Source organism: Antechinus flavipes, chromosome 3 (assembly GCF_016432865.1).
Source record: "Antechinus flavipes isolate AdamAnt ecotype Samford, QLD, Australia chromosome 3, AdamAnt_v2, whole genome shotgun sequence".
Lineage (NCBI taxonomy): Eukaryota > Metazoa > Chordata > Mammalia > Dasyuromorphia > Dasyuridae > Antechinus > Antechinus flavipes.
This window is the reverse complement of record NC_067400.1, coordinates 219730134-219874312: the sequence shown is the minus strand read 5'-3', so window position 1 is coordinate 219874312 and position 144179 is coordinate 219730134. Positions and strand designations below refer to the sequence as shown.

General features: G+C 33.0%; 1 long non-coding RNA gene across 1 annotated transcript; it reads right to left on the bottom strand.

Annotated features, from left to right (window-relative positions):
* Positions 1–41727: 41727 nt before the first annotated feature.
* On the bottom strand, positions 41728–110255 carry LOC127553666 (uncharacterized). The gene is made up of 4 exons (XR_007951798.1): positions 110169–110255; positions 81368–81533; positions 78503–78587; positions 41728–41822 (listed from the first exon to the last, which is right to left on the bottom strand). It is a non-coding gene; the product is annotated as an uncharacterized LOC127553666 (long non-coding RNA).
* Positions 110256–144179: the final 33924 nt, after the last annotated feature.

Sequence of the window (144179 nt, the reverse complement as noted above, 5' to 3'; positions counted from 1 at the left end):
TTTATTCCCTATTTTTTTTTTCAAATAATTTATATAGTATTGGAGTTGATTGTTCTTTAAATACTTGGTAGAATTCAAATGTAAATCCATCTGATTCTAGGGATTTTTTCTTAGGGAGATGATTAATACCTTGTTCTATTTCTTTTTCTAAATTTGGGCTATTTAAATAATTTATTTCCTCTTCTGTTAATCTGGGCAGCCTATATTTTTGAAAGTAGTCATCCATTTCACTTAGGTTATCCAATTTATTGGCATAAAGTTAGAAAAAATCACTCCTAATTATTGCTCTAATTTCCTCTTCATTGATGGAAAGTTCTCCTTTTTCATTTTTAAGGCTAATTTGATTTTCCCCTTTCCTTTTTTATTAACTAAAGGTTTATCTATTTTGTTGCTTTTATCATAAAACCAACTCTTAGTTTTATTAATTCAATGGTTTGTTTTTAACTTTCAAATTTATAGATCTCTCCTTTTATTTTTAGAATTTCAAGTTTGGTAATTGGTTGGGGGCATTGAATGTATTCTTTTTCTAGCTTTTTTAGTTGTAAGCCAATTCATTGATCTTCTCTTTCTCTGTTTTATGCAAGTAAGCATCTAGAGATACAAACTTTCCTCTCGTTGCTGCTATGGCTGAATCCCACAAATGTTATCTTGGATGAGATTATTTAGTTTCTAATTACTCTTTCGTCTATTTTCCTCTGGCTTTTTGTTGAATGTAATTTTTATTGCATCATGATCTTAAAAGAAAATGCTTTTTACTGTTTCTGCCTTTCTTCATTTGATCTTGAGGTCTTTATATCCTAATATACAGTAATTTTTTAATAGATTTTTTATGAATTGCTGAGAAGAAAGTGCACTTCTTCCTGTCTCCATTCAATTTTCTTTTTTTTTTTTAATTTTTTATTTAATAATTACATTATATTGACACTCGTTTCTGTTCCGATTTTTTTTCCCCCTCCCTTCCTCCACCCCCTCCCCTAGATGGCAAGCAGTCCTTTATATGTTGGATATGTTGCAGTATATCCTAGATACAATATATGTTTGCAGAACCGAACAGTTCTCTTGTTGCGTAGGGAGAATTGGATTCAGAAGGTATAAATAACCCGGGAAGAAAAACAAAAATGCAGATAGTTCACATTCGTTTCCCAGTGTTCTTTCTTTGGGTGTAGCTGCTTTTGTCCATCATTTATCAATTGAAACTCAGGTCTCTTTGTCAAAGAAATCCACTTCCATCAAAATATGTCCTCATACAATATCGTTGTCGAAGTGTATAATGATCTCCTGGTTCTGCTCATTTCACTTAGCATCAGTTCATGTAAGTCTCGCCAGTCCTCTCTGTATTCATCCTGCTGGTCATTTCTTACAGAACAATAATATTCCATAACATTCATATACCACAATTTACCCAGCCATTCTCCAATTGATGGGCATCCATTCATTTTCCAGTTTCTAGCTACTACAAACAGGGCTGCTACAAACATTTTGGCACATACAGGTCCCTTTCCCTTCTTTAGTATTTCTTTGGGATATAAGTCCAATAGAAACACTGCTGGATCAAAGGGTATGCACAATTTGATAATTTTTTGGGCATAATTCCAGATTGCTCTCCAGAATGGTTGGATTCGTTCACAACTCCACCAACAATGCATTAGTGTCCCAGTTTTCCCGCATCCCCTCCAACATTCATCATTATTTTTTCCTGTCATCTTAGCCAATCTGACAGGTGTGTAGTGGTATCTCAGAGTTGTCTTAATTTGCATTTCTCTGATCAATAATGATTTGGAACACTTTCATATGAGTGGTAATAGTTTCAATCTCATCCTCTGAAAATTGTCTGTTCATATCCTTTGACCATTTATCAATTGGAGATCCATTCAATTTTCTCCAAAGATGCATCATGCCTAATTTTTTTTTTTAGGATTCTATTTATCTCTTTAACTTCTTTTTTATTTATTTTGTGGTTTGATTTATTTAATTCTGAAGAGCTAGGTTAAGATCTCCTGTAATGATCGCATATTTAAAATCATCCGGAGTCAGGAACTCAGGTTAAGGGAAAAATCTTCAGTCTTTATTCAAGTGAAGAGGTGAAAAAGATTGTGATAGCAATATGGGCAAGAAGGATTGCGATAACAATATAGGCAGCTGTGACAGGAAGCCAGCTAGCAGAGCAAGTGAGGGCTGAGCTCTCCTCCCCTTCCTTTTTCACTCCCCTGCCTCCACCCACCAGAATCGTCATTTCCTATACAACACATCAGGACTTGCACAAAGAGTAGGCGGGGGCCATTCTTTCTCCAAACTTATATATTAATAGAGTATGGTCCAATTTTATGTGCTTGGGACCTCAGTGCATCAACTCAAGCCTCAGCCCATTACAATCTCCCACTATTATATTTTTGCTGTCTATTTCTTCTTGCAGTTTCCCTAACTTCTCCTTTAGGAATTTAGATGCTGTACCACTTGGTGCATATATATTTAGTTTTGCTATTGCTTCAATATCTATGGTACCCTTTAGCAAGATATAGTTTCTTTCCTAATCTCTTTGAATTAGATCAATTTTTGCTTTTCTTTGATCTGAGATCAGGATGGCTACCCCTGCTTTTCTTATTTTACCTGAAGCATAATAGATTCCACTCCAGCCTTTTAACTCTACTCTGTATGTATCCCTCTGCTTTATATGTGTTTCTTTTAAACAATATATTGTAGGATTCTGGCTTTTAATCCAGTCCGCTATCTGTTTCTGCTTTATGGGAGTGTTCTCCCCATTCACATTAATGGTTAGAACTACTAATTCTGTATTTCTTTCCTTCTTATTATCCCCAGATTATACTTTTTTTTTTCTTTTTCCCTTTCCCTGTTCCCCAGTATTTAATTTATGAGCACCATTTGCCTGAAGCAGTCCTCTCCCTTTAGTGTTCCTCCCCCTTTCTTATGCCTTTCCTCTCCTATTTCTGTTTTCCTTTTTATTTAATCTACCCCTTCCCTTTTCGTTTTTCTCCTCCCACTTTTTAATAAGATGAGAGAAGTTTCTCTGTAAACCAAATATGTCCAATATTTTGTCTTTGAGCCAAATCTGATGAGAGTAAGGTTGACACAATGTTTATTTCCCTTCCTTATTTCCCTCAAATATAATAAGTATTCTTTGCCTCTTCTTGAGATGTAATTTCCCTCATTTTACTTCTGCTTTTCCCTTTTTATGGCACAATTCCCTTTCCGTTTCTATTTCCATGTTTATATTACAATAGTAAAATTAAATTATACAAGCACTCTCTATGTATACCCATAACAGAAATATATTTCTCAAGAGTTTTTTTACATTTTTGTGTTTCTCTTAAGTCCTGTAATTGCAGGTCAAAATTTTTGTTTAGCTCTCTCTGTTTTTTTCAGCAGAAATAAATGGAATTCACCAGTTTCATTGAATGCCCATCTTCTTTCCTAGAAGAAAATGCTCAGATTAACAGGGTAGTTTATTTGTGGTTGCATTCCAAGTTCCTTTGCCTATCAGATTCCAGGCCTTTTGCTCTTTTAAAGTAGAAGATGCTAGATCCTGGGTGTTCCTTATTTTGGCTCCTCAGTATTTGAATTTTCCTGGCTGCTTATAATATTTTTTCTTTGTCCAATTGTTCTGAAATTTAGCCACAAGATTCTCTGGGGTTTTAATTTTGGGGTTTCTTTCAGGAGGTGTTCTGTGAATTCTTTCAATGACTAGTTTCCCTTCTGATTCTATGACATCAGGGTAGTTCTTTTTGATGATTTCCTGAAAAAATAGTGTCTATCCTCTTTTTTTCATCATGGTCTTCAAGGAGTTCAATCATCTTTAGATTGTCCCTCCTAGATCTACTTTCTAGTACAGTTGTCCAGTACTGTTGTGCAGATGGGGCTTCATCTGGAGATAATCTGCTTTTACTCTCCTCAGGGTTTGAAATCTGTTCTTCCCTTTCACCATAAAACTATCTATGGTCAGAGTTCTCTTTGCCTTTTTACTTATTTTTTCAAAATTTGGTATCTGCTTTTATGGCAAGGGGGGTTTTCCAAGCTTCCTCCACAAATGGCAGCAGCTGTATGGAGCCTGTGCTGACTCACTCCTGGTGCTGGGTTTCTGTGGCCAGGTCTTGTGAGATTTAGGCATTTGGGGGTTCACGTTTACTTTTTGTCTTTCTGTTGGATGATTTATTGGCTTCTAACCAGGGCAGAGTAATCAACACTGCTGTAGAATTCTCCCCCTATATTCTGTGGTATAAGGAGTCTGCACTTTCCTGCAGAGTTACACCCTGCCCCTGGTCTGCACAATATGCACTGGTGTCTGTGCTCAGCCTGCTTTCACCTGGTCACCTCCCTCCATGCCCAACTGAAACAGACCTTTTCTGGCAATCTTCTAAATTATCTTCTGCTGGTAATTTGTTGTACTCCTAATATCCATAGATTCTGCCAGTGCAGAACTAATTCAAAGGCTTAAGTTAATAATTAGCTGAGGTTTGTGGGAGAAGATCAGAAAGAAGCATGTGTCCTCTCCATCATCTTGGCTCCTCACCCTCCCATCACTCTTGAATAGAGCTCAGTGGAGCTAACAAATGGAAGTTATAACATTTAATTAATCACTTGCTGTTTATGGATACTATTCATTTGTGTATATGAGTTATGGGTTGTGTATGTGTACAAGTTATGTATACGGATAACATTATTACATTGATAACATTAACTTCATTTAGGGGGAAAAAATTGAGTAGTAACTTGGAAAGGGAAACTTTATTCCATGACATTAACATGTCATTTGGACTCAATGAATGTATGATTTTTAATGTGTGTAAGGAAAAATAAAGACTACAGACTTTGAACATGGAAAAAAAAAGAAACTAAAGAAAGTAGTTTGGGATATTTGGTGATAATTTAATCTTTTCTAGGGACATAAAATCATTAAATATCAAAAATAATTCCTGAACTCGATACTTTTTGATTTCAAAGCTGTCTTTTATCTACTACTACATAATATTTCATTTTGTCTAGTAGGAGACCTATTATACATACAAAATTAACTAAAAGAATAATAATAATATTTTAAATGAAAGTATTCTCTACTATATCTTAAATGAAAATTGTTAATCTTTTCTGATAATAATGTGTTTCATTCCAGGATTTCTTAATACTATGTCATAGAGATTGATCCTTGGGATAGAAAACAAGAATTTGTAATAAGATCAAGATGAACCATCACTTTTATGGAGTAAGTTCTTCCATAGAATTTTGCACTTCAGCCTGGATAAGAGTAAAGAATTGATGACAGACTAAAGCTTTGTATTGATTTATTTTATATGTTTATTTTTATAACAATTGTTGAGTTCAAAAGTAGAGAAACAAGCCTTTTTCAAAGCCTTAAGAATTATATACTCATTGAAACTTACATGAACTGATGCTGAGTGAAATGAGCAGGACCAGGAGATCATTATATACTTCAATAACAATACTATATGAAGAACAGTTCTGATGGACGTGGCTCTCTTCAACAATAAGATGAACCAAATCAGGTCCAGTTGTTCAATTATGAATAGAACCAGCTGTACCCAGTGAAAGAAATCTGGAAATGACTGTGAACCACTACATAGCATTTCCAATCCCTCTGTTTTTGTCCACCTGCATTTTTGATTTCCTTAACAGGTTAATTTCAAAGTCTGATTCTTCTTGTGCAACAAAATAACTATGGATATGTATGCATATATTGTATTTAACATATTTAACATGTATTGCTCTACCTGACACCTGGGAGTGGGGGGAAAGGAAAGGAGGGGAAAAATTGGAACAAAAGGTTTTGAAATTGTCAATGCTGAAAAATTACCCATGCATATATCTTGTAAATAAAAAAGATAATAATAAAAAAAGAATGATATACTCATTTTACTGAGTAATACAAGATAGCAATGAAACCAAGAAGAAACCTCAGAAGTTTGAAGTCAGTTGAATGATATTCAATAAATGACTTCATCACTCTAGCCTAAAAGTTTAGAGCAAATAAAAACATGATTGAAACATTTAACAAAGAGGTCAATTAATTCAATAATTGTCCCAGATGAAATTTACTTTTAGTAGTTGCCAAGGAAAAAAAAAACATTTGAAACCATTACATGCATATTTATACATAAGTTTCTTCATAAAGGTCATATTCATTTTTTGTGCCATTGAAGTTACTCAATTGTTAGGTAAAATATCACTTCATAGAATTGAAGTTTTTTATAACATGACATAATTATATAATACTAATTATATAATATATAATCATTTTGTGATATTTTTACCTTCTGAAAAGACATATCCTTATCTTAGCATGGCTCTTTTTGTTGTTGTTGTTGTTTTATAACTATAAGAAATATCCTTCACTGATTTTTAAGTAACATAGAATTCAAATTCAAAAGTAAGCAATATTTGTTTTGTATCTGCATTCAATAAAAAAACAAAGTAAATTTATCTTTTTCATTTCTTATGCTTTAACTAATCACTTTGGCTTCCTTTCATCACCTGTAAAGTCCATTTATTTTCCTAACTGGTTCAAACTCTTTTTCTCAAGGTCAGCTTGTTAATTTTGGGGGTCCCTTTCCTTTCTTACCAATAATAAACAAGGGGGAGAAGCTCCTCTAAGAAAGAAATCATTAATCAAATATGATGGTGACAAATAAAGTTGCAATTAAGATGCAGGAAAATATCTATAAATCATTTCAGATGATTGGATGCCCTAGTTTCCTGCCTTTTGATATGATCTGAATTTCCCCCAATAAGAAATGATTTGTTAAAAGTCTTATTGAAGATTATTTCACTTCCCAGAGCCCTGAACTTGTGAAACAAAGGATTTACACCCACATGAAGGTGTGACATTGTGTGAGTGGATTTCTACCTGGGGATACAAGGGTACTGATTACACACCTGGAAAGAGTCCAGAAGAATTCCTCAGGGGGGCTGCTGCTCTGTCAATTTAAAAATAAATAGTACCACAAGCCTTCTGACTTTCAGACACTGCCATTCTAAAAGCTTCCAATAAATCTTCTGACTGGATTAGACAAGTGCTCGGGAGTTCAGTGATTCCTATTAAATTCTTAAATGAATGGAATCACTATACTGCTGGATTATGTAAATAATAGTTGGATTGCAAAAGCAGTCTTATGCTGAAGTTTCCTTAAATTCAAATATTATATTGGATATATTTATTTGATGGAATCTACTTAAATAAAAACAAATAAGGTTTAAGAAAAAATTCACTATATGAAAATAGGAATTTAAAATTCTCTTTGAGGTGACATATTTGTATCTGTCTCTAAAATTTATAACATAATATTTTTTCTTTAAAAATAGTATTTCAATTTTATTAAGCGGGACTATGCTATACTAGAATACCTGATATCCAGTTATTAGTTTGTACAATAGCAAATGCTCTAGGAAAAGAAGTAATCAAAGAATTGGATATTTGTATGTCCAGAGAAATTTGAAGAAGAATATATAAAATAAAAAGATCATATATTTTAATTTTTTAAATTAGCTTGGTTCTTCCTTCCTCTTCTCCTCCTCTCTATTTCTCCCCCTTTTTTTCTCTCCAGCCTTTCTTTCATTCTTTTCTTTCACTAACCTATGCTCCATCCTCCAACTTTTTTTTTTTTTTGAAAACTTACAGGTTCAGTTATTCCTTGATGACTTCACAGACTGTGTGATATGAGATGTGACACTTTGAATTTAGCATTAAAGAGTACTGTGATGCCTCACTTCCTATCTCATGAAATCTAAGGTCTTCCTCTGAAGAAATATAACTCTATGGAGTCTGATTTATCTGAGTTTAATTCCACCACACAGATAGCTAGTTGTATTTGAGAACCTTTCTTCTCAGCATTAAGTCTTTGCTTCTACTTCTTTTTGATTAAAAAATGTTAAAATTTCATGAATTTCATTGAAAAGTCAGGACATACAAGATTTCAATTTAGGAAAAGAGCTTTTTTTTTATTTTAAGGTAATTAGAAAATACTCTAGACAGACTACTTTGAAGACTAAATGTTCTAATTATCTTTCTATATATATGTATGTATTTATATATATTTAAACATATATATATATAAATACATACATACATACAGATATATACATATATATGTATATGTTTAGTGTCCAAGATAACAAAATATTTTTTATGATTTTCAACATAATAACAATGGCCATTTTCTTTTCCAAGGTTATAGGGAGAAGGGAAAAACATTCTCTCTCTCTCTCTCTCTCTCTCTCTCTCTCTCTCTCTCTCTCTCTTTTTACTTTCCCAAAGATACTGTAACTACTATTTTTTTCTGCTAAGACAAGGACAATCCATTGCCCCCAGAATGAAAAGATGAAAACAGCATGATTCAAAGCTTCTCAGATCTGGTTAGTTTATTAGCAAAGTTGATCCTAGATTACCAAATATATGTGAGGATGTGTGTCACACACAGAGAAAGAGAAAGTCAGATAGTGTCGTGATTAGATCATTGTACTTGAAGTCAGAAAAATCTGAGTTCAAAGTAATCCTTAAACATTAACTAGTTGTATGACTCTGGATAAGTCATGTAACATTTATACATGTGTCAGTTTCCTTTTCTGTAAAGAGAAGATATTAACGGGAGCTACTTCCAAATATTATTAAGAAAATCAAATCTTACATTCACCCAGAGGAATTTCTCAATATCTTTCTCATCCCTACCTTCATGCTAGAGTTTTATTTCTGAAATTCTTTTCATATTCATTTTTTTCTTTCCCTATACTTTTTTCTCTATTGAACATAAATTCAGTGATGACTGGGGATATGTTTTTGCCTTTCTTTATGGTCTCAGAGTTGAGCACTACGTCTGAAATAAGGAGGCTTAGGACCTAATATGGAGTGGCATAAAATGATGGGGCTCAGACACAGTCTAGTTCAAATATGGAGTGCAAAACACAAGCCATATGTGAAGAATTCACAATGGCATTTCTTTTTGTCAAAAGGTACCTTTATTTGTGAGAAATGGTTACAGACAAAATGTGTAAGTAACATAGACAAGAGGAATGGTAAATATAAAATAGATTTGGGAGAGCATATAGTTAACAAGAAAAGAAGACTAGCATAAGGGTGGGTGGTGGGAAAGAAATTAAGAAATTCCTCTGGGCGAATGTAGGATTTGATTCTCACAATAATATTGGGCGGTAGATCCTATTATTATCTTCCCTTTATATAAAAGAAAATTGACACATACATGAAGGCTAAATGACTTATCCGAAGTCACACAACTAGTTAGCATTTAAGGTTGACTTAGGGAGGAAGGCTGAGCACAGGCTGGCTAAAAGCAGGCTGGTTGAGTGCAGGCAAGGTACAATCCCAGAGCATGGGTTCCACATGCTGGAGAATCTATTGGGAGGAATCTACAATAGTGTTGGCTACTTTCTCCCAGATGCAAGACAGTAGATCAGAAGACTAGTTATAAGATTTTCAATGCAATACAAAAGGCAAATAGTGAGCCCCTAAAGGCCAGAATTTCGCCCAGCACTGGAAGTTAGTTAGCACTAATCCAGTACAGCCACTGCCACCTGTAGAGGAAGGTTAGACAATCTCCCCTTTGCCTAAAATCAGACCTGAACTTAAAAAAAAAATGAGCAAAAAAGCATAAACAACTCTGACCATAGAGTTTTTGTCGAGAAAGAGAAGAACAAATTCCAAACATCTGAGGACACTATAAGTAGATTGTCTACAGATGAAGCCCCAAAGGGCAAATTGGTTAAATAATCCCATTTTAGAAAAAGAATTAGAACAAAGTATTAATCAACTCCCTAAGAAAAAATCCCCAGGACCAGATCACAATTTTGATTATATTAACTTAAAAAGTTTTTGTACAAACAAAATTAATAAAGAAAAGATTAGAAAGGAAGGAATAAACTGGGAAAACATTTTTACATTCAAAGGTTCTGATAAAGGCCTCATTTCAAACTATATAGAGAGAACTGACACAAATTTATATGTATTCAAGCCATTCTCCAATTGATAAATGATCAAAGGATATGGACAGACAATTTTCAGTTGAAGAAATTACAAACATTTCTAGTTATATGAAAAGGTTCTCTAAATTACTATTGATCAGAGAATGCAAATTAAGACAACTCTGAAATACCACTACACACGTCTCAGATTGGCTAAAATGACAGGAAAAGATAATTGTAAATGTCGGAGGGGATATAGGAAAACCGGGACACTAATTCATTGTTGGTGAATTGTAAATGGATTCAACCATTCTAGAGAACAATATGGAACTATTCCCAAACTGTGCATACCCTTTGATCCAATAGCTTTTCTTTGGGGCTTATATCCCAAAGGTATCTTAAAGGAGGCAAAGGGACCCACATGTGCACAAATGTGTGTGCCAGCCCTTTTTGTAGTGGTAAGAAACTGGAAATTGACTGGATGCCCATCAGTTGGAGAATGGCTGAATAAATTATGGTATAAGAATGTTATGGAATATCATTGTTCTGTAAGAAATGACCAACAGGATGATTTTAAGGAGGCCTAGAGAGACTTACAAGAACTGATGTTAACTGAAATGAGCAGAACCAGAAGATCATTGTACACAGCAACAAGAAGATTATACAATGATCATTTCTGATGTATGTGTCTCTCTTCAACAATGAGATGATTCAGGCCACCTCCAATGATCTTGTGATGAAGAAAGCCTGCCACACCCACAAAGAGGAGTGTGGGAACTGAGTGTGGTTCTCAATGTAGCATTTTCACTCTTTTTATTATTGTTTGCTTGCATTTTATTTTCTTTCTGATTTTTTCCTGTTCAATTTAGTTTTTCATGTGCAGGAAGATAATTTTATAAATATGTCTACATATATCTGATTTAACATATATGTTTACCTTGTTTAACATATATTGAACTACTTGCCATCTAGGGGATGGGCTAAAGGAAGAGTGGGGAAATTGGAACACATGGTTTTGCTAAGTTTAATGTTGAAAAATTATTATCCATGCTTGTTTTGAAAATAAAAAGCTTTAATTAAAAAAAAAAATAGCTTCATTAAGTCCAGGTACAATGATAAATGCTATTATTTATCCTATGTTCTTAAAGAGGAGTATGACATCAGAATGTTGATGTCATGACATATAAGTAAACTGGATTTAAGTGAAGCAAAGCTATGCAAAGTCAACTGCCTCCATTTTTCTTCCAGTGCTATCTGGGTGCAGTGGCTAGATATAGATAGGTCAGGAAGACTGAAAATGATCCTGGATGCTCTGGGAAACCTGGGTTGTGTGTATGTGTGTGTGTGTGTGTGTGATGTAAAAATATTTACATATGTGTATATATTCATATATATGTACATATGTATACAAATACTAATGTATAGACAGCTATAGTCATACACACATATATATTCATCTACATCTATGTAAGAGTATACTTTACTTGTTTGCCCTCTGCTTTTCTGAAGGTGGTTAATCTCTTTCTTCATAGGTCTTAATTTTTCCATATTTTTCTAACTCACTTACTTGTAATTTCCCACACCACAACACTATTCCAACTTTATACTCTCTAAGTTATTTTAAATAGTCTAAAACAATATTGATGCACATGGCTGGCATATAAGTAATTCCTTTTTTTTTCCTTTCGATTAAATCTATTTTAGCTTTAACTTTGACATCATGATTACTACCCCTGCTTTTTTAAATGTAATAAATTTTACACATTCTCTTTATTTTATGTTTGTGTGAATCTCTTATTTCTTATTCTTTTCAATTTTTTTGCTTTACTACCTTCCCTTCTTTTACTTAACCTTTCCCACCCTTCCAAGGATCTCTCCCTTATCCCCCTTAGCCACCCTATTTCTTTTTATCCCAATCCCATTTATCTATCTATCTTTTTCCCATTCAGGTTAATCTACACAACCTTGTAAACCCTGCCTTTACCTTATTTCCTCACCCTTTCATTTATTTATAAATTTAGAAGACTTATTCCCTTCTAAATGTATATGTTGCTCTCTTTTCAACCATGATCTGATATAAATAGGGTTCCTCTAAAAATTTCTCCCTTATCCTCTTCCAACCTCCTTATTCCCTCACCTTTTTATTTCTTTCCAAATTTAGACTTTTATCTTTCTATCTTCTATCTATCCTTCTAGATATATACATATTGTTCCATTTTTAATTCATTCCCAATGACAATAGGTTTACAAATAACAGCTTTTCTTTGCCATCTAATTCCTGTGTCAGTTCTTCCTCTCATACATCATTTATATCAGATAATTAAACTTTTTACCTTTTTTGTATAGTTTTGCTTTTCAAAATCGCATCATGCTCAGCTCCACCCTCAATCTTTCTTTTAAAACTAGTCAATTACTTATGACAGTTTTAGTCATATGGTTTACACTGAGTCATTTGTAATCTAGTCTTTGATGTTTACCTTATATTTCTCTTAGGCCTTATATATCTAATCTTTTATTAAGCTTAGGTCTTTCTGCAACAAATTTCTGAAAGTCTGGAAATTTGTTAAATATTCCTTTTTATCCATTTAGAATTATGCTTAACTTTTTTGGGTATGAAGTTTTTGGCCATATGCTCATTTTTTTTTTGTTTTTGAATATATACTGTTAAGAGCCATTTCTAGGTCTTCATAGGATTCTAATTGTGACTCCACAGTATTTGATTTTTTTTTTCTTCTTGTGCCTTATAATATAGCCTCCTTCACCTGGGGTTTGGGGAATTTGGCTATGATATCCCTTAGGTTTTCTCATGGAATCTCTTTTAAGGCTGATTGGTGGATTTTTTTTTTCTATTTCTACTTCCTCTTGTTGTTCTAATATTTTAGGAAAATTTTCTTTAATTATTTCTTATATTGTTGTGCCAAAATTCTTTTTTTCTTAGTATTATTCTTATGTTTTCTTGATCTGTTTTCCAGATCAGTTTTTTTTTTTTTTTATGAGATGTCTCACTTTCTCTTCTATTTTTTTTCATTCCTCATATTTTATATTACAATTTTTTTGGTTTCTTATAACTGCAGTGGCTTACCCTTGCCAAATTCTAATTTTTCAAAGAGTTGTTTTTCCTTCCTTAAGACTCTGCCTCTCTTTTTCTAATCGGTTGACTTCTTTTCATAATCTTCTTTTTCTTGCATTTTAAAAAGCTTTTCCTCAATCTCATTTTATTCAAATATTTGAGCTCTTCTATGGATTATTTTGGGAGGCAAGTGACTATCTAATGTTACTTTTTGAACTTTTTAAAAAAATACTTTCAGTAGCTTCCTGTGAAGGTGAATGAAGTCTTTCTCCTTTGCTTGTTTTTAAATTATTATTATTATTATTATTATTATTATTATTATTATTATTAACTTGTAGCAGATTGTTACTGTAATCTCCTCTAGTCCTGTGGTACATGAGATAATGCCCCTGGCCTCAGGTCTTCTTTCAGTCTCTCCTCAGGCCTGGAACAAGAACCAAGAAATCTACTCTCCTGTAAGTGATTACAGCCAGCAGTATCTTTGTCCCACTGCTTCTGTCCCATTCCTGCATAGCTGGGCCTGGTGACCCTTATCAACAGATGTTCCTCAATCTTCAGGAAGTCAAATGCCTAACTCCTTATACTGTCCCCAAACTGTTTCCACACTGGCTGGGAGGTGAAAATTCCTGGTGCTGGTATCAGGAGACCTCTCAATCCAACTACCTCCAGAACTCACTCCTTGCTGTTTTAGGGAAATTAGTTGGAGAGGTTTATTCTTTATAGGAGGCAAATCTTGTCCTGATATCTTTCTTTAGATCTTTTCTGGTTGTCCTAGGAGGACCCCTATTCTTCATTAACTTTTCTTTATTTTTACTTTTATACATTTACCCTGAAGGGCTATTTTGTCTTGTTTGTTAGAGAATATCTGAAAAGCTTGGGGTTTTCTGACTCACTCCACTTTTTTCCCCAAATCCTCTCTCTGCTTGGCTTTATTTGGTTTGCTTTGGTTTAATTCTTAGAGGCAATAAGGGATTACTGGATAGAGCCATTTGATCAAGGGAATCACATGATAAGATCTATATTTTAGAGAAGGCATAGGCCCAAAAGAGTTTGTGTATACCTGTCTCTAAGATATTTCTTTTATTTGTTTTTTTCAATACTATGCTCCTTAATATATATTTTTAATCCTAGATTTAAAAAGCATTAGAAAATTAAGAATGAAATTATTTATAGAAGTAACATACTGAAAACACAACTGAGAGGGGAAAACGAGTACTTAAAATGTGAATCACCCTTATAGAGTCAATAAGTGCATATAATTTTATAAGATGAAGTAGTATCTTCAACTTCATTTTGATGGAGTTTGGGGTACCACAAAAAGTTGGGTTTCTCAGACCTGTATCACGGTTATTATAAAAAAAAAAAATTCACAGGCCCAAACCATCTCCTAGTCAAGAGGCAAAGTATATTGTAGTATAATATTGATAAGAGGCTAAATTCCAAAAATGATTTAGCAAATAAGCAGGGGGGATATTTTTGTAGGAAAAATATGAGAGAAATCAGGTGTTTCACTTCATGTCTCTGACAGGCTAATTTAATGACTTCGAGATGGAGTTGAAAAGTGGTTAGATTCTTAAATGAACATGCAGTTTTGTCTTTGTGCATAGGCATCCTATCCATAGTTCACTGAGTAAAATGGAAGAGGGTGGGAATAGTATTTGGGAATTGTGGGTTTAGGCCTGAAATATCACTAGGCCTAGTGGCAGGCATCCAATTCTGTAGTATACCTGTGTCAACTTTAAGTAACTCAGTATTGATGCTCATTAGCTTCAAAAGTCCCATTGTCACAGACAAGTAAGCTGATATCATTATAGTCTGCATTCATTTGGCTTTAGCAACCAACTTGTGCAAAGTAATCTGGATAAGATAACCTAAAGATAGCATTCCTAAATTAAGATAACTTGGGATATGCTCTACATCATACTCAGTGTGTAGTGGTCTGGGGGCTATTAGTACAGCATTCTTAAAAGTTGCATTTATGTAGCATTCTTAAGCTTTGCACCGTATCAGAATTGCATCACATCAATATCATAGGATATAGGACAAATTTATTTCAGTTTGGGGATTGTGGAAATTGAAAACATAAATTTTAAGTTTCCATCAGTCTTGAACTTTTCCTGGAAGCAAGTCCTTAGTAGGAAGCACAAGTAAGGGAAATATATGATAACTAAAAGATTCTTGAAATTTGAGGGGACTAGATAAAAGTGAGTTGCTTTCAAATAATGGAAAGCCAAAGGTTAAAAAGTTACTATTGTTGTACCTAGTAATAATTTAAATCATATTTAAATAGTATTGCCTTTATTTATAAATATTCTAATAGATAAGAAAAGGAAGTCTAATTATCCTCATTTTAGAAACGAAAAACACTAAGGGTCACAAAGATTAAGTCACTTGCTAAACATCCCATAGCTAGTAAATTGAAGAACTGAACTCCCAAGGAGATCATTTGACATTGTTACATGTTTTTGTTGTTGTTGTTGTTTTGTTTTTTTGTCCTCCACAAAGCATTTCCTCGACCAATGAGGCAGAAAGAGAAAACAAAACAACAACAACAACAACAAAATAACTGTTTTTTTTCCATATGTAATTTGTACTGGTATGTAAAGTTTTTAAGTCATAGAAAAGAAATATTTGTACTCATGGCAGAAATGATGTAGATATGTATCTAATTCCTTTTTTTCTGACAAGTTATTTTTATTTTCTGAAGCACAGTAGTTATAATATAAGTAGTAATTTCAATTTGTTATTTAGTCATTTTTCAGTCATGTCTAACTTTTTGTGGCTCCTTTTGAGGATTTCTTGGCAAAGATACTGGAGTGGTTTGTTATTTTCTTCTGTAGCTCATTTTATACATAGGAAATTGAGGCAAACAGGGTAAAGTGATTGGCTCAGGGTCACACAGCTAATCAATATTTTAAGCCAGATTCCCATGAAGATGAGTTCTTTTTACTTTAGGCACAGACTCTATCCACTATGTTCCCTAATATATTTTGTTCTGTTCAAAAAGGCTAAACAAGAGCTAGCTTTCATGTAGTGCTTTTAAGGTTGTAAAGGTCTTCCCAAATGTTCTCATTTTATTTTTATAACAACTTTGAAAAGTAGATTCTGTTGTTATTTCCATTTAATAGATAAAGAAACTTAGAAATATAGAGCTTATCTGATTTGCCTGAGTTCACAGAACATATAAGTGTCAAAAGCAAGACTTGAACTGAGATCTTAATTGATTTCAGATGCAACTCTCTAAGAATTGATCCATTTAGCCATATATATATATATATATATATACACATACATGTATTTGGAAATGGATTATAATACTGTATTGAACATCTGAATCTAATAATGGGCCTTGTTTTTCTTCCCCTACACTAGCATACTCAATAATGAAAAAAACAACCACTTCTCTCCTCCCAACTTGTACTCCAGAAAGTCAATTTTTCTACTTCATATAATTTATCCAGGGGCTGAGTTGCCTTGTTTGGAGACCAAGTGACTCCAAACTTATTTAGCTTACATCCTTTATCAGATTAGTCCCAAGACTACTGGGTCTAATTCATATCTCATCCATTAGTTACTAAAATACTTTGTTTTAAGTTCTCTACTATGACTCTGTCACTCCCCACTTTTTGTAAGAAAGAAAAAAATCAAATCAATATTTTCTTTGTTCCAGGGAAGAAGTATCAATTATCTATTCTGTGAGGCAGCATATTCCTGGTGGTATTTAGTCACTACTAATAAATTTATTTGATCATTTTGATTTAGGAGGAAGATTATTTACTACCCATTAATGCATGAAAAATATAATTATTAAATAAATATTATGTTCAAGGCATTGTACTAAGATCTAGGGATACATGTAAAAGAATAATTATATTTCCCACTAGGTTTTTGCATAATATACTCACTATGTTACAGAGTTTATATTTAAAGAACTTCTAACTTGGCAGAACTAGAGAAAGTCTGTACTTACACTGCTAGGCTTTCAAGAAACTCTTGTATGGAGGGGAAAAAACAACAACAACAAATGAGAATTTTAATGGCTTTCTTTTTTTCAAGATCCAGGTTGCATTGGTAAAATGTTAACAATTGGCAAATTCAAAATTAATATGCTATATATTATTTCCCTGAAAGTACACAGTTAACATACATTCTGGCAAAAATAAAAAATAAAAAAAAAAAACTGAACAGATTCTGACAGAAAACTTATCAAAAGTCAGACATCCTCTGGTTTATGATTGTAATTTTGACATTGAAATCTGTCTTGTTATAAAGTAGGACTGCAAGGGAGTGTTATTAGGTTTATTAGATTTACAACTAGTTAAGCTATTTACTATTAAAATTAAACATATCCTGTGTGTTTGTGCTCTACTCACATCCTGTAGAGTAAGTAACTGTCTCAAATGGCCAGACTAATGTTTCTTAAATATAATTTTCATGTGCTTATTATCAGTTTTCTTCTAATTCCAAATTCTTTCCTTTCATGGCCTCTTACTTTGATTTTACTTTCTAATCAGTATACTATAATTTATTACCATTAAATATACAAGTCTAAAATATCAAATGACATAGGCTCTAAAATAAAATCTGTCATAAGCAATATGAAGCGGGTATTAAGTATTCAATACATTTTAGTGAAAAAAGTAAAGTAAAATGGATACCATAAAATGGAGAAGAAGAGGGGAAAAAAAGAGGAAAAGGAAAAAGAAAAAAAAACAACACAAACAAGAAAAGAAAGAGTAGGAAAAAGAAAAGATGAAGAAAAGCTATCATTTATATAGTGCTTTAAAGTATGAAGAGCATCTTCCTCTTGTTATCTCAATGTGCTCAGAAGCACAATGTTACCAAACTTGAAAATAAGTCACAAAAGACTGACTCTGGTATTAGAAATACAAACAGTAGTCAAAGCAGCTAATAACACAAACTTGAATAGAAAATAGCAGGCAAGAGCTCTGTTCAGAGAATAGATAGCTAAGGAACAAACTACTATTTGGAAACTGGGGCTTAGAGCCATCAAAATTAGTGAAACAGGAAAACCACTTAATATGGTACACCTATAGTTGATGTTCACTTATAGGATGGCTAAAACCAAGGATGAAGCAAAAATAATGCATAGCTCAAGTTTCTTCCTGATCCTTGATATAAAATGTCTTTCTGTAACCTTTTTCATCAGTCATATGATCACATATTTAAGCCTCCTCAGTTTCATGTTTTATCTACTATGAGCCATAAAAATAATATTTTTCTTCTTTTCTCAGAATCTGAAGGGAATTGTACATTTTTAAATGTAAATATTACTTTTCTTGTTAGTAATTTATTTTAGGAGAGAAATCACAAATCTCATTTTCAGCATACTATTGGACTGCAATACCTTCTTTGAATTTTTATTTTAAATTCTCCCTACATTAAAAAATAATGAAATAACTTAAAAGGACATTTGTGATCTTTTTGTGATTTCTTTCTTTCTTTTTTTCTCCTTAAACCTTGAATTTAACTATAAAGAATAATATATACCTAACCTGATTCAACTAAACCATTTTTTAAAACAATCTAAATTAATATTAAGAATCATAGAAACTTTAAAGTGGGAAGAAATCAGAGACCTTTCAAGGCCAATCTATTCTTATATCCTTTTAAAAGTGGTCACTCACACTGCTTAAAGACAACTCCTGAGAAAGAAAACTACTTCCAAAGACAATTCATTCCAATTTGGGGTAATAGAATTCCATTTTGGGATAATAGAAGTAGAAATTTAAAACTAGAATATACGATAGTTACCTTGTATTCAAATATTCTATTTTTTTTTAAACAGATAACGAAAATAGGGTTCATGGAGAATGTATAGTTTTCTGTAATGTTCTCTTTGATTTGGTTTTCTTGGGGTCTCTGGAAACAGCCTTTGTTTCAGTTCAGTAATCACCACAAGTGCAGTCAGGTGTTAAAAGTCCAAATCCTTTATTATCTCTTTGCCTGGTGCTGAGCAGCTTTCTGGAGAGCCTTTCAGTCTGGCCTTGGTCTTAGTGGGGTAAGTGCAGGAGGCAAGGTCAGCCACCAGGTGCTCGACTGAAGGTGAAAGGAATTTCTGTTTCCTTGGCTCAGAAAGCTTCTGTCTTTGGCTGTCTGTGGCTCTCAGCCCCTGCTTATATGCTCCACACTGAGTATACACCAGTTATTATATCACTAGGAAACCATTATTTGTTGTAGGATTTAATCAATGCTAAACTTGATTTAACCGCTGTCTCCTCAATTTTACTTAGTACTTTGTTTCATGTTCTGATCCATAACAGTTTCCCTAAAATGACACAGTCACCCTTGAGATTTTTAATCACAGGTCTTCCCATTGAATTATATTTTAGAAAAATTTAATGATTATTTAATTATTTCAAGTCAAATTGCTTCCATGCAGCTTCATATGTTGTTTCTAGTTCTGAAATCTGAGACCTAATGGAACAAAACTAATTTCTTTTTTGTTACATTGCTTCAGATATTTAAAGACTGCTATCATATCCTCCATAAAAATTCCTTTCCCCAGACTAAACATTCCAAATACTTTAAACTGATCTTTTATCCACACACGAAGACCTTTGCTATACTTCCTGCCTACTTCTAAGTCAGAGGTTCTTCACCTTTCTATGTGTTCTTTGTATTCAGGATCCTTTCTGAGAACAATGATTTTAGATGCATAAAACAATATGCATAGGATCATCAAGGCAAAATTAAATTGTAATATAGCATACATCTTTAAAAATCTTACTTGTGAATTTCATGTTAAGAAGTTCCCCAGCATATTCATATCTTTTCAAAACCTTTCTTGTAAATCTAAAACAATATTCCATATGTGATCAAACTGGATATTATCCTGTGAGATAATAACTTTTTCCTGGTTCTGCTGAAGGAGAAGTTACATTGAGAAACTTGAGGAAAAAATTGCTTGAATTCTCCTATTGTCTAAATAAATAATGTGTTAAGTAAGTCTAAAAATTGAAGGAATCTCCCTTGCTTTCCACTAGAGAATCCTTTTTCATGTGTAGTGGGAAAACAAAGGGAGGGACATAATATTCAGATTTTATATCTGTGAGGTTTGCAAAGACATAAAGTAAATATTGTTTTTTAATTCATTATTAGTAGAGATATTTATAATTATAATAGTTTTGGCAAGAATTGATGCATAATAGTATTCCATGCAAGAGAATAGTAAACTGTTGAAATCTCCTCTGAAGCCCTTACTTTCCCTGCCTCTAAGAATATCTCTGATCTGCACTTTACTTTGGCATCTAAAAACTATCAAATATGATCCACTGCTTGCCCAAAATAAATTATATCATTTAATTAAAAAACAATTAAAAATAAAACACATGAAAAATATCCTTGGGAGCACGAAGGGAAAACAATCTAGCTCTAAAGAAAAATGAAATTAACCAACATAGTTAAACTCAGCTTTACTGTAAAGTGGCATTACAAATATCAAGCCAACAAGCAGAAATTGAAATTTTCAGTGAATAAATTAACAGTTTTATAAATGCTCTATGTGAGCAGTATATTTTTGTTCTTTGAAACACTTAAAAAAAAGTAAGTTGGGGCAGGACAGAAACTGGAACGATGATTTTTATTAATTCAGAAAATTCTTAAGTGAGGTAACTCTCAACTAATTCAAGTCACCATCTCTTCTGTAACTTATAGAGTTGTTTACAAATAGAATTCAAATTCAAATTGCCAAATACAAACAGGGACCTTTAATTACACATAAGGATCATTTAGAGTATAAATGACTTAAAATCACATGTTAATATTTGTTTTGCTACATTTTTATTCATTTCTCTAAATATTTTCCAATTGCATTTTAACTAGTTCAGTTCACATTTGGGAGATGTAGCTCCTTGGGCTGCTTGTTTGGTACCTTTGATCTATAGTACCAAGTGGTCAAAGTATTTGCCCAAGGACACATACACATACATATGTCTGTGTATGTATTCCTCTACTGAAGGTTAATATGGCTTCTTGTGATATGGCTTCATTTTAAATGACCAGAACCAAGCCAAAATTAATAGAAATACTGTTTTAAGAATGTCTTTGAGAAAATAAGTTATTCTATCATAAATATCCAAAATAACTACAAAGGGAATATTAAGAAATATATTATCTGTATACAGAGAAAGAATCAATAAATAGATGCATAAATTAATTTTACATATATGTCTATTTGTGTCTAATAGTGTTCATCTCTAGGATGTGGGGGAATAAATAAGGGAAAAAAAAGGTAGAGGGAAGAGAATTCTTTGTAAATTTGAAAGGAACAGCATGGTAGATTTGCCATTTTGTAATTAATACTTGTTTTATTCCATAAATTAAAAATAAAAGAAGTTTAAAAAAGAAAAGAGTATTCTAGTCAGATATAAGCTCTGTCATTTCCTGCCGACAGCACTTTTAATATGTAAAAGCTTTAAAAAAAAATGGACACAGCAACCATATAGTAAGATAAGATCAAAATGGGTCCATGACCTAGGCATAAAGAACAAGATTATAAATAAATTAGAGGAACATAGGATAGTTTATCTTTCAGACTTGTGGAGGAGAAAGAAATTTGTGACCAAAGATGAACTAGAGACCATTACTGATCACAAAATAGAAATTTTTGATTATATCAAATTAAAAAGCCTTTGTACAAACAAAATTAATGCAAACAAGATTAGAAGGGAAGCAACAAACTGGGAAAACATCTTCACAGTTAAAGGTTCTGATAAAGGCCTCATTTCCAAAATATATAGAGAATTGACTCTAATTTATAAGAAATCAAGCCATTCTCCAATTGATAAATGGTCAAAGGATATGAACAGACAATTTTCAGATGATGAAATTGAAACTATTACCACTCATATGAAAGAGTGTTCCAAATCACTATTGATCAGAGAAATGCAAATTAAGACAACTCTGAGATATCACTACACACCTATCAGATTGGCTAAGATGATAGGAAAAAGTAGTAATGAATGTTGGAGGGGATGCGGGAAAACTGGGACACTGATGCATTGTTGGTGGAGTTGTGAATGAATACAACCATTCTGGAGAGCAATCTGGAATTATGCCCAAAAAGTTATCAAACTGTGCATACCCTTTGATCCAGCAGTGTTTCTATTGGGCTTATATCCCAAAGAAATACTAAAGAAGAGAAAGGGACCTGTATGTGCCAAAATGTTTATGGCAGCCCTGTTTGTAGTGGCTAGAAACTGGAAATTGAATGGATGCCCATCAATTGGAGAATGGCTGGGTAAATTGTGGTTTATGAATGTTATGGAAAATTATTGTTCTGTAAGAAATGACCAGCAGGATGAATACAGAGAGGCTTGGAGAGACTTACATGAACATCTGTTGCTAAGTGAAATGAGCAGAACCAGGAGATCATTATACACTTCGACAATGATATTCTATGAGGATGTATTCTGATAGAAGTGGATTTCTTTGACAAAGAGATCTAACTCAATTTCAATTGATAAATGATGGACAGAAGCAGTTAACACCCAAAGAAAGAACACTGGGAAACGAATGTGAACTATTTGCATTTTTGTTTTTCTTCTTGGGTTATTTTTACCTTCTGAATCCAAGTCTCCCTGTGCAACAAGAGAACTGTTCGTTTCTGCAAACATATATTGTATCTAGGATATATTGCAACATATCTAACATATATAGGACTGCTTGCCATCTAGGGGAGGGGGTGGAGGGAGGGAGGGGAAAAATCGGAACAGAAGCGAGTGCAAGGGATAATGTTGTAAAAAAATCACCCTGGCATGGATTCTGTCAATATAAAGTTATTATAAAATAAAATAAAATATATATAAAAAAAGAATGTTGGAAATTATCTTGCATGTATGTGGGAAAATAAAATATTATTGGGGAAAAAAAGCAAAAAAAAATGGACACAGCAATTGATGATCATCTAAGGTAAGAAACAATTTATTTAAATATAGAGGTGATTTTTCTTTTTTGGTCCAGAACAATGCAAAGAAATGTTTGTCCTAGACTGGAGTAATATTTTGCTATGATGTGATCAGGTGAAGGAGTGTTCATATTGGTGAAATAACAGATATTTGGAAGTATTAAAGTAGTAGAAGGAATCAGTTTGATGATAGACAAAGAACACTGGATTAGGAAAATGCTTAGGTTTGACTTTCAGCTTTGCTACTAACAAGTTTTCTGACCTTAGAGAACACATTTTAATTCCCAGAATGTTGATTCCTTCACTTGAAAAATGATGGACTTGACTAGATGATATCAAAAAACCTGCCCCATTTCTAAAATCTTTGACTCAATAAGGAAAGTTTAGGAAGAATATTCTCCTATTCAATGGCTATCTTAAAAATTCAAATTATTGTTAGATAAGGGGTGGGGGGAATATTGACTTAAAAAATCTTCACGAGTTGCTTTGAAAATGTCCATGGACATAGCTTTTGCTCTTTCCTAAGAAATATAGACTTAATGAAAATTAAACATATTACAATGTGGAGAGCACCAGAATAGCATGCAGTTCTTTGGATATGTAATCTTTAAAATGTTTGTCTACTGTTAAATGTGATAAGAACTTTTAGAATATAGAGGGAAGAGAAAAGAGGGAAAGGGGAAAAAAGGAAGGGAAGGAGAAAATGGAAAGGGAAAAGAAAACAAAGATAAAGAAAATCAAAAGAAAGGTTCAAGGAAAAAGAAAACATCTCTCTCCATAGTTTATACTCCAAGGAGAACTAGGTTCCAGAAATACTTCTTTAATTTACTAACTTTTGTAGTGAGCAGGGTCAATTTATCTCTGTGGCTTTCAGCTTCTTTAACTATATAAAATGGGCAAGGTGTGATCACAATGAACCTGTAAGAATCTTATTATAAAGAATATAAAACAAATTTTACCACAAAGTATTATATGCAGGTGAGGCATTCTCATTCATAATTTTATACAGGATTTTATTCTACTACGAAACACTCAAGTTCTGTGGGATTCAGTAGGTTTAAGAAGATTACTAATTCATAGTTAGAGGAGAACACAGGCTTTACATAACTTTAAGATACTGTTGTCATTTTAATCTTTTTTATTTCTAGTATCTTACATAGCTCCTGATATTGCTTGGTAAATGCCTACTGAATTGAATTGAATTGAATTGAAACTAGAATAAAGTATTTCTCTTTCAAAATGACTCTACTTTCATTAATTTGATTTGCTTAAAATGTTTCTTCTTCCAAGAAATACATTAAAACACTTGTTGAAATATAATGGAAAAAAAACTGAAATGAAAACTATTTTCATAGGCACAAAGAAATCTTAGCACAAAGCTCATGCCATTAATTTTCTAAAGCTGCTTTCATGCTATAAATCAATAAAATTATGCTGACATCTTGACAAGACAAATCAATGAGAAGTGAAAATGTATATTTGGAAATTTATAATGCATTGTTTTTAAAACTTCCCATTTCAATATTTGAAGTTTTGGCAGCTTCTGTCTTCACCATATTTCTTCTTTTAATTTGCTTTGTGGAATAGCAGAACAACTGCTTTCAAATACCTCCAGGTCAGATTAATGTCTACTTTTCTGAGAATTAATTTGGTCTTTGGCTTAATTCAGTTTTATATTTCCCATACCTGTCATCTTTAAAGCTTTACTTACAAAAATATCCATTTTAGTTAATGGATATTGATAGTCAGTGAAAAAAAAAATGTTTCCCTGCATTTAGATGAATTTTCTCTCCCAATGAATTAGATAAGAGTAGCTAGATTTAGGGAATTAAGTAGGGGACCAATTTATAAAACACAGTATGACTATTTTCTCAAAGGGAATATCTGAACATTTTATTGTGTTATCAAATGAATTTCAGATTTAGAAGATAGTTTGGACTTTCTTCAATCTATCCTGTATCTAAAGAAAAATTTCTTCTATAAAATTTTGAATAATAATAAGACCTTTCTTTACAAACCTTCAATAAGAGGCAACCTATTACATCCCAAGATGCAATTTTACATTAGTCTCCTGATATTTGATAAAAAGTTATGCTATGTAAAATAAAATTTTCATTTCTATTAGTTCTACCCACAGCTCTCTTCACTACCCTCTGGAAGAAAGTATAAAAAGTCCTATCCTTCCTTTAAATGGTTATCTTTCAGATATTTGAAATTTTATAGTAGTCTGTCTCTGCCATTTATTTTCTTCTTCTCCTTCTCCTTCTCCTTCTCCTTCTCCTTCTCCTTCTCCTTCTCCTTCTCCTTCTCCTCCTCTCCTCCTCCTCCTCTCCTCCTCCTCTCCTCCTCCTCCTTCTCCTCCTTCTCCTTCTCCTTCTCCTTCTCCTTCTCCTTCTCCTTCTCCTTCTCCTTCTCCTTCTCCTTCTCCTTCTCCTTCTCCTTCTCCTTCTCCTTCTCCTTCTCCTTCTCCTTCTCCTTCTCCTTCTCCTTCTCCTTCTCCTTCTCCTTCTCCTTCTCCTTCTCCTTCTCCTTCTTCCTTCTCCTTCTCCTTCTCCTTCTCCTTCTTCTTCTTCTTCTTCTTCTTCTTCTTCTTCTTCTTCTTCTCCTCTCTCTCTCTCTCTCTCCTTTTAAAGCAAACATCCTTTAAATGACTTGCCCAGAGACTTACATGAACTGATGCTAAGTGAAATGAGCAGAACCAGGCGATCATTATACACTTTGACAATGATATTGTATGAGGATGTATTCTGATGGAAGTGGACTTCTTTGACAAAGAGACCTAACTGAGTTTCAATTGATAAATGATGGACAGAAGCAGCTACCCCCAAAGAAAGAACACTGGGAAATGAATGTGAACTATTTGCATTTTTGTTTTTCTTCCCGGCTTATTTTTACCTTCTGAATTCAATTCTCCCTGTGCAACAAGAGAACTGTTCGTTTCTGCAAACATATATTGTATCTAGGATATACTGCAACATACCTAACATATATAGGACTACTTGCCATCTAGGGGAGGGGGTGGAGGGAGGGAGGAGAAAAATTGGAACAGAAACGAGTGCAAGGGATAATGTTGTAAAAAAAATTACCCTGGCATGGATTCTGTCAATATAAAGTTATTATTAAATAAAATATTTTTTTTTTTAAAAAATAAATAAATAAATAAATAGATGACTTGCCCAGGGTCACATTCTAGTCAATACCTGAGGCTGAATTTGAACCAGGTCTTCCTAATTCCAGGCCCAGTGTTCTATCTACTAAGCCAATTAGTTTTCTGATACTTTAATAGGAAAAAAAAAGAAACAAAATTCTATCCAGTTTCAAATGGTCTACTTCATTGGATTTTTTTAATATATGCAAATTAAGAGCTAATGAAGATCATGCTCTTTCTTTCTCAAGCCTGACATTGAATCACAAATAATTACATGTTAAAAATGTGATTCATTGTCAAGTTGTCATGGATACAGATACATTTTATAACATTGAAAAAAGAACTGTATTGAACATATCTTACTCAACAGACAGTAATTTAATGCAAGGAACCACGTCAATACTTTTATACAATGAAAATGATAAGCATTATTTTTTAGAGATTTAAAAATATAGACAAAATTGCAAGGAAAAGCTACAATTCACTGGATTATGCTTTATAAGTGTAGACACTAAAATTTTGACTCTTTATAATGTAGATCTCATTCTAAGGAGGCATAGATTTTATATTTTCGTTGTTTCATCATTATTTCTGAAATACAGTATAGAAATATTGAGGAAGAAGATAACCTTAGTCATAATGAAATCAAGAATCTCTGTGATATAGGGAGTTCATCTGTGTGATAATAGTTATGACAGATAGGTGCAAGAGGAAATCTCTAGCATTAATTCCTATAATGTTTTCTGATGGACAATTGTTCTCTCATACATAGAAACTTTATGGTAGTTGTTCAATGTATTCCTAGATTTAGGCGCTTACCAAATTTACTTCCTTCCTCCTAGTATTCAAGCATATCTAAATCAGTCTTAATAATAAAATTCAACATATATCATGTTTATGTCTGGTCAATAAATACATATCCAATTAACCAATAAGCCAGTGACTCTTTTGTTCTAAGGATATGGCTAGTGAGTAGTTGGCCTTTGTTCATAGCTGTTTTAAAGCTATTCAGGGAAATATCCTTCCCTTTGAGATTAGCAAGTGACTATTGATTAGACATTGGGAAATCATATTGATCTATTCTATTTTTTGAAAGTAAAATTAAGTCTTACTTTCTCCCAGATGAAGAAAGAATTAGCCCTGAAAATTCCTCTCTTATCTACAAATAAATCAGCAGTGCAGTACCAATTGTCAGGTGTGAATCCTAAAATACTAAGACTTTTTAGCCAATATCTCAAACAGAAGTTTCAAAAGAGACTTGGGAGTCTTTTTGAGTTTCAAGCTTGTCCTTTCTTTGTTCCTAGACCCTCTGCTACCCTTTGCTAAGATCCTAAAACATGGCAAGGAAGTCTGACACAGATCATATAGATTAAGAGTAGGCACTTGAGTAAACACTTTCCAAGTTGAAGGGAAGGATTAAAATAATAAAAACATAACTTGAATGGATAGATGTTCATTTTAAGGTAAAAACAATTTCCTTTTTTCAAAGATTGTTACAATCTATGGATGTAACTTCTGTCCCCTGTACAAATGAAAAAAAAATCCAAAAATTGAGTACTTTCTAATCATAACATTATAATTGCTTTGCCTTACAGTCATATTTCTGTTAAGAAAGAACAAATAAAGTGAATGGAAAAAAAGGAAGACAGTATTCTTTCTTCATCAGTTTCCTATTTCATACATTATAGGCAAGAGGTCCACTATTTCTCCAATTTCTTCCTGCTATATACTTAGAAACCATTTTGTGAGAGCAATGAATCCAGTGACGTGATTATCTTACTGGAATACACACTGGGCTAGTGCTAAATAATATATTTTACATGATTATAACTTTGAATACGTGAATTCAAATATGTGACCATCTCATGTTATTTATTATTCATACTTGTAGTAGATCAATGACTATTGATCCTAAGCAATAGCTTTGGACACACAAAGTTCTAGTAGATGTTTTAAAAGCAATTTAGAACTTATGATTCTTGGATTTAAAAATTATCAAAGTATGATAAAAATATGTTATTTATTTCTAAATAGACAAATATTGGCTTACACCTGTCATTGAGAGATAGTTAATCCCAAATATGGAATACTTTATCTTCAAGGGAATGTGTGATTTTCATTTTCGAAGGGAACAGGACAATTGGATGATTGCACTTTAATTGCCCAAACTTGTAAAAGTTGTTTCATAATACAATTATACTTATGTGACATTCATCATATTATTTTACTTAAAATATTTTGAAGCTCAGAATAAACACCATTTCATTTCATTTTTCTTTTTTAGACAATGCACTTATCACAGTGAATTATACAAAGTAAGCATTGATAAATACTTATAAATTTTTGACTGTTGAAAGGGGGGTCATGATTTACCTATTTTCCATATTTGAAAACTTCTCTGTTCTCTTTGAGTCTTTATTCAAAATTTATCAAAATAACAGGTCCTGTGGGTTCTACTTAGCTCTTGATTTTTCCCCATTCATTCCCCTATCAGTGGAATCTATACTCCATACAAATTCTCCTACTAAATATCCAGTATAGAAATCCCATGACTTCCTGCCTCTATGAATTTATTTTCACTTTTCCCTCTACCTAAAATACCTTCTTTAATTTCCCTTTATATCCACTAAACTGAAAACTATTTTTCTTTAAATCTCAATGCAAATATCACTTTCTACTGCTTTCTTTTAGGTCTTTAATGAAGGTCCCTTCTTTGAATGTTTCTAATGTACTGACCACTTATCTTTCTATACTACCAAAGTATGCTTCTATCCTATACTATATAATGATAGTATATGTCCCCATTAGATAAAATGTTAGAATATAACAGGGATTTATTATATAAAGTTTGCATTTTACTCCAGGACTTCAAAAATATCTCTGTATATATTAGGCACTTAAAAATAAACAGCAAAATAATTTGTTGAATAGAAATTTATAGAAATAATCGTCAGAAAATCTACTATATCTTTCTAGATCTACTGAATAAAAACAAATAAAATTTTAAAAAGAGATGAACATGCAGGCAATATTCAGATCCTGCACAGAATGCTTTTCAAAATTTCTCCAAATTCCAAGACTATTTCCCCCTTTAGGCATAATTATTTCATGAACAATCCTCAAATCTCCTTCCCTTTTGTTCCTATTCTTTTTTGTAGAGAAAAAAATGCATTTAATATAAGGGGCCTGAAGGAAGTTTCAGGCACCATAATTAACATTCAAATGCTTTGTTCTGCATGTTTATAATCACTAAACTGAGTTGAAGATTCTATTTATATTACAATCAATATTTTAATGTTCCTTGGATTTGCACATATTCTTTGCATTAACACAGCATAAGGAACATGATTTTATTTACAAACCTTAATAATTTTATAGGACACATTTCAAAATACATTTTTAAAAAGTTCCTAATAGAAATGACCAATAGGCATTAAAAGCTGAATGCAAATTACTTATTGTCTCAGAAAATTTGAAAATATAATAGAAAGAATGATCCACTCCATGTTATTTGGAACATTTTTAAAGTTTGTCATTGGTCCAGTAGTCATGGATGGTTTTGGCAAAAATATCAGAGACTGGATCTACTTTTGTCATTGCTATAGGGATTTCCCAAGTGATTTCCCAAGTGAAGAACTTCCTCTACTAATAGATGTTGCTATCTTCTCTGCAATTTATAGTATTAGAGAGTTGCCTAGTGGACAGAGAAATTAAATAATTTTCTCTGGATCATACTGTCAGCATTCATTAGAAGCAGGACTTACAACTACATCTTTTGTGTTAAAAAATAAGTTATTCAGATCCTGTGACACATATTTCTTCTCATTACAATTCAAATATGCCTTTTGCATTACTGCTCCTTTGGGATTTTCAAGTTGTTAATAGATTTACTAACTTCACTAGGGATACAATTCCTAATCATTAAGTCAGTCCATCAGTCAGCTCCCATTATGTGACAAACACTGTACTAAATGCTAATGAGATAAAAGAAAGGAGAAAACAAACAAAAGCAAAATGAATCTTTACTCTCAAAGTTAACTGTCCAATAGAGAATGGGGGTGACTACATGCAAACAATTTAAGAAAAGGATATATGCAGGATAAATTGGGATAAGGGGATTTTGAAGAGAAGGCTCTAAGATTAAGGATAACTATAAATTGCAGAAGGTAGGATTTTAGCTTAAACCTGAGGGAAAGGATGAAGTAGAAATGAGGAGGGAAAACATTTCTGGCATGGGAGAGAATCATTACAAATGTATGTTGGTGCATCATGTGCAAAAAGTCCCAAGGAGTTCAATGTCATACATTTATAGAGTATGTGAAGGAGAATAATATTCAAGACTAGAAAAGTTAAGTAGGGGCATTGTTATGAAGGACTTTAGAAGCTAAACCAAATATTTTATATTTGATCCTGGAAGCTATAGGAAGCCAGTTAAGCTTATTGAATTGTGGGGGTGATGCTGATAAGAGGATGACATGACCAGTCTTGTGCATAAGATCAATCTGACAGTTAATGGAGGATATTCTAAGAGGTAAGAGAGACTTGAAGGAAGAAGAGCTAAAAAGTTCTTGAAAGATTACTGTCTTGAAATAATAAAGGTCTTTAACATTGTAGTGACAGTGTCAGAGAAGAAAAGCATGTATGTAAGAAGTATTATAAAAACAAGACTTGCCAACAGATTAGGTAAAAGCTCAAAGAATCAAGGATGACACATATTGCTAATTTAAATGAGGAGGAAGATAATACTATTTATAGAAATAGGGCAATTAGTAAGAGAATAATTTAGAGGAAATAATGGAAAAGAATTTTAGAGAAGATGAATTTTATAAAGTCTTGGCAACATCTAGTTCAACGTGTCTAATAGGGAGCTGGAAATGGGAGATGGGAGGCTAAGATTGAAGAAATAGATCTGTGAGTCATCTGCATTAAGATGATAACTAAAACCATGAGAGCTGCTGAGATTAACAATTGAAATAAAACAAAATTGTTTGAAAATAATAGCAATCTAACCTAATCAGATGGATTGAGTCCTTTGTTCACCCCAGGAAAGAGTAAGGAAACTATACCAATCTTACATTGGAATATTGCATCCCATATGTAGAATTGCCAAAAGAAGACTGTTCTTCCTCAAAATGTCAGATTTGACAATTAATAAAAAAAAAAAAAGGAGAAAAAAACAAATGTCATGGAAGTAGAATTTTCTAATGTTAATAATATACAATCATTTAAATGTTTATTATTTAGGAGGCTAGAGTACTGCTGAGATAGACAAAATGATGAATTGGTGGATTTAGGAAAAAATATGGAAAGACTTGGACTTAGGAGGAAGATTCGATTTACCTTTAGAGACACAGGAAAAACAAATACAGTTTAGCCTTACATAGATATATGAACGCACATGTGTATGTATTCATGATTATAGATATTTATGTTTATGCATTTCACATATGAGTATACATGTAATGCGTGTATGAATTGTACATACATGTATGTATATATACATGTGTATTTTACATGCATGTACACATAATAATTGAAGTCTATTTGTTGGAGATGGAGGGAGAGAAAGGGGAGAAAGGAATACATTTAAAAGTGCATAACAAAGAAAAAAGAAAACTTATAAGGAAGCAAAGATAGCTCTGAACAAATTTATATTTTTCATTATATAGGCATTGGAAATCACAGGAATATTTCTATATATTACAGACAAAAACCAACAGCAAGAGTCAGAAAACAGAAATTCCATTTAAAATAATTGCAGACAAAAAAAAAAAAAATTGGCTATCTACCTGCCAAGACAAATCCAGGAATGATAAGAACACAATTACAAAACACTTGTCACACGAATAAAATCATACCCAAACAATTGGAAAAAGATCAATTTCTCATGGAAAAGCTGAGCTAATATAATGAAAATGACAATTTTACCTAAATTGGTTTATTTGTTCACTACCAAACCAATCAAACTGCGAAGAAATTATTTTATAGGGTTAGAAAAATAATAAAAATAGAACAAAAATATCAAGGGAATTAATGAAACAAAAATACAAAGGATGTTGTCCTAAGCAGTACCAGACCTAAAACTATATTATAAAGCAGAAGTCATCAAAACCATTTGATACTTCCTAAGAAAAAGAGTGGTAGATCAGTGAAATAAGTTAGATACACATGACGCAATAGTCAATTACTATAGTAATCTAATATTTGATAAACCTCCAATCTCCAGATTCTAGGATAAGAACTCAGTGTTTCACAAAAATTGCTGGGAAAACTGGGGGAAAAATGGCAGAAGCATGGGATAGATCTACATGTTATACCCCATACCAAAATAGATCAAAATGGGTACATGATTTGGGAATAAAGGATGATACCATAAACAAATTCAAGCAAGGGATATATAACCTATCAGATCTTTGGAGAAGAGTTCCAGAAGAACTAGAGAACACTATGAAATGCAAAACAGACCCAACTTTGATTACATTGAATTAAAAAGTTTTTAAACAAACAAGATTAGAAGGGAAGTACAAAGCTAGGGAAAAAAAATTACAACCAATGATTCTGAAAAAGGTCTCATTTCTAAAATATATAAAGAACTATGTCAGGTTTATAAGAATTTAAGCCATTCTCCAATTGACAAATAGTCAAAGGATATGAACAATTTTCAAATGATGAAATTAAAGCTATCTTTAGTCATGTGAAAAAATTCTCTAAATCACTATTGATTAGAGAAATGCACATTAAAACAACTCAGATTGGCTGAGATAATAGGAAAAGATAATGATAAAGGGTGTATAATAAGTGCGAAAACAGGGTCACTAATACATTGTTTGTGGCATTGTAACTGGATCCAACCATTCTGGAGAGCAATTTAGAACTATGGTCAAAGGGCTATAGCTATAAAATTGTGCATACCCTTTGACCCAGCAGGGTTACTACTGGATCTATATACAAAGGAAATCATAAAGGACAATCATGGGCAAAAATGTTTATAGCAGGTCTTTTTGTGGTGGCAAATGGAAAATGAGTAGATGTCTATCAATTGGGGACTGGCTAAATAAGTTATAAATAAAAAAGTAATGGAATGTTATTGTTCTATGATGAACAAGCTGATTTTAGAAAGGCCTAGTAAGATTTACATGAACTGATGCTGAGTGAAACAAATAGAACTAGGAATGCAGTATACACAGTAACAGTAAGATTCTGTGATGATCAGGTATGAAAGACTTCATTTTCTTCATCATTTCAGTGATCCAGGGCAATTCCAATAAACTTTGGACAGAATGCTATTTCTATCTAGAGAGAGAACTATGGAGAATAAATGTAAATCAATACATGCCATGTTCACTATATATTTTTACTTTTTCTTTTTTTTTCTCTTGTGGTTTTTCCCTTTTGTTCCATTTTTTTTCTCACATGATTCATGTGAAATACGTATATTCAAAGAAATATGTATTTAAAAGTTAAATTATGTGTATAACTAGTATAATTATATTTTTTTCTAAAAACAAGTATCCCCACACCACTTGTCTTCATATTTTTGAATTTCCCAGAAATACACATCTGATTAAGGCACTCAGTAAACTTTGAAACTTTACATTCTGGAACCCTTCCTATCTTTTTAGTCTTATTAAACTTTTATGTATATATACACCTTTATGTAGACCACAGTTCAGCCATACTGGCCTATTTTCAATTCCTTACAAATGATACTCTATTTTCAACTTCCTTATATTTGAAATATCTGTTTGCCTTCTATCACTCATGATGCCTTCAAAGTCTTTCTTCCAAAATTGTGTCTCATAGATTTCAGCTCTTCCTTTAAAATTAACCTTTTTGGGTAAATCCCCAATATACCTATCTTTAATTTATACATTATATATCATGTGTGTAATTCATATTTATATATTGTTTCTCTCTTTGGAATGAGAATTCTTCACAAGAATATAGAAAAGGATTTTTGTTTTTCTCTTGCTATTTAGCACAATGAAAGCACACAGTAAACACATAAACAGACAATCTCCTTTTAAAATGTACATCCCCAAGGAAGAAAGTCAAGATGGAGGAAAGAAGCCAGGAAATTGCCAAAATTTTTCCCTGTTTTCCACAGAACAAAATTAAATTAGAGATCTAAGATATTTCTGGAGTGAGAGAATGCATGAAAACAAAGAATTTTTCAATCCAAAATATCTCAGAAGAACTTCAGGAAATATGTTTCACTTGAGTTAAAAGGAAGCTAACCTCAGCTCAGTGCAGTCAGTATTCAGGAAAGCCAACAGGAGACTCTTAGTCAAATCATAGATTAGCAACCAAATCCATTTAATCAGAACTCAACTAACCAGTGACATACCAGGTCAGCTGTGAGACCTCCAGTTTCAGCACAGCAGGCAAACTGACACACCTAAAACCCAGGGTACAAAACATGCAGCCAAGCTGGGCCACCCAAGCATAATAGACAAACTGCCAGGCCCAGAAGCCCCAGTGGAGAAAGCCTGTGACAAGATTCCAGGTATCCAGCATAAGTAGTTTGTGACAATGACACATCTCAACAGCAGAGCTCAACTTTTAAAAAATGTTAGAAAAAAAAAATGATCCCTCAACATAGAAAGCAAAAAATGACTACAAGGAAAACAAAATACAAACTGAGAAGAGGACAACAATGTCAAAATGCTTATATGTGAAGTCTCAAAGGGGAATATGAATTGCTCTCAAGTTCAAAAAGTTTTCTTTAAAGAGCTCAAAAAGGATTTTTAAAAACAAGTAAAAGAAATAGAACAAAAATTTGTGAGATCTGGAATCATTTACAATAAAGATCTGGCAGTAACTACAGTAAAGATTGGAGGGCCTGGAATACCATATTTCAAAGGCAAAGGACCTGGGTTTACAACCAAGAATTAAACAAGATCTACAACCAAGAAATCAGCAAGACTGAACATCATCATTCGGGGAGGAGATGGATCTTCCATGAAGTAAGAGACTTTCAATCATTTCTATTAAAAAAAAAAAAAAAAAACAGAAGGAAAAAGAAAATTTGATCTTCAAAAATAGGACTCAAGAGAAACATAGAAAAATAAACAGGGGAAACATATATATCATTTAAAGTTTAAGCTGTTTATATACCTAGATGGAAAAATGTTATCTCTAACTCTTGAGAATAGTATCTGTTATGGGGACAGTTAGAGGAAGTTATCACATGAATGGAGGGTATAGTGAATGGACTATAATGTGATGATATCAAAAGAGAAAAAAATAAATAAAACATTAACAGGTGGAAAAAGGATTGTACTGGCAGAAGAGGAAAGGGGAAGTATAATGGAACAAATAAGATCACATGATGATGCACAAAAGGCCTATTTCAATACAGGGAAAGAAGAGAATAATGAGCATTGCCTGAAGCTTGATCTTGTCAGTTTTGGCTGAAAAAGGAAGTAACTTAATCATTCAGTTGGGTATAAAAATTTATCAGATGGGTATAAAGAAGTAGGAAGAGAGGGGAAAGAAAAGGGAAGGTCTGAATAGAAGGCAGGAGAAGGGAGGAGGAGTGATAGGAAGTACATTAAGTAAAGGGCTTGTGAGTTAAAAAAGAAAACAGTTCTAAGGAGAGAAAGAATGGAAAGAGAACAAAAGTATATACAAGGGAGAAAAAAAGATGAAGGGAAATATGAAGCTAATAATCATAACTGTGAACGTGATTAGATGGAACCCTCCCATAACATGGAATCAAATAGCAGAGTGTATTGAAAAACAGAATCTTACAGTATGTTATTTGTAAGAAACACATTTTTAAATTTTTTTAATTGGTGTATTTTTTCTGGTTAAACATAAATATTAACTTTTAAAATATCTATTACTTTATAAATCATGTTGGGAGAGAAAAATCAGAATGAAAGGAAAAAAACACAAGAGAAAAAAAAAAAAAAAGAAGAAGTGAACATAGCATGTGTTGATTTATATTCAGGTTCCATAGTTCTTTTCTATCCAAAATTTATTAGCAATTCCTTGGATCACTGAACCACTAAGAAGCAAGACTTTCATAGTGGATAACTGCATAACCTTGCTGCAACTGTGTACAATGTATTCCTGGTTTTGCTTGTTTCATTCAGAATCAGCTCATGTAAATCCTTCTGGGCCTTTTTAAAATCAACTTATCATTTTTGTAGAATAATAAATAACTCATTCAGCCATTCCCCAATTGATAGGCATCTACTCATTTTCCAATTCTTTGCTATGACAAAAAGAACTGTAAAAACATTTTTGCACATGTGGGTCTTTTTCCCTCTTTTATGATTTTTCTTGGCTACAAACCCAATAATGGCACTTCTGGGTCAAACGGTATCCACAGTTGGTAGCCATTTGGCCATAGTTCCAAATTGCTCTCCAGAGTAGTTGGAGCAGTTCATAACTCCATCATCAAAGCATTAGTGTTCTAGTTTTCCCACTTGTCATCCAATATTTATCATTATCTTTTCCTATTGCCTTAGTTAATTAGAGAGATGTGAGATGCTATCTCAGAGTTGTTTATAATTTGCCTTTCTCTAATCAATAGTGATTTAGAGCATCTTTTTATATGACTATACATGGTTTTAATTCCATCATCTGAAATTTTTCTGTTCATATCCTTTGACCATTTATTAATTGGAGAATGATTTGCATTCTTATAAGTTTGGCACAGTTCTTTATATATTTTAGAAATGAGACCTTTATCAGAAATGCTGGCTATAATTTTTTTCCCAGCTTTGTATTTCCCGTTTAGTCTTATTAATACTGGTTTCATTTGTTCAATTTTTTTTTAATTTTATGTAATCAAAGTTGTCCATTTTACATTTCATAATGTTTTCTAGTTTTTCTTTGCTCATAAATTACTTCTCCAAAATCTAATATATAAATTATACCTTGCTCTCCTAATTTGCTTATGGCATCATGATCTATACCCAAATCATGTACTTATTTTGGTTTGGAGTGTCAAATGTAGGTTTCTGCTGAGTTTATGAGATATTATTTCCCAGTTTTCCCAGAAATTTTTATGAAATAGTGAGTTCTTATCCCAGAAGCTGGAGTTTGGGGATTTATCAAATACTCAATTATTATATGCATTCAAAACACTTCTCACAAAAATTCAAATCTAAACAATTAAAAAAATATCAATTTCTCATGTGTAGACCAAGCTCATATAATAAAAATGACAAGTCTCCCTAAATTGGTCTACTTGTTCAGTGCCATATCAAACAAACTATCAAAAATTATTTTATAGAACTAGAAAAATTAATAACAAAATTCAATAGGAACACATCCAGCCATTCTGGAGGGCAATTTGGAACTATGCTCAAAAAGTTATCAAACTGTGCACACCCTTTGATCCAGCAGTGTTTCTACTGGGCTTATACCCTAAAGAGATACTAAAAAAGGGAAAGGGACCTGTATGTGCCAAAATGTTTGTGGCAGCCCTGTTTATAGTGGCTAGAAGCTGGAAAAATGAATGGATGCCCATCAGATGGAGAATGGTTCAGTAAATTGTGGTATATGAATGTTATGGAATATTATTGTTCTGTAAGAAATGACCAGCAGGATGAATACAGAGAGGATTGGCGAGACTTACATGAATTGATGCTAAATGAAATGAACAGAACCAGTAGATCATTATATACCTCAACAACAATGCTGTTTGAGGATGTATTCTGATGGAAGTGGATTTCTTCAATAAAGAGAGCTAATTCAGTTTCAATTGCTCAAGGATGGACAGAAACAGCTATACCCAAAGAAAGAACACTGGGAAATGAATATATAAACTGCTTGCATTTTTTGTTTTTCTTCCCGGGTTATTTATACCTTCTAAATCCAATTCTCTCTGTGCAACAAGAAAACTGTTTGGTTCTGCACATATATATTGTATTTAGGAAATACTGTAACCTATTTAACATGTAAAGGACTGCTTGCCATCTGGGGGAGGGAGTGGAGGGAAGGAGGGGAAAAATCAGAGCAGAAGTGAATGCAAGGGATAATGCTGTAAAAAATTACCCTGGCATGGGTTCTGTCAATAAAAAGTTATTAAAAAAAAAAATTCAATAGGAAGACGAAAAGGTCAAGAATGTCATGGAATTAATGAGAAAAAAAAAAAAATACAAAGAATGGTGGCCCAGTAGTACATTACAAAGTAGTAGTCATAAAAACCATTTGGTACTAAGAAACAGAATGGTAGGTCCGTGGAATAGGTTAGATATGCATGACGCAATAATTAATTTGTATAGTAATCTAGCATTTGATAACCTCCAAATTCCAGCTTCTGGGATAAGAACTCACTATTTCATAAAATTTGTTCAAACAAATGAAAAATAATATGTCGAAATTCAGCATAGACCTAAAACTCACACCCCACAACAAAATAAGGTCAAAATGGGCACATAATTTGGGTATAAAGGATGATACTATACTCAAATTAGGAGAACAAGGGGTAATTCACCTATCATATCTTTGGAGAAGGAAGAAATTTTTGACCAAAGAAGGATTAGAGAACTTTATGAAATGCAAAATGTACAACTTTGATTATGTTAAATTAAAAAGTTTTTGAACAAACAAAACCAACACAAAATTTAAAGGAAAGTATAAAACTGGGGGGAAAAATTACAGCCAGTGTTTCTAATATAGGTATCATTTCTAAAATATATAAAGAACTGTGTCAAATTTAGAAGAATACAAGTCATTTCCCAATTTATAATGATAAAAGAATATGAACAAACAATTTTCACAAGATGAAATTAAAACTAAGCGTAATTTTAAGGGGAAAAGATGAGTAATCAATGAAAAAGAGGATTTTCAAACTTTGCTTATGAAATCACCAGAACTGAACAGAAAGAATATTTCATCTTCAAGAGCAAGACTTAAGGAAAGCACTAAAAAATAAACAGGAAGAGAGGGTGCATGATATTTAATAAGGTTAAATTGTTTACATTCCTATCCAGGAAGAAGATACTTATAACTCTTAAGAACTGTATCTCTATTAGGGCACTTAGGAGGCCATGGAAACAGGGATTAAAAATCAATTGAAAACTAAATGATCTACTCCTAAATGAGTGTGTCAAATGAGAAATCATAGAAACAATCAACAATTTCATTGAAAAGACTGACAATAATGAGACAGCATATCAAAACTAATGGAATACAGTCAAAACAATAGTAGCTTCTACATAACAGGATCAGAGCTTAGAATATAATATTCCAGAAAACAACAAAGCTATGATTATCACCAAGAATCACCTACTCAGAAAAACTCAGGGGAAAATGTGAATTTTCAATAAAATAGAGGACTTTTAAACATTAATGATGAAAAGAACAAACCTGAATAGAAAATTTGGTTTTCAAATACAGGACTCAGAAGAAGTGTAAAGGAGTTGACAGGAAAGGGAAATTATAAGGAACTTAATAAATTTATCTATTTACATTCCTACATGGAAGGATGATACTTGTGACTTGTAAGATCTTTCTCATTATTATGGAAGTTAGAAAGGAGTATCTATTTATTTATTTATTATGTGAGATATATATATATATATATATATATATATAAAATACAACTTATAGCTGTGCCCTTTGTATAGGGCACAGCTATAAATTGAGTATAAAGGGATAATGTCTTAAAATTATAATTAAGAGGTGAGAGAAGAAGGTACTGAGAGAAAGGGAAAGAGAGAGGTGCAATGGTATAAATGCCAAAAAAGAGGTGAGAAAAAGTTTTTTGCACTAGAGGAAAAGAGAGGGAGAAGAGGGGAAAGAGTGAACCTTAATCTCAACAAAATTAGCTCAAAAAAGAAATAACATACATATTCAATAGCAGATAGAAATCTCTCTTACCCTGCAGGAAAGTAATATGGAAAATTTATACAAGAAGGGGAAGAATGATAGAAGACAGGACAAATTGGTGGAGAGGTTTTCAGAAGTAAAATGTTTTTGATAAGGGACAGGGTAAAAGGAGAGAAAAAAATAGAAAAAGAGAGAAGGGGGTACAATTATAGATAGTAAATTTGAAAAGAGTTTTGAAGCAAGTTTCTCTGATGAAGGTCTCATGTCTCAAGTACTTAGACAACTGAATCAAATTTACAAAACAAATGTAAATTCCCCATTAACCAAATGATAAATAATTGACAAATATCATTTATGCCCAAAGGGTTGTAAAATTATGAACATCTTTGATTTAATAATACCACTACTAGTCATGAATTCCCAAAGGAATTTTTTTTAAAAAAGACATATATTCAAAAATATGTATAGCAGCTCTTTCAATGGGGCAAAAAAAAAAAAAAAAAAAAAAAAAAGGGAAATTGATGGAATACATATTAATTGGGAAATGGCTGAATAAAATGTAATAATGATATACCATTATCATTCTATGGGAAATGATGAGGAGGATGCTCTCAGAAAAATATGGAAAGTTTACCATGAACTCAATGAAAGTAAGATGTACTATGTACAAAATAATAGCAAAGTTGTTTGATGATCTTCTGTAAATGACTTTGCTGTACTTAGAAAAACAATGATCCAAGACTATGATGAAGGACTTTTAATGAAAAATGCTATCGTACCCAGAAAAAGAATTGTTTGCATGAATAGAGATTGAAGCACACTTTTTCTAAACTTTATTTTTCTTGAGATTTTTTTTGAGAAGGTATAGATCTATGGAAATATTTTGCATAACTTCACACATGTATTCTCAATGCAGGAGCAGAAAAAGGAAAATCTAGATTTTAAAGTTTTAAAATAAAATGCAAAATATTATTTTACATATAACTTGGAAAAATAAAAATATTAAATAAAAATATAGGGTGGTTGATCAGTGGAATAGTACACAAGACACAATAAGAAATGACTTAATAACCTAGTTTTCAATAAATCTAAAGACTCAGGCTTCTGGAATAAGAACTCATTATTTGAAAAAAAGGTGCTGGGGGAAACTAGAAAATACTATCTCAGATTTTAGGCATATATCAACATTTTACACCACTTACCTAGAGAAGGTCAAAATAGGTACATGATTTAAATAGAAAAGGTGATACCATAAGCAAAGTAGGATAGCAAGGAATAGATCCATAAAGAACGGAAGAATTTACCAGCACACAAAAAATAAAGAACATTATGCAATGCAAAATGTACAGTTTTGATTACATTAAAAAGGCTATGCACAAACAAAAACCATGTAATCAAGATTAAAAAGAAAGCAGAAAATGGGAAATAAGTTTTCTACAGCAAATATTTCTGATAAAGCCTTCATCTCCAAAATTCATAGAGAAATGTAGCAAATGTATGAGAAGTTGTTACCTAGTTGATAAATGGTCAAAGGATAAGAGCAGGCAGTTTTCAGTTGAAAAAAAAATTAACTATATATAGCCATAAAATGATTCTCTGAATAGCTATTCATTACCGAAATCCAAATTAAAACAATTATTGGAGGGATAACTTTTTTTAAAAATTTTTTAAATTATTTTTCTGGTTATACATGTATATTAAATACACAATTTTTAAATACACATTTCTTTATGAATCATGTTGGGAAAGAAAAATAAGAACAAAAGATTAAAAACTATGAGAGAATTTTTAAAAAAACAGAAAAAAAGAAGTGAATATAGAATATGTTGACTTACATTCAATTTCCTTAGTTGTTTTTTGGATGCAGGTGCTATTTCTATCCAAAATTTATTGGGATTGCCTTGAAAAAATAACTGTGGTGTACTTTCTCACATCTATCCGATTACCTTAAATGACAGAAAAAATGATAAGTGTTGGAGAGAATGTGAGAAAACTGGGACATTGATGCATTATTGATGAAGTTTGAACTGATCCAGTCATTGTGGAGAAAAAATTGGAACTATGAACATAGAGCAACAAAATTATTCATACTCTTTTTTTCCAACAATACCACTAATAGGTTTGTATCCTCAAGAGTTTATTTAAAAAGGGAAAAGGACTTACATGTACAACAACATTTATAATAGCTGTTTTTGCTGTTTTGGTGGTCACAAAATATTGGAACTTGAGAGAATGCCAATCAATTCAGGAATGGCTGAGCAAGATGTGATATGAGTGTAATGAAATACTATTTTGCAGTAAGAATTTATGAGTGGGTGGATTCAGAAAACTTGAAAAGATTTACATGAACTGATGCTAAGGAAAGAGAGCATGACCAGGAGAATATTATACATAGTCATAGCAACATTATGCAGTGATCAACTATGAAAGACTTAACTCTTCAATTCCAAATCACTCATCACAAAAAATGCTATTCACATCCAGAGAAAAAATAATGGAGAATGACTGCAGATAGAAGCGTATTGGAGAGGGCTCAGATAGCAGGCAGGTTCTGGATGAGGTATGATTGAACCCTTTAGCTGAATATCTGGTTCAGCTCCCCATATCCCTTAAAGGCTCTCAGCCTTCCTGAGAAGTCAGGGGTCAGTGGGAACCTGTGTTGTAATTAAAGCCATGTGATACCAAGTGGCAAAGAGTCATCTACATACAATAGCAAGTTGTTTATATATTTCCACAGGCTCAGTATATAGTTATCACATGTGCAGTGTTGCTTTGGTTATGGAAGAGTATTTGGGTATATAAGGCTGAGAAAATTTGGAATAAAAGGGCTCCATGTTTGATGATCCACATGAGTCTCACCTCATCACTCCTCCACTAAGAGCAAGGACTCGGGCTGATCCTAAAATCTTCCAGAGAGCTAGTCTGGATAGTATATTTTGGCACCCCACAGTGGGGGCTCTAGAAAGCACACAACAGCATATCATTTTCAATTTTTGAGAGGGTGTTTTTAGTAGCTTTTCCCTTTTGTTCAATTTCTTATTTTACAATATAACTAATGTGGAAACATGTTTACATGATTGCACATATATAAATTATATACGATGATTTGCAGTCTAGAGGAGAGAAGAGCAAAAAAGAAGGGAGAAAACTTTGATGCTTCAAATTTTATTTAAAAATGAATGTTGAAAACTATATTTACATGTAATTTGAAAAAGTAAAATATTATTTATCAAAAAAAAATGTTTATTCCCATTCTAATGGTGTTTTTATCTTTAACTTCTTTTTTACAATGTCACATACTAATTTTATCTTTAAAGATTCTCTTTAAGATTTTCACCTAATATACCCTGAATAATAAATAATTCAACCTCTTTGACTTGCTTCAATTTCCCTAGCAAACATTGGCATAAACTGGGATTAAAAAAAAAGTTCAATGCTTTCTTTAAAAAAATCATCATAATCAATTAATAGCAGCTGTATTTCGCAATAAATATGAAAAATGTCTTTGGAAAAAATAGTATATAGGTTGAATTTCTGGTTGTGTATTTTGTTTGTTAGTTTGATTGTTTGTTTTGCTCTGAAAGATACATTCTGACACCAAATTAAAAGGAAATTGCTGAAGTTAGACAGGAGTTCCCACACCACATTTTTTTCACTCTATTACTAGTTAACAAACCTTTATGCCTATATCAATGTCATTTTAATTTCATCCAAATCATTCTAGTGCCAGTTTTTCGAAGAACTTATTTGTTTTCATATGCATTTGAGTGAATGCACACCTCAGCTCTAGAAAATATAGTGGCTTATTACATCAATTTCAAAAGATTCATTCTGGATTAGTAAAGTTTTTTAAATCTTCCCTTATGAATTCATTTCCAAATGATGCTTTCTACTTCAATCATAATTTTTCTCGCAAATGATTTGTTTTCACTTCCATTTTTATAACTTTATTTTGTGTCATTTTTTTTTATTTCCTGAAAGACTCTTTATTTTTCTCCTTGAAGAATTTCCTTAATATAATAACTTTAGAAGACAAGATAAGATAGACAGTGTTAACCAGTGTTTAGAATGCTGAATTTCAGTAGAAATCTGGATTATTATCTTATTTAAGGTTCTTCGTGACATTTTAGAAGTCACTTAAACTCTCAATGATCCAATTTTTTTAATCTAAAAACTGAGAGACTTGGACTTGTATGAGTGTTTCTATTTATAAATCAAAGGTCTTATCATACAACAAATTTGCAGGCTATCATGTATTTAGGGTTGATTTGGGAACTATGCTACAACAAATAATATACAAAAATTACATAGATAGATGTATACATATGTCTATATATTTTTATAGATACATATAATTATTTTTGTTAGACTAGGGCTCTATCTAATGTCAGTATTACTTTGAAAAGTTTAGGAGATTACTTATTTGTAAAAACAAGCAATCAGCTAAATAGGACTTAGCTCCCCTATTTAATTCCCAACCCTATTATATGATTTTAATTTACACTTGTATATCCCTTATAGCTCTTTAATGAATTTTAAAAGCAGTCATGGTTCTTGATTCACCCATAGTGGAACCAGTAATCTAGTTTTATAAATCTATTATTTAATCTTATCAATGTGAGTACTTACTCCACTAAAAATGGCTTGAGTCTATCATATCTTTTCATTCTTGTCTATGTTTTTGCATAGATGCTTCAAATTGGAAGATTTCATCTACATTTATTTTAATCATGTTGTAGGTACTAGTCAAGCATATACCTAAGCAAACTACTTTCTATTGTCTTTAATATATGACTATCCTACCTCATTTTATGAGTTTCTTTTTAACATGATGGCTTGTTTGCATGATTGACAAAAATACATGACTTTGAGATGTCTTGGAAATACAAGGATAAAAATGACAGGGGACCTAGTATCAAAAGGCAATGGGAAAATATTTTCAGGAAGTATTTGATCAAACTATTATCTCCATCAAAGGTAATAGAATATACAAATGTAGATATTTATCTATACAGGATATAGAAATGTAATTAAAAAGAATGTAATGGGAAACTATGGGAAAAGCATATCTATCAGACCAAGAAATGGTAAATTAAATTTGGGCTAGAATGCTAAGATAATTCATGAGAAAAGAGGAAGATACCAAGACAATGGGAAAATGTTAGACCTCACCAAATTTTGTAAAGTGAGATAAAATCAATAAATGATTGCTATAACCTACTTTGCCAGCTCAACAAAAACATTTTGATTTCAATTGAGGGCACCTTAAAGGAATAGTAAGAATTAAGGAATAGGAATTAGGAATTAAGGAAAGAAAGTAATAAGCAGATGTTAACAAAGGATATCTAACAATGAACTCTATTTTTAGAATATTATAATTAACTTAGATATAGGTGAGATAAGATACTTTTCTACTTATTGTTTGTTGATGAAGAAAAAGCATTTGATTCAGTAAAAGGGGAAAAAAAAAGATACCTTACAGGTTCTTTTAAATAAAGATTTCTCCCATCAACTACATAAAAAATCAATTGTTATTCCTTGGAAGATATTATGACCGATTAAACCTATTTGATTATTGTCTGTTAATTATCATTAGGTAAGGCATAAAATAGAGAAAAATATGTTTATCAGCTTTTATCAAAATTCAGGCAAAATATCCAAAATGGAATCTAGTTCAAGAAGAGATTTTCAGTTGATGCTCCATGTGTTGTTGACATTATATTGATTACATGAAGTCATAGAAAATTGAAGAGACACTGGCATGAAACTCACTCTTGAGTGTGCCTCAATGTTGGAATCCTTACTAACTGCTAACTAATTAGAGTTGATCTAATCTTACAAGAAGATGTTTTGGCCAGAACCTGAAACTAGTTACTAAGTAGAACTAATCAATACAAGGCTTGTGTTCACACCTTTACTCATTGGAGTTCAATGAGTTCATACCTCCCTTGAAGTTCTTTGGGCCAGAGAGCACTATGGGAGAAAACCCATAATCCCTCTCTCTGGAAGGAGCATAAATAGGCCAATGGGCCAGTCGAAGAAGTTCTTCAGAGGAAGACGCTACAAGTCGAGATTTCACTGGAATGACATGAAGACTGGAGCTGGCTGGAGGCTGAAGAAAGCAGAGGCAGAGGCTGCAGGACCAGACCTTTGGATTTAAAGACATTCGGAGAGAGCTCTTGGAACCAAGCAGAGAGATAGGCCTCTAAGCTAACCGGGCTATATTGGAGATAATAAAAGATCTGAACTTTTATCACCTGGCTGCTTTTTGAGAAGAAAAAGCTCACCACACCTCAAGAATTAAGAAGACAGGGGAGGGGAGCAAAACCAAGATGGCAGAGAAAACTCATCTGAGATCTTCCAAATTCCCATCCAAGCAACATTAAAATAACACCTCAAAATGAATCCTGAAATTTTAGAAGTACAAAAAGATGGATGAGACAATTTTTCATCCAAGACAGCATAGAAAGCTAGGGGAAAAGGTTACCCTGATGGGGATGACAATGAAACTGTGGTTCACTGTAGCCCAAACCCTAGGAAGACATTAGCATGACTTGGAGGCAACTGAATCAGCAAGGGTAGAGCTTCAAAGACTCTCAGCTCACCAATGATAAGATAGTCAAACAATTGATTAAAAGGAAATTATAAAAGACTCTTTGCTAGCACTAGGAACAGGATGCTATAGCATTGGCTATATGTTATTCCAGATGGCAATCCCAAGGTTATTTATCTTTACCCTAGCAAGAGTGAGAAGACTGAACACAATTTCAGGGTAGGAAAGAGTTTTTGTGGTCATTCACAAACCAGGAAAGCAGTGAACACATCTCTCCTTTGATCATATTAATTTGGAGGTATTAACAACCTATAGATTCCCAAGATTATCTCATAAGAGAAGAACAAAAACCCTAAGGCTTGAGACAATGTCCTTTCAACCCCAGAAACAGAGCCCAACTTTAACATAAAATTGATAGAGAATAAATTTGAAAAGAATAGCTACTTTAAAAAAAAGAATTGGCCAAATGGAAAAAAGAGGTCAAAAAATCACTGAAGAAAATAAATCCTTCTGAAGTAGAATTGGCCAAATACAAACAGAAGCACAAAAAGAAAATATTTTTTACACACTGAACCAAGTTTTATTTCAATTTCTGAAAATATTCAATTGAATCATACAGAATCTCTCTAACTCCATGTAATTTCCATTTTCTAAATAAACATCTATAACTTGGACAGCAAATAAATGATTTGAACAATTTTCTGATGAAGAAATTAAGGCCACTTCTAGCAATATGAAAAATCATTCTAAATCTTTATTGATTAGAGAAATGCAACTTAAGACAACTCTGAGACACCACCACATGTTTCTCAGATTAGCTAAAATAATAGAAAAAGATAATGATGAAGTGGAAAAAATGAAACACTAATACATTGTTGGTGCAGTTGTGAAATGATCCAACCATTCTGCAGAGCAATTTGGAATTAAGCCCAAAGGGCTATCAAACTCTACATACCTTTTGGTCCAGACAGTGCCATTATTGGATCAGTATCACAAAGAGATAATAAAAAAGAGAAAAGAAAACATAATATGCAAAAACTTTGGAGCAAAGCTTTTTGTGTTGGCAAGAAACTTGAAAGTAAGTGGATGCCCATCAGTTGGGGAATGGCTGAGTAAGTTATGGTATATGAAGATAATGAAATGTATTGATTATTGAACTAACACTGAATAAAGTAAGCAGAATCAAGAGAACATTGTACACAGTAACAAGATTATGTGATGATCAACTGTGATGGACTTGGATTGTCTCAAAAATGCAGTGATTCATAGCACTTCCAGTAGACTTGGGATGTTAAAAGTCAATCACAGTCAGAGAGAGAACTATGGAAACTAAATGTAAATTGAAACATAGTATTTTCACCTTTTTGTTCTTTAATTTTGGGGAGTTTTTTTAATTTTTTTTTTATTTTGATCTGATTTTTCTTGTACAACATAACAAATATGGAATTATGGTTAAAAGGATAGCACATTTTTTATCTATATCACATTGCTTGCTGTCTTGGGAAAGGGAAAGGTGAGGAAGGAAGGAAGAAAATTCTGGAACACACAATTTCCTAAAAATGAATGTTGAAAAGTATTTTTTCATGAATTTGGAAAAATAAAATATTGAAGGGAAAAAAAGAAATTCAGATACAGATTTTGAAAACAATACAAAAAATTATAAACATTTGGATTTTTAAGATTATGAATTTAGATGTAATTTGTTATATATCTCCAAAATAACAGATTACTACTAGTTTATAAATCTAAATAAAAAAGATAATTTTAAAGGAATATTAGGCATTTCTAAGTCATTTCTTGATAATTCATTGTGTAGGACCTCAAACAACAAAACTTTTAGGAGTATTAGAGTGGAAGCTAATGACTGTGAGATATCAAGAAAAAAAAATAAAAATATTTTTAAACTAGAAAAAAAATGAAAATATCTCATAAGAAAAACTTCTCACCTGAAAAATAGATTGAGGAGAAGTAATGTAAGAATTACTGGACTATACAAAAGCTATGATTAAAAAAAAAAAGCCTACACATGCTATTTGAAAAAAAATATTATCAAGTAAAATTATCCTGATATTTTAGAACCAGACAGTAAAATAAAAATAAATAGAATCTACTGTTTAGCTGCTGAAAGAAATGCCTAAATGAAGACTCCCAGAGATGCTGTAATGAAATTTCAGAACTCTCAAGTCAAGAAGAAAATATTCGAATCAGACAGAAAGAAAAAATTCACATAGGATTTATAGCTACTGAATTATAGATCACAGATCTTGAAATATGCTGTTTTAGTGCAAAAAAGTTAGGATTGCAACCTAGAATCACATATCCAATAAAATTGTGTATAATCCTTCACAGGAAAAATGTAGTCATTTAATGAATTAGAGGATATTCAACTACTCCTAATGAAAACACCAGAGTCAAATAGAAAATGCAGCTTTCAAATATGACATTCAAGAGATATATAAAAAGTTAAACAGGAAAGTGAACAATAAGTGATTCAAGAACATTTAGCTATTTACATTTCTACATAAAACACAAATACTTATTATTGTAACTCTTAATCACTTATTGGGATAATTAGAAGAAGCATACTTAGAGAAATGGCATGGGTATGAATTGATTAGGATAAGATAATTTTAAAAAAAATTAAGGGGGGAGGGAAGAGGAATGTACTGAGAGAGAAGGGAGAAGGGGGAGGTAGAGCATGTAAATCATCTCATAAGAAGATGAATGGAAGATCTTTTACAATAGAAAGGAAATTAAGAGGTGGTAAATTACTTTTGAACTTTACTTTCATCAAATTTCATTTTGTGAGGAAATAAAATATGCATTCAATTAGATGTAGAAAGTTAACAGGGAAACTGGAACAGATGGAGATGAGAGAAAGAAGGTGGAGAATAAGAGAAGGAATGGTAATTTTAGTAAGGTAGTGGTCAGAAGCAAAAGGAGAAAGAGGACAAATAGGTGGACAAAAGCAGAATGGAGTAAAATGAATAGTACTCCAAACTGTGAATGTGAGTGGAATTAATTCACCCTTAAAACAGAAATGAATGGCAGAGTGGAATTAAAAACCAGAATACTACAATGTGTTATTCAAAAAAAAAAAAAAAAAAAAACATTTGAAGCAGAGAGGTATAAAGAGTCCAGGTAAGTTTGGAAAAATGTATTATGCTTCAGCTGAATTTTTTTAAAGGAAAACATCATTATTTTAGATAAAACCAAAGCAAAAATAGATCTAATGAAAATAGATGAGAAGGGAGATTATATTTTGCTAAAAAGGTACCACAGAAACTAAGTATATCAACACTAAATCTATATGCACCAAATGATACAGCATTCATTTTTTTTTTTAATTTTAAAGCTTTTTATTTTCAAAACACATGCATGGAAAATTTTTCAACATTGACTTTGTTGGTAATATATTAAAATGATGATTATTTATGTGAATTTATTTTGTATCCTGCAACTTTGCTAAAGTTGTGAATTGTTTCTAGTAGTTTTTTAGTTAATTCTCTAGGGTGCTTTAAGTATACCATCATATCATTTGCAAAAAGTGATAATTTGGTTTCCTTATTACCTACTCTAATTCCTTTAATCTCTTTTTCTTCTCTTATTGCCAAATTTTGTAATACAATTTTGAATAGTAATGGTGATTTTGTTTCACTCCTGATCTTATTGGGAATAGTTCTAGCTTGTCCCCATTACATATCATGCTTGCTGATGTATTTAAATAGATGCTACTGATCATTTTAAGGAAAAGTCCATTAATTTGTATACTTTCTAGTGTTTTTCATAGGAGTGGGTGTTAGATTTTATCAAATGCTTTTTTCTGCATCTATTGAGATAATCATATGATTTTTGTTAGTTTGGTTATTGATGTAGTTAATTGTGCTAATACTTTTCCTAATATTGACCCAGCCCTGCATTCCTGGTATAAATCCTACTTGGTCATAGCGTATTTATCTTAGGGATGTCTTTCTGTAATCTCTTTGCTAATATTTTATTGAAGATTTTTATGTCAATATTCATTAGGGAGATTGGACTATAATTTTCTTTCTCTATTTTCCCCCTACCTTGCTTAGCTATCAGCACCATATTTGTGTCATAAAAAGAATTTGGTAGGACTCCTTTCCCTAGTTTTTCAAATAGTTTATATAGTATTGGACTTAATTATGCTTTCAATGTTTTGTAGAATTCAAGTGTAAATCCATCTGGCACTGAAGATTTTTTTTTTTTAAGGAGTTGATTAATAGTGTATTCTCTTTCTTTTTCTAAAATGGGACTATTTAAATAACTTATTTCAGCATCTGTTAGGTACTTCAATTAATGTGGGCAATCTATATTTTGTAGATATTCCTCCATTTTATTTAGATTATCAAATTTATTGGCATGTAGTTAGGCAAAGTAACTCCTAATTATTGTTCTAATTTTCTTGCTCCTTGCCCCAGGCTTGTCCATTTGAAAAAGATCTGTTCTGAAGTTCTTCCAAGGTATCTTTTTCAAATTCTTAAAGGATCTTTGACAAAGAGATCTGAGTTTCAGTTGATAAATGATGGACAGAAGCAGCTACACCCAAAGAAAGAACACTGAGAAATGAATGTGAACTATTTGCATTTTTGTTTTTCTTCCTGGGTTATTTTTACCTTCTGAATCCAATTCTCCCTGTGCAAGAAGAGAACTGTTCAGTTCTGCAAACATATATTGTATCTAGGATATACTGCAACATATCTAACATATATAGGACTGCTTGCCACCTAGGGGAGGGAGTGGAGGGAGGGAGGGGAAAAATCGGAACAGAAGCGAGTGCAAGGGATAATGTTGTAAAAAAAATTACCCTAGCATGGATTCTGTCAATATAAAGTTATTATAAAATAAAACAAAATATATTTTTAAAAAATGTTGACATATTGGACTTGTCCACCAGATTTTTACCCCCAGGAAAATAAATATCTAAGTGTGTGTCTTCTTAAAAAAAAAAAAATTCTTTAAAAAAAATGTTAAATGAGTTAAAATAGACAACAAAACTGTCCTAATAAGAGAACCTCTTATTTTATTTTCTCAGAAATGGATAAATCTAAATAAAAATTAGCATCAAAGAAGTTATAATTATAGTTTTTTTTAATTATAGTTCTGATAGTCCTTAGGGAAAAATGATATGAGAATAGAAAGGATCATACCTTTTTCTCAGGGATAAATAGTACCTACCCCAAAATTCACTAGGTTTTAAAAACCACTGAACAAAGCACAGAAAAGCATAAGTATTCAATACATTATTTTTAGATCATAATGCAACAAAAAGTCACATTAAATATAGGGCTATGGAAGACAAATTATAAAACAATAGATCAGGTGTAGCTAGAGGGCACAGTGGGTTGAACATTGACGCTGCAGTCAGAAAGATGTGAGTTCAAATCTGGCCCCAAATACTTAACTTGTATACTAACATATAGGATCCTGGCAAGTCACTTAACCTCCATTGCTTTGGGAAAACAACAACATCAACAACAACAAAACGAACAAATAACCCATGGACAAACAAAAAGCAAGAGGTAGTTAAATAACCTAATCATAAAAATGTGTGGATCATAAAACAAGTAATAGAAACTATCAATAATTTAATCAAAGACAATGACAACAATTGAGATGAAATACAAAAATGTATAGGGTGTAGTCAAAGTTCTATCAGAAACAATTTTTTTTTAATATTTGTTTTTAAGATTTTTCAATTCTGGGTTCTCTCCCTTATCCTTTCACTTGAATGAAAATAAAAACCCTCAAGAAAAATTAAGTTAAAAATAAAGAGAAAGATAGAGAAAAAGAGAATGCCTCAATCTGTATTCAGACATGATCAGTCTTGGATATAGATAGGATTTTTCATCATAAGTTCTTTAAAATAGTTGTAGATGACTATACTACTGAGAATAGCAAAGTCATTTATAATTGGTCATCCTAGAACATTGTTATTACTTTAATATCAATACTTTTAAAGAACTAAATGTAGTATTAGAAAGGGAAATGGAAAGCCATATGATGGTTATGAACTGGATGCTATGCATAACCAAGAAGGAATTCTGAAAAAAAAAAAAAAAGTTCAAGCAAATCATTTAAAAGAAATAAAGCAGTTAGGAAAACAGTCACATGACCAAAACAATGTATAACAGGTGAAAAATCATAGCTGCTCCATTGGTAGTTTCATTATTTTAGGGAGAAATAAGGAAATGTAAAGAATTGGGAGAGATTCCCATTTTGCCATTTGCATTAATGAAGGAAAAAGATGGCAGATCCATTTGAATAGTAAGAATGAAATCATAATGACAAAACTTAAAAACTGGAATGTAGTCTTACATGCTATATCAGACCAAAGATAAACTTTTGCTTACTCAAAAGATTTTTTTTTTCCCTTTACAGATGCACATATGTTAAACTATCCTATGTTATGACCATGTATTTAAAATCAGCTGGAGTCAGGAATTCAGGTTAAGGGGAAAATCTTCAATCTTTATTGAAGTGAAGAGGTAAAAAAGGATTGCCATAGCAATATGGGCAAGAAGGATTGTGATAGCAATATGGGCAGCTGCGACAGGAAGCCAGCCAGCAGAGGGGGATTGGAGATGAAGGGCTGTAGTGAAAGCAATACGAGCAGCTGTGACAAGACCCTAGCCAGCAGTCTCTCCTTTCCCTTGCTTTTCCATTCCCCTGCCTCCACGCACCAAAATCATCATTTCCTATACAACACATCAGGACTTGCACAAAGAGTGGGCGGGGGCCATTCTTTCTCCAAGCTTATATATTAATAAAGTATGGTCCAATTACTATTTAGCCTCACATGTGTGGGACCTCAGTGCATCAACTCAAGCCTCAGCCCATTACAATTCCAACTTTTAATAAATCAATCAAAGCTGAAAAAATTAGAGTGAATATTCCTCAAGGTAACCAGATATGATTTGAGTGGTTAAGGCACTTGAATATGAGAAACAAAGGTATACAGCCTACTGTGCAAATAAGGAAACAGGAAGTATGAAGGTCAGAATAATAATAATAATTTCCCTGCATTTTTATACTTCTTTGCCAACTATTTACATTGAGCACTTTTGAAAAGTAGCACTGTAATTTTTTTTTTTAAAGGAAAGAAAAACAAGATAATACTAAGAACTATAAGCAGTTCTAAACACTTAGAAAGGGCTTATTCATCTCTTTGGAGGTATTTGAGTCAATGTTCGAATGTGATGCATCACTGATGTCAACAGCTGAAGAATGACTGCAGCAAATCATTTTGCACAATGAAGACTATGAGTCTTTAAGGGAGAGCTATGAAGAGTGATATCATCACAGACTAGAATTATCACAGAGGCTAGAATACTCATTCAGTTTAGTTCCACTATTCAAGGGCTGCCAAAATTAATCAAAGTATATTTATCCCAAGTAGGAAGAAATAAGATACTCAAGGGATGCAAAGCCTACTTGCAGGTTGCTGTTAATAGTTAGGGTACATTCATTATTTCTCTGCCCTCTAGGCCTATTTTAGTTAAAAACGACCAATGAATTTTAAACCACTTTGAAGGAAAAAAAAAATTGTGGGAAAAGGTCAATTCAGTTGACTAATCCAACCTATCCCCATGATCTAATGGGAAACCTCTTGGCCCAAGGTGAAGCAAAAATGTGTTTTCTGTTTATCATCAATTTCCCTGCTGAGTAAAGTGTGATTATAAAGAAAGCAAACAGGAAGGAGTGTAAATGGATATTACCCTGGCACCACTGATCAATATCTGAAGGAAAATTAATCATATACTTGTATTGCAGAGAGAGTACATTACACCGGACTCTTATTTGTTGCTGACTTTATCAATCAGATACACACCAACCTCTATCCCTGCAGGCACTGACACAAAACAAAGCTTTGACTTTCAAAAGGCACTGAACAAGGTCAGGTTTGAAGAATGTAAAACATCTAGGCTTATTCAGAATATTTATCATTGCATATTCTACATTATTTATGGCTCTAATCAGAAAAGCAGTGGGGGCATTCATAAATTCATCCTAGAGTATGGTACCCCTGGAGGGTCCTGGAAGTCTGGTACAAGAGGAAAAATGACTTTCATTCTAATAGCAATAAATCATAGAAATGGGATTTAATAATTTCTATTAGTAGTTCAGTACAAAATTTTCATCTTAAAAGATGAAAATGGAGCAGTTAAGTACTGAATTAGCCAAAAGAATTTCTTAGGGTGGTGCATAAACCCCAATGAAAGTAGTCATAGTTTAAGAAAGCAAATGATGAGAATTATTTGTGTTCTGAAAAGTGGCCAGTAAGTAATATATAAAACAATTCATCAAACAATGAAGTGAGCTTCTTTATTTCCAATTATTATATCTAAGTTAGTGTCCCATCTTCCCCAAAACTTTGATAGATCATCATCAAGAAAGGTAAACTTTTCAAAACCCAAGTGTGTAAAGTAAGTGCTATATATTGAAATTAAATATTTTATTGCAATGATATGATATATCCATTCTACTAAGCATTTTAAAATCTTGTAGTACATTTGCCGCATCCTACATTTATCTGTGATAACTAAAGTGTTTTTTAACATTGAAACTAATTTTCAGAAATGTTCTTAAAACCCATACTAAAGAGTTCTGTGTTCAATAAATGTTTGGAAACTGACAGATTGAGATAAACTTTAATCTGTCTATTATGATCAAATTACAAAGGGATATATAGGCACACATCTTTTTAGAAATTTTTCCAGTAACACATTTTCTATTGGTTTTACAACTCAATATTAATTATTATTGCAACTGCAGATCCGAGTTTAAAAAGAAAATCTCATCTCACAAATTACAGAAGACTAAATGGACATAGCATTTACCCATTTAAAAAATAATCATATTTTTGATTTTGAAAAGTGAATAAGGTAAATAAGGAAAAGGAAATAATATTTTTGAATGTTATACTGATGTGATATTCCTACACAATCCTTAAATAATATTATTTGCATCAAAATAAATCCATTCAATGGCAACTATTAATGATAATTAAAAATTTACTTTGAAAGTTATTTTGGAGGGTCTGTAAGATGCATTTGTATTATAAACTTAGGGGATATGATCTGTATGTAATTTTTTATTGAATTTTAAGCATTTCATCCAATTAGAACTTCAGAATTAGAGGACTCTTTAGAAGTCATCTAGTGAAAGTGGTATCAGAACAGAAATTCCACCAATGTTTTTGACTAGTGGTTATTTAGAATTAATCTCAAGACTTTGAATAATAAAAAACTTTATCACTTAATCTAACTGATGCATTTTTTACACAATTCTCACTGTTAATGAAATGCTTCATACTTTTTTTTTTTCAACTAGATACCCTATTACTACAAGCAATATACATATGACATGATTTAAAATGTTTTCACTCTCATCATCATTATTTGGACAAACTCCATCTCAATGTTCTAAAAATGTAGAGCCTCTGGAACTAAATATTCCACTCACAGGGGTCTCTGTTCTTTCATTAATGCTATCCGAAATTGTATTGACTTCGAAAAGGATTTACTGAGGCACAAGAAAAGAAGAGATATACTGGGGGCAATACCAAGATGACAGAGAGAAACCAGGAAGTTGCCTGAGCTCTCCCAAATTTTCCTTAGAAACAGGGCTAAATCAAGACTAAACAAAATCTGAAGTGATAGAACCCACAGTAAGATGAAGTAAACTATTTTTTTTCTAGCTTAATATAACTTAGAAAAACTTCATGAAAGCTCTGTTTCACTTTGGTAAAAGGGGAGCATGGCCCAGCATTGGCTTTGAATGGGCAATTCAGTGGGAAACCCTTAGTCATAAAGCAGATAGAAGCACTGACCCTTCTATTCTAGCTCAGTGATTCACTGATTAAGCAGACCAGTTCGAAGGCCTCTAATCCCAGCACAGAAGGCAAATTGTTAGCCCCTAAACTTGGTACCAATCAGGCTAACCCAGTGGGGTGGGAAAGCCAGAACCACTTCCAGCACAAAACTTCAGTGATGCGACCACTGTCCCACTACAAAAGGATTTTGGGAGAGTGTTCCTTATGTCCTATGAGCAAAGTTTGATTTTTAAAAATAGCAAAGCAGAAAGAGCTCTGATTAAGGCAATAAAGATTAGAACACAAATGCAGCAGGACAGCAATGGCAAAATACCTGCATGTGAAGTCTCAAAAGGGAATATAAATTGCCCTGAAGCTGAAAAAGTTCTTTTAGAGCAGCTCAAAAAAAAAAAAAAAAAAAAGATTTTAAAAATCTAATAAGAGAGGTAGGAAAAAAAATTGGGGAAAGAAACAAGGGCTATGCAGGAGAAATATTTAAAAATTCAACGGCTAAAAAAAGAAAGCACAAAAACTGACTAAACAAAACAACTCCTTAAAAATTAAACAACTTAAAACATATTTGTTAAAATGGGGAAAAATAACTTGATGAAAAAATTACTTGAAAACAGAATTTGCAAAATGGAAAAAGAGGTACAAAAGCTAAATGAAATGGAAGTGATAGAAGGAAGGAAAGATTGAGGGAGATAGTGATAAACAAAATTCTGAGGAGGAGGGAAAGGATGAAAGGAGATAGAAAAAAATAAATGGAGAAAAATAGGATGGAGGAAAATCTACATGGCTAGTCATCATAACTCTAAATGTGAATTGGATATACTTTAATATAAAACAGATTGCAGAGTGAATTAAAAGGCAGAGTTCTACAATATATTGTTTACAAGAAACATATCTAAAGTAGAAAGTTACACACAGTATTAAGTATGGGGCAGAGTATATTATGCTTCAGCAGAAGTAAGAAAAAAAAAAGGAACAGTAGCAATCCTGTTTCAGACAAAGCAAAATCAAAAATAGATCTGATTGAAAGAGGTAAAGCAAGACACTATATCTTATTTTTAAAAAATACATTATCTAATGTATTAAGCACTATCAATACTAAACCTATGTGCATCAAGTTCAGTATGCAAATTCTTAGAGAAGGTTAAGTGAGCTAGAGGAAGAGATAAAAAGAAAAGCATATTAGTTGGGGGATGTCAAACTCATCTGGAACTAGATAAATCTTAAAACAAAATAACAAATAATTTAAGGAGATGAATAAATTTTGTGAAAAATTAGATATGATAGACCTCTGGAGAAAATTGGTGGCAATAGTAAGGAATATAATTTGTTCTCAGCAATACATGACATCTACATAAAAACTAAAAAAAAAAAAAAAAAAAAAAAAACACAGGAAAAATAAAATAAAATGTTATTCCATACACTCTGGAATAAAATTCTCAAAGATAAATGCAGAAATCCAGAAACACTAAATGCATCCTTTTCAAATCATGATGCAATAATTATATTCAATAAAGACCATGGAAAAATATATCAAAATTTGAATGGAAATGGAACTAAATGGAAACTGAATAATCTAATCCTAAAGAGTCAAACAGGAAATTATAAAAATAATGTTTTCATTCAAGAGAATGACAATGAGACAATATGCCAAAACTTATAGAAAGTGGTCAAAGCAATTTTTAGGAGAATTCTTACATCGCTAGATGCATGGATGAATAAAATAGAAGAAGAAAAGATCAATGAATTAGGCAAGCAATCAAAAAAAGCTAGAAAAAGAACAAATTTAAAACCCCAAATCAAATACGAGATTAAAAATTTTGGAAAAGCAAAAAAAAAAAAAATTAATAAAATTAAAAGAAAGAAAATTATGAAAATAACAAATAAAACTAAATTGACTTATGTGGAAAAGACATTAAATAAATATTTGGTTAACATGATTAGAAAAAAGATATAGATAAAACCAAATTATCAGTATCAAAAATGAAAGTGGTGAATTTACCACCAATGAAGAAGAAAATAAAGCAACAATTAGGAGTTATTTTATTCAACTGTATGCCAATAAATCTGACAATCTAAGTGAAGTGGATGAATATTTATTGTCCACATTTACAGAAGAGAAAAAACTCATACTTAATTATTCCATTTTAGAAAAAGAAATTGAACAAGCTCTCAGTAAACTCTCTAAGAAAAAAAAAAAATCTCCTGAGCTAGATGTACTTACTTACAAGTGAATTCTACCAAACATTAAAAAAAAAACAAGTAATTGCAATAGCATATAAACTATTTGGGGAAAAAGAGAAAAAAGGAGTCCTGCCAAATTCATTTTATGACAAAGATGCTATGCTAACATTTAAATTACAAAGAAACAAAACAAAGAAACTTATAGACCAATTTCTCTAATGAAATCAATGCTAAAAATATACATAAAATATTAGCAGATTATAGCTATTTATCAGTAGGATAATATATGGTAACTAAATGCGATGTACATCAGAATTATAGGGCTGGTTAAATATCAGGGAAAAATATATATTTCACTGACAAAATTAAGAGAAATCATATGGTTTCTCAATAAATGTAGCAAACTATTTTGAGAAAATATAGCACCTATTCTTGTTAAAAACATAGGAAATAAATGAAATTTCTCTTATAATAATAAAGAGCACCTAACTAAAATCATCAGCAAGTGTTACATATCTAATCAGAGGTGAAACAAGGATGCCTATTATCAACATTATTATTCAATATTGTAATAGAATTATTTAAAAAAAAAGAAATTGAAGGAATTAAAAAAGACAATGAGGAAACAAAGCTGTCATTCTTTGCAAGTAATATGATAGAATATTTAGATTATCTTAACCAAAAAAAAATACTTGAAATAATCCACAACTTTAGCCAAGTTGCAAGATATAAAATAAACCACTTAAATCATGGGCATTTCTATATAATGCCAATAAAGCCCATGAGCAAGAGACAGAAAGAGAAATTCCATTTAAAATAATTGTAAACAATATAAAATATCTGTGAGTCTATGTGACAAGAGAAACTCGGGAACTTTATCAACACAGTTACAAAATTATAAAACACTTTTCACACAAATAAAGTCAGATCCAGTCATTTGCAAAAGTGTTGATTACTCATGGATAAAATGAGCTAACATAATAAAATGAAATTCTATCTAAATTAAATCACATATTCAGTACCATACTAATCAAACTGCAAAAATAAAAATAAAAATGTTTTACACAGCTAGAAAATAAATGACAAATTCATCTTGGAAGAATGAAAAGTCAAGGAATATCAAGAGAACAAATAAAAAATAATAATAAAAAGGAAGGTGGCCTAGTCATAATAGAACCCAAAGTCTATTATAAAGTAGCAGTCAATTTGGTGCTGGCTGAAAAATGTAGTGTTGTATCATAATAGGTTAGGTATACAAGATACAGTAATCAATGACTATAGTAATATATGTTTGATAAGCTCCAAAACTCTAGCTTTTGGGATAAGAACTCACTATTTGACAAAAAATTTCTGGGAAACAGTATAACAGAAACTGGGATTAGACTAACATCTAACATCTCATACTCTGGTAAGGTTGAAATGAGTTCATTATTTGGATATAAAGGGTGATGTTATAAGTAATAAGTGAGCAAGAAATAGTTTATGACCAAAGAAAAAATACAGAACATTTTAAAATATAAAATGCATAATTATGATGACATTAAATTTAAAAGGTTTTATACAAATATAATCAATGCAGTTAAGATTAAAAAGGAAGCAGAAAACTGAGAAACAATTTTTATAGGCAGTGTTTCTGATAAAGGCCACTTTTCTAAAATATATAGAGAACTGAGTCAAATTTATAAGAATACAATTCTTATTGTATCCTCCAATTGATAAATGGTCAAAGGATATGAACTGATAATTTTCTGATGAAGAAATTAAGCCATCTATATTCATATAAAAATGCTGTAAATCTCTATTGATTGGAAAAATTCAAATTAAAACAATCTTGAGGGTCTACCTCATAGCTATCAGATTAGATAAGATGATAGGAAAAGAATAATAATAAATGTTGGAAGGGATTTAGGAAAACTGGGACATTGACACATTGTTGGTGGAGTTAGATGAACTGATCCAGTCATTCTGGAGAACAATTTGAAACTATGCTCAAAAGGCTATAGAACTGCACATATGATTTGATCCAGACAATGTCATTAGTGAGTCTGTATTCCAAAGAGATGATAAAAGAAGGGAAATGATCTATATGTGGAAAAAATGTTTGTAACAGCCCTTTTTGTGGTAGTAAGGCAATGGAAATTGGATGGATGTTCATCAGTTATGGAATGGCCAAATAAATTATGGTAATGTAATGGAATATTATTGTTCTATAATAAATGATGAACAGGCTGATTTCAGAAAAATCTGAAAAGAACTTGATACTTAGTCATGTGAGCAGAACTAGGAGAACATTATACACAGTAATGGCAAGATTCTGTAGTTATCTTCTCAGCAATAGAGTGATGCAAGACAATCCAGTAGACTTGGATTAGAATGGAAAATGTCACTTGCATTTAGAGAGAGAACTACCTTTTTTTTGTTTTTATTTTCTTGTGGTTTTATCCTTTTGTTCTCATTTTTCTTTCACAGCATGACCAATGTGGAAATATATTTTAAAAAATGATTGTCCAGTTCTATAAGAAACAATCACCAGGATGATTTCAGAAAGGCTTAGAGAAACTTACATGAACTAATGAAGTGAATAGAACTAGAACTTTGTACACAGAAACAAAGATTGTACAATGATCAGTTCTAATGGACATGGCTTGTTTCAACAATGAGGTGATTTAGACCAGTTCTAGTGGTCTTGGGATGAAGAGAGCCATCTGCACCCAGAGAAAGAACCATGAGGATATAAAGTATTTTCACTTTTTTGTTGTTGTTTGGTTTCATTTTTTTTTCTTTCTGATTTTTTCCTTTTTGATCTATTTTTTCTTGTGTAGCAGGACAATTGTGGAAACACGTATAGAAGAATTACACATGTTTAACATATTTTGGTTTACTTGCCATCTAGGGAAGAGATATAAGGAAGGGAGGGAAAAAAATTTGGAACATAAGGTTCTGCAAAGGTGAATGTTGAAAATTATCTATACATATGTTTTAAAAATAAAAAGTTTTAATTAAAAACTATTGTCCATGTATAACTTATGCCAGAGTATTTGTTATCTTGAGGAGGGAGGAAAGACAGGAAAGGAGAAAAAAAATTGGAACTCAAAATCTTATAAAAAGGAATGCTGAAAACTATTCTACATATAAATGGAAAAATGAAATACTGCTATATTTTAAAAAATGTGATATAATACATGAGCAGAAGGTCAATAAGAATTGGGTTCAAGTTTGATACAGACCATCTGTTCTGATAATGTGAAATTCTTAACTCTTTGGTGTTCCAGGAAACTCATTAAGCCTATGAATTATTTGCATTAATGGAAGGAGACACCATATGAAGTATTCCTTACATCAATTAAATCACTGTTCTAATGTCAAGTATAAGGCTAGAAATATGTATTTGACATATTCAAGTAATCAACCACATCTGTAATTTAAACCTGTAGGTATTAACTACAACAATGCATCTTATAATTCATCCATACTTATTCAAACTGTTCAATTATAGTCTATGTTCTGTCATAAGTTAAACTCAGAAGGTACACTTACTATATGTGGGTCTCTTCTCATTTCCTTTTAAAATTATGAGGTTATAAAAAGAAAAACAAAATTTGTGAAGCAATTCTCAGGAGGCTATCCCATTTTCTTTTTGCTCTTATATTTCTTTTAGAATATACTTTATACTGCTTATCTTTTGCAATTTATGGTTTGTATATATTATATCCTGGAGTAATCCATCATATTACTTTTAATAATCTTTTTAGCAATCCCTAATTTTAGTTCTATGAAGACAACTGTATAACATAGTTCAAAGTTATACAACAACAATGAGGTGTTAGTTTGTTCATTTGTTTTTGCTGAGGCATTTGGGGTTAAGTGACTTGCCCAGGTCACATAGCTAGGAAGTGTTAAGTGTCTGAGACTAGATTTGAACTCAGATCCTCCTGACTTCAGGGCTGATGCTCTATCCACTGTGCCATCTAGCTGTCCTGAGATTTTCTTTTAGGTAGAAGTTTATGGTCATTAAACAACAACAATAAAACTTTGGTTAAAGTTGATGGTCCTTCATCTGTCCATTTCCAGGTCTGGTTCATGGTCCAGCTTCAGTTTCTATCCAAGATATATAAAATAGTAGCCTTGTTGAGAGAGTCAGAAAGATGGACAGACAGACAGACATAAAAACAGAGTGTATCATCAGTCAGACTGAGACCTATTGAGCACCTTAACTTAAAAAGGCCAAGGTTTCCAATTTCATCCAGAGCCATCTTTAATAGTCTTGATCTATATCTTGCCACTGGACCCAGATGGCTCTGGAGAGGAAGGTGAGGCAGGTGACCTTGCATATCTCTCTCTTATTTAAATCAAATTCAGATGCATGTCATGATGTCACCTCCCAGATGTTATAATCCTCTTTGAGAATGAAGGATAGAGAAATGAATGGATAGATATTTCTATTGGGAATAGCTAGACAAATTTTATGTATATATTTTCATAGATCTATTTAAATAAGTGAGTAAGAATAAGCATATGTTTTTCTATCAAAAGACAGATAATTAATCCATGACTATGTCTATGTTGTCTATAATTATGTCAAATCTATTTCTATATCATCTCTATACTTTTCTAAATACCTAGATATCTATATATCTATTGATGAATAAGGATTATAAATACTCTAAAATCTGTATATCATAATTTGCATAAAAGATCATTTAAAATTCTTATTTTTTTTCTTTCTGCATAGGAAAAATGGCTAAATTTTTTAGACTGCATGTAGATCTCATTTAGATTATATATGACAAGTCTCCACATAATCAGGACAATGTCATCCACAAATAGAAGCATCTGGTGGACTTTACTATCAACTGGGAATCCCTCTCTTGCTCTATGTCTTTTTTGATTTATAATTATGACAGCAAAGAAACATGTCTCCCAGTATGGCATATTTGACACTGAGTATGAGTAGGTTATTGAAGAAGGTTAATTCTACCACTGTGTCTTTAAATGAATATTGTATAATATTGACATATACATGAGAGACACTTCATTTAGATTGAGATCATGTAAGGTGGTGTTTTATGTTGCAGAAAGGTTTTTTTTTTTTTGTTTTTTGTTTGTTTGTTTGTTTTTTATGATCAACAAACAGTAGGCACCACTGGTACTTACCTGTATCTTTTGGTTCAATACCTATATATTTTGGTTCAACAGTATGGTCAAAAAGCATTCTATTGGTCACTATCACTTACAAAAATCTATTTTTGCTCATTTTTTGTGATCCTTACTAAGAATATTTTGATGTTTTTAATGCTTTAGGTAGCAATCCCTCAGCTCCTTGAAAACTGTGCCAGTTCAATGCAATAAACATATATTAAACATATATTCTGTAGCTTTGAATAATTCATCTAGTTTTTCCCATATTTTTTTCTCTTTCAGTGTCATCACCACTTAAGAAATTCAACACCTGAGATGTCAGAGTATGAATAGAATGATTTCACTATTTCTACAAACTGTTATAATAATCTCTGCAGATAGTTTTCATCCTACAGTCTTTCTGTTGCCCTCCTTCAAGTTCCATCCTTAAAGTTTCCAAGGGGAAAAGAAAGATAGTGATTAAAGTGTTTCTTCTCTAATTACTTTCTATTAGACTAATTATTTTGTCATCACATAGACAAAACTCTATTAAGTCTTTTTTACTAAATTTTTGGAAATCAAAATTTAATTACATTCTCTAGGAATATTTGGTCTTCAAACATACATATATCTTTGAGTGAATACATTATTTTGACTATTATAAATAAGTGAATTAAATATAAAGAACATCTGAAGAAGAATGCTATCTGTATCCAGAGAAAGAATAAATATAAGTATCTATAGAATAATTTCACACACACACACACACACACACACACACACACACATACACACACACATTGTCTAATGGTACTTGTCTCTAGGATGGAGGGGGTGGAAGGAAGAAAAAAAAGAAATGTGCACAATAATTTTGCTGTATGTTTGAAAGGAATAGCAAGTTGTACATAATAAATTTGCAGAATCATGAATAATCATCTTTTTTTATTGTCCTCTGTGATGGAACTGCTCATTTTATTCCATAAATTAAAAAATAAAATAAGATTAAAAATTATTTTTAGAAACTATATTTTTGTCAGAACCCATTTATTTACAGTATAAACACTTTGAGAAAACTGTGTGTTTTGCTTTGTTTTTCTTTTTATTACCAGTCTTTAATATAGTACCTGGAATATAGTACATGCTTAATAAATACTTGTTGATTGACTGATAGGTCCTAATCTCTAATTCTTCTCTTTTAAAACTATATTTCTTTGTGTTCTTGTTGGATTTTCCTGTACCTATAACACTCAATTCCTCATCTTCCTCCATCAGACTGTTTCTTCTCTATATTCTGCCTATTTTTGCCTAAAGAACTGAATATTTGATTATCTAGGCCATAATCTTCAGTGATGTCACAATGCCTAGACAGTAATTATTATTAATAATAATATGTATATAGCATAATATTACATATATATAGTTTGCTTTACAGCACTAACTCATGTTATCATCACAACAACTTCAGATAGATGCTATTATTATTATTATTTTCCTTTTGCACCTGATTAAACTGAGGCATAGAGGTTAAAGGACTTTCCTGAGATTACATATTTAGCAAATGTCTGAGGCCATATTTGAATGAAAATCTTTTTTATTCCAGGGCCTAATGCAACAAAATTTCATGGATATATCCTTGCAGCAAACATTGGCATTTAATAGACAATGTCACTGTATGAAGAAGAAAAAAACAGGATGTAGGAGTGAAGCAGCAATGTGTGGAGCAGAATGCTGGAGTGATCATAGACTTGTCCTTTTCAAGCTAAATATTTACTTTCAACAAAAGCAGTAGCTTCAAGGAAAGATGACTACCAGAAGACAGAATGTCAACAGATTAGGGCATTTCTCTGAGCATGAATAACTCAAAGGGAAAGCTAAGCTAAAATACTATTGGACACATTGGAGAAGAAAAAGAGTGTATTCTAAGAATACACCCTTTAATTTCATCAAAAGTAAAGTTCAAGTGAAGTTTAGAAAGATGGAAGACCCTTGGCTTAGTAAAAAGGCAGGAGAAATTCAGCTTTATGCTTATGGTAACAATCCAAACAGCTTTTATTATGTCCTGAATGCTATTTATGAACCAAAAAGTCATGGTGCATTTCAACTATTCAGCATTAATGGAGTCATGTTTATTAGTGATAAGAATATGATCCCATACAGATAGGCTGAACATTTCCACTGTGTTTTCAAGAGACCATCATCGATTAATGCTGAAGCATTATTTTCCTTAGGTTGGAATCAATAATTTTCTAGATAAAATTAAAACTGAAGAAGTTTTGAATGATTTCAGGCTTCTCTCAAGTGGCAATGCATCTGGTGCTAATTCTACTCCAGCTGAGATTTACAAAGAAGGAGGTCTTCTCATAGAAAAATTGATAGAAATTCTCCTACTTATGTGACAAGAGGAATTTATCCTCCAAAACTTCAAAGATTCCTTCCATTTTATCCATCACTTTAAAGTAAAGGGAAATAGTTGTTCTATGACAATCAAGGTGCTGCGAGATATCTCTTTTAACCATTGTTGACAATATTCTTGTCAGAATCAGAAATTTGATCCTTCACGTGGAAGATGGTTATCTTTCTGGGAGTCAGTGTAGCTTTAGAAATGGTATTTGTTATTGAACAAAAAGAAGAAATTCTAGGAATATAACAGAAGTCTGTATAGAGTATCCTTTAATCTAAGCAACATCTTTGATACTGTCAATCATGAAGACCTTTCGAAAATTATAGCAAAAATTGGTTGCCCAGAGTTCAGCAGTATTGAATGACAGTTTCATGATGGCAGGTTTGCCTGGATAATGGATAATACTCTCATGTTTTCTCAGTCAACAATGGAATGAAGCAAAGTTGCTTACTTATTCCCATACTTTGTACCATAATGTTTCCAGCTATATTTTCTTAAACTTTTAAGGAGGATGAAAAAGGCATCAGAGTTAGCTATTGCACTGATGATAAATTATTTAATTGGAAAGAGTTATAAGCCAAGACTTAAGTGGAGGGGTAGTTGGTTCATGATATTTGTTCAAAGATGATTGTATACTCAGTACAACCTCTGACACTGATGAACAACTGAGAATAGATTACTTCTCTGCTGCTTATGCTAATTGTGGCCTAACTATCAATACCACAAAACTACAATTCTCCTCTACTGAGAAGAGCATCATCAATATAGAAACATCAGTCACCGAAAATGGAAAAATTTTGAAAACTAGGGATAAATTAACTTACCTTGGCAGTATAATTTTAGGGATGTCCACATAGATGACAAAATTGGTGTACAGTGACAGAGCTTGCTTAGTATTTAGAAAACTCCAAACAAAAGTGTGGGAAAGAAGAGGTATTAAAGTGCTTGCCAAAATAAAGGCCTACAAAGCCATTGTGTTGATGTCATTGTTTTATGAATGTGAAACCTGGACAGTATTCCAGCTCCATGCCAGGAAATTGAGTTGCTTCCATTTTAATTGTCTTAGGGAGCAGCTGGTAACATAAAGTACTAAACTAAACATTGAGGTACTCTTTTGAGCTAAACTTCCAAAGCATTAAAACTGCTTCAAAAGGTACAACTTTGATGCACGAGCCACATTGTTCACATGCCAAATATACATTTAATTAAAAGACTATTTTAAGGAAAATTCACCAAGCCAGGTGTTCATTTGGTGGTCAATAGAAACAATACAAAGGACATTCTCCAGTCTCTCTAAAGAACTTTGGAATCAATTGAATAAAGACATGGGAGACACTACAAAAGACTGTTCAGCAAGATGTGTCCACATCAAAGAAGGTACTGTGTTCTATGAGAAAAGAATAATTGCAGTACATCCAAAAACAAAACAAAACAAAACAAAAGCCATGAGATTTGCAAATTTAGAGAAATCTACTCCAAATGTTTTTGTTGGATTTATGAACTATTTATGCCTGATCTGCACTTGTTCCCAAAAATCTGGCAAAGGATTTTGAGCTTATATTAGTCTTATAAGTCTACATAGTCATATCATTTTTGTCTTCTTAAACAAATGAAGGATATCAATTACCCAGACTCCTTCAGATATCATTTCCTCTAAGGATTTCCTGCAATCCTTTCCCCTCAATTGGTAGTAGTTATTTCTTTCTGAAATTCATCACAATGTAAGTCTATATGTAAATATTCATGCATGTATGTATATATGTATGTATACACTTGCATATATACACATATGACTGAATCACAACTAATAATAAGAAAGATGATGATAATAATGATAATAGCATAAATACAGTCCTATTAAGTTTATAATGTGTTTTATAGATATTATCTCACTCTATTCTCATAACCACCTTAGAAAGAATATTCTATTATTATCACTATTTTATAGATGGGAAGACTGAGGCAGAAAGTAACTAACTTTCTCTTATGGTCACATAGCTAGTAAATGCCTGAAACTAGATTTAAATTTGGGACTTCTTGACTTCAGGTTCAGTGCCCTATCCACTATGCTCTCTAGATGCCACTTTTAAATATAAAAAATGCTTAAAGACAAAGGAGAGATATTTTAATTCAGCTTTTTTTTTAATCTCTCTATTCCCAGTGGCCTCTAAAATGTTTTGTATATAAAAGACAATTAATAAATGTTTGTTAAGTGGAATTCAAGTGAATAACTGTCAGAAAGAACATAAATCATAATTTCTCTCAAATATATTCCTAGCATCAATCACTTGAATTTAATCTTCTGGTCTTTAATTCAACAATGGATTATAAAAATAAAATGAGGCCTGAGGATTGACATTGATCAAGAAGCTATAAGACATGATGATGGAGTAAACAAATGTCTTAAGCAGTATTTACTGTGGAACGTATTATTTTTATTCTTCATTCTATATTGTTGAATGTATATTTTAAGGTAACATGAATTTTTGCAATATCCATTTGTCAGACACAAAGGTAAATTATATATTATAAGACATTACTTTCCTTCCTAAGTTCCCAAAGTGTGCATTTATTCACAAGTATCTAGACAAACAAATATTGTTCATGTAGCACTTTATGGTCTATCTGCCATCTAGGAAGGGGGTGGGGAAGGAAGGAAAAAATTGGAACAGAAGATTTTGCAAAGGTCAATGCTGAAAAATTACCCATGCATATGTCTTGTAAATAAAAAAGCCATAATAAGATATATATAGATATAACATAGTTTATCTCACTGGATCCTCACAATAGTCTTGATATGTATTATTAGCATTATCAATTTACAAATGAAGTCTAAAACAATTAAAAGATTTGCTCAAGTTGGCAAAGCGAGAAATTATGAAAAGCAGCATTTTAAATCAAGTATTCCTGATTCCAAGTAAATTATGCTATTCAGTACATTACTTAGAAGAAATGTAATGCCAGTGAAACTGAGGCAAAATAGAGATTAGAGAATATTTAATAATTTATTTAAAAGGGGGAGATTTACTGGGACCAAATGGATCTATGGTTTGGTCCCAGGGCTGAATGAGACTATCATTTGAAAGAATTCAGCAAACAATGTGAGTTCTCAATGACCTATATACACATGACTCACACTCGAGGAGTAGACTGCCGCAGGGGTGGAGTCAAAGTGCTGAAAGCGGGAATGGGACTCTGATAGGGTGTGGTGAGCCACTGAAGATGGAATGACATAGGAGATGGGATGACCTAATCAAGGGAGGAACCCCAGAGATGGGGAGAGGCATCTTGATAAGATGGTATCTGTCATTCTGATAGCTTGGGATGGAGAGAGGCATTCTGATATTCAAAAACATAAGATCTTTTAGCCTTATCAAATATTCTGATAAAGAGGGAGGGGTGGTTTCACAGGACTGACTAGACAATTATAAACTGAAGCAGAACAATTAGGGAAACTGAGTCAGGACAATAAAAGAGAAGAAAAAAGGAATAATATGATGTACATCAACTTGTTATGTTCTGGTTCTGGGAGACTCTGGATTGAGGTGGGACAATAGCATGACACATTCTCCTCAATTGGCTCTTCATTAACTGTACTTCTTATAGCCAGCTACAAAAAGTTGTTAACATTTCTTAAATTTTTTCTTTACTTATTTAAAAGACGGAGAAGCGAATAGGATGCAAATGTCTCCCTACTAAGCTACCTCATCAGATGGAGAAAAATTTATTTTGGGGTTTTGAGGGAGGCATTCCAAAGGTTCCTTTTCATTTAAAAATGTGTTTGCTAACATATCTAACATATATAAGACTGCTTACCATCTAGGGGAGGGGGTGGAGGGAGGGAGGGGAAAAATCAGAACAGAAACGAGTGCAAGGGATAATGTTGTAAAAAAAATTACCCTGGTATGGATTCTGTCAATATAAAGTAATTATTAAATAAAATAAAATAAAATATTTAAAAAAATGTGTTTGCTAGATTTCTTTCACTTTAACAGAAACCCAAGCTCCATTTTGAATGCCTATTTTATTCAAAAGCCAGATTGGAAACATCTATTCAATTTAAATTGCAAATTCACCTGTGCTTGAATTCTTTAAAATCTGACTTTTTACACTTAAGAAAACTTTTAGATATCTAAATACAGATATACAAACATATGATGATATTATTTTGAGTAGATCTGAAAGTTACAATGATTTTTCTTGGGGCTATAGATATCACACTTTCTCTACCTTTCAAGAAGCCATTATGATTGATTTAAGATTTTAAAATCTTTAATTTTAGATTTGCTTTAAATCATTTTAAACAAGATGTATGAATGAGACAAAGATGTTTAGGTATATACAAATGTCTATATTATATTTAGCCAAACTTAGAAGTTTTCCCTCACCATTTAATTAATCAAATACATATTGTGGCATGATCCTAATTTTCTTTTAGATTATTTTCCCACCTCTTATGAAATTTCTCTTTTTTTCTGCTTACTTGTGAACCTGAAAGAAAATATTTTTATCTAGCTGGTTTAACTTGTTTTTGAAGACAGAATAACTTATTCTGTTTCTCAAGTTTCAATTTCTATTTATCATTTATTTTGTATTGTATGAGAGACAGCATAATTGAGTTCTGGAAGAGTTGACTATTAAATTGAAAATCTGAGTTCAAATCCCACCTCTAACAAATTTCTGTCTGATTCTGAACAAGTAAGTAACTTAGCCTCTCAGTACTCTTGGTTATTCTCTTTATTTAAAGTTTCTATTAAAATTCCAAACTATACTGGTACACAGAGTGTCTTCATTTTGAAATTCAATGTATGAATGAAATATGTCTAATCACTATTCCCATGTAGGGTGTTTTACACTTGACAAAAATTTTAATTTTATTTCTATTTAGTATCCTACCATATGTCCTTGTAATGACATATTTAATTATCAATTCATTAAAATTCATTAAAAAGTAATACCATAGAACTCTGTACCACATATATGTTTATACTTTGTAGGGGAAATTCATTCAATCATGTGTACAATTGTGTAACAGATGCTACATGTGTAACAAATGCATCTGCACTCAGTTTTAAAATCCAAAAATTATTTTTTTCTCCCTATTCTCACCATACTGTCAATGTTGAGATAACCCATTCCAGTACATCAAGAAAAAAAGTTTAGCCATTTCCAACACTGAGATTCAGTGCTCAACCCCAAAACTCTTCTGATGGCAATTTTTTTTTCCCCATTTAAACTTTACAGCATTGCATCTATGACAAGGTTCCAGAGGGCAGAGGCTGCTATGCCAGGAAGAGAGAGAGTTTCCTTGGCTTGGCATATTAGCTCCTCTGCAAGGAGTCAGTTCAAAATTGGCTCTTTTATAATAGAAGCCATTAGCTACAAGCCTAGGTGCCTACTGGGGGCTAGTAGGTGGAGTTTGAGTTGGACTCAGAATAAACAATCTTGGAATTGAATGGGTGTTCTCTTTAATTCAATAGAATCTCCAGCTCAGAACTCAACCAGCCCCATCTAGATAACAGAATGAAGCTTTTGTCCTCAGACAGGGTCTTTTACAGAGACAGGATTCCAGGAGAATTTGTCCTTCAAGGAGTTTTAGAGTTTCTAGGTCTCTTCATCAAGATTACAATATAATCCAATGCTTTATCATATTTTAACTTGTATTATAACTGTGTCTAAATATTGTGAGGATCAAAAAAATAATACTTGCAACATTTTAAAATACTATAGCAATAGCAGTAATTAACATATTTTATGACCCTCCACATGTTACAAGTGATTCAAGAACATGGATTATTCTATGTAAAAGTTTTATATACCATATAAATAGAGACAGCATGGTATAGCAGATAGATAGCCAAGTACTGGATTATGATATTCTGAATTCAGATCCACCTTCTGACATATACAGAGTATGGGATCACAGGTAAATCCCATAATTCCCAGGTGATTCTTAAATCTGATGAGTTGTGATTCTGCATTAGTAAAAGATTACACAATGAGAGTTCCTCAACACCTATAAAACAAAGTGTGCATCAAAAGAAAATACAGTTTAAAATTTTCTGTCACTGTTTAGCATAATACATTGTATATATTTAATGCTCAATGAAAATGTATTTTTACTATTGACTAAAAATTAAGTGGGCATTATTTTTTTCTTCATAGCTATAGTTAAACTTTTTCCCACTTTGAAATAAGTGGAAATATCTTGGTCATAGATTCCTAGCTTTTCCCTCCTGGCTGATTAAAGAGGTTTTATACAATGTTTCCCAGGCCTCAGGGACTGAGTGTCACAAAAACCTAAAACTTACTGTGAAGAAAATAGAAAATTTTCAAAAAAACCAAGCAAAATGGCAAAGGAAGAAAAGATGTGCTTTACAGTAGCAACAGGAAGGCAAATAGTTGGGAAACTTTAATAATAATAGATTGTAGGATTCAAAATATTTCTGGATGTTCTCAATAGAATCTACTGGGACTTTAGGAAGAATAAAAAGGTCAATCACTGATATTCAGGAGAAATTCTTCCTTCTCCACTTTTCATTGATACATGATCCCTTATTAACTTGATAATATTCAGAATTTTTGGGTGAAATTTGGATCCCACCAGTCTGCTCTCTACATTGACTTCTGACTCCTACTTTCTTCTAGACCAAGCTTTAATTTTACCTTTTGCAGGAGGCTTTCCTTACTTCTGCCCTAAAACTGCTAGGGTCTTCTTTTTAAGATTATTTTCCATTCTGACTATATATAACTTCTTATATTACATTATTATTTGTATGGGGTCAGTTTATTAGAATGTGAGCTCCTTGAGAGCAGGGAAACTATTTTTCATTTTCTTTGTAACTGTAATGATTGACAATAAAGGTTTATTGAGTTACTAAATAATCTTCATTCCAACAGTAAGGAGTGAAACTGCACATTAACATATATAGAAATTAACAATATTATTGCCTCAATGAAGATTGAAGTATAAAAAAATACTTTGATCTGAAGCTAATGAAGACATAGCTAAAACTTTATGTTGTTTTATCTTTGGCTTTTTCCATACAAATTTTAAAAAGCTTGCTTTTGTTTGTTGTTTCTCTCCATTCCATTCCCACAAGCCTTAGAACTGTATGATTTAAGAGGAATGTTGTTGTGAACATAACACTTCATCTTGACTGACTAGCCCTTCCTTGTCCCTTTCCCATTCCCTACCTACCCCCCTCAAAAAAACTGCTTTCTTCCCAAATAATGATTTTAAATTGTCAATTTTTCAGTTTCTCTGTGATAATCTAAACACAAATTCCCTTCACAAATATATTTCCTTTTGTAAAACTTAAGTTATCTACCATTGGATACCAACTTCTGACATATATAGTGTGTGATCATAGATAAATTTCATAATCCTCAGATTATGAGGTATTGGGAATCAGCACTTACATTGAATTTCTTAAGATACCCTCTAGATCTAAAGTTCTATTTGTAAGTGCTTGTGTGCACATATGTGTGGGTTCGGGTGAGAGAGAGAATATTGTGCCACAGTTCCCTTTTGATGTCCTGACCTAGTTACCCCATTGTCCTATTAAGTTACTCTGCCTCAGGTTATAACCTTTCCCTCTTAATGTTTAATGAGATAAAGGTCTACTCAGTTGCTCTGCCCCAAAACCCCAGGCTATAATCATTCCCTCTTAAATGGTTGATGAGATAAAGATTTTATATCTTTAGGTTGTAATCATTCCCTCCTAATATTTGACAGGATAAAAGTTTATCCATTTTAGATGTCATTAGAATATCAGTAACCTCTCCAGTACCTCCCTCCATTGTGTCATCCTAGGTGCCTCCTCTCTTTAGGTTATCCCCATCCAGGTACCTCCCCCATTGTGTCATTGTTCTTGTTATCCTATAAAAAAGCTTGCTCTCTGATACTTAGTGCTGGATTCTTTGAGACAATAATCTTGTCCAGTGCTGGGACCAAGATCCATTTGGTCCCAGTATATCTCTCCATTTAATAAACTATTAAATTGGTTTCTAACCTCCTGTCTTGTTCAGTTTTTCTGGCATTACAAGACAGAGAAAAAGAGAGAGACAGAAACAGAGACAGAGATATGTAGAGATAGAGAAACAGGGATTTATCTGTTTCAAGTATAGCAAATGTCTATCTAACATTCTCAAAGATAGAAAACTAATACAGGATCATTTCTCCTGCTTCAAATATCCTAATAATATCCAGAATTTTAATTACAACTAGCTTTGATATAGTACTTTGTAACATTTACACAGATCCAGTAAGGTATGCAATGTTTCCTCATTTTAAAGGTCAGGAAATAGATCCTAAGAGCTCCTTGTCACACAGAAAGTAAATGTCAGAGGAGGGATTTGAACACAAGTTTTCCAGACTTCAAGATCAGTAGTCTGTCTATCATACTCTACTTCTCTCTGTAAAGAACTTTCAGAGTACATGTAGTTAGAATTTGCATTGTGCTCCTTATAAATTAAACACTTAACATAGCCATAAAATTATACCTTTCAAATATACTTCAGAAAAGCACTATCATTATAAATACAATGAGCTTTAACAGTATCATGCCTAAACATTATACTTTTGATTTAAATGTACAATCAAAATTTGGGGGGGAAATAGATACTTAACCTTTCAGGAGTTAAATTAAATTTGTTTGATATTGCATCCTTACTTGGTTAATTGACAGAAAGAAACAGAAACTGGGGTTATAGGAATATATTTGCAAAGGAAAGTTAGTTTATCTAATTAGTATTTAAAATAAACAAGTCTTTCTTCAGCAATCAACTCAGGGCAAATTATTTAGCTAACATGCTAAATGCTATAATTTAACTTTCAAATTAAATCATTGGAAAGAAAAACAAATCAAAAAGATCAATACTTTGAGAAAGCTACAGATATCAGGATCTTTTGTTTTAGAAGATAAGCTATCTCTGAATTTCAAACTGTGTATGCCTTGTCTATGCAAAGACAGACTTATTAATTTTTTTTCTTTTCTGCATACAGGTAGAGGTATTGCTTATCTATTTGTTTTTATAGCCTCTTGGACCTTGCATTCAGCCTTTTTTAGATTATACATGCACAAGTGCTTTCAAGAGATTAAAAGAAAATCTTAAAGGAATTGCTGATCAATTCAGGGAAATAGGCAGAAGTTGCTGAAATTAACTAATTCAATGAAATCACCAATTTGATTCTCACCTGCACCCCCAATCAAAATGTCATTTGAAAGGAATTAATTGAATTTTCTCACTGTTTCAGCAGCTGAAGGGCCTAAATAGTGATTCATTGTTTGGCTGATGCCTTTTCCTTTTTAACCTCATTCCTGATTATTCTTAGCAATCATGATAAATGCATCTAGTGGATAAAAGGAAAGGGTTCTCCTTAGGGATCCAGACTTATTGATCAGATCAATGTAGATTATGAAAGGAAAAGGAAGAACCTGTGCAACACATGATTGGAGTTTGAAAAAAAAAAAAAAAAAGACGTGATGAATATCTAGTAAGAAATGACCTCTTCTCTGGAATGCTATATCAGTAATTCTCTACCTTTAATAAAATACTCAATGATAAATTCTTTGACTGGAAATACAAACTTGAAAATGTCCTTGAAAACTCAACAAATAAATTCTAATAGAATTAGAAAATTATCACTTATGTTATCATTGCCAATAATCAACCAAATGTTACACTGTTCCATAAAATTTTAGAAAAAAGACCTTAAAAAAAAGAAAAAGAAAAAAGGCCTTAAATAAATGTTATCATCTTAAAGATGCTAATTTCCAAGCTATGTGGGATAATAATAGCTGATATGTATAGAATGCTCTAAATTTTACAAGGCATCTCGGTGCCTCATTGAATAGGGTGCTGGGTTTGGAGTGAAGAAAACCAGAGATCAAAGCCTTTCTCAGACACTAGCTGTGTGACCTTCAGCAAGCCACTTAAATCTCTGTTTGCCTTAATTCATTGGAGAAGAAAATGGAATACCACCACTCCAGTACCCTTGCCAATAAGACTCCATGAACAGTATGGTCCATGGCCTCATAAAGCATGAGAAAAAACTGAATGATAACAACTAAAGGTTACAAAAGACTACCTTTATTATTTTATTTAATCTTCAAAACAAACGTATTTGGGAGATGTCATTTTTGATCACCATTTTACAAATGAGGAAACATAGACTGAAAATAATAAAATGCAAATTTCCAAAATTTCAAAATGTATAAAACTAGTCATTCACATATAAGAAACATTTATAAAATTCTTGCATATGCTAAGCATTCTGCTAAACTCTAGAAATACAGAGGAAAGCTAAAACATTTTTTTTTTCCTCAAAGAGATCAAATAGGGAAAACTACATGAAAAAAAAAAAAAAGCTTACATAGAAGATATATACAGTATAAGTGATGCAAATGAAAAGTAATTTCATAGGAAGGAGACTGGGGATACTTTGAACATTGTGGGGAAGAGAATGGGAAAAGCCACAGGCAGAAATCAATATGAGCTGATTAGATTAAGTAGCCAAAAGAGAAAAGAAGAGGGACATGACTCCAGCTTGAATACAGTAGAAATGGGGTGTTGTTTGGGAGGGACTGCAAGAAGTCCAGTGTAGCCACATGACAGTATGTATTGTGAGGAGTAAATTATAAGACTGGAAATGTAAAAAGAGCTCAAGAAATATGAGTTTATAATACAAAAACCTCTCCATATATCCCTATTATAATTTTGTATTTAAATTTCCTTTAGACATGTTTTTCTCCTGTAAGATTTATAGCTCCCTCCTGTCTCACAGCTACTTCAATCTTGCAACTTGACTTAGATGGAGGGGAAAGTGAGGAAGGTGACCTTGCACAGTCCAATTTCACTTTAAATCCAATTCACTTGCCCATCATGGCATCACCTCCCTTAGGTCATGGTCCTCTTCTAGAACAAAGGACAAACAACAACAATACATTTTGCAAATTCATTTGACTTTTTTCTGAAGATATTTTGATTCATAGTAGAAAATTACTGGGCAATCATTCTGGCAGTCCCAATATTCCTCTTTCCCTGACACTTTGTGCGCCTTTACATCTCTTTTCTCTATTTATCTATACTAAATTTATTTACGCTTATGCAGGAAGATAGGTACCTAAGGTGTACTTAAGTGCTCTTCATGTGTCTCATAGCTCTTCTCTTTTCACAGGGAAAAATGAGTTCATTTCAGTGTAATGTACTTAAAAATAAATACAGGGTTTTTAGAAAATCTCTAATGACCAAATCTCTGGACCAAAAGTGACAAAGAACAAGATTGGAAGCTTTTAGTAGCTCTTGCCATCATTCTTTCACTGGAAAAATTAACGCATATAACCAAAATTCATGACACTTGGAATGTGGAGAAATGTGATAGAAATTAAATGAGCTATAAAAATAAGAAACTATTAACATATAACCTCAATCACAAATGACATTTTTTTAAATTTTCAAAATGTTTTTTTCTTAGAATTCTTCAGTAAGCACTACTTAAAAAGAGATTCAAATAACTTATAGTGATATTTTTTTTCCTTCCAAGACTATTTTATATTCAGTTAATTTTCTAATTTTCATAAAATATTTACTTTTTCTACATTACTGTCAATGTGGATATTTGTGATTTCTGCTATTGATAGTGAACTATGATACTACTAGTTAATTATTTTGTATATATTTGTGTCCTATGCTTACATTAGGCAATATTTCACAGGATATTATAACTAATACTTTTCTTAATGTATTCCCATACAATAGCTATCTGAAATGAAAGATGCCTTTTTTTGAAAGTGACTTCTTATTTTGTTTGTGAAAGTTAAGGATGACTGTACAAGTATGTAAATGAAATGCTGCAGTTTGATTTATCTTTAGGGTTCAATACATTTCTGACTTTTCTATCTATCTTTCAACCCACCTCATCCTACCCCCCCAAAAAGAGAGACCATAGAATGGTAGAAATGCAAAAAAGTGATCAAGGTTCACCCTGATAAAGGAACAGTAGGAACTGAATGTGAACCAAAAGATAGTATTTTCACTCTCTTTTGTTGTTATTTGCTTGCATTTCATTTTATTTCTTTTTTTTTCCTTTTTTTGATCTGATTTTTCTTGTGCAGCATGGGATTTATGGAAATATGTATAGAGGAACTGCATATATTTAACACTTATTGAGTAGCTTGCTATCTAGAAGAGGGGGTGGAGAGAAGGGAGGGAAAAAAAATTAGAGCACAAGGTTTTGTAAGGGTGAATGTTGAAAATTATCCATATGTATATATAGAGAGAGAAAATAAAAAAGCTTTAATTAAAAAAATAAAATAAAATAAAAGCTACCTAAAGGTTAAAGCTAGAAACTTTAAGAGTTTCTTATGCTCCTCCTTGACTGACATGCAAATGAAGTGAAATAAAAATGAAGTATAATTGAAATCAAGACTATTGTCTTCTATCTTTTAAACATATTTTATGTTTTTAACAAACATAATGACTGATAATTCTAGACTTTTGCCTTATATTATGTACTCACAAAATAAAATGTCATAATCTTCTTCCATTTTTGTGTTTATATATCTGGTCATGTATTTGTTTATTCTCCAGTAAAATATAACTTTCTGGAAGGCAAAAAAAAAAAAAAAAAAAAAAAAAAAAGATCAGGGTTGGTTGACCAAATGTGCTGTGCAAGGGTTGATCATTGATTAGAATCACTGGCATTTTGGAGCCCATTTAAATTGATTCACATAAACTGATTTTCCATTTGACCATTTGCAGCTCAGAAATTTTCAAAAACTCTAAATTAAGAATAGAAATCTTGTTTTGTTGATTAGCTAATCTTTAGGAAAAAATGGATTAAACTTAAAATTCTATCATATGTTTTGGAAAGATTTAGTTGTTAAACATTTACCTGTGTGAAAAACTGATCAAAACAAATTGTTAAAATATTTTTAAAAGTCAGTTTTATGATTTAATATCCATAGAGTAGTATACACAAACTAAACAGTAATACTACAAGGGCATTGACAATAAAATTTAATTGATTACATGAAAAACATTGAATGATGATGTCCTTTGTTGCTTCAAATTTTGCAGTGTTATAATCCTATGTATGACCCCTGTACTATACTGTACTGTATTGTACCACCTAACTGGCTCTTTAAAGAAAAGGAAAAAAAGTATGCATGATATACTTCTAATTCTAATTGGCATTATTAATTATTTCTTTAGACAACAACAAAATAAATCAAATTTAATTTGTAGGGTTTATCAAACTAAATAGTACATATTTACACTGAAATTTTAACGGATAGTCTCCTGAGCTGGTCCTAGTCTAAAATCTCAAATTTTTTTTTTTATTAGGATAACATTTCACAACATAGAAAAAAAAATATATATATATATATATATATATATTTTAAATTAGATCTTAGATGTCTTCCATGAAGGAATAGTGGTATAAAATAATCAAGTCAAAAAGGACTTTATACCTCTGCCTTAATGATTAGAGTAACTATGGAGAAAGGAGGCCTATTTCCAACAGAGTCTAGCCTCCATCCCTTATATTCAGCTATCAGGCCCCAACTCTTTAATCTACAAACATTTGGAGCTGAGTGAACATAGAGTACTAATGCAAGGATCTTTGGAGATGGGGAAAGATGGCTCCTGATAATTAATGAGGTAGATAGTAAATAGATTTTGCCTTGGTTTGATATTTTTATTCTAGCAATTGTACTATTTAAATGTCTTAATGACATTGCTGTAATCATTGAAATTCCTTACAAAAGCAATAATGTAAAAAAAAAAAAAAAAATCCCAATGATTTATTCAGACCAAATTGGACACAGAGAACAAATTATGTACATTTTCAGGAAGTAGGGAGGAAGATCTAAGCCTTTGAAAAAAGGTTACCTCATTCAAAGTGTAGATATTCTAAAATAATTAATCTTTGGAATGGAAATTGAGGATCAGCATTCAAATCCTAACTTTTAAGTATGCAATTTAGTTTTTAGTAAGTCACTTCATTTCTTTCATACTCACTTTACTTATCTGTAAAATAAATGGATTATTGTCAATGTTCTCAAAGATCCCTTCCAACCTTATACTCTATAAGAATAAATTTTATATTACTTTTAACATTGAAAGTATGGAATTTAAATTCATGCTATTGGTATCACATCCATCTAATACATGACCTGATGTTCTAAATGGTAGGCCACAGGATTAAGCATCACTTATTCATAGCAACATGACATTATAGGACACTAAGGCCTTCTAGTTGAGTGTATCCTTGGAGAAAAATCTCTCTCATTCTCAAAATTTCTAAGTAGAAAGATGACAAAGGCTAAATAGGCCCTATATATTTGCATAATTAAAAGCATTTAAGTTAAGGTCTTACTGAAATTACTCACTAGTATCAGATTGAGACATGATCATAAGTAAGAAAACCTGAAAAACTTCATGGTAAGGTCAGTCACCATTAACATTCCTTAAGAAGATGAAAATATAAAAGGAAGAAATTAGAATTCTGAAGATTGAAAGGAAAGAGTGGGTGTTGGAGCATTTCTCATAAAAGAATGACATGGTTGGCATTATAGAGGTGGGATTCACAAATGAAACAGAAAACTATTCCATTTCTCAATGCTATTACTTTCAAATTCAACTAGAGTTTTCAGTACCACACATTACTATTTCTGAAGACTTCTGAGATAAGGAAAAATTACAAGAGCTCTGTGGACTGAAATTTAGAGGAGTAATAATGCCTTTAAAAAAATTCACTTCCCTGTATTACATCTTTTTTAAATAAATCAGAGAGCTACAGAAATGATGTTTTCTTGAAAAGAAAAATGCAAGATACTACTTGCAATGAACTAAGACACCCTTTCAAATTCCTTTCCAGGAAAAAAACTTTTCCCCTCAAGAATAATAGTAATTGTTTTATAATTTCTGCTTCAAATATCTTTTGGCTTTGTTCTAATAATATATTTATAAGCTTAATGAAGTGTATAAAAAGTTGACTTTTTCCCACATGAATAAATAAAACATAACAACAAAAAAGGAAATTACAGAAAAATGGATTCTTACTCTGATCCACATATATCATTTATATTTATCATTGTATATTACAAAGTCACTTGCAAATAGAAAATATCAGCATTTCTCACTCCTATTTGAAGGAAATGCTGGTATTTATAAAAAGGTCATGTTTATATATCAGACTCACTATACGGAGAATGATCATGCAAAAAACAAGTATTCTACTTCATCAAAATGTAAGTAATTAGTATAATAGTTCTTGAATTATGGAAAGCACAGGTGAATATAGTAGCACATGCAAAACTAAAATCTGAATTGGGGTAGAAGGATCAAAAGAAAAGAGGTTTCATGCATTTTTAATTACCTCCCCAAAGTAAAGCTTGTTCTCTTTTTTCCCCCATCTCCATTTTTCTTTTTTTCTTCAGTTCTGTCTCTGTCCCTGTCTCTCTGTTCCTTGTTTTCTCTCTTTCTTTCTCTCTTTCTCTCTCTTCAAAGTTAAATTTTTGCACTCCACTTTCTGAGAGATTACCCTAGAACATTAGAATGCAAACTATTCATGTAAGATATAAATCATTTTGAAAGAACATTAAAATTAACAAAGGGGAATATAGGTGCATATTAAAATAGATATCTTTTCATTATTATTATTATTATTATTGATAATGATTACTTTAATATTTCAAATTGTATTATACATAAACCAAAAGCTATCTATTAAATATCTTACATATTCCAAATGCTATTCTAGTTTCTAGAGACACAAAGATATAAATCAATTATTTTTATATTTTTAATGTTTTTATTGGTGTGTTGCTTTTTAAATAACCATAATTATCCCAAATATCTTTTCCTTTCCTAGAGAGCCATTCCATATGACAATTAAAACTTCTTTTAAGAATAGGAAAATAATCAGCATGATTGATTAATGTATGGAAAAATTCTTAAAAACATTGTTAAAAACAATACAAAAACATTGTAACATCTCTGGAACTCCCAATTCTACAAAAGGGGTAGGTTGGAGATGTTTTGTTCCATGTCTTCATTCAAGTCATTTACTTACCTTTGAGTATGTTTTTATTGTTAGTTTGGCTGAGATCAGAATAGATGCTCCATACTTTTTAGTAATTAACCTGAAACTTAATTAATATATTTGTTACCGACAAATTGACCTTTGAATGATTTATTGTTTACTTCTTTTATATATCATTATCATTATTTTGCAAATTATTTGTAATTTAATGTTACCTTTTATTAATCCTATTAATGTTCACAACTATCATTTTAACTGCCTTTATTCTATCCTATTATTTTTTTTATTTTTTTGGCCCTCTTCCTTATGGTTTTGAAAGAAGAGGATGTTGAAGGCTGTGTTGATTTCCATTGACCTATATTTGATGCAATCTTTTTCCATTCCACATTTCTCTGTGTTCACTTACAGGTAACAGAACTTTATATTTTAAAAATGAAAGTTTTTTTCCATGTGTACCTTGATTATATTCATCCTCTTGAGATGTAAATTATTTTTGCAGTAGTAATTGCTGTTGTTTTTAAGTCAAACCATTTCTAAACCTTCCACTTTTTTTAATCCTTCCTCAATTCTCAACCTGTCCTTATAGATTCTCTCAACCTAAAGTGGTGTGTTTAATGTATTTTTATACCAAATTCTGATGTGTATGTATATATTTGTATTTGTCTTATCCAAATCAAAGTCAGGCCCATGTATAGCCAAATAATTCATACTTCATATAGATTAGTGTATATGAATTATATGAGAATGTGTTACATTCCAATCTTTTTTTCCATTTTCTATTTGCTTCATTTTTCAATTGATTATATATATATATTTAATTGAGATCATCAAAATATAACAAACCCATTCACATACACTTTGCCTTATTTAATTATTCTGTGATCTTTGAAGATCTTAGGTTTCTGGGGATATATTACTTTCTTCTCCTCTAGTGGAATATAAATATTTCATCATCATATAGTATCCTCTGATTGCTCAAATATATTTACTTCCTATTTCTTTTAATTCCTGTATTCACATGTCTACATTTTACTGAGCTTTGCCTTTTCATGAGGAATATATGAAAGTACTCTATTTCAATAAGACTTTTTTTTCTTTTAAGATTATACTCAGTTTTCTTGGGTAAATCATGTTTGGATTTTAAGTTTTTGTCTTTTTCCTATTGTAATATCATATTCTAAGCTCTATTCCTCTTTATACTCATTGCAATCAGGTCTTATGTGATCTTGACAATGGTAACTTAGCTTTTCAACTCTTTCCTTGATGGAGAATATCTAGACATTGGCTTTGACATTCCTGGTATGTTTTATTTTGGAGTTTATTTCAGGAAATAAGGTAAATCAGAATTATTTGAATAAATAATGTAAAATTGCAAATGTATAACAGTGAATAAAAGCACAAATTGTTATAATTCTATCCAATGTAAAAGAACTCTACAAAAAAGGATACCAAAATAACAAATGAAACAAAACGCTAGGCCTCCAGAAAATAAGAAAGTCATAGAACATTTCAACTACTTGGAAAGCAAAAGGAGATAGCTGATAAAGACAACATTGAAATGTGATACAGATTCATTTTTAAATATTAAAAAAATAATAATCTTTTACAATCATAAGTGATGAAGACTAGGAACTAGACTTTTGATTTTACTACTAAAGAAAACTCCTCTATGGCAAAACTTCATCTACCAATGTCAACTTGTTTGCCCAAATCACAGAGATATTAGATGATGACTAGAGTCATACAGCCAGTATGTCACAGACAGGGCTGGAGCCCAAATGTTAATGCTGTAAAGTCACTCTAAAATCATTGCAACATTATATTATATAGCAGTATCATTTTGTAAACCAAATAGAAACAAGAGATAACTAAAGAGTTTAACAAAACTTGAAAGGACATACAATCAGGCAAATCATTTGAAGGGCATTTAAAGACAAAAACAAAGGAACAACTACAAGTGGGAAAAATGCCAAATTTATGAAAAAATTTCAAAAATAGTTTATTCTTAAAAAAAGATTTCCCCAATCTGGCTGAAATTTAATTTACTGCTTATTATGCATAAGCATACTAATACCTCACTTACCACTATTGACCATTTTCTCCATTTGGAGATTCTTTTCCTCTCTTAATTTTCATCTTACTATTCCATCTTGGTTTTCCCCATTCATTTGGTTGCTCCTTCTTAGCTTCAGTTTTTGGATGCTCATCAATATTCTAACTGTTCTTTATGATTCTAAAGCTTTGATCTTGAGACCTTGCTTTTCTTTCTCTAGATCTTAATTGGTGAGCTTTTTCCTTTCCCATGACCTTTTGCCAAACAAGCAAATGAGTTAAAAATTCATAAATTTCATCCTAGATTTTCCTTTGGTCTTCAATCCCATATTATGTACTGATACCCAGACAATGTGGATGCCCTGTAAGAATCTCAGAAGAAATGTTCCTAAAATTAGATTTATTAATTGTTAGCTAATGATATATAGTTCTTTGGAGCTTAACTACTTATTGTCAAACACATCATTCCTCTGAATCTAAAGGTTGCAATCACACTTTCTTCATGGATTCCTCACTCTCCCTTACTCCATATATATAAACAAGTGGACATATTTTTTTTTTCTTTTACCACAATAGAACTTCTCCTATGTACTATCTTCTGACCATTTCCACGATCACCATACTAGTCCAGATCCTCCTAACTTTTCTTTAATTTTTTTAAAATAAAGTTTTTTACCTATTTTATTTATTTTTAATTTAGCTTTATGAATCATGGTGGGGGAGATGAATCAGAGCAAAAAGGAAAAATCTTGAGAAAGGAAAAAAAAAAGAAGTGAACATAGCATGTGTTGACTTACATTCAATCTCCATAGTTCTTTTTTTTTGGATGAAGATAGCATTTTCTGTCCAAAGTCTATTGGGATTATTTTTGGATCCCTGATCCATTGAGAAAAATCAAGTCTTTCATCCTTGATCATTCCATATATTTGCTGTTATCACGTACAATGTATTCCTGGTTCCGCTTGTTTCGTCCAGCATCAGTACATGTAAATCTTTCCAGGCCCTTCTAAAATCAGCTTGTTCATCATTTTTTATAGAAAAATAATATTTTGCTATCTTCATATACCGCAATTTATTCAGCCATTCCCCAATTGATGAGCATCTATTCATTTTCCATTTTTTTTTGGTACCACAAAAAGAGCTGCTACAAACATTTTTGTACATGTGTGTCCTTTTCCCTACATTATGATTTCCTTGGGATACAGACCCAGTGATGGCACCGCTGGATCAAAATGTATGTATAGCCTTTTGGACATAGTGCCAGATTGCTCTCCAGAAAAATTGGATCATTTCACAACTTCACCAACAATGCATTAATGTCCCAACTTTTCCACATTCCTTTCAAAACTTTTCATTATCTTTTCCTGTCATTTTAGTCAATCTGAGAGTGTGAGGTGGTACCTCAGAGTTGTTTGAATTTGCATTTCTCTAATGAATAGTGATTTAGAGCATTTTTTCATGTGACTATAGATGGCTTTAATTTTATCTGAAAATTGTCTATTCATTGTGATGACCGTGTATTTAAAATTAGCCGGAGTCAGGAATTCAGGTTAAGGGAAAAATCTTCAATCTTTATTGAAGTAGAGAGGTGAAAAAAGATTGCGATAGCAATATGGGCAAGAAGGATTGCAATAGCAATATGGGCAGCTGGGACAGGAAGCCAGCTAGCAGAGACCTGAGCTGAAGGGCCATCGCAATGTTTACGATACAAATTCTGTTGATCTTTGTGCTTTTAATCTATTCCTTTTTAAGTCATCTAATAGTGTGCTAATTATAATAGATTTTAGTGTGATATCAAGATTATGTGAAATTCTTCTGATGTGTATTACTACATGGTAGTTGACCTCTCCATTAAAAATCTCCTTGTACTCAGATATATTCTAATAGTCATAAAGATCTATGCATAAAATAGCAATTTGTAGCATAAATACCAAGAAAAAGAAAACTTTTTTTGGTAGAATATACTGAAACTTTTCTTTCATTTCTCTTTTTGATCTTATCATATCAATTAGAGGGAAGTAATAACAAGGTAATAGTTCCTAAGATCTAGAAAAAGCTGTCAACATCATTTTCTAAATACTGAAATTTCCAAATTACTATAATATGCAAAACAGAAAGTTCAAAAATCTTCACTATGGAAGCAATGGTTTCATATTATTTTCTCAGATATTATTATGATTTTATCCATTATTGGCTTTATAAAAACACTTATATTGGCTAACCTATCACAAAATATATAGTTTAATATTAATAATTAGATCAGAGATAATTATTAAGTTGTCAAGGAGAAGATAATAAATCCATGCTCTGCCTTTATTCAGGTCTTACCTATATTGTAACAATCACAATGTACTTAAAACTCATTGGATTTAAGGTGTATGTTGTAGGAAAGACTCCTCTATTTCTCTGTGTAATATGAGAGAGAAAGAGAGTGGGAGCGGGGAGAGAGAAAGGAGAGAAAGGGAAGAGGAAGAGAGAGAAGGAAAAAAAGGGAGGGAGGGAGGAAGGAAGAGAGGGAAGGAGAGATCCTGCAGATAGAGCATCAGAAAAGGATAGTCTCTTGTGACTTTGGGTCAAAGAACCTGGGTTTAAATTCTACATCTATTCCTTCTTCTTCTTCTTCTTCTTTTTTTTTTTTTTTTTTTGTATAATTTTTAGCAAGACTTTTATCCCTATCCCTCAGTTTCTTCATTTGCAAAATAAGATCCTTTAAAGCCCTATATCTATGCTCCTCTGATCTAATCTTGCCTAAAGCAATTTAGGTTATGTAGGTTTTAAGTCACCTTAGCAGTGGTTGAAATGTAGTAGAGACAGAGGTCATGATATTTTATAAAACTGATAAAGTACTTGAATATAAACAATATTGAAGTTATTAAAGAATGTGACCGGATATCTGGATGGAGAGAAATTGAAGATCAGCTACTGAATAAATAAGAAAAAAAAAAGTGAGTTGTCAGATTAAATCCACACAGTTTGGGACAAGAAGAAATAGAAAAATGGATTACAAATCAAAAGATAAACTATAGACAGTGATAAAATAAAAATATGAGATTGTTCGTGGAAAAAATAAGAAGCATTCTGTCAATCTGTCCTTGATCAAGTATGTAAGAAAAAGAACAAACATTGGAGGGGATAAGAATGAACAAGCAGTCTTCAAGGAAAACTCATATTTGTATTAATTCCAAGAAGATAAACTAAGTATAAGATTAATTCCCTAGGATTAAAGTTGTCTTGTTAAAAGAAACTATCCTTTCCAGTGGACAAAATGGAAAAGAGAAAGATGATAGGGTCTAGGAAAGGCATTGTTTAAGGGAGATGAGAATGAGAATTCAGCAAAAGGAGGAGGTTATTTCCAGTTCAAAAGACAAAAACTTTGAATTATAGGAATTAGGGAAGCAGGAAGTAGAGATTTTCTAATTAGAAATATAATCTATAATTATATATATATATATATTATAATTTAAAGTGTATGTAAAATGGGGGAGATGGGTATGATACTTCCTTCATTATCCTATCCCTAATGTGAAGATGCTTCTGTTAATGAGAATTTCTAGAAGGCATCTCTCAGTTGCTCAAGAATATTAGAGTCAGGGAGATCAATTAAGAGGTTACTGATTTTTAATAGGAGAAATAGATAGGAATGTTTGGTCAATGATGGTGATAGTGTAGAAGTTGTATCGTGGGAGAGGTCTGTAAAACTGCTGAGTTAGCAATTTTCATCTCATATTGGAGTTTCCTCAGTGGTTATTGTTGGGGTTTAAAGATTTAATGAACATGATGGTTAGAAATGGTATATGGTAAAGGAAACATGTTATGCTGAATTAACATGAAATGAAAAGCAGTTTTACCCCCTTCATTTATTCTTCACTACAATCCCTATAAATTTATTCTCCATATTGATTAAACATTATTGATGTATATATTATTTCAATAATCTACTTTTCTGCCACATTACATTCTATATTGCTATGGTCTTCAGGTATAAGATTAATCACAGAAACTTCAAGGCTAATGCTAGGACACTACAAGCTTTGGAAATTCATATCAGGATAAATTTTTTTAATTAAAAAAATAACTTTTCATAATAGATTGGTGTCAAACTCTAAACATTATCTGTTGTTTGAGGCCTAGTCACAGTAACTTCAGTGAGACTAATACTAAGAGGTCAAGCAGTTAGATTTTTTTTTCTCCCCACATCATTTCAAAAACTCCCTTCTATGATAAATACTGATCAAAATTTGATTGTTTTCTGTAATGGATTATGGATTTATCATAATGATAAAATTATGAATCCTTGAGGTAACCAAATATTCTAGTAAAACTGAAATTTTCTATTGGAAGATTTAGCTCAACATATTTCTCCAAATGAATGCCTTCTGCAATAGTTTTGTGAGGGTTGTGTCCATTTCCCCTTGTTTAATCCTATACATCCTATAGCTTAAAGTATACTTATACATTAAAAAAAAGTTAATAACTCTATTTTGACATAGTAAATTTTCTTTTAATTCTATTTATTTTATGCTTTTAAAATATTATTGTGAGTGTTCCATTAAGTTTTACTAGATTGTCAAAGGGTTCTGTAATACACAAAAAGGTAAAAACAAAAACAAAAACAAAAATTCTGAAATAATAGGACATTATATGAGCTGCTTACCAAGAATTGCTTTATTCAAGCCTTTAGATAAGTAGCTGTGTCAGTGATTCTTTAGTGCAGATATAGGTGAGTTTCCCAGAACAATATAGCTAGACAGCTTCTACTACTGAGTAGCATATCTTTAAATTATATCTGGAATTATAATTTAAATGGGACATATTTTAAATATTACTTAAAAATTGTTTGTTGACTGAACCAGGGACCAGGGAAAAGGGGAGAGGAGGTAGGTCAGAGAGCAAGCTCCCCTACTTAGGGGCAAAGCTTGTTGGTTACCTGCTCCATATTACTATGGACAAAGTCCAGCTCCCTCTTACCCTAGCAAACATCCTGTATCCATAGTACTGGTGAAGAGTGTGTGGGGAGAGGGGTAGAAAAAGGGGATTGGAGGGAAATATAACACACTCAAGCCTTCTCTAACCCCCCTCTTCCAGGTTGTGGATTGGTGCTCTGGATGAGGGATTCCTACTGGATGAAGAAGAATGTTCTGCTGGAGCCAGGGAATTTGCAGGAGGGTACTACTAATTATTTACTTGCACTGCCTGGGAAAAGTCATTTAGTTTCATTTTGCCTCAGTGTCAGATAGTTCTTGTCCTCAACAAACTTATATTTTTATGGGGGAGATTGCATATACATACACAGTACAGAATAAGAATAATGGGATAAAAGAGTTCAGATCTGAACATCAGAATTTGAAAATCACTAATTAATAAAGGCAGAAACAATCTGAAAGTTCACTGACATACTGCTAGGTCTGGATTAATTAGTGTCAATGATGATTCCCCTAAAGTAATCACATTTGAATTCACACTATTCTAAGTTATAGTTATGAACAATATGAACATTGTATCTGGCCCAAAAGAATGTGAATGTGATACGACTACTTTAGGGAATTCATCACTCAAACTAATTGGGACCTAGCTAAACCTTTCTTGGAGGCATTCAAAGTTTTGATTTGATTACAATTTTCAGAGAAAGGAGTAGAAGTCAATACATGTAAAGATGATGATGCAAATGTTTCAGGGTTCCATGGTATATAGAGTCAAATGTTTAATTTCCTCATAGACATGGGAACCCATTTTACAAATGGCATAACAGCATCTGCAGCAGTAGAATGCAACATTGCCATAAATAGATGGTTATCTTGTTTCATAAAGATGATGCTCAAATTAATGAGATGCTTTAAAAAACTCTTTTTTTTTAATTCTCAAAGAAATATTTAAAATTGTATTTAAAAATCAACTAGCACAAGTATCACTTTTAGAGAATGATTACTAGGAAAAGTATCATTGTAGAGAGACAACAACTGAACTTCTAAGTTTATATTCTAGTTATTCTAGTTAAGAAAACATAATAGTTTGTTATCTGAGAGAAAATGGGTAATTCACAAATGTTCTCAGAGTTAATCATTAAAATTGAGATAATAACATTGAATCTATTTCCCTTAGGTGATTATTTGGGAGAATTAATTTTTTTTTTTTTTTTGTAATCATGTTGTGCAATGTCAATGTAAACTGTTATTTATACTGAGTCAAATGAACTTTTATATGATCAAACAAAAAGTTTGGCTTTTTTTAAGTTTTAAGTTCTTAGGAAAATAAATCCAGTATAGTTTAAGGTAAAAATTCCTGAAATCATCCTAAGAAACATATAATTGATTTGTATCAACAGAGAGAAAAAGATTTTTTTTTAAATTACAAAACAATTTTTAAAAATCATTATTTTGTTTATTCTCATTACTTTTAGGTGACAGAAACAGACTGATGCGTACCTTGAGTGTGTTCAAGGGATCAAAAGTCCTTGGTAAAGTTCTTGCAAAGTGCTCTGAGGGTTTCATAAATATCAAATAACAATCACACTTAGAATATGTTATAAATTTTCAGATGAAGTAATCACGTTTGTTTGTGGGGGTTTTCTTTTTAATTTTTTTATTTGTTTCACAAGAAAATTTGGTTTCTTAGAGTTGTGGGAGGACTAATATGGACATAACATATTAATATAATGATTATAGTTATATCAGGGAAATGTTTATAAGAAAGGAAAAGGGATGACAGGTAGATGGCCTATGTTCCATTAGTACCCTTGTGATGTTAAGAGAAAATGAAAAAGTCCTCCTAGAAATTGTATGCCATCTTCCTTCTATGTCATTGTCAATCCTTCCTACTGGAGTTAATTTATCCAACATAATTCTCCAGTTATATTACCAGTTCTGAGCTGATTTTGATAAAAGTTTATTACTAGTATGCCCCAACACTTTGTTTTTCACCACTTTCTCAGGGAAAATTAGTCAAATCCTTACATGTCAAAAGTAATCATCTATGTGTCTAGAAAGCACATTATGAATCCCTTACTCCTCCTGTGAAAATGAAATGGTTAATGATTTTATTAATCTCTTTGATCTTCACAATCTCCTTTATTATCCACACTTACTTGAGAATCAGAACTTGCCCAGCAAGAGATAAACTGAGCATTGTTTTTTCCCCCTGAAGCAAATGGTGACTTGCCCAAGGTCACTAGGAAGTATATTAAGTGTCTGAGACCAGATTTGAACTCAGGTCCTCCTTGCTTCAGGGCTATTGCTAAACTAAGCATTTCTTAAGCTGGGCAAATCCAAAGTTCCTTATACATTAGAATTCCTTGCAGTATTGGCACACTGAACCCGGAAATCCCCCTGCTATGATAACCAATTCAGACTGACTCACGTCAACTCATACTTCTAAAAAACAACCCAAAACAAATTAGCCTGTTTCTAAAGATATAATTTTGATTTCTAAGAAATCAATTTTGCCTTATAAATAAGCCCAGGGATAACCTGATCAGACCATTATGTAATGATTCCTCTTATTTTCCTGACTTGTTTTTTTGTTTGTTTTTATAATTCCTGCTGCCTAAGCCTACCCTGAACTCAGTTTTTGATTATTGCTACCTTGCTGGATGTCTTGTCTGTTTCAAAGGGAATAAAAAGCCCACCAATAATCTTGCTGTCTTTCTTAGACTAAATTTAGAAGGTTGATATTGTTGGGATTTGGATGGAAAAGTAATTTCTGGAAGGTGACTTCTCCCTAAACATCACTGCAACTTTGGCACCATAGAACTTTTTTTTTCCCCTTAAAGTCCTGACTTTGATGGGTGAATCAGTCCCTCTCCAGATCTTTTCTCTTACTTCAGACTCTTGCTCATTCTGCCAAAGTCCACTTTCTTCTCTAAGCAGTCTCTGGGGACTGAAACCATACCATGTTGTGTACCTACAGGTCTCCTCGGAAAGTAAGAATATCTTCTGTAAATTTGCCATGGGGCAGTAACAGTTTAAAATGAGGATCTAGACAGCCAAATCACTGCCTCTTACATGTCAAACCATTATCAGTCTAATGCCCATAATTTTTGCCACCACTGGCATTAGATAACTAAAGATACTTCCGAATTGGTTTGGCTTCTTTGGATCTCCTTTCACTGGTCTAAATTGGTTTATCTTCAAATCATATTAAATCAAAATGCCTTTTAGAAGTCTAAATCAGAGTGGGAGTATTTCCATGTTGGTTGGTTTTTTAAATGGGCTAACGATATTAAAACACAAACTTTCTCCCTTATGAGTCATCTGCTCAAGAGCTGTCTACCCCTTTTACTTGTTTTGGTGCAAATCCTCCTACACCCACCCCTCTACATCCATTTCTATCCTATCCCTCTCATCTGTTCTACCACATCCTTCTGTTCCCCATCTCCCATCTTTGATTCTACACCCTATTTATGCCCTCCTGATTAGATTAGTTCTAGTACAGATGACTCCATTCTACCCATGGGCCAGGATCCCACGGTCAACACTATTGAACTTGGACCCTTTTCTTTAAGGTAGTGAATAAACAAAAGCCCCAGACTACCTGTATCAAGAATAAGGAAGGCCATGTTAAACCCTTAAAATCTGTTATGATCACCCAGTACAACTTTAAGCCATGGAGGCTAATTGTAGAACATCCACAGGGAACTTCAAAGGCTTTGCTGATCAATTTAATGTCGCCTTTAGAGTATTCCCCAGCATTTCTCTTCTTATTGTGTCATGAGTTATAAAGCAATAAGCTAAGAATTGGATTAATAAGGCTGATCTGAAAATTAATGCAGAAGGTACTTGAAGATGGATTGTGTATAAAAGACCAGGAAGGGCATTATAATGAAGCCAAACTATGAGATGAAGTTCTGACTGCAGCCATTCAGGTTGCTTTCCCTCTTCCTGTTGACTTCTCCTTAAATAAAAATTTTCAAAGGCTGGAGGAGTTTTACATTTGGTTACATGTGGTTCACATTTGCCAGCTAAGACTTGATTTGGGATTAGGAGGGGGTGGCCAGACCTAGTTTCTCTCCTAAATTGTTATAATTTCCAGCTTTATCTATCTGAAAATGTTAGCACCCCTAATTTATGTCTGAACATGCCTCTCAACTTGCCTACACTTTAACTATTGAAACAGAGGATGACTTGAAGGCAAGAAGGGAGTTCCCAGCCCAAAAAGACCAGGTTTACCCTAGGCAGCTTAAACAGCTGATTTCCCCTAATCTCCTGTTCCCCATTCAAAGAGGATCACAAACCTGGCATCTGTTTCTATTGCAAAAAATATGGTATTAGAAATCTGAATACAAGACATGTGTATTATGGGCCGGAACGCTTGTACTGAAACCAAGGATTCTTACAAGGTCTTAAGTCAGTGGAATTGAAAAACACAATGGTTATCTAGTTTAGCATGGTGTTTGATAGTTCTCTAAATTCAGGATTATTGATTTAATCTTAAAAATAATGGTTTCCTAATGATATAATGATTGGTTTATCCTCAGTGTAGAACATATAAGCTGAGACAAACTCAGACAAGGGAGGCAGAGACAGATTCATTCCATCGTCCACCACTGTGGTGGCTGGAGGCTAAAGCACAAACCCTTGGACTCACTCACTTCCTCTCACACCACTGTGGTGGCCTATCCTCCTGCATTTTCTCCACTGAAACCAAGTCCCCTCTGAAGGCCACAAGAAAGCTACCTGAGCATCAGGCAAAGGAGGCTATAAAGTCTTTTGGAGTTATTGGCTATTCTTGTGATTATTACTCTGCTGAAAGGAAGGCTGCTCCAAGACCTCCAGAAAACCGAACTAAGAACACTACACATGTGTCCATGCATTCAGAACACAGGAAACCAGAATTCAGGGCAACAAGCATAGAGGTGATCTGAGTAAGTTCTGCAACATCTGATCCTTATCTGCTCATTTCAGCCCCTCTCCCAATTAGGAGAAATTTCAGTAGTATTCAGGGATACCCTGTTTCTGAGCTGTGGCCACTTTTCAGTTTTGGATCCTTGCAAATTCCTCAACCCCCCTCCTTCCCTAAAATAATGATAGCCTTTTTGTGGCGAGAGTTTCCAACAAACCTCTCTGAGCCTTCTGAACTCCCCTCTTCCTATAGTCCTGAAGGAGGACCTTTTCCAATATTCTTTCCACCTTTTTCATGGGGTCCCTTGTTACCTTCTTGATCATATATTATCTTTCTTCTCTGCTTGCTCAACATCACTCCAACCACTTTTGTACTATATTACCAATCCCCTACCATCATGCTGCCATCATGTTCTCCTGCTAACAGTCTGAATCCCACAAGGCCCCATCTGATTCCTGTGAGATCCCATCTTGCCTCACAGAAGTCCCATCTCAGTTGTAGACTACTGATCATACAGACATTGGATGAATTTCCACCACTATGTCCATAGAGGTTCAAATTCACCCCTCATATCATGTCCTTTTTTTCTAACACAGCATGCACTTCCCCATGCTACACTTGAATATACCTCTACCCACACTTCACAACTATATCTTAAAAGTTCTAGTCATTTACTATGCCTCTCCTTGTAAAATCCATCTTCCCTGTTAGAAGTTCTGGCAACTGATGATGATGACTCATCCAGGACCTCTGGGCCATTGATGCTATCGTACTCCCTCACTCACCTGTTGTCCCTCATAATCCTGTCTGTTATAGTATTTACTGCTATGGATTTTTGCAGAATTTTCTTCTCTATCCCAGTCTATTTTTCAAACCAGCATTTCTTTATCTCCATCTGGGAAAAAATAGTTGTATATGTGGACTGTTCTCCTGCAGGGATTTACAGAATTGCTTCATATTTTTCTCAAGTCCTACATGACAGTCTCACCTCTCTGGTTCTTCTTCACCATTCACTACATCTGATATAGATGGCCTGTTGCTTTGCTCTGATATACTGACAGGAGAGTACTATGACATTATCCTCCTTACCTTTTTAGCCAAAAATAGCCACAAGGTTTCCCTAGACAAGGTCCAGTTCTGTCATCCCTCTATTATGGTTCTCAGGTACTTCATATTCAATGGTACTGTATCCCTCAACCCTGCTTGGGTCACAGTGATACAGAACTTTTCCCCTCCCAATCTCTAAGAGATAGCCTCAGGCCTTATTGGACCTTGTCCGGTATTGTTATTTCTGGATACCTAAGTTTTCTTCCCTTCCCTTCCCTTAACCCTCCCCTTCCTTAAAGGGAACTTTGTGCTGTGAAAGCCCTGATCCCTTCTGTCTCTCTGATGGGCAGCATATTAAACTCTCCCTCTCAGAACCAACCAGCACTTGGACTTCCCAATTATTCTATACTCTTTTTTATCCTTCACTATGAAAAAAGGAAGGAATGCTGTGGGGATCTTGGTACAGAAGCATGGAGGCTAACATAGGTAGAACAGTTGGATATTATAACAAGCAAATCGATGAAGTTAACAGAAGGCTACCACCCTTCTTGAAGACCAAAATTTCAATGATGAAACTCTTATGAAAAGTGAAGACATCATATTCAATTTCCCCATAACACTTTTTGCACTCCATGCAGTTGAATTCCTGTTAAACTCATACCACACCTAACATCTGTCAAGTAAGTAGCCCAACAAAAACTGAACCCAGTTGCTTACCCAAACCCACATCATTATCATATGACTGATATATTGAATCCTATCAAATTTTTAGAAATTTCCACCTACCTTGAGACAAATTTTCTAGAAAACAGCCATGAATCCAACGACACTAACTATGATTACATCACAATCTCTAGAATGTATTCACTGATCCCAAGAATGGATCTTTAGGAAATGCCCATTCTGGGTGAGGAACTCAGGATTTTCAAGGACAGGTTTTATCTATGAAACTCTGAGAGTAAGTGCAGTTATAGCATAGCTATAGTAAATAGAGTTGGTATCCCTCCCCCATGCCTATTTTGTGCAGCAAACAGAATTAGAGACAGTTTCAAGGGTCTGTAAAATGAATAAGGGATTAAGGATTAATCTTCCTTCCTTCCTTCCCTTCTTCCTTTCTTCTTTCCTTCCTTCCTTCCTTTCTGTTTATCTATCATCTATCTATTTTTCTATCTATCTTTAAAGGAGATATACATTCAGGATTGCTCATGTTATAGAAACAGTAGGGGTTTCTAACCTCCATAGGAAAGCTCATTAAAAAACAATGAGCAAGCCTCCAGCTTACAGGAATATTTATGACTCCCTAAGCAGGCAGTTGCCATCAAAACCATTGACCACTCCATGAATCCACCCCTGAAACTTAGGGTATCAGCTGGCCAATTAGGCAGTTAAGGAAGCAGCCCTTTCCCTTCCAGGACCCATAATGGCCTCTTCTATCTTTTCAATCAAGTCACCACAGATTTTCATATTTAATGGAGGCCCAAGTCTTGGTTTCTCCAGAGATAAAACACCAAAGGGAACTATAAGTGTTCACCTTAGCCATCAAGATTGGACTTTGGAAACATGGACACCAGGTTGCCCTACCTCACCAACTGTGTAGGTCACTACTAAGTTATTTACATCATTTGTGCCACTGGGCTACTGATAAGCTTACTTGTCTCACAATGTTAGTGGGAAATATCCTACAAGGAAGCTAAGGAAACTTGTCCTCTGTACAATTCCCCCAAGTCCTTCAAAGAATTTCCAGGTGAGGAAGTTACTCTTATTCTTACCCTTTGAGATCTGGCAAATTGATTTCATTTAGTTGCCCCCATGCAGAGGATAAAAGTTTGCTCTAGTCATGTTCTGTATATTTCCTAGTTGGGTAGAGGTCTTTCTTTGCCAAACAGGCATATCAGGAGTAATAGAAAGGGCCCTATGTGGACACTAAATCCTCTATTGTGGAACACCCTGTGAGGTATATAGTGATTGGGGAACCTACTTCACTAGTCATGGATTGAAGACAATACTGGCAGGTTGGAGAACCCATCAACATCTACCCCTCCCCTCTGAGACCCTTCCATGGCACTAGCTATTTTTTCATATCTCCTAGCTACTCTTAGATTAGTATTAAGTTGTTTTGATTTGCTGGTTTTCTTTCACTATGCCTCTCATTTCCCCTACCTTGGGCTTCCTTTTGGTCTCCTCTTTTACTTGGTTTTGATTGCATAACAATGGGTGTTCCTTCCTCTCCCATTATCATCTATCTCTTGAGGAAGCTCAAGATGGTTAATCTGTCTAATTGTGGTCTATGTTTATCTCCAAAGAAACACCTCAATACTGCCAATTTCTGCCAAAATTTGGGATCTATTGAACTGATAGCCCAAACCTACCCCCCAAACAGCCTAAAGTTGCAGAGCCCATAGATCGCAAACAACCATTTGTGATTTGAAGACTGAGGCAAATTTGGTCTGCTAGGAAGTGTTACATTCTCCTCAATGCTCCTTATTTTATATACAGTTTACTAGACCTTAACAACTCTCAGGATCCTGTCTTCTCTGAGATTTCCCGGCCTCTTTTGTACTTCCAGCTGCTTTTCATTATGTTACAAATCACTTCTCTGGAATTCCTATAGCAATCTTTGATCTAGCAATTATACAATCTGGATCTGCCCAGATGAACCATGCTCAAATTCAAATTTTGTAGCTTCCTTGCGTTTTCTTTGGCTCCTAGGAATTACTACAACCCAAGGCATCTTTAACTCCCCATTGTGCCAGGTCAGCCCATTTGGGTTGGTACCACTTCATGTACCAATGACTGGTTTCTCATCAATATCATTTTTTTCTGTCCCATCTTGTTCAAAATTCTTACTCAACAAGATGAAGAACAAAGTCATTTACTGAGATCACTGCCAAGAGTACCTTTGAGCAGAATACTGGTTTAGCCCTACTTTCAACAATATGGCTAACAGACCTTGCTTGAATCCTTCTATGAGCATGCTTCTTTCTCAGACTTGGCTTCTGTACAATAATATTCCCAAGGACCCAAGCAACCAGCACTTCTTTGATAGTTTAGGACAGGGATCCTCAAACTACGGCCCACGGGCCAGATGCAGCCCGCTGAGGACATTTATGCGGCATGCCGAGTTATGGCAAAATCAGACCAGAAGTGACGTTCGACTTAAATTCATGTTAGCAACTCTCACTTCCGGCACTGGGCTGAGGCAGCAGAGACAGTGTGAGGCGATACGAAGATGAGGTGAGTTCCCGGGTTGGGGTGTATGGTGTAGGGAAGGGAGAGAGATGCAGAAGATGGAAAACTGATGGCCCGTGGCCTTGTACAGTAATGGCAGCCACCACAACAGACAGGCGTGAGGGATGTACAGTGCATGCTGTTCATGTCATGGCCGCTGCAGGAGGAATTCACTGCAAGCAGTGAAGGTTGGAAGAAGGAGCTCGAAGAGAAGGAGAGAGAGTGCGGGAAACAAAGGCATCACAGCATAGAGGCAGCTTGGAGGAAATTGGACATTGCAGTCTATGTGTCTCTGTGTGGGCAAAGTTATTGCTGGCACATTGTTTTTGTAGCTATATATATGTATATATATGTACATATATATCATATATGTCAAGAAAAAGAAAAATTGACTCGGAGTGTAGGATATTTAAAGAACAGTGGACTTATGATTACTTTTTCCTGCAGTACAAGGAAAGAGCTGTATGTCTGATATGCCAGAATATAGTGTCTGTGTTAAAAGAATATAATTTGCATCGACACTATGAAACTCAACATAAAGATAAATATGATTGTTTGGTTGGAGAAGTGAGAAAAGATAAAATATTAAAACTAAAAAATACATTGACAACTCAGCAAAATACTTTTGTGAAGCAGAAGCAGCTAAATATTTCATCACTGCGAGCAAGTTTTCAAGTTGCCAAGCTAATAGTACACACTGGTAGACCATTTGTGGAGGGAGAATTTGTTAAAGAATGCCTTCTTTCTGTTGCCAAAGAGATGTGTCCAAGAGAAGGCCAATTTATTTAGTAAAGTGAGTTTTTCAGGACCTACAATTACACGGAGGATTGAAGAAATGGGAGAAAGTCCATTAGCATTTGCAAAACTCCATAAACATTTTTTCATATTTTTCCTTGGCACTCGATGAAAGCAATGATGTTTATGATTCTGCTCAACTTCTAATTTTTATTCATGGGACAAATGATTATTTTGAAGTCATAGAAGAGCTTGCTGCACTGCAAAGCATCAAAGGAGCAACTACAGGAGAGGATATCTATGAAAAGGTTTGCCAAACTGTGAATGGTATGGAGCTGTACTGGGCTAAACTAGCCAGCATGACAACTGATGGTGCTCCTAGCATGGTGGGGTCTAAGAAAGGAGTAATTGCTTGCATTAACCAAGAGATGAACAAGCATAACCATTCTCATCCAATAGCCATACACTGCCTCATCCACCAACAAGCGCTGTGTAGTAAATCACTGCAATGGGACTCCGTAATGAAAATTGTGGTATCTTATGTTAACTTCATTAGAGCTAATGCATTAAATCACAGATAATTTCAGGAATTTCTGTCTGAGATAAATGCTGAGTATGAAGATGTTCTATATCACACAGAAGTCCATGGGCTGAGTCAAGGGAGAGTTTTGAAACGTTTCTGTGACTTACTTCCACAGATTACAACATTTGTGCTTTCAAAAAACAAAGAAGTACCAGAGCTCAATGATGCACAATGGAAATGGCACCTTGGCTTTCTGACAGATGTAACAGAGCTACTTAACAATTTCAATATGCAACTTCAAGGAAAGGGGAATCTCATCTGTGATATGCAATCACATGTCAATGCATTTGAAGTAAAATTAGGCCTCCTCATCAAACAAGTGAAGGAGGAAAACTTCTGCCATCTCCCCACAACTCAAAATCTGTTAGCAGAAAAACCACTGATTGCATTCCCAAACAAAACATGTGTGGATTCACTGGAAAAATTGCAAAAGGAGTTCCAATTTAGATTTAAAGAGCTTCATCTCCATGAACAGGACATACAGCTTTTCTGTAACCCAATTTCTATTGACACTGAAAATGTGGATACAATTTACCAAATGGAATTGGCTGAACTGCAGAATTGTGACTCTCTGAAAGACACATTCAAATCAAGCAGCCTTCATAATTTCTATGCATCTCTCTCCTCTAAGATATATCCTCATCTCAGGAACCATGCTCTCAAAATGGCAATCATCTTTGGCAGCACTTATGTCTGTGAACAGACTTTCTAGAATGAAACATTTGAAATCTCCAATCAGATCAAGACTAAGGATGCACACTTGCATCACTTGTTATGACTAGCAGCGACAAATAGGGAACTAGACATTGACCATCTCATTAGCCAAAAGCAGGCCCATAGTTCCCATTGAAATACTGGTAAGTTTGTTGATTTAACTTTACTTCATTTTAAATACTGTATTTGTTCCCATTTTGTTTCTTCACTTCAAAATAAGATATATGCAGCGTGCATAGGAATTTGTTCATAGTTTTTGTTTTTACTATAATCTGGCCCTCCAACAGTCTGAGAGACAGTGAACTGGACCCTATTTAAAAAAAAAAAAATTGAGGAACCCTGGTCTAGGACATGGGGTTAAAATCAACAGGTCTCTAGATTCTCTTATTGTTTTCCTCACCCTATCATCATATCTGAAAATGTTCTTCTTAAATGGCAAGTAGCTTTTTTAGACTCTCCCCCTATCCCAACCTACCCTACTCACTGTAGACTGCCTGGTACACCAAAATTCATGAAGTCAGACCTTCAGTTATATCTGACACAATCCCCATCTCCTTAATTTCTCCTGCCCTTGTGTTCCTGAATACTAATCCCTTGATCCTTCTCCCATCTTGCTCTATTTCCACTGCTACATTGTCCAGGCCCTGATCCTCATCCTGGGGAACAGTATCCTGGCTGCTAAAGGAACAGAAAGAGGAGGTCTGCTTTCCTCAGTTGAGGTTTTCTGGAACTCTCCTAGGAGATGGCTGATCCACAAGATTAGGGGCCTAATGAGTAAAATCAGCTTACTAGATAGGGTAATCATGGAAAAACACAGGCACAGGAAACCCTCCTTGCTGATGAAGTATTGAGGAATGTTGCTTTTATGTCAACAAATCTCAACAAGTACAAGCTAGCATAGAAGCTTTCCACACTCATGATGCTCAGCTGAAGGGCAAGCTACTGCAACCCAGTAATATGGTGTTTTTAGCTTCTTCCCTAGGGTTGGATGTCCTCAATCAGTCTCTTTCTTTCTCCTACTGGATTAGTCTCTATCTTCTTGGTCATTTATCTCCCTGCCCAGCTAGGTCCCATAAAGGTACCACCATAGTGAATAAAATAATGCTGTCTATGGCCATTCATTTTTAGTCTGAATGGCCAAGGGAATGTGAAAATGGAATAGTTAATGACTTTACTAATCACCTTGGTTTGCTCCAGCTCAGTTACCATCCAGAAGAGGCCAGCAAAACAAAAAATAAACTAAGCATTCCTTAAGCTGGACAAATCAGAAATTCCTTGCACAGAAGTTCCTTGCAGTATTTGCATACTGAATCCAGATCTTTCCATGTTAGGGCAGATAACCAACTAAGACTGACAAATATTAATTTCTAGTTCTGAAAAAAAAAATAATCCAGTCCATAGATAATCTGGTAAAGCTACCATACCCTTGACCTATGACTTTTTTTTGTCTTGATAACCTGATTAGATTACTATGCTATTAATTCCCCACTTCCCTGACTTGTAAAATTTTTTGTCTTTATCACTCCTGCTTCCTAAGTCCACCTTGAGCTCAGTTTTTGACTGTTGTTCCCATGGTACATATCTTGTCTGCTTAAGGGGAATAAAAAGCCCACTGACAACCTATCTTTCTTAGACCAAACTTAGAAGATTGACACTTCACTGACCAGCCTTGGTACTTTCTTTCTCCTTTCATGGAGGTTACTATATTGTAGAAAATATTTTCCCCTATTATATTATGTAAAGGGTAAAGACTATCTCACATTTATCTTTATATTCCCAATGTTTATAAAAGTGCCTAATACATTTAGGAGAGGGGATAGTCATGGGGAAGGAAAGAAGAAAAGAAAAGTATTTATATAGTGTCTATTTTGTGTCAGATACTTTGTTAAGTACTTTACTAATTTTATCTCAATCTCAACTAATGTGTTTTCATTCATGTATTTGCTAATAGATCACCTTATGAAGAATGTCTTTATGGTCATGGGAAAAAAAAAAAAAAACCTCTTTTTAGAATATCAAACATAAATGAGATTTGATTGACATCCTTGGAGAGAAAAGTCAAATCAGTGAAGTCAAAGATCCATCTGGCTATTTGAGTATATTAATGGCCATGCTGACCTATATCATGGCAAACAAAGAATGATTTTAAAACAGTAATCATTTTTTGCAACAAGACATTTATGCTGGGACAGATAAGTGTATGTTCATATTTTGGATAAGCATTTTTTTTTCTGGAAGGCTGAAGAATCTCATTTGTAAATCATGAAAGAGGCTGATGGAGCTCATCTTGTACCAACTTTCTTTAGTCTGAGGTGATTCATTTTGAATGAGGTGTCAAGTAGTAAAGCATTAGCTTGAATTACATTCACTTTAATTTAGCATCTTTCTTTTCTTTTCTTTCTTTTGTTTAACATCTCATTGAAATTCATCAGGATATTCTAGCCCAAGATCAAATATTTCAGAGGCTGAAAGTAATGTATCTGAAAATATATTCTGTTTGCAAATAAGACTTGTTTATGACCAAGGTATGCATCTTTTTAAAGACAAGTTGAATATGAAGAAGTACTACTCAGTTGTTTTAGGTTTAAATTTGACCTTCATATGACATATAATTCAGTTTCATTCTCACTACATATTCATCCAGCCAATTTTAAGACTAGCTTGAAATGATTGTCTTAGCCAACTTCAAACAGGCTTATGGCTATGAAATACAGAAAGCTCAGCTATTCATTTTAAGAATGCTCATGATGCCAAAAAAATCCCATCAAATTAGTCAAACTATTTCTTTTTAAATTACTTAAGAAATAAATTTAAATAAAACCAGTAAGAAGAAAAAGAAAAAGAAAAACAATACTCCAGTATGCATAGTTGCTTGAATGATCTTTCCTTCTTTTAAAAATGTGCTGGAAGCCTGCAAATATAAGTTCAGCACGAATTTTTCTTATTTCAAGGTAAATAAAAAGAAGAGAAAGAGCCACTTATTATCACAAGAATGGGCCATCATTAACCAAACCTAAGAATCTGGAATTATGTCTCTAAATGTAGGATTTCTTAATATATTGTACTTGCTTAAAAGTAAATATAATTCACACTAAAGCTGATTAGTGAATTTGACCAAATCCTTGAATTCACCAGTAGGAAAGGTTTCTTCCTTCCCCTATCTCATTTTTTCCACACTGGGCAAAAATAAATAAAACAAATAAATAAATAAATAAAGCAAACGAATAAATAAATAAGCTCTGTCTCAGAAAAAAAAAGTTTGAATTTATCAAAGTGATTGAAAAGAATGAAGAGCAATATTCCCACTTTTATCATTTCCAGTAGAATACTAAATCAGTTTAAATTTATGTTTTGTTTTGTTTTGTTTTTCCTGAGGCAACTGGGGTTAAGTGACTTGCTCAGGGTCACACAGCCAGGACATCTTAAGAGTTTAAGCCAGATTTGAACTCAGATCCTCCTGACTTCAGGGCTAGTGCCCTATCTATTACACCAATTAGCTGATAAGGTTTTTTTTTTTTGTTGTTGTTTTTTTTTTTTTAAGCTAATACAGACAATTGTGGAAAGATATCTGAGAATGAATTACAAATATTTAGTCAATCAAGTAACAATAGTGTCATATTCAACTTAGGGCAAGCATAAGCTAACAATACATGAAAAGAAAATTAAAATTACTTTTGCATTTACATTTATTTCTTTTCTCTAGCTTTAATCACTTCCTTTGAACTTTATAATCTTCTGCTAACTGTAAACTTGCCTCAGGTTAAGCCATATAACACCATCACCACTAATAACAATAATAACAAGAATATAATTTTAATCTACTTGTTCTCAAGCTATCACCCTGTGTCTCATTTCCATTTTTTAGGCAAATTCCTAATAAAAAGATGCTTATCCTTATTGGCTTTGTATCCTATGATCTCATTTACTAAGAGCGGTTAGTAAATCATATCTACTGGCAGATAATTAAAGGAAATAACACTGGAGAATCCACAGGTACCCTAGATGCTCAAAGTGGCAGCCAATTTTGGGAAATAAAAATGACGATACCTAAATTAATTTACTGAATTTATTCAGTGCCATGTCAAACAAACTACCAAAAATTATTTTACAAAGTTAGAAAAAAATGACAACAAAAGTCTTCAAGAATAACAAAAGCTCAAGATTAATCAAGGAAATTAAATTTTAAAATGTTGAAGATGGCAGGGTAAAGGTAGGAACTTGCCCAACCTCTGCCCCATCTTGTTCCAAATTCCTTTAAATAATGATTAAACAAATTTCAGAGCATCAGAATATTGAAAAAGATGGAGTAGAATATTTTTCAGCTGAAGGCTTAGAAGCTCAGCAGCAAAGGTAGGAGTCAAGTCCAGCCCCAGCTTGATCCTAGCCTGACCTCTGAATCAGTGGCAATACTGGTGGCTTCCAAACCCCTCAGTCCAAAGACATCAAAGTGGATCTGGAAACTGAACAGAAAATGTCTGTGGAACCAAATGGTACCTCAGTGCACCACCCCAGTGAAGGCCCAGTCTGGCTCTAGTTCCTGCCCAGCGTCAGTGAGGCAGAACCTCTGAACCAGCAGCAATGTTGGAAGCCTCTAGATCTCTCAGCTCAGGGAGCACATGCAAGGTTAGTGAAGTGGGTTTGTGACGATGGGGTAGGAGTCTGGTGTGCAATCCCACTGCAGCACTCGATTAGTAGAGCCCCAGGCCTGGCCAGCACAATAGATCATACAGCTACATTGGGACAGGGACACATCTAATAGCTCCAGGTCAGAAAAGAATGCTTGTGGTCAGATTTCTACAAGGATTTCTGAAAACACCTGCACAAGACCTTTGAAGCTTGGGACAATGCACCCTCTAACCCAGAAAGAAAGCTTTCTTTAACTTTAACTTGTTAAAGTTACTTCAACAAATATTTAAAAGTTGCATTGGGCCATGAAAAGGAGCAACAATAACAACAAAAAAGAGCTTCTAACTAATGAATGTCATTATGGTGACAAGGAGGATCAAAACATACAGTCAGAAGATGATAACAAAGTCAATCCTCCTACATTCAAAATCTCCAAGAAAAATAAGAATTAGGATTAGGCCTTGGAAGAGCTCAAAAGAGACTTTGAAGATCAAGAGAGATACAGGAAAAATCAGAGAAAGAATTGACAGAAGTACAAAAGCAAATACAACAACAACAACAACAACAACAACAACAAGGAGAAGAGAGCCTTCAAAATCAAAATTGGCCCACTGGGAAAGGTAGTTTTGAAAAAAAGGCTACTGTGGAAAATAATTCCTTTTTTTTTTTTTAATTAAAGCTTTTTATTTTCAAAACATATGCATGGACAATTTTTCAACATTGACCCTTTCAAAATCTTGTGTTCCAAATTCATCCCCTCACCTCCTCCTCTAGATGGCAAGTAATCCAATATATATTAAACACATTAAAAATATGTGTTAAATCCAATATATGTGTACATATTTATTCAATTGTCTTTCTGCACAAGAAAAATCAGATCAAAAAGGAAAAAAAAAAATGAGAAAGGAAACAAAATGTAAACAACCAACAAAAAAAAGGGTGAAAATGCTATGTTGTGATCTACATTCAACATACATTCTCACAATACTCTCTCTGGGTGTAGATGGCTCTTTTCATCACAAGTTCACTGAAACTGGCCTGAATCATCTCATTGTTGAAAAGAACCACATCCATCACAATTGATTATCATATAATCTTGTTGTTGCTGTGTACAATGATCTCCTGGTTCTGAGCATTTCGCTGAGCATCCATGTAAATCCCTCCAAGCCTTTCTGAAATCATCCTGCTGATCATTTCTTATAGAAAAATAATATTTCATAACATTCATATATCATAACTTATTCAGCCATTCCCCAACTGATGGGCATCTGCTCAGTTTCCAGTTTCTTGCCACTTTTTAAGGGCTGCCAAAAACATTTTTGCATAAGTGGGTCCCTTGCTGGATAAAAAGATATGCATATTTTGATAGTCCTTTGGGCATAGTTCCAAATTGCTCTCCAGAATGGTTGGATCAGTTCATAACTCCATATATTAGTGTCCCAATTTTCCCACCTCCTCTCCAACATTCATCATTAACCAATCTGAGAAGTGTGTACTGATACTTCAGAGTTGTCTTAATTTTCATTTCTCTGATCAATAGTGATTTGGAGCACCTTTCCAAATGACTACAAATGGTTTCAATTTCTTCATCTGAAAATTGCCTGTTCATGTCCTTAGACTATGGATCAGTTGGAGAATGGATTCATTCTTATAAATTTGAGTTAGTTTTCAATATATTTTAGAAATGAGGCTTACATCAGAACCACTGGACATAAAGTTTTTTTTTTTGTTTGTTTTTTTTTGTTTTTTTTTTTTTTTTCCCAGTTTACTGCTTCCCTTTTAATCATGTCTGCATTGGTTTTTTGTACAAAAACTTTTTAACTTAATAGAATCAAAATTATCTATTTTATAGTCAATAATGAACTCCAGTTTTTCTTTGGTCACAAATTCCTTTCTTCTCCACAAATGTGAGTTAAATTATCCTTTGTTATTCTAATTTACTTATAATATCACTCATAATATCTAAATCATAAACCCATTTTGACAATGGGTTCTTGATATATGGTGCCATATCTCATGTGGGTCAATGTTTAGTTTCTGCCATACTAATTTCCAATTTTCCCAGCAGATTTTATCAAATGATGAGTTCTTTTACCAAAAGCTGAGGTCTTTGGGCTTGTAAAACATTATATTACCATAGTCATTGACTATTTTGTCCTATGAAGCTAATCTATTCCACTGATTGACTACTCTATTTCTTAGTACGTACCAAATGGTTTTGATGGTCCCTATTTTATAATACAGTTTTAGGTCTGATACAACTAGGCCACCTTCATTAGCATTTTTTTCATTAATTCCCTTGAAATTCTTGATCTTTTGTTCTTCCAAATGAACTTGCTAATTTCTTTTTTAGATCTGTAAAATAATTTCTTTGAAGTTTGATTGGTAAGGCACTTAATAGATTAATTTAGATAGTATTATCATTTTTACTATATTCACTCTGCCTACCCATGAGAACTTAATATTTTTCCAATTGATTAGATCTGACTTTATTTGCGTGAAAAGTGTTTTGTAGTGATGTTCATATAGTTGATGACTTTGCCTTGGCAGATAGACTCCTAAATATTTTATATTATCTACAGTCACTTTAAATGGAATTTCCCTTTGTATCTCTTACTGGTGGACTTTGTTGGTAATATATAAAAATGCTGAGGATTACTGTGGATTTATTTTGTATCCTGCAACTTTGTTAAAGTTATGAATTGCTTCTAGTATTTTTTATTAAAGCTTCTTATTTTCAAAAAAAAAAACATATATGGATTTTTTTTTAATATTGACCCCTGCAAAATTTTCTGTTCCAAATTTTCCCTCATTCCCTCCACCACCTCTCCTACGTGGCAAGTAATTCAATATATGTTAAATATGTTGAAATACATGTTAAATTCATTACATGTATATGTATTTATACAATTATCTTGCAGCACAAGAAAAATCAGATCAAAAAGGAAAAAAAATTAAGGAAAAATAAAATGCAAGCCAAAAAACAATAAAAAAGGGAAAATTCTATGTTGTGTCCCCACTCAGTTCCCATAGTCCTCTCACTGGATGTAGATGGCTCTCTTCATCCCAAGATCATTGGAACTGACCTCAATTGTCTCATTGTTGGAAGGAGTCATGTCCATCAGAATTGATCACCTTATAATCTTGTTGTTGCCATGTATAAAAATCTTCTGTTTCTGCTCATTTCAGTAAACATCAGTTCATGTAAGTCTCTCCAGGTCTCTCTAAAATCATTCTGCTGATCATTTCTTATAGAACCATAATATTCCATAACATTCATATACCATAACTTATTCAGCCATTCTCCAACTGATAGACATCCACTTAGTTTCCAGTTTCTTGCCGTTACAAAAAGGGCTGCCACAAACATTTTGCCCATTTTGTATATTTCCCTCCTTAAGATCTCTTTGGGATGTAAGTCCAACAGCAAAACTGGATCAAAGGGTATGCACAGTTTGATAACTCTTTGGGTATAGTTCCAAATTGTTCTCCAGAATGGTTGGATCCATTCTCAATTCCATAAACAATATATTAGTGTCCCAGTTTTCCCGCATCCTCTCCAACATTCGTCAGTACCTTTTCTTGTTACCTTAGCCAATGTGAGAGATGTATAGTGGTATCTTAGAGTTGTCTTAATATACATTTCTCTGATCAATAGTGATTTAAAGTGCCTTTTCATATGATTAGAAATGGTTTGAATTTCTTTATCTGAAAATTGTCTGTTCATATCCTTTGACCATTTATCAACTGAAGAATGGCTTGAATTCTTATAAATTTGTGTCGATTTTCAATATAATTTTGAAATGAAGCTTTATGTAAAAATGTTTTCCCAATATATTGCTTCCTTTCTAATCTTAATCTAATAGACTAAATTGCTTTTATTGTTTTTTGTAAACATTATTGTTATTATCAATTGTTGCTTACTATAATTGCAAGTACAACAAACACTTCAGGAGACTTCCTTTACTAAGAAGCTTTTAAAATTGATTTTGTTTTATTAGAATTCTTTTGTTTGCATGTTAAAATTCAAATAGCTTTCATTGAAGATTAGCCTCTTTTAGTCTCATAAATTTGTTTGTCAAAAGAGCAACAGGTTTTCCCCCTCTCCTATTTATTTCTCCTTATTTATGCAAAAGATTTGTTTCCTCTTCCCCTCACCAAGATAAAGATATCTCCTGTCAAAATCATTTTTAGGATATTTATTATTATCCTAGCTGAGCAGACTGTCCATCATGAAATAACTGCCACTTTCCAATGGCACTGGTCATATATCATCTTTAGGTTAATTCTGTGAAGTAATCCATCATAGGTTTACTCCCCAAGCAACAGGCACCTACATCTGAAATCACTGAAGATTAGAAACTAAACATCCATAGGGAAAATGATTGCTCACAAGCTTAGACCAGGCAACTGGCCAATTAGAATTCATAAATCTTCAAAAACATTTAGCAAAGAATCTCACTTGTAAGGACTGACATCAGAAGAGGAATTTTTCTATTATATAAACAGGAGCAATTCAGGCTCAGATAAGTTTCTTCCTGAACACATCTTGTGATGGCCACTAAAATCTATGAAAAGTTATTCATTTTAATTAAAGCACTTTTAAAAGGTATTATTGCAGAACATACACAGAAGCTTAGGCTAAATGATCTAAAATATCCACAATAACTTCAGAATTACAAAATAAACATATTAAGGAAATAAAATGCCTAGTTTCTAGAAAGAGTTTGATACAATATAAGTTCACTATAATTTCTTTAAATTTTGTTTTTTATTGAACAAAATACAAAATAAGGAAAAACAGAATAGAACAAGAAAGACAGAAAAGGAAACTAAAACAAAACAACACATTATCAAATGCCCAGCAGAGTATTAGGTAGGATTAAAAATATATAACAATAACTTTCCATTTCAAGAAAGCATATATAATAATAGAAAAAGTTATATTCACATATCCATCCTTTCATTGCTTCCTTGTAAGTTATTCTTTTATTCTCTGCTACACATTTTTATGTTATTCTTTTTCCCCCCATTAATTTTTTCCACCTCCCCCTAGCAGGCTATTATTAAGCAGATATACTTACATATATATTCCAACCCACATACATATACCTATATCTATATACACACATACTTAGATCTACATGCATACATACCCACATATATTCAGACACATACATATACACATACATAAACATTTGCCAACATGTAAACATGCCTCTAAAGCAATATTAATAATTCCTGACATACAGTGTACATTTCTCTTTTGATTACTCACTGCTTCTGCACTTATCAGGTATGCCATTTCCTTCTCACCTATAATTAAGTCTCATTAACAAAGCTGGGCCCATCATTCCTATCAACAGTTTCTTCAGTCTTCTGGACTCAGACCTTCAACTCTCCAGCTGATCAACAATAGAAAGATTTTGTAGTTCTGGCTGAGGCTCTAGACAAATCCAGTTGGCTCCTGCTGGCTGTTTCTCTGGAGTTAATCTGGAGGTTTTTGCACTTCTCACTGATTAAACCCTGTCCTAGTGACTTTCTTCCAACAGGATGTCCCCGAAAGTGCCCTGTTCTACCCCAAGTCTTCTTTGTTTTTCATCTGTCTGTGTTCACCCTGAGGCACAAATTTCTTCTGTTTGTGAGGGAAATTTAGAAAGTTTGAAATTTTCTGACCTCCTCCACAATCTTCCCAGAGTCTTAGTATTTCTAGTAGATTTTGTCAAATACTATAATATACTACGTTCTATTACACATCAAAAGATAAATCATTTTATCCTTGAGACTACTTTTTCCCAGTTTCTCCAAAATATGTGGCACGATCTGGCTATGTCATCTTCAAGATAAGGTGACCAAAATTATTTTCAAGATTAAGGTGACCTATAAGTCAGTCTTCTATGACTCACAATTAGTCAAGTATTGCCTATCAATTAATTTATACTAATCTCTGAATAGTAGGTATATACTTTGTCACTGGAATTTTGCTGTGTTAGATATACCTTCAAAAGTTCGTGTTACATTAACATTAGATTTTGAAAACCTGGACTCACTTCCATTTAACAATGAGGCACCAACCTATTATTTAGTGGAGAAATTCACAGTGTAAATGTGGATCCTTAGATGTATGTTTATACATGTTTATACATACAAAAATTACTTCCTTGATTCCTTTCAAGTGAAATGATATATAAACTTTTACTTGCCAATTTAGCTTCTTTTAAAACTATTTGGTGGCTGGTTACATGAAAAATTATCAAAAATATTAATTGTAAACTCATTTATTGAAACAAAACAGCAATCAGAAATTGAAGTTCTATATATTACAATATGAAATACAAAAATATTACAAGAAATCCAACATATTAAATACAATTTTCAGGTGGGATCAAGGTAAGATCTCTTTTCAAAGCAGAAAAAATATAATCTCACCCACTAGAAATCAGATATGTATATATATGTGTGTGTGTGTGTGTATGTATATTTTCCTAATTGATATTGATATTATAGTACATCAGACTGTCATGTATATACAAAACAGTCCTTCTTCCTAAACTTAAACAAATTGTCTCTTATGATAGTTCAAGTCATAACAAAAACTGAGAGTTTAATTTCTTCTGTAAGCACTAGTAGAGGATTCATTGGAGAATTAGCACTAGAGGTCAAAGTTTTCTCATACAATTAAAGTTTTTAAAAATATATTTTCAAAGAACAAAAGGAGAGAAGAATTAGGAAATAAATGCAACTAAGTGAGGCACTGGTCCTGGAGTCAGAAGGATTCAGGATCACTGGGCCTTATACACTTAACTAGCTGTGTAACCCTAAGCAAGTTCCTCAAACTAACGTGTCTTAAAAGAAAGAGAGAGCAGAGACAGAGGGGGGAGAGAGAGAGACAGACACGACAGACAGAAAGAGAAAGTATACATTCAAATAGCAACAGCAGTGATAGATGAACAACTCTCTAAGAAATTTATTCTTAGCAGAAACTTTTTCCTGTTCTTGTCTTAATGCTTGGATTATCAAGAAATTCAAGCAAAGTGATAATTTATAATTGTTCAGATAACCTCTGGAAAAATGATGAATATATCCACTATGGTGTATTTTTATTTTGTTATTTTGATGACTGACACAATGATAAATGAAACTATTAAGAAATATTTTATTTTTATTTTACTGTTTTTAAGGTTTATTCATTGCTTATTTGTATTTTAGCATTTTTTTTAATAAAGATATGATATAAGCTACATTCTAGCTTTGTAGTTTTGCTATAAGAATGTTAGAGAGATTGTATAGATTAAAAGGAGTGGGACAAAATGTGTAGATTAAAGGGAAAAGATAAAAGAGGCAAGAGTTGGATTATATAGGATAGGCGGGATACAGAAAGGTGTTTAAATTAATGGGAGTGGATTGTGTATATAGAATAATGAGAATAGAATAAAGAGGGAGGCAAAGATGAGGGGATATGAAAAGGAAGAGATTTATGGTTGGGGGAGGTTAAGTAATAGCAAGGCAAGTTAAGAAGTAGAATTAAAATAGAATTTAACATGGACAAGAAATAAGAAATACACAAAAGCACAGTAACAAGGATTAAGAGTATAACTTATTAGGGAAAAAAAAAGTAGGGTCAGGAATCCTTGATTTCAAAGTCTAATGAGAAAAATCTACCTTATATGACAGTCATATTAATATTGTTTTAGATGCATGTCTATATATGTATGAATGCATGTATAAATACATATATATGTAGGTGCATGTATGTGTGCATATAGTCATGGATGTGTATATATAGACATATGTGGATTGCTGTGTAAATGTGTGTGTGTGTGTGTGTGTGTTAGTGCTTAATTGTAATCTGCATGGGGAAGGTTGAGGGGACAAAAGGGGAAAAAAGAATAAAGTAAAAAAGCACAGCAGAGAAAAAAAGAATAACCTACTAGAATGCAAAGAAAAGATGGACAGTCATGAATATAATGCCTTCTGCGATGATATATACTTTTGGAAATTAAAAATTTAATGTTACATATTTTGAATATTTCCTGATAGTCTGCTCAATACATTATAATGTATTGTGTTTGTGTTTTTCCTTTTTTTTAATTTCTTTTTCTATTTTATCTTTCTTTTCTTATTTTGTGTTTAGTTCTAAATATATATATATGCATTTATATATGTATATAGAAAACAATGGGGTAGACAGAAGAAAAATCTATGGATAATTGATTTGAAGAGAATACCATCAAATAACAACAAATTGCTTGGGAGTTCAAAGCATTTTTGAATTTTTTTTTAAGTTTTGCAAAAAGAAGAAGAAGAAGAAGAAGAAGAAGAAGAAGAAGAAGAAGAAGAAGAAGAAGAAGAAGAAGAAGAAGACATACATCTGAAACTTTATCCTTAGACCAAAACTTTCCAAAACCATTCTTATAATCTCTAAACAGAAAACATTGTCACTCTATGCTGTTGGGTTTTCCTATAATTCCTGAATTGGGAAAGTATCACATCAAGAAGTCACCCCTTAGGACAGCTATTGTGATATCTGCTGAGAAGCAAATATATGATCACAAAGGATAAAAAACAAGTCTGGTTAAAAAAAAAAAATCCTCACAAAGGGTTTTTAACATCAGTGAAGTCAGAGATCCAAATAATTGTGTATGTGTATGTACATATATATGTATGTATCTGTGTGTGTGCATATAATTTCATGCATATGTATGTGAATACATATGTATATGTATTTATCAGCATATGCATTTGCAAATATATTTCCAATTTTATATATATATATAAAGAGATATGTATATATGTATATGCATATACACATGTTTACACATGCTATAAATTGTTTATATGTATATTCATAAAGCAAAAGTGTATATATATAATTGTAACAATGCAAAGTCAAAATCATTGCTTATGAATTTCATTTTTCATTTTTATCTTAAAAACTATTTTATTAAGTATCAGAACAACTTATATGGCATGAGGAACATAGTCCTAGTTGCAATTATTGCTATTCTGCTTTCTTTCAAAAATTTCTTTTTGCATTCTTTTATTTGGAAATCTGTATTGTTGTTTTTTTTTTTTTAACTTATCTCTATAGTTTCCATAAAATAAGAATTTTTAGCCTGAGTTTACTAACTTATTTTTAATATAATCTACTTAAATATATTTAATTTTATTCATAATTCTTTGTATTTTATTTGAGGCATTTAAAAACATTCTTAGGAGCAAACAGACTTCATCAGAATTCCAAGACATACATGGAACAACAACAACAACAAAAAAAAAAAAATTAAGAAGCCCCATCTATTATTACTGTTGTTGTTTTATGTAGGTTTTTATATGGCTGGACTCCTTTTTATTATCTTTTGAAATACATATTTTTGCTCTATTCATGTAATGAAGAAGGAATGTGATTAGATACAATGTCTCATTCATCCATCTAATTAAAGGGATCATCCACTAAATTATTAGCTAATAATGGAATGATCTTTTTGAATAATAATTATGAAAAAAGACTATGAAAAGTAATGAAATACAAAAAATTGTATAGCCCAGTTCACTGTAATAACTGTTTCACTAAGAAACAGAAATGATACAACACTATATTCTGGTCATGAAATCTAATTAAAAAAAAAAACAAAAACAAACTCACAGTGAATCATTGTTCTAGAACAAACAGAGTTAGGGAAACAGAGGGCTACAAAAACTGAAGATAAGGTCTAACCAGGAACTAGAGAAACTGAATGGACATCTTTAGCCTTATACTGAAAGAGATCTTGGTTCTAGCATAAAAGAGGCTTATAGTCACAGAGAAGGAAAGAGAACCATATGGAGCTCTATCTCTCATACTCAAAAGAAAGATCACAAATTCATTGTGAAATATGCCTTTAAGTGGTATATCCAAGCAAGGTGTAGAAGTGAGAAAACTGCACTGGGAAAGCATCAGGAACAATAGAAAGGGACAGAAATAGAACTCTAAATAGATAGGGTGGTTCTCTGGTCTAGCCCTCAGATTAGGCAAGTCAAAGAACAACACAAAAAAAAAAAAAAAACAAAACAAAACATTGAAAGCTGTCAGGAAGAATAAATTAATGATACTAATCATCATCTTTCAGGGGAGCAGATGATTCTTCAATGAAGTAAAAGATTTTCGATCATTTCTATTGAGAAAAACAAAACTAAACAAAACATGTGATCTTGAGAGGACTGAATAGAAACACAGAAAGGTAAACAAGGGAAAAATACACACACACACACACACACACACACACACACACACACCATACCATACCACACACACAGGAGATTATATATATATATTTACATATATAGATTATATATAAACAATGGGGGGAAATATATATAAAATTTGAAGGTTAAAATGTTTGCATCCCTAGGTGGAATTATGATATCTGTAACACTTGAAAACTGTATCTGTTATTGGAACAGTTAAAGGGGCATATATGAATAGAAGGTGTGGTTATGAATGTTCTCCAATGTGATGATGTCAAAGAATTAGACATTAAAGAGTTAAAAAAAAAAAAAAAAAGATCTTACTGGGAGAAGAGGAAAGGAGACATATAATAGGACAAATTATATCACATAAAGAGGCACAGAAGATCTATTACAATAGAAGGAAAGAAGAAAGTAGAACAAGCATTGTCTGAAACTTAATTTCATCAGTTTTGACCCAAAGAGATAATAACTTAATCACTCAATTTGGTATAGAAATTTATCTTATTCTATAAAGTAGGAGGAAAAAAGAGAATGGATTGATAAAAAGAGGACAGAAGCACTAGGAGAAAGAAGTAAGAGAAGAAAAAGAAGGGTGATAGAAGGGAGGACAAATAGTTACAATACTATGTAAACTATTTGAAAAGATAGATAAAGAAAGAGTATTACCAAATTCTGTCTATGACACAAATATGGAACTAGTATATAAATGAGGAACAGTGAAAATAGAGAAAGAAAATTGCAGAACAACTTTTCTAATGAATATGGATGCAAAAATTTAAATATCATTATTAGCAAACTTATCAGCTGATTAATACACTAGACTAAGAGGGATTTATATCAGGAATGCAGGCTGGTTCTATATCAGGAAAAGTATTGCCATAATCAGTCTTATCAATAATAAAATCAATAGAAATCATATGCTAATTTCAATAGATGCAGAAAAAGCTTTTGACAAAATATAGCACTCATTTCTATTAAAAATTCTAGAGCATAGGGATAAAGGAAGCTATTCTTAAAATAATAAGTGGTATCTACCCTAAAGCCTACATCAAGCATTACTTGTAATGGAGAGAAGCTGGATGCATTCCTAGTAAGATCAGGAGTGAAGCTATTCACTCTCTGTTGCATACCTCTCTCTCTCTCTTTTCCATTTTTTCTTTTACCTCTCATTTGTTTATTAAAGTATTTTATAAGCACTTCCAAAAAGGTTCTTTGGGCTTAAGACCAATTCATATCACTCTCTGGGATTTCTTCTCTGGAGGTTTATTCTTGTCTGAGTTGGTGTTTTGGTCTTCCTTGTCACCCATAGTAGCTTTATATGTTTAAGATTCTTTTTTATTTCTTGGTCATTTTCTATTCTTTTCTTTGGATTTTTTTTTTTCAGGAAACTACTTTTTTTTTTTTTTCCCCCCTATTGAGCTGAGACTGGGACTGAACTAAAAGAAAAGAAGTTAGTTTCTACTACTGAGCTTGGATTGAAGATCTCAGTGGCTTATCTGCTGTGATTAAGATCCTCTCACTGGTTCCAATTTGACCTGAGCTGAACATCCCTTTCACCCCAGTTAAGACGGACTTTTTTTAAAGTTTGTCCCATCTATTTTGAATTGTAGAGTGACTTAATTCTGTCAGACTCTGTTCAGAGACTCAGTTTCATGTTTTTTGAGAGAATCTGGGAGAGCAGGATAGCTTCTTGGTTTTGCTCCTCCATCTTGGCTCTACCCTGGAAGCTCTAAAAGATGCTCTCATAAAAAATAAATTAGGGGACCAAAGAAAAATTCACTTGTTTTATCTCTATGTAAATGAAGATCTTATGCCCAAATAAGAAATAGGAGAATGAGAAGTATAATAGATAATTTTGATTATATGAAATTAAAATGATTTTATACAAAGAAAACTAAAGAAAGAGACAGAAGCAGAGACCAAGCAGAGGGGAAAAAAAGGGAGATGAGGGGACCACTGGTGTGTTAATGTAATTTATAATGCTTAAAATAATCAGATTTATGTTCCCTATCTTCTCTCTTCCTTTCCAGAAACAAATTAGTTAGTATTTGTACTCACATGCCTATTTTTGATATCTGATTTATTTGAGGAAATACATTTTTATACTCCACTCTTACTTTGACTTTCCACCTTTGCTTCCTTATCATAATCCAGTCCCCTATTTATTATCTTTTTTAATATATATTGTCAGCTCAGATATAAGCATAATTTATGAAGTTTCCTCTGCATAACCTAATTTTCATCTTTGGTATTCCAATTTAAAGAAATATTAAATTTTCCCCAAATCTTTTTTTTTATTCCTCTAAAGTAGTAAAGCATGACGGTAGAAGTTATGCTTATGCACAGCTTCTTCTCCAAAGCTCTTAAGTAGTAAAGATTTTTATATCATCTTATTGAAGTAAATTTCTCTCTTTATTCCTTTTAAAATATAATTAAATAAAGATTCCTAAAATTTCTCCCCTCTGACTTACTAACTTTAGTTAATGGGCCACCACCTTTCACTTTTGAAAAGGTTAGAATTTTTAAGCATTTTTATATGTCATTTTTACCCTTACGTGAAATCTTTGAAGACATCTATTTTATTAAAAATATTCTAAGAATTATACTCAATTTCTATAAGATGATATACTTGGGTACAGGTAATTTCCTTTTTCTTTTTGACATTTAATAGTCTTGCCTTTTATTTTTTGGTGCTAAGTATTTTTGACAGGTAGTTCTAAGCATTTCTATCTGAAGTTGGTGGTGTTTTGTTTTTTTTTTCTAGTCACTTGCATTATTTTTACTTTGAACTGGGAGATCTAGAACTTGTCAACATTTCTACATAAACTAAATATGAGAGTCCTGTTCTCTCTGATGATTTCCTTTGAATTCTGTCAATCACAACATTATCTTTTAGATGTAAAAGTCATTGGTGATTTTAAAAAATGCTTAGTTATGGAATTATGATTTTTGTACTTCCTCCCCACCCAGAACATATATGATTATGAGATTCTCTCCTTGACTCTAACCCTCTTTTTTTTCCCTCGTCCATTGTCTGTTACTTATATTTATAGATCTGATTTTTCTCATCTTTTGGTTTATTCATTTTTATTTTGTCACTACTTATTGCTTTTTCTCCACCACTATTTTTGTTTCAAGGTTTCTACTGTTTTGTTAAGGGTTGTTAGAGTCTATTTTAAATCATAACCTCTTTTTTTGCTTTTCACTTAAAAACTTTGAATATCACTCATTTCTTTTGTTTTACTTTCTAACTATTGCAGAACAATAATGTTAGCTGGCATCATATAGTGCTTTAAGTTATGCCAAGCAATTTACATATATTATCTCATTTGTTCCCTTTAAAACACTCTTGGGAGATAGGATATAGCATTATTACATTTTCAGGTGAAGATATTGAGACTCAGAAGGGTTAAATGATTTGCCTAGATTCACCTTGCTAGTACAAAGCAGAACCTTAATTTGCTCTCAAGTTTCCAGACTTCAAATCAAATACTTTATTCACTAGACATACTCTCTTTCACCGATATTAATGGTTTAAGTTCTTAAGAATCATTACATACATAGCCATATTCCTACATAATTTAACTGAGTTTGGTCTTTAAGGGAAAAAAGGTATATAGACGTAAAAGGAGTGCTTGAATTACCAAAAAATAATCATGACAAAGCAAAGATGCGCAATTATACCAAGTTGGTCATGTATAAATCTATGATCAATCAGTTTAGAACTAAAAACTAGAGCAAATTAGAAGCAAGTTTTGGAAACTATTGAATCAAGGTTCTCATCTTTAAAAGATAGTGGTTCTCTGGGGGAGAGCAGATTTCTCAGGGAGGTTTTCTGGGGGCAATCTTAGTTTCACTTAAAAGTAATAATCACCCCAAATGCAGCCAGGTAATAAAATCCAAATGTTTTATTTTCTCCTTCCTTAGGCCCGGGTAGCTTTCTTAGAGGCCTCAGCTTTCCTTGGTTCCGAGAGCTCTCATTGCTAGTCTTTTGCCTCTGTTCAACTCCAAATGTCTCCAGCCAGTACCAAGGTGGAAAATGGAATGAATCTGTCTTGCCTCTAAGAGAGGGCTTCTGGTTCTCAATCTCCTAGAGTACTCTGTGTCTGTCCCAGAGTGCTCCTCTCCGACTCCTGGCAAAGTTCTGAAGTAACTAACTTAAACCTAAGAGCTTCTTTATATATGATCTCCCAAAGGTTGACTCCTCCTCTGAGGGAGGGATTAAGGGAGATGTGAATTCACAAAGTTACAAAGTTAACTTTGTGAATCTCCCATACTTGTGAACTCCAATGAGTACTTAAATACATTAGTGAGTTAGAGAATTTGCTAAGTTCCAAGCTAAATTAGGCAATCCTTTGTAAGGATTTGCTCTAAGGTGTGAACCAAAAATCAATTCCATTGAGTTAACACTAGGATTCTAACATCTTCCTTGAGTTATCACTTTGTTTCAAGTTGAGATTACACTAGGATTCTAACAAAAACCTAATGAGAAGAATGCCTTAAAAAGCAAAAATAACCAAATGGAAAGGAAGTACAAAAGCTCAGTGAGGAAAATAATTCTTTAAAAATTAGAATTGAGCAAATAGAATGGCTCTGCAAGAAATCAAGAAACAATTTTTAAAAACAGAGCAAATGATTCTGTGGGCTTCAAAGACATTCCCAACTCCTGTTATAAGTTAAGAAAGAATGAACTATAGATAAACATGCATGAATTGAATCAACATATTCACTAGTAAGACCAAAAAAATCATATAAGAAACAAGCATTGTAAAGCAAAACAAATTAGAATGATTTAGTAATTCTGACTGATGCAATTATAATCCCAGAGGACCAATGTTGAAGCCCACATTCACCTTCTGGCAGAGGAATAATGGGCTGGAAACACAAAATGGCATATTCTTAGATTTGACAAAATAGGTTTGTTTTCCTTGGTTGTGCTTATTTTTTATGATTCTGTTTTCTTTTTCAATGGGGAGGGGGCAATGAACTAACAATAATATTGGTGGTAATGAAGAAAAAAAAGGATGGTTGAAACATTTTTTTAAATGCAAAAGAAAAAAGATAAATTCAAAAGGAAATAAATACAAACAAGAAAAATTTGAAAGTGTGTGTTGATTTTATTATTTGCTTGAAGGCAGTTAGGTAGCACAGAGATTAAAGAGTTGGACCTGAATTCAGGACATCCTAAGTTCCATTATAGAGTCATATATTACTGAGGATTCTAAGACAAGTCATTCAAGTTCTGTGTCCTTCAGTTTCCTCACCTGTACAACAAAACTAGTAATAACACCTAATTATCAGGCTGTTGAAAGTATCCAAGGAAATAATATTTGTAAAAGTGCTTTGCAAACCATGAAATGTTATAGAATGCTAGAAATTGTACATTTAATAAAGCATTCTTAGATAATAAAGATTAGAGATTTCACATATATTTTTAATTCTTCTTTGCATATGGAACTGTTTTTTATTTGTATGTGTGTGTGTGCTCATAATATATAGATTATGAAAAAAACAATATTTGATGTGTAGAATATTTTCTATTATTTCCACAAAAATCTTCAAAGATTATAATTTGGAAGTGATTGAAGAATATATACTCTACTAAGCACTACCAAGATAGAAAGACTTTATATATATGGACCTAAACACAGACTATATATGGGTCCAAACATAAACTATATCTATCATGAATCAATTTACCTTCAAACAAAGAAGCTCATTATCAAAATGCTCATCTGGAGGTGATGAATTTTTCAACCATGACAACTCATGGAATGTGGAAGTTCAAATTTAGTCTTGAGAGATTGTGTGACTTAATGAATAAGACAGAGCATCCTACTCATTAATTAGGAAAATCTTACTAAAATAGTACATCTGAGACTTATGAGATAATGAACAATTAGCTTAACCTCTTAGAGCTTCAATTACATTTTTTTGGGACAAAAATACTGATAGTTATAATATGTACCTCATTAATGTTATATTTACACTGGTGCAATCTGCTTCTTCTCATTCGTGTGCATTTAATTGCCATCTGGGTGACACTCATTTTTAATTCTCAGAATGCTGTAGTATTCCATGAATTAAAGTTATAACACACCACTGAGTAGGTATATAACAATCCCAGGATTCTAATGGTTTTAATGCAATGCATTGCAAACCAAAAAATTACAAAGTAGAACCAGAATCAAAATCGTCATTCAAGAAATATTTAAAGGGTAAAAAAAAAAATTAAAAAGAAAATATGCCTGGTGAGAGCAAGCATCAACTGCCTAATAATGTGAGGGCTTCTCCACTGGTATCTGTGTGATGTGAAATGAAGAAAAGACATTTCAGAGACAGACTGAGAAAGAGAGAGACAGACGCAGAGACAAAGAAGCAGAAAAAAAGAAAGACAGATCAGAGAGCAAGAAACAGATAAAAACAGAGACAGAGACAGAGAGACACACAGAGATAAACTCAGAGAGAAAATTGTAAATGTGGGGAAATTTAAGAGGATTGTAAAATTCCTCATGTAGACGATGCCAATTAAAGGAAGTTTGAGATTATAGTGTTAGAATCCTGACAAAGTGTTGTCACTTATCTAATTTTAGCATGGTACTAGCTCACTACTGTATTTAAGTATTCATTGGAGTTCACATTTTTGGGAGATTCACAAGTCAGGATTCAGTATAAGATTCACAAGTTACACCTCCCACAATCCCACTCTTGGAAGAGGAGTCAACCTTTAAGTTCACACCTCTAAAAGAGCATAAAAGAATGAGCATCTGTCAGAAATCAGTAGAACTGGAGATTCAGAGGGAGCTGGAGGCTGAAGCTGGAAGAGACAAAAGACAAGCTGCAAGAGCTTTTGGAATCAAGGAGGGAGATAAGCCTCTAAGAAAACTAACTGGGCTATTTTGAAAGAGACAATAAAGGACTGAACTTTTAACAGCTGGCTGTATTAGAGGTGATTATTACTCTGAACTGAAACTAAGGCTGCCTCCAGAAGCCCCCCAAGTAACGTGCTCCCAGAGAGCGATTATATATTAGAAAAGGAGAACACTACAATACAGTGTGATGATGATAAAAGAGTACATTCCAGGCATGGAAAAATAAACTTTGCAAAGGCATGGACATAGTAGATGGAATGTCACCTATAGATAATAACTAGTAGGTGAGAACTTACCAATGTGTGTGAGGGGGAACAATGCCTAATAATTCTGGAAAGGTAGACTGGAGGCAAATCATAAAGATTTTAAATATTAAGCAGAGAAGATTGTATGTTATTTGAAGGGTACTGGGGAGCGTGCAGAGACTTTTGAGCACAACAATCACATATAATTTTCACACTGGATTTCTATATCTTAAAGCCTTATATAAATTTTAATTGCTGGAAAGATTCTGGAAAGATGACAGAGTAGATAAGAAATTAGTTCTCCAAAATTCCCTCACAAACAAGACAAAATTGCTCCTCAGAGTGAACATAGACTGGTGAAAAATAGATAAAACTTGGGGTAGAACAGGGATGAAAGAAAGGTGGCAGGATGGAGTTTAACAAAGAGGAAAGAAACAACTTCAGACCACCTCCACAGAAACGGCAAACAGGGAGCTCTGAGGCTAGCTGGGTTCAGAGGGACCTTCAGCTAAAATCATAGGAACATTTACCTTCTGGACAACTTGAGTAGTTGAGGGTTTGACTCCAAGAGGATTAGAGGAACCTCTGCTGATAAGGAATGCTAGGCAGAGCTGTGCTGCAGAGAAAAGACTCTGGGCAAGAAAAAAGCAGTACACCAGGTAAGTACAGAACCAGTGGGGCAGAAACACTGCTGGCTGTGGGTACATGGAGCAAGGTATAGTCTTTGGTTTGAGGTTCCAGATCAGAGAGAAGAACTGAAGCCAGAGGTAGCACTCATACCCCACACACCCCAGGATTACAGGAGGTTATACTAATAATTTCTTATTTAAAAAGAAAAAAAAATGAGCAGATGAAGAAGAAAAAGCACAACCAAAGAAATTTACTATGGGAGAAGGGAAGATTAGGGTTCATCTTCAGAAGAGAATGTTGACATAAAAAAAAAAAAGCTCTCTTATCCCATAGAGTAACCTAAAATGCCTATCTTCCCAGAAAGAATTTATGGAAGAACTCAAAAAAGACTTTAAAAGGCAAATGTAATAAATTGAGAACAACTAAATAAATAATATAAAAACCATCCAAAGATAAATTGAAAGATTATGAAAAGAAAATCAACCAATTAGAAAAAGAGAAAGCCAGAGTTTTAAAGAAGAAAATAATTCTTTGAATATTAACACTGGGCAAAAGGAAGAACAGTGAAGTTATGATACCAATAAAAAAATATATAAATAATAAAAATAGAAGCTAATGCAGAATATTTTATTTATTTATTTTTTAGGGACCAATTCAATAGTTTATTAAATGGAGAGATACTGGGACCAGATGGATCTTAGTCCCAAGGCTGGATGAGACTATCATCTCAAAGAATCCAATCCTGGGACAGCAAGCTTTTTTATAGAATAAGAACAGTGACATAATCAGGGAGGTACCTAGCATGACACAATGGAGGGAAGTTACTGATATTCTAATGACATCTAAAATGGATAAACCTTTATCCTGTCAAACATTAAGAAGGAATGTCTATAACCTAAAGATATAAACCTTCATCTCATCAACCATTTAAGAGGGAATGATTATAGCCTGGGTTTTGGGGCAGAGTAACTGAGGTAGACCTTTATCTCATCAAACATTAAGAGGAAAAGGTTATAACTTGAGGCAGAATAACTAAATAGGACAATTGGAGAAACTGGGTCACAACATTAAAAGAAACTGGGTCACGACATTAAAAGGGAACTTTGGTACAACATTCCCCACTCTTTCTCTTGTAACTATTCAAATCTTTGAATTACCTTCCTCTAGAAAGTCTTAGCACCATAATTTTGAACAACGCTATGTGAAGTAAATAGACCAAATAAAAATCAAAATAAAGCTAGAACAATGCAAGGACTTTATAGCAAGGTCAAGTCTCTCCCTGATAACCCCAGAATTAATCAGCAATACAAAGTTCCTTATTTCAATTATTTCTGACAATCAATTGTCAGATCCTCTGCAGTTGGGGAGCATATGGACAGCTGTGGTCATTTGTGCATGACTAGGCCTCTGTTTATAGAGCAGCAGGGCTCAAGACAGTTGTGCTGCCCATTCAAAGGGGCAACCCGCTTCAGGGGAGAAGGGTGAGGCTTGGAGTAGCTCCACCTGTCCCACCCAGAGGAACAAACAGGGCTGTAGAAAGCATCAGATTTCTGAGCAGATTATGCACAGTTAGACCAAGGCAGGCAAACCCCAAACTTTTAGAGGCCCAATATCAACTACAAGGTCCTTTTAAGTATGCTGAAATACTCATTAAGGACCTGGGGTAACAGAAGTGGAGAAACAGATCAGAGAGACTGCCAGTTCCAAGACAGATATCCGATTTCAGGTTGTTTCTAAAAAATAGTCCCCAAAACTGAGTCTGCCAGAGCAATTCCAACAGAATAAGGGATCTCAAAGTTAAAGCACAACCAGCAAATCATAGTCTAGTAAATTTAAGCAAGTAGTAAAGGACTTCCAATTAAATCTGAACTAGTAAGATAGGGAGTAGGGCAGAAGTGCCTAAGAAAATACACCATTTCCTCAATTTCCTATTTCTTCCTCCCTTTTTTTTTTCTTTTGTAAAGAAATTGTCAAATATCCATCCCACATATAAATCATATACATATGCATATACACAACAGACTAAAAGTCCATCAAACATAACAGCAATAGTTACACAAGTTTAACATTTCCATCCCAAGTCTTAAACACACAGTAATACAGTTAAAATTCTAACAAGTCAACCACTTTCCTACTCCCCCATATCTGTCCAAATTACATCTAGAAAAGGGGGGTAGTTCTCAAAAACTGCTTCCTGCTGAAAATGGACAGAAGATGCTCAGTCCAGGGAGGGGGATGGGTGTATGTAGTGTGGCGTGCTGACAATCAAAGCTTGATGTAGGTCCCAGAAGCAAGTCAATATATCTGTAATTTGACCAAATCTAGAAATAAAAACAAATCTAACAAAAAGTTAGAACAGTCTACAAGATGTGTCCTTTCATTAGTTATAAATCTTAAAAAAAAAAAAAAAAAAAAAACTTGAATATCTAAACACAATATCTAGTAACCAATAGATGGCCAGAGTAAATACTTATTTGTTCAAGTATTTAGGATATAATGATTACAAATAACCGGATTGGAAACAGCAAGATATGACATAATTAAATTAACAATTTCTTATTGCCCATTGCTCTGATTATAGAAATCAGTTACAGGAAGAAAAAATTCAGTGACATGTTAACTACAAATCCAAGAAATTTTACCTCCAGTTACAAATCCTAAACAGATATTTACCATAACCTTATCAGTTTGCTGCTTTTAGCCAAAAACCAGGTAGCTATAACTTGATTAAGAAACATCTGGAACAGTTTAGAGAGAGGGGGGAGGAGAGGATTCCATGCCACTGCTTTCCACTGCCCTTCCCCCCACTCCACCTCCAAAGAGACAGGGGTGGGGGGGGGGGGGAAGGAAGTCGAACAAAACTTCACTCCAAGTTAACTAGATGCTCCAATAGCTGAAGTAACAGCAGTGGGTTGGGGGGGGGGGGAGGGGGAAGGGGAAGAAGGGGCAAGTTTAAATCTTTACAAACGATCCCTACCCCATCCAACATTTAAAGTAGCAGAAATCAGTGGGTGATTGGGGGGGGGGGAGGAATTCCATAAAGCCCACATGTCTAGCAAAGCTGGATTTAAAGCATAACAAGCTATTGTTCCTTTAAGATCTTATACTTAAAGATAGCCAATTCATTTCCCAAATTTAGAATCATCTTTAAATTCCTAATCAAATGTTTTCTTCAGCTCGAGTTCAGTATTGAAATAACCAATTCCCAAATTTGATCATTGTTCTTAAATTAACAAAACATACAAACAAATTACACAGAATACAGCAGCCATTTAGCACAGACAAAAAATAACACAGAAAGACTATCCACCAGCCATTTAACATTTAACACAGACCAGGAGCTATCTGGAAAGAATAGCCCTCAGGGAAGTTGTCTGCTCCAGTCTTCCCTCCCATAATCCAAATGGAGCCTTTATTTTTTTTTAACCTTCAGCCACAAAACAGGCAATAACATACAAGACATACAGAACATTGATCACACTTAGACTACACAATTATAACATTCAGTAGGACACTAACATTAAAATCAAGCCCAATGGCATCTTAAAATCCTCAGTCTTTATAGACACCCCCCTGAGCATACAAAAGCATGATTTTGAGGTTTCTACAGTTAAAAGGCTATGACAAGAGGGGCATTACTCTAACATAGGATGACCAAACCAAGGAAACCAAGTCCCATTTTCAAATGTATACACTCCCTACTCAATGGAAGAAGGGGGAGGAAAGGCCAGAGCAAGGGTGGGGGAGGAAGAGATGTCATCTTGACTGCATCCTGAATGACGAGGGTTCCTCTGGCTGTTCCAAGTTGGAACTTGAGGGCAGGGTAGCTCACCTAAGCACCCAAATCTTGCTGGGAGAACAAGACCTGAAGGCGTGGGCAGATACATATCTCTAAACTCATCCCAATTCAGTGACCTTTCTCCTCCTGGTTAGATCCTGACCATTAGAAACTCCATTGCATTTAACACCCTCCAAGAAGGATGGGGTCCCCAGAATGACCATGTATCTCCTTGATCTGGGGTGGGGGTTGTTAAAGAAAGTTTCCTCAAGCAAAGTATCTGATCAAGGAAAGATTTTATCAAGAAACAAGCCAAATGGTGTAAAGGACACCCTAATAGTGACAGCTGTGTCCAGTTGGACACTAATCAAGAAACAGGCCAAATGAGTTTCTCAAGGACACCCCAATAGTGACAACCACATCTGGCTACAAACTAATCAATCAAGCAAATGGTACCCCAAAAAGGACACCCCAATAATGGCAACCGCATCCAGTTAGACACTAATCAAGAATCAAACAATGGCATCTCAAGGACATCCCAACAGTGACAACTATGTCTGGTTATTCACACACAAGGCTAAGCCAATGGTGTCTTTAAAAGACACCCAGATTTATACTCTGGAATGCCCAGAATTGTGCCAATTGGCACACAGAACCTGATGTGTCTTGAAGACACTCAGGTAGTGCCAACTGCATCCAGTTTGACACTACTTCTCAGAATTTATTCTGAGAATCCAGGTGTTAGCACAAGCAAATATATTCTAATATTCTGAGAATCCAGGTGCTAACACTTACTCTCTCCTGGCCAAATTGAAAGTATCCACTGTCACGTGTGGCCCCAGCTGGTGAACTACTCTCTTCCTGGAGCCTCTGGAGGAATCCAGAGGACTGGCCTTTTCCAAGAAAGAGAAAACCCAAATCCCCAACTGTTTCCAGGCCCAAAGTGGAGACTTGAAATGTCTCTAATCCCCAGTCCCATTCTCAGTTCCCAATATCTCTCTGGAGAAGCTCCAAAATGTAATGCCGAAGAAACTGAGTAAGACAGAGATTAGAGACCAATTCAATAGTTTATTAAATGGAGAGAGATACTGGGATCAGATGGATCTTGGTCCCAGGGCTGGACGAGACTATCATCTCAACGAATCCAGCCAATAAGAATATTTTAAAAGAAAAACAACAGCTCTAGAGAACAGATCAAGAAAAGAAAAAATAAAAAGTGAAATTTGTAAGCAAAAAAACCCCAAAAAAACCTTGACACAATAATGCAAGGAATAATCAAAGAAAATTGTGATAAAGACGTGATAAAGCAAAATAAGAAAGTAGAAATAGAAAAAAAAAATTCATTAATCCAGTTCAAGAAGATCCTACAAGGAAAATGCATAGGATCCTTATTACTAAATTTCAAAATGCTCAGATCAAGAAAAGAAATTATAATAAATAAACAAACAAAAAATAATTCAAATTCTGGAGCTACACTCAGGGTTTATCTGCAGGTACAATAAAAGACTATAAGTCCTGCAATACTATATATTGACAACAAAAAGAACTAGGCCTGTGGCCAATGTATCATATAAAACAAAATGAAGCAAAATATTAACATCACCCCCAAAAATGGACATTCATTGAACTAGCTGATTTTAAAGATTTTGTCTCAAACAAACCTGAACTCAATAGAAAATTTAACATATAAGAGCGAACAACAAAGTCTAATTTAAAGAACTTAATGAGAACAAACTTTTATGTTTTAAATGAGGAAATGTAAAACATATCTTTAAGATTAACATCAATATTTAAAATGATTCAAAAGAAAGATTGAGGCAGTGTTATGATCTAACTCTAAAAAGCAAAGAGCAAAATTGTGTAAGAAAAAGTAAAATATTAGTTTTATGCTATACAAATGAGATGCAGAGGAAGAACTGGCATAAAAGTATTAGACATGGGAAGAGGACTGATAATTCTGAAAACCTATTCATACTAAGGGAATGGGTTAAAAAGAGAACAATACATATACACACATATATACATACACTCATATAGACATATTCTCATATATAGATACATGTACACACACACACACACACACACACACACACACACACACATATAATGAAAGGAATAGCACCCTCCAAACTTTATAAAGAAATAAGGAGGGAAAAATAGGACATAATGGGGTATAGAAGGGTGTGTAGATGTATGGTAATGGAAGAAAGTGAAAGGAATAAAGAGGGAGGTAAAGGGTAAAGGAAGAAAATAAAGATAGTATCCATGAGTGGAGGGATATTAAGTAATAGCAAGCAAATTAAGCATAGAACTAATAGACAAGTTAAAACAAAAGTAGGTCTAGTAATCATTGATCTCAGATAAATTCAAATTTAAAAATTCAATCAAGAGTAAAATCTACATTATACCTCAAATATATTAATATTGATTTCTATGTATGTTTACAAATGTGTAAATGTTTATGTATATATGTGTTTATGTAAATATATGGGTAGGGTTAAGAATGTGTGTGTGTAGAGAGAGAGAGAGAGAGAGAGAAGAGAGAGAGAGAGAGAGAGAGAAGAGAGAGAGAGAGAGAGAGAGAAGAGAGAGAGAGAGAGAGAGAGAAGAGAGAGAGAGAGAGAGAGAGAGAGAGAGAGAGAGAGAGAGAGAGACAGAGACAGAGACAGAGACAGAGACAGAGACAGACAGAAAGAGACAAAGAGGAACAGAGGGAGACAGACAGAGACAGACAGACAGAAAGAGAGATAGACAGAGACAGAGAGACAGAGAGAGACAGAAGGAGAGAGAAACAGAGAGACAGGGAGAGAGACAGAGAAAGAGAGACGGAGGGGGAGAGAGAGAGAGAGAGAAGAGAGAGAGAGAGAGAGAGAGAGAAGAGAGAGAGAGAGAGAGAAGAGAGAGAGAGAGAGAGAGAGATTGTGCTTAACTATAGCCTGCTTGGGAGAAGTGAGAGGTATGAAAGGGGGAAAAAATAAAGTAAAAAGTTCACAGCAGTGAACAAAAACCTGCTAGGAAGCAAAGAAAAGATGGAAAGTCATGAAAATAATATCTTCTATTGCTATATATGCATTCTTGAAATGGAAATTTATTATTCCAGATTTTAAATCTTTCCTTTTTTTTTGCTGGACACTTGACAATGGTTTGTGTTTATTATTATTATTTTCCTTTTTGTATCCTTTTTTCTATTTTTTTTTCTTCTTAATGTGTATTTAGTTTTAAATAAATAAATATTTTAAAAATAATTATTATATGAGGTAGAAGGAATATCTTCACTGAAGTCAGGAATAAAATTTCTTTTTGAAAGTAACATATTTTCTAATGAAAACTTATGTTAATTGCCTAAAAGTAGCACTATTCTATTTTTGTAATAGTATCTAGTTGTTTTCTGGTGGGGAAGGAAGCAGAAACATGCAGGATTACTTAGTTCCCCAAGCTTAATAAAACTTGGTCCACAACCACAATACCAGATACATACTATAGCATTTAGTTAAAGATGAAGAGGAATGTATTTTATGATTGACTCTCTTACATCTTCATGTTACTCAGAAATGATCTTAAAATAGATCATGCTTAGTTTCAAATCTTGTAACATTTCCACCACAGGTCTATCACTATAATCTTCTTTGCATTTTTCCTGCCTTTTCCAACCTCATTCCACCAGCTGCAGCATTTTTGTCACGTGACACATTCACACTGCCTTTAAAAATTAAGTGTCAGTGATATTTCTGCTCCTGGGGTAGAAGGGGTAATTTGTATTTCCTGATATTCACTATGCCAGAAGATAATTGGAATAATTAATTATAACTTTAAGAGAAACCCTTTGAAAAGAAAAATAAAAGTTCATTAAGTTCTTCTAGAGGCAAATGTTGTTACAAGTTTTACTGTTAATCTGTTTTTGTTTGTTTTTGTTTGTTTTTGTCTGTCAAAGCAGGTTTTTGGAAAGGAGGCTTTCAATGATTAATCTGAAAGTCCTTCAGATAGTCTTCTTTCCCAGAATTCAAGTATTCATGTCCATTAGAATTATTTATACTTTCATTAATTCATGAATTACTCATAGTCCATGTTACCCTGAGTCAGGTAAAAAAGAATGTAGAAACATATATCTATTTGTTGTAAAGTTCATATGTTACTACATGTAGTGTCCTGGAAATTAAAATTTTCTTTTACCTACTTTTAAATATCAAAGTTTAATAAATGATTCTCTACTTCAACTGTTTTTACTATCAAGTTTTAAACTTGTCCTTGCTAGTCATCATTGCTCCTATGAGGTGTTTGGTTGTTGGCCTTCTCAGATACTTTTCCCCATTTGTAATATCAATGGTTTTACTGTGAAATATTATCAAATCAAACTTTACTGCTCCATGATTGAAGTGACCTTAGGAATAATATCTGTATAAAGTACCCAACTCAGCTTAAGCTACAAAACTGACCAACCTTGAAATTCCATGCCTATCCCCTGTACTAGTAATAACTATTATGGGCTCCCTTTTGGAACAACTTCCTCCCTTTTATCTTAAGAATGATTACAATGTAGGTTACATGAGAAATGGGAAACTATTGAGCAATATTTCTTGTGGAATTCACATACAATATTCAAAATTCATCACCCTGGATGACTCTCCTGATGCAAAACAAGTGTTTAAAATTAGATTTATTGTAGGAAAATTTAACCACGGATTTTAAAAACCCTGTATTTTAAAATGTATATCAAGAAATGAATGCAAAAGTGGCAATTTTTTTCAATGAAATTTAAAGTTGGTGATAAGTAAATTTATAAGCTCAGAAGTGTGATAGTAAAAAGACTTTGTCAATTACAGACATATTAAAAAAAAAAAAAAAAAAAAAAAAAAAACCACATACCTTTGAGAAGTTCTCTGATGACAATTCTAATTCTTGGTAGAATATGATGAGAAAAAATCCATTATCATGTAAATGACTATACATTAAAAATTTCCAAGCTCCAGATGGTAACCAAATTATATAAAAATATGAAATAAAATACATTTGTAATAAAAAAAATACAGTCAGTGTTATCAACTCTTTGGCATTGAAAGTAAGAATGTGTCCCATTTTCAGTTTTCTATTTTCTATCTCATGTCCTCACAAACAAAAAGCCATTAACTTTTTCTGTACTCATTTACTGAAGACATATTAAATGTTATCCTGGTTTAATTAGATGTCCAACTTACTGAACATTCTCATGGGATCACTGAACTCTCAGAGTACAATAATTGTTGGATGGTGAGCTTGAAGAAAAAAGAACTGATCAGCTGGTTCTGAGTGAAATGAAATACCCAGAGTAAGATATGTGATAATGTCATATTGACCTGTTCTTGCAATCTGTTTTTGTTGTTCTTGCAACCTGTTATTGTTGTCCTTCAGGCATTTCACCTGTGTCTGACTCTTTGTGTCCCTAAGTGGGATTTTCTTGGCAGACACTGGAATGATTTGCCATTTCATTCTCCAGCCCATTTGCAAATAAGGAAACCAAGGCAAACAGGGATAAGTGATTTGCCCAGGGTCACATAGCTCATATATTTGAGGTTGGATTTGAACTCAGGTCTTCCTGACTCCCAAGCCACCTCGCTGTATTAATGTTTACCAATATTTCACTTTCAGTACAAAGGACTTAAAATTTCAAATAAAATTTGGGATATTGAATAATGCTTTAATTCTTTTGAAATGAATTTTGTATTTTAGATAACAAAAGTTTTCCAGGTAGATATTATAATGTTAGCAAGGAAAAAAAAATCATGAAAACTTTTCAAAGCCATATTCACTAGTCTTGGGCCTCATTCTCATTTAAAACAAGATATCTTACATTTCTCAGATTGGCTGACAGGAAAAATGAAGAAAATTTTGAAGATGTGTGAAAAGTGAGACACTAGTGCATTGCAGGTGAAGTTGTGAACTGATCCAACCATTCTGGAGAGCAAACTGTAACTATGCCTTAAAAGGCTATCAGACTATACAAACTCTTTGATACATGTCTTTACAAACATTGATTATAAAGATGATTATAAAGAATGTCTATAAAGAAATCATAAAAATTGGAAAGGGTCCCCTATGTGCAAAAATGTTTGTGGCAGCCCTTTTTGTAGTGACAAGAAACTGAAAACTGAGTGTTTGTCCATCGGTTGGAGAATGACTGAAAAAGTTATGGTATATGAATGTTATGGAATATTATTGTTCTGTAAGAAATAATGAGCAGGCTGATTTCAGAAAAGCCTGGAGAAACTTACATGAACTGATGTTAAGTGAAGCAAGTAGAACATTGTACACAGCAAATGCAAGATTATGTGATGATTAACTGTGATACATTTTTAACAGCGAGGTGATTCAGGCCAGTTCCAATGGTCTTGTGATCAAGAGAGCCATTTGCACACAAACAGAGGCCTGTGGGAACTAAATATGAATCACAACATAGTATTTTTATCTTTTTGTTGTTGTTCTTGCTTTTCTTTTTCATTTTTTCTCTTTTGGATCTGCAGCATGATAAATGTGGAATTTTTTTTTTTATTTGCACATTTAACCTATATTGGATTGCTTGCTATTTAAGAGAGGGGGGTGAAGGAAGGGAGAAATATTTGGAACACAAGGTTTTGCAAGGGTGAATGGTGAAAACTATTTTTGCATGCATTTTGAAAATGAAAAGCTCTAAATAATAAATATTTTAAAAGGCAAACATATAAATGCACACATACAAAAACAAGATGTCTGAAGTCTGAGTTGAGGATAACAAAAGAGCAATTGCAGTTTCTTCTGTGAGTATAAGAGAAAACTGTCCAGGAGGCTGAATTGAGTAAAATTAATTCTACTAGGAAGGAAGATGTGTAGTGTTTCTTTGCAGCATCTCCACCCTCTCCATAAATCACTGGAGAGTCAATTCTTTGGAAACTTTCTATTTTCAGGAAAACTTGTAAACTTTAAAAATAATTCTTACTACACTAGAGATCTGTTAAACAGTAGAATTATTATGTTTTAATTTCAATATTATAATATTTTTGGATTTAGAGAAAACTATTCAATGATATCATGGCCCACATTAGGTGAGTAAGAGCTATTTCTAATATTTAGGGATGGAAGAAAAGTCATTTCTTTGAGTTGTTATATGTTTTAAGTATGAAGTATTTTTTTCTTGACATTCCCTATTTCGTCTATTTTATACATATTTCATGTAGAATTTAGTCATTTTCAATTATTTTCCTCTTTCTTTCCTCTAAAATTCTAGCTCTAATCCTTCTAAGACTTTACTTTGAAGTTCTATAAGATATGTTGATATAGACTTCACAAACCAAAGAGATTATGGGTCTTTGAGTGTTGAAATCTTATATATCATAATGGAGTTCCTCATGTTTATGCTACAAATGTCCTTCATTTAAAATTTGTCATGTTATGAGAAATGCTCAAATCTCTGAACAGAGCACAATACAGTATAATATCTTTATATATAAAGTATACTAGAAAACTATTAATTTTCTCAATACTAGGCAATATGATATTTTGATATTAGAGGATTTTTATGTAATAACACTAAATTCATGCCAATTTTTGTTTGGTTTGCCAAAAATTAATGTGAGGGGAGATTAATATTCTAATTAAGGTGAATTATTTGACTAAGTGCTTGTTTGTTTTCTAACAAACTATAAATATACTCTAAATGGATAAGCTGGTAGAAGGAGAAAGGAATGCCAGGTGCCACACCCACAAAGTAGGAAAAAAATCCATTGAGAAAAGCAATTTATATGAAACTAAATTAATTAAAGTGAAATTTGGGGGTATGGTCTCAATTAGAGAAAAACATGACTGATATGAATTCCAGAAAGTTTTGTATATGTGATTGTTTCTCCAGACTAACTAGACTCTGGATCGGACTCATTTCTAGGAAGCAAGTCTATAGAAACATATAACTTCCTTTGTTAAATATAGAAATAGTTCTTTCTTACATAAAGTCGGCCATGATATTATTCTTAGTTTTCTCTAAATCCAAAAATTTTATAATATGGGAATTAAAGCATCATAATTAACATTTAAAATTTAATTTTATGATTATCCTTTTTTAAAAATATAAATGTGACTTCAGATATGATCATGGGCAAGTTAATTAACTCTGTTTGCCTCACTTTTCTCATTTGTCAGATAAGCTGGAAAAGGAATTCAGTGCCAAGAAAACAGCAAATAAGACCATAAGAGTCAAATATGATTGATATGATTGAAAATACCTGAAAAAAATGCACATATCCTCATATTTCATACATATGTATGAAAATGCTTTTATTTTCTTGTTTACATGTGTGTATTCTTTAAGAAATAATTTTAAGCAGATTGAAAAAATAGTAAAACAAGTAAATATAAAAGGAATATAAGATATTGATTGGTGACATATTTAACAGAGAAAATATTGAATTATTTTTAGTATCTACTCATAAAAAGGTCTCTAGTAATAATTGTTTTTCTTATGTTTTAGTCTCCTGAAACAGAAAAACAAGAGAGATTTTTTAAAAAGAAATTGAGCAGTGAGATTCTTACTTTTTTATCACGTAATATATGAGCAAAATTTTTGCTCTTTCATTATTGTAGAGGAGTAATAAAAAAAATCAATTGTAACATTACATAAATATACATATACAAAAAAAAAACCACACATATATATGTACAGATACATATATTTATACACACACAAAGAAAGAGAGGAGAAAGAAAAACATGAGAAATAGTACCATAAATATTTTTAAATGTACACATATATGCCCCATATAATATGAATATAGAAATTTCTGTACATCTATCTATCTATCTATTGGTCTAATGTTTATATAGATGACTTCACCCTTCCTAATAAGAAAGTGACCATGACACTTCAAAGTATTGAGAGATTCTCTTTTCTTTAAGGACAGGGGGAAATGGCCTCTCTTCCAAGTGACTGTTTCAGAGAAGAGAAAAACAAATTTAATTTAGCATGTGATAGTTGTTTCAAGCATCAGTCCTTGAGATAATCATTGTGAAAATTTGAAAGTAAATAAAAACCCTTACTTTATATGATTGCTTTAGACAACTGACATTTTATTTTTCCAGTCAATATATATTACTTCTCTGCATTAACTATGTAGCTTTCATGAAAATTTAAGGAGGGTTTCAGATAAATGGCAGGCAGAAAGATAAGAATGGGTTAGAATGGTTTATATACCACATACCTACTAAACATGAGAGAGATGGAAATATCAGTATGTCACAGTCAAGGTTGCTAGAGAATTTTAACATTTACTTTTAATTAGAATGAAGTACAACTTAAGTATAGCAGTTCTGGCAATAGACTAAACTAACTTCAATTTTTCAAACATTGGAATACTATGCTACTGAACAAAGTGGAATACATATAAAATCCACTCTTTTTTTGTTGTTGCTATTGTTAAGTTGTTTCAATAGAGTTCATCTATTTGTGATCCCCTTTGGCGTTTTCTTTGTAGAAATATTTGAGTTTGATTTTCTTCTCCAGTTCATTTGACAAATAAAGAAACTGAGGCAAACAAGGTCAAATGACTTGGTGAGGGGCACACAGCTCGGAATTATCTGAGGTCAGATATGAACTCAGGAAGAGGAATCTTCCTGACTTTAGACCCAGCTTTTTGTCTACTGAGTCATCTAACTGCCCCAAATTAGTGTATTCTGTATAGATTATGAATTATCTAATTTCAAATGGAGTTTCACTGAAACAAACAATCCTTTTGTTTCTCCACACATGATTCCCTATCTTACTCTTCACAAAAGTTATTACAAACCTCTTTTCTCCTTAAGTTTCTCAGACTTTCTCCTTAACTATTATAAGTGAAAAACTTGCCTTTTACTTTGAAAAATTGAGGCCATTTGTCATGAGTTCTTGTTTCTCCAGACTCTTCATTTCAAAACTTTTTGACAATCTCTTATTCTATCCTCCTTACAAATATGGTTAAATATATCCCTTCTGTCTTCATCAGATTAGTCCCTCTTTAGTTATTTCATTCTCTCTGTCTCTCTTTCTCTCTTCTGTCTCTGTCTCTGTCTCTTCCTCTTTCCTTCTCTCTCTCTCTCTCTCTCTCTCTCTCTCTCTCTCTTTCTCTTCCTTCCTCTCTCTTTTTGTCCCTCCATTCCACTTCCCCCTTCCACACATACTCTCTCTCCCACCCTTTCTCTCTTCTCTCTGTGTTTCTATATCTATCTTCATCTTTCAATGTATCTTTCTCTTTCTGTCTTTATGTCTCTCTCTTATCAGCCCATGTAATATCAGTATGCATATGAGAAATGTAACTATATGTCTCCTCCCTGAATTTCAATCCCACATTTTAAATTGACTAAAGGACAATTGAAATTAAATATCCTGGAGCATCTCAAATTCACCTTGCCCAAAACAGAATTTACAATTTTTCATCCTATTCCTCATATTTTTCCTCTATTTCAAACGTTCCTATTGCTATTGAAAGCATTACCTGTCTTCCAGTTTCCTAGGTTTATCATCTTAGAATTATAAATCCTTCCCTTTTCTTGCAACATTAGTTGCAAAATCTTGCTGTTTCTACTTTCATAGTTTCTATTTTACTTGAATCCTTCTCAATGTTCACCAGTCATCATCTTAGCATTAGCCCACACTTATTGCCTACACTACACTGGCTTTGCTTTGCTCTCCATACCTTAAATTTCTCTTCACTGCAATCCAGAATGCATACTTTTGCCAAAGTAATTTTCCTTAAACATAGGTCTGATCTTGGCACTCCCTTACTACTTGAACTTTACTTGTTCCCTATTGTCTCCAAGATCTCAAATAAGTACTTTTGACTTTGAAAACTTTTCATAATTGGTCCCACAAATTACTTCTTTTTTACTAGATGGAATAGAACTTGTTATCAATACAGTAATTTCAGGATACTTTAATGATTCTATATCAAAACTAAATATAACTGAAAAATAAACAAAAAAAAAAAAAAAGAAAAAGAAATTTTGATATCTAAATAGGCTACTATTGGAAAAGTTAGACATGAAAGACTTTTAGCTTCCTCTGAAAAGAAAGATTAACAAATATAGAGATTTTTCAGTTCCTAAGACATATTAACACAAATTGATTTGTATTTTATAGCATGAAAAGATAATGAATAAATGCAAAAGACAAAACATATTTATCGTCATGACATTAAAATGATAACAAAGTATTATAAAAATTTTAAAGGGAATATAAACCTAACTGGGTAACTTACCTAAATGGCATAGACATGATGAAATTCTAAATGGAGAATTAAGAATGATGTTGTATAATGATCATGTTAAGGAACAAATCATAACAATTAACAATTCTTATGTATGAGAGAATAATAATAATGATAGGATAACACATAAGCATATATATCAAATTATAGCTAAATTGGTTTTTATGTGAAAAATACATATCTGAAGGCATACATGAACAATATTGTAAAAAAAAAAAATGGAGATTTAAGAATCATACAAATTAACCTACCCAAATGAATAAAGTTTAAAAATTTGTATAAATAAAAAATTAAAACAAAATAATACAGATCTTTTAAAGGCTTGGTTTTTTTGAAGCTAACAAGGTTGGTATAATTTTAGCTGACTTAAAAAGATATAGGAAAATCAAATTAACATTTTTTTTTTAATTCACAACCAGAAGATTCACAACATTCAAACTGGAAGGAAAGCACAGGAATTTTCAGTATTTTTCAAAAAGGGTATAAACTCAGCAGGGGTCCTCAAACTTTTTAAACAGGGGTCAGTTCATTGTCCCTCAGACTGTTGAAGAGCCGGGCTATAGAAAAAAACAAAAATTTTGTTTTGTGGGCCTTTAAATAAAGAAACTTCATAACCCTGGGTGAGGGGGATAATCGTCCTCAGCTGCCTCATCCACTGCAGTAACAAAATTTAAAATTAAAAGGTAATTGATCATTAACTAGAAAAATTTAAATACTCCATTGGCAAAACTGGAAATAAGAATCCAAAGAGAAATTTAAATATCCATTTAATAATTACAAATAGATTTACAATTATATGTTTTCAAGTATTTCATTGTTCGATCATTTTAGTTGTGTCCAACTCTTCATGGCCTCATATGGGATTTTCCTGGCAAAGATCCTGGAGTGGTTTGCCATTTTCTTTCCCAACTAGTTTCACTGATGAGGAAACTAAGGCAAAAAGGTTTAAGTGACTTGTCCCTGAAACTGAATTTGAACTTGGGTCTTACTGATTACAGGCTTGCCACTCTATCCAAGGAACCACACTCAAACTTTCAGAAACACTCAATTCATATGCTACAAATTATTCTCAATATTTAGAATTAATAAATTCTATAAACTCTTTTTGTGAGTTAAGTGTGATTCCAATATCCCAAACCACAAAGGGATAAAGATTAGGAATCAAATTATAAACCAATTACTCTAATGAATTTTAATAATAAAAATATTTACACAAAAATAATAATCCTAACAAAAAGCTTAGAGCAATATGCAAAATATTCCAATAGATCTATGATTTCATTTATTTTAAAATTCTCTCATGTGATAGAGACTGCCCACACAAAAGATTACAAGAAGTAGTGCACCCAACAAATTAGAGGCCTTCCTCAGAGATTTTTCTAATGTTGTGATGATGATGGCATATGTAGAGTTCTTTTAGTATTTCATCTCTTATTTTTTGCTCTTACCACCTGACCAGTCTATTTTATCTTCTTGTCATACAATTATCTGATAGTATTTTTAATTTTTCTTAAGATTTCCTTATTGGTTATGTGATACAGCTCTTTCATACCTGCCTTACCCCCATTATGCTATTCATTTTTAATTCTCTAGATGCACTGATGTTTCATATCTCATTCCCAGTAGTATAATGTAAAACACATGTATTCAAAAAGATTGGCATAATCAATCAGAAAATTTTGAAATATCTAAATATACTTTGTCATTTTCACAAAACCAATTCAGCACACTTTTCCTTCCTTTTCAACTAATAGTGATATTCTATGTAGAAGGTCAGGACTCTGAAAAGGTGTACTTGAATCAAGGACAGCAGGGTGCTTATAATTAAGCACCTACTCAGTGTGAGATAATGGTTATCTAAACATATACTTAATGTGATGGTGATGTAATGGTTCTAAGGGCATGCTCAGTGTGCTATGGTGATGTAATCCTACTGAGGTCTCTAAGGGAGTCTCAGACACAGAAAGGTCTCTCAGATAAAGACACAGGGAAGACACCAGACTCCAGATTCCAGACTCCGGACTCCATCTTTGACCAGCCTCATGGTGGCTCTCCTGCCTTCATCACTTCTCCACCTAAAGACCAAGGCTAGTCCAGAGATCCTCCAGAAAGCTAGCCTGGACTTTACATTTTGGCAGCCAAATGTGAGGCCCTAGAAACTCAGGTCTTGCAAAGCAGGATACAAAGCAGCTCAACTGAAGCAATCATAAGCTCAGTGACGAAGTCCCTATGACCTGGAAATGGAGAGAGTATGAAAATAGACAAGTAGGGAACTTTAGTTAAAAAAGTTAAGGGCTAAACTTTTCAGCTGAAATGGGGCAAATATTCAGAAAAGAATCTCCCCCACCCCAAGAGAAGTGTAAAGAATACATAGTTAGGTTAATAGAGAAGCAAGATTTGTTGGTAACTTGGAAGCAGATTACTGGACTCTTAAATATATTAGAATGCATGTTTCCTTGCCTATCTAAGGAAGAAAAATTACAGACAGATGTGTGGGAAATAGTGGGAGAGCAACTAAATGAATATTACAGAGCTATAGGTCCTGATTCAATCCCTGAAGAAACATTCCTTATGTACAATATGATATAATTAGCTTTAAAGAAGCACATAAGTTCTTAAAAAAGGCAAAAGTTTTAAGGAGAATAGCCAGACAAGTATGTGTGAGGAGAAAGAGGAGGAGGGGGATGGTACTGACAAAGAAGCTGAAAGGCATGGAGAATTGGATCTTAAATACCATGCCTATAAGCTTAAAGAGTATGGTGCTTCTCACTTTCACAGTTCAGTTATACCCAAGCAGGTGCCCTTAGACATTCCCCATCTCCTGACCATCCTCCTTTAATTTCACCTTCGTGGGTAGAGGGAAAAGGACTGGGAGGGGCAGTGAAATATACACTGTGATTGAAGAGTTTAACTCTCCAGCTTAAGAAATAAGAAGATACATTCCTTTTAACCTGGAAATTTTCAAAGATTTTAAAAAAGGATTGAATTCTCAATGGATCTACATCTTCTTATGTTAAGATGGTATTAGAGAGTTTGATTTTTGAAATTTTGACCCCTAATGATTGGTAATCTATAGCAAGGACATGTTTAGAACCTGCACAAAACTTGTTGTGGGTTTCTGAGTATAGTGAACTCTGCAGTATACAAGCCCAATGAAATAGGCAACCTGGAGTTAATATACCAGTCACCTTTGGCCAAGTAACAGGTGTTATGCAGACATTTTAGCACAGATTAATTATCCTTTGACAGCATATGAGCAAATTGCTTCTATTGCTATAAAAGCGTGGGGCACCCTCCCAGGAAGACAAAATAGAAGGGAAGCCTTCATGAAAATAGCACAAGGTCAAAATGAACCCTTTGCTGATTTTGTGAGACATCTGCAGACAGGTATCATATAAACTATTGGTAAAAATGTAGCAATAGAAATTATAATAAAACAAAATGCTAAGGAAAATGTTAATGAGATTTATAGAAGAATTATACTAGAACTACACAAGGATGATCATTTAGATGAGCTCATAAGACTCTGTGCCACAATGGGCACAAATATCTTTTATACCCAGGCTATCATGAAAATTTTTCAAGATCTGAACATGGAAAGACAGGGTCCCTTTTGGCAAGGGACTTTCAGAAACTTGTCAATGCTTTCAATGTGGTAAAGTAGGGCATTTGAAAGCTCAATGTTGGCATAAAGATAGAATGAAAAAACAGGGTAGGGAAATGGGAAGTAGAGTTCAGCTCCAGGGCCCCAGACAAAAAACACTGTTGTAGGACTTGAAAGCCTTCAGGAATCAATGGATTTTCTGAGAAATGATAAGACTGTTGCAGGACTTCAAAATCTGCTAGAATCATTGGATTCCCTAACACATTAAAAAACTGTTGCAGGACTTCAAAAACTTGGGGGGATCATTAGATTCCCGGACATGTGAAGCAATGGACAATTGTTTGGTTTTGGACTATCTCTTGGATGCTGAAGAAGGCATATGTGTGACTGTTGTTTGCATACCCTCCTTCTAGGACTTCTGGCAATCTTTTACAACACCATGTTGATTTATATTGTTTGTTATACCACTACTTGTGTGTACAATTCATGTTTGTTACATCACATCGAGCCTGCACTGACTGTGGGGAGAGTCATCACTAATAGTCTCTGCATTATTGCTATGTGTTTGTGTAATACATCCCATGCTGAAGGGTTTGTGCATACCTGTTTCTAATAAGACCTTCCAGCCCAGAAACCCACTAGCAACTCCCACTTCCCTTTGGTGCTTTTCATCTTCCTTCCTGAGATGTCAGGGAGGGCGTGATCATCTCCTTTTTAGTGCTTTCACCTCCCTTCCTAAGAAATCAGGGAGGGTGTGATCACCTCCCCTTGGGGGATCTCACCTCCCTGAGAAGTTAGGGATGGCATGACCACCTGTATTCTAAAACAAAAGAAAGTGGGAGATGTAATGGGCTGGAGCTCTTGAATTGTTGCACTGAGGTCCCAAGCATGTGAGGCTAAATAGCAATTGGACAATACTCTATTAATATATGCTTGGAGAAAGAATGGCCCCACCCACTCTGTGAAAGTTTTGATGTGTTGTATAGGAAATGATGTAGAGACAATTTGGTGGGTGGAATGAGAGAGGTAGAGGCACTGCTGGCTGGGTTAGCATCGCAATTGCTCTCATTTTGTATTGCCTTTTCCCCTTCACCTCTGCAAAGAATAAAGATCAAAAGATGGGCAGAAGCAGCTACACCCAGAGAAAGAACACTGGAAATAAATATAAACTGCTTGCATTTATGTTTTTCCTCCCGGGTTATTTATACCTTCTGAATTCAATTCTCCCTGTGCAACAAGAAAACTGTTTGGTTCTGCACACATATATTGTATCTAGGATATACAGCAACCCATTCAACATGTAAAGGACTCTTGCCATCTGGGGGAAGGGGTGGAGGGAGGGAGGGGAAAAATCGGAACAGAAATGAATGCAAGGGATAATGCTGTAAAAAAATTACCCTGGCATGCGTTCTATCAATAAAAAATTATTTAAATAAATAAATTAATTAAAAAAAAAAAAGAAAGTAGTAGGAATTTAATAAATGCTTGTAAATTGAAAAAAAAAAAAAAGAATAAAGATCAAGGATTTTCCCTTAACTTGAATTCCTGACTCTGGCTGAATTTAAAATATGCCATCATCACAGAATTGAACCAGTTACACTTAGTAAAAGAACTCTGGGAGATGACTAAGAATCACTACATAGAATTCCCAATCCCTCTATTTTTGTCCACCTGCATTTTTGATTTCCTTCACAGGTTAATTGTATACTATTTCAAAGTCCAATTCTTTTTGTACAGCAAAATAACTGAATAGACATGTATACATATATTGTATTTAACTTATGTTTTAACATGTTTAACATGTATTGGTCAGCCTGCCATCTGGGGGAGTTGGTGGGAGGAAGAAAGGGAAAAATTGAAACTAAGGTTTTGCAATTGTTAATGTTGAAAAATTACCCATGCATATATCTTGTAAATACAAAGCTATGATAAAAAAAAAGAAAGAAAGAGAGTGTTGGATCAATGGAATAGATTAGATACCCACAATACAATAATTAAAGCCTATAGCAATGTAGTATTTAACAAACCCCCAAACTACAGCTTCTGGAGTAAGAACTCACTATTTCACAAAAATTGCTGGTAAAAGAGGTAAAAGTTGCTAGTAAAAGACTCAGAAACTGGACATAGACCTACATCTTACACCTCATACTAAAATAAAGTCAAAATGAATGCATGATTGTAGCATAAAGGATGAGGCCATAAGCAAATTAGAAAAGCAAGGGATAATTTACCTTATCAGATCTTTGGAGAAGAGAGGAATTTATGACTAAAGAACTAGAAAACATTGTGAAAGGCAAAATGCACAACATGGATTACATTAAATTAAAAAGTTTTTGCACAACAAAATCAATGGAATCAAGATTAAAAGGGAAGTACAAATCTGGAGGGGGAAAATCTTTACAACAAATATTTCTGTCATTTCCAAAATATGTAAAGAACTGTGTCAAATTTATAAGAAAACAAGTCATTCCCGAGTTTATGAATGGTCAAAGGATATGAACAAACAATTTTCAGATGATAAAATTAAAGCAATCTATAGTCATATTTTAAAATGCTCTAAATGCTATTGTTTAGAAAAATGCAAATTACAACAACTCTGAGATTGTTTCACATCTCTCAGATTGGCCAAGATAACAGAAAAAAATAATCGTTAAGGTTGATGGGGATGTGGGACACTAATACATTATTGGTGGAGTAGTGAAATGATCCAAGCATTTCCTAGAGCAGTCTA